The following is a 144,179-nucleotide window of genomic DNA, read 5'->3' as shown; positions in this document are numbered from 1 at the left end:
ACCATCTGAAGTGATTTTGGAGCCCCAAAAATAAAGTCTGCCACTGTTTCTACTGTTTCCCATCTACCTGCCATGAAGTGATGTGACCAGATGTCATGATCTTAGTTTTTCTGAATGTTGAGCTTTAAACAAACTTTTCACTCTCCTCTTTCACTTTCATCAAGAGGCTTTTTATTTCCCCCTCACTTTCTGCCATAAGGGTGGTGTCATCTGCATATCTGTGGTTATTGATCTTTCTCCTGGCAATCTTGATTCCAGCTTCTGCTTCTTTCAGCCCAGCATTTCTCATGATGTACTCTGCATATAAGTTAAATAAGCAGGGTGACAATATACAGCCTTGACGTACTCTTTTTCCTATTGGGAACCAGTCTGTTGTTCCATGTCCATTTCTAACTGTTGCTTCCTGACCTGCATATAGTTTTCTCAAGAGGCAGGTCAGGTGGTCTGGTATTCCCATCTCTTTCAGAATTTTCCACAGTCTATTGTGATCCACACAGTCAAAGGATTTGGCATAGTCAATAAAGCAGAAATAGATGTTTTTCTGGAACTCTCTTGCTTTTTTCATGATCCAGCAGATGTTGGAAATTTGATCTCTGGTTCCTTTGCCTTTTTAAAACCAGCTTGAACATCTGGAAGTTCACAGTTCATGTATTGCTGAAGGCTGGCTTGGAGAATTTTGAGCATCACTTTACTAGCGTGTGAGATGAGTGCAATTGTGCAGTAGGTTGAGCATTCTTTGGCATTGCCTTTCTTTGGGTTTGGAATGAAAACTGATCTTTTTCAGCCCTGTGGCCACTGCTGAGTTTTCCAAATTTGCTGGCATATTGAGTGCAGCACTTTCACAGCATCATCTTTCAGGATTTGAAATAGCTCAACTGGAATTCCATCTCCTCCACTAGCTTTGTTTGCATTGATGCTTTCTAAGGCCCACTTGACTTAGGAAGATTAAAATCATACAAAGTACCCTTTCTGACCACAGTAGATGAAACCAGAAATTGATAACAGAAAGAAAACAAGAAAATTGACCAATATATGGACAATACACGATATATTCTTGAACAACCATTTAGTTAAAGAGAAATAAAAAAGGAATCATAAAAATACCTTGATAAAAATAAAAACAAAACACAACATATCAAAACTTATGAAACGTAGTAAAATCAATGCTAAAAGAGAAGCTCATGGTAATAAGCACATTAAAAAAGAAAAAATATCAAATAAAAAACTGACCTTTATACCTCAAGAATTTAGAAAAAGAGCAAACTAATCCCAAAGTTGGCAAAAGGAAGGACACAATAAAGATTAGAGTAGAAATAAAGATTAGAAAAGCTATAAGAAATAGTCTATAAAACTGAGAGCTGGTTTTCTGAAAAGATAAACAAAATCAACAAACTCATACCTAGATTACCTAAGGGAAAAAAAGAAGATGCAAATAAATAAAATTAGAAATGGAAGAAGACACATGACATTGGCTTATTTATTTGCCTCATAAACGATAAAGGTCATAAGAAACTATTATAAATTTTGTATGTCAATAAGTTCGAAAACCTAGAAGAAATGGATAAATTTCTAGAAAATATACAATACCCCAGGACAAAACATGAGAAAATGGAAATACATAATATGTCAATAAAAATTAGGAGATTAACACAGTAATTGAAAACCTCCCAACAAAGAAAAGCTTAGGACCAGATAGTTTCACAGGTGAATTCTACCAAGCACTTGAAGAATAATTAATATCAATTCTTAAATTCTTCCAAAATAGAAGAAAGCACTTTCAAACACATCACCTTGGTGTCAAAACCAGACAGACATCAGAAGAAAAATGCAGGTCAATATACCTAATGAACATAGATGCAAAAATGTTCAGTAAAGTACTAACAAAATGAATTTGACAGTGAATTAAAAAGATTAAACACCATAATTAAATGAGATTTACACTTTAGATGCAAAGATGATCAACATATGCAAATTAATGTGGTCTGTGGTATGATCTCCTAGTAATGCTGAAGACATGGGTCATGTGTGGTTTTATTTACACTCCTAGTTGATTTTACTGCTTTGTTAGAGGCTAAATGAAAACATTTAGATTCACATGGCCATCAATATCCTAGTTCTATGACTCTTTTCAGGTTTATGTTTATAATTAATTCACAATATAATTAACTAGTAAAAATATCTCTTCTGTGAAATATATTTTCAATGATGTACCAAACAAGGTTATAGAACATTTCTGTCTTATACATATTACACATATTTCAAGAAATAGTTCTTGAAATGTGTTCTGCATATGTGTGGTTTCACCCCACTCTAAAGAAAATATATGCTAGCACATATTCTTTTTTCTCAGTTTTATTAAGATACAACTTATAAATACTCGCCCTTATAAAATGGCTTTAGTATGCTCACATGTGGATGAAAAGTCACTTCTGCTGCTGCTGCTAAGTTGCTTCAGTTGTGTCTGACTCTGCGACCCCATAGACGGCAGCCCACCAGGCTCCGCCGTCCCTGGGATTCTCCAAACAAGAACACTGGAGTGGGTTGCCATTTCCTTCTCCAATGCATGAAAGTGAAAATTGAAAGTGAAGTCGCTCAGTAGTGTCCGACTGCAGCCCACCAGGCTCCTCCATCCATGGGAGTTTCCAGGCAAGAGTACTGGAGTGGGGTGCCATAGCCGTCTCTGGATAAGTCACTTCAGTCATGTCCAATTCTTTGTGGCTCTATGAACCATAGCCTGCTAGGCTCCTCTGTCCACGAGATTCTCCAGGCAAGAATACTGGAGTGAGTTACCAGTACTACCAGGTACCAGGAGGCTACCAGTAGATCTCCTCCAGGAGATCTTCCTGACCCAGGGATCGAACCCACATCTCTAACATCTCTCCTGCTTCTGTAGGTGGGTTCTTTACCACTAGTGCCACCTGGGAAGCCCAGTATAATCAGAGTTGTGCAACCATTGCTACAATCTAATTTTAGAATATTTCATAATTCCAAAAGAAATTTTGTGTCCATAAGCAGTTACTTTCCATTCCCCCCACCCCCCGCCTCAACTTTCCATCCCTAGGAAAACATGAATCTACTTTCTATCTCTAGAGATTTCCCTATTTTGGACATTTAACGGTATATGGAATCATACAGTATGAAAACTTTTGCAACCGTTTCCATTTTTTTAAGAATATATTTTACTTCAGTTCAGTTCAGTCGCTCAGTCGTGTCCGACTCTTTGCGACCCCATGAACTGCAGCACGCCAGGCCTCCCTGTCCATCACCAACTTCCAGAGTTCACTCAAATTCACATCCATCGAGTCAGTGATGCCATCCAGCCATTTCATCCTCTGTCTTCCCTTTTCCTCTTGCCCCCAATCCCTCCCAGCATCAGAGGCTTTTCCAATGAGTCAACTCTTCACATGAGGTGGCCAAAGTACTTAGGCAACAAATATTTATTGAATGGTTCTAATACGAAAATAATGACAATAAACATTTTATGAACATGGTTATTTCCCTTTGAAGAACTAATTATATATAGGCATATGGGGAGAGAAAACATGAGTGTACCAAATATTTTGGAATGTCTGTTTAAAGGAAAAAGTGTATGAATAATCATGAGATAAGCAGTTATGGAAAATGTAACTACAATTCATCCCTATACTTAAAAATATATATATATATATATATATATATATATATATATATTCATTTATTTGATTTTGGGTATGTTAGGTCTTCATTTCTTTGACTAGGCTCTCCCTAGTTGCGGTAAGTGGGGGATACTCTTCATTGTGGTGCATGGGTTTCTCATTGCCGTGGCTTCTCTTGTTGCAGAGAACAGGCTCTAGGCATGTGGGCTTCAGTAGTTGCAGCCCATGGGCTCAGTAGTTGTGGCACTGGGGCTTAGCTGCTCCATAGCATGTGGAATCTTCCTGGACCAGGGATCGAACCTGTGTGCCCTGCATTTACAGACTGATTCTTATCCGCTGCATCACCAGGGAAGTTCCATGCCTATACTTTTAAAACAGCATTTATTCACAATGAATTTTTAAATGAGTGGTATGCAATTCTTTCTGTGTGACAAGTATGGATGGATACTAGCTAAACATGAATTTTATAAATTCATGTGTCTATATATTACAAATACTTTATTCACACACACATATAATGCCAATTACACAAATAATTTAAATCATCATTTAGAAAACATATAACTGAATATTAGAACCTCAAAAAAATTCACCTACTTTTTAAATTTCAGTTTGTGTGACTGGCTTCTTTAACTTAGCATAAAGTTTTAAAATTTCATCCATGTTTTAATATATATATGTGAGCACTTTATTCACTTTTATTGCCAAGCAGTACTCTATTGAATGTATATACCATATTTTTTTAATACATTGATGAGTTGGTGGACATTTGGCTTGTTTCCACTTTCTAACTACTATGAATAGGGCTGCTGTGAACATTGATGCACAAGTTTTTGTGTGCACATATTTTTAATTTTTCTTGGTTAGATACATAATAGTGGAATTGCTGGGTTATTAGTTATTTCTAGATTTAACAATTTGAGGAACTGCCAAACTATTTTCCAAAGTGGTTGTGCCATTTTACATTCCCATCAGCAGTGTAGGAGAGTTCTAATTTCTCCACATTCACAACAACAATTGTTATTGTGAACCTTTCTGATTATAGCTAATCAAAAAGTGAGTATGATGTGATATCTCATTGCAATTTGGATTTGCATTTCCCTGATGACTAAGGATGTTGAACATCTTTTCCTGTGCTTGTTAGACATTTGTATACCTCCTTTGTAGAAATGTTAATTTAGGTTATTTTCTCATTGAAAAGACTAGGTTGTCTATTGAATTGTAAGACTTTTTTACATATTGTAGATACAAAGTCCCTTTTTCAGATATACAATTTGAAAAAATTTTCTCTCCCAGTCTCTCTAGAATACATATATATTTTGTTTTCTTTTCACATTCTCAGTGGTGTCCTTTGAAGAATGAAATTTTATGATTTTGATAAATCCAACTTAATTTTTTCTTTTTATGCCTGCACTTTTGGTATTATATCTGGGAAATATATATAAGAAATACAGGATACCTAAACTCACAGTATCGAAGATTTGCCCTGTGTACATCCATTATAATCATTTCTCTACTGCTTTATATATATTTTTTTGATATTATGCAGTGTTTAACAATATAGTTTTTAGAGGAAATTTACCAGCAGCTTGAGCTCTCTGTACGAATACTTAGTAGCTAGCTTTACACGGTTATTAGCAAGTCTTTTCCTCTGTTTCCTATGATAAATACATCTTTGAATGATGCTTCTTTGTTTTGGTCTCTTCTCAAATTTAAGCACTCCATGGAATTGCAAAGACTCAGACATGACTTAGTGGCTGAACAACAACTTTAAGAGAAAAAATAAGTCATCAGTTTTATTTCACAAATAATTATTTTGTACTTGTTTTAGAAAAACTCAGTTCACATTGAATGTACTCTGGATATGGCACAAAATCATCAATAAAACCAATTCATTATTTTCATAATTCTCATAATGGTCAACATGCTAGGAATTTGGAGTGAATATATCACTGATTCAATAAAATCTAATTTTTATATATTTATCATTGCAGTTCCTGGAAATATTTTTTTTTAAGTTACTTAGGCAAAATTATTGCATTCCCAGATGCATATATCTAAATGCATGATGATAAATAGTCTACGCTTGTTCAAAAAGTATACTAAAAAAACTGGTACTCTTCTCCCTTCTGGATAGCTTACCTATTTCACCTCTGTCCATAAGAAAAGAGTTGTTTATACTATTTTTTCTAACTCTTCACCAATTATTATTTATGTGCATTTTATTAAATATGTGATACATGAATCTATTCTTATAAGAAAAAAATTCAACTGATACAGAAATAGAGAAAAACATAAAATCTGTGTTCATTATCCATATTTACATTTTTATGGCTTGTGGTTTTTAGGTTATTTATTGTAGTACTTAGACTATCTTAATAACTATTATGTATTTTTGACACATTCTTCCACCAATGATTAATTTTTGTTAAAGATCTGAGGCAACCTAATTAGTAACAATAAAATGCAAATTTAATAAATCTAAAGACAAAATGCAAATTCTGAAAAATATACTAAGAAAGAGAAAATGAAAATGTCTTTGATGTGCACACATAAGCTTTGAGTATACAATTTTTACTAAGAATATAATGAGATTTCCGTAAAAATATTAATCTAAGATCTCAACTTTGTGATTATGTAACCAAAATTATTTTCTCGTATTTTTACTCTGAAACTTCCAACTAGCCTTGAGATTACTGGAAGAAAGATTACTCCATGCTTACCCTGAGCAGTTTCATTCATTAATCACCTATATGCAAGATTCCAAAATACTTGTAGACAGTTCAGACCACTCATCAGAACTCCAATATGCAAATGAATGCTCCCAAAATATCTCATACCGGGCACATCCAAAACAGAACTCATCAACTCACATCTTCCTTCACTCCACTATATAACTGTCTCTGAGCACATTTGATTATGATAAACAGAAATTACTCAAGGTTGATCAACTTAAAAAAAAAATCTCAGGAAGCTCAACTGTTACAGGGTGTAATAGTTATGGGATTTGGTTTTCTGCTTTAACAACAAGCTCTTCTTTTACTCTGGATAGAAGGTTACTAATTGTAAAAAGTATGGAGTATTTGGAGTTTCCCAGGTGGCACTGGTGGTAGTGGTAAAGAACTTACTTGCCAATGCAGGAGATTTAAGAGACATCAGAAGGATCCCCTCGAGGAGAACATGGCAGCCCATTCCAGTATTTTTGCCTGGAGAACCCCATGGTGAGAGGAGCATGGTGGGATACAGTCCATAGGGTCCTAAAGAGTCAGGCACAACTGAAGCAACTTAACACACACACATATGGAGTATTTATTCCTCCCTTCCAATGAAGGAAAATTCTATTTCAAAAGACTTCAGAAAGGATGTAAAAAATTAAAAGTTAGTGTGTTGTGAAGAACTGAGTCAGGCTCTTTCTCATGATTGTCAGACCTTATTTTGGGGGGGACATGTTAGAATTAAGACTTTTGTGAATAAGAAGAAAAGCAATGCAAATAAGTCAATCCTAAAGGAAATCAACCCTGAATATTCATTGTAAGGACTGGTGCTGATACTGGAGTTTAACCTCCAATACTTTGGCCACCTGATGCAAAGAGCCAACTCATGGGAAAAGACCCTGAAACTGGGAAAGATTGAGGGCAGGAGGAGAAGAGGATGACAGAGGATGAAATGGTTGGATGGCATCACTGACTCAATGGACATGAGTTTGAGCAAACACTAGGAAATGGTGAAGGACAGCAAAATCTGGCATGCTGCAGTCAGTAGGGTCACAAAGACTCACACATGACTTAGTGACTGAACAAAAACAACAATAAACAAAATTCTAAAGTCGGTAGGAACAGTGGGGGAAAAGGCATATTGCAGAGGCTTTGTATCCTGAAGTTCAGATGTCTGGCCACATCCTTGAATTCCATAAACTGTAGTCTGGAAGGTGCTGCAACTAGTGAGTTTCTATGAAGAGCACTGTGCAAGTACCCAGGATCTCTGATTAAGTGGAAAATTCACACCATCACTATATCTTGGAGATGATTTCACCTGGCATGAGCCCTATGAAATTTTGCTTGAATTTTCTTGTCTTAATATAAATTTCTATTGATTAAAGAGTTCAAGAACTGAGGTAAGTAATAACAATACAAAATACAGGACTAGAACTTGGTAATTCCTGCCACTTTATACTACTCATAACCTCCAGGTTTTGGGTTGCAGACTATGTGTGTGGTCTAAATATTTAAAAATCAGAATATTTTGTCTTGAAAACTTGGAATTGAGTAGAAGGGAATGCTCTAATATTTGCCAGAGTATCTCTTTCTCTTTCTATTGTCTTCCTGACACTGAGGCTAAGTACCATTGATCATTACACTAGTATTGTTTTCTTTGTATCCTTTTTTTTTTTTTCAAAAATAGGAAAATAAAAGGTAGACTAAAAAAAAAAAAACTATCTCTTGCATGTCTTATGATTCACTCATTTACACTAATATATTACGAGTAATTTTGTGCCAATATATCTGAAAACTAAGATGAAAAAAGTCAATAATACTATAACTCGACATATGCATCCCTAAAAAGCAATTCACCATAAAATCATATAATAAAAACTGCAGATCTTATGGGGAAAATGAGATTAGAGGTGTAGCACCCAAACACTTCATCAGTGACACATTACAAAAATATAGGAACTTAATAAAATTGGTAGTACACTTTTATGCATGTTAAACTATTAAGAAATATATACATACTACAAACAATACATAGGGAAGTCATCTGAAGTTTGCTTATGAAAGCAGATGTAGCAAGAGTTGCAGCTCATGAGTCACTGGGAAGTAATTTTGAACAAAATTTGCAATATTTCACAGCCTTGAATCCGAGGTCATTATTCTTTCTTTAAATGGCCATTCAAGAGATGCAGATAACTATTTCATTAAAATTGAAAATGTAAACCAATGTAATCCTTTTTCTTCCATTAACATGTGTTTCACTGCTAGAAATTCTTTTGCAAGTTTTAGATCTGTAATCATAGCTTTATCTAAGGCTGAAAGCTTTGGAAATTACAGCAGTGCTTAAACCATCAAACCGTCATCTCAGTAATTGTGAAATGTCTACTTATTCTTTATTTCTTCTATGTCCTTGGTGATTGTATTAACTGTGTTAAAAGTTTCTTGCAGTTTCTCCATTCTATTTTCAAGTGTTCAGAGCATCTTTACTATCATTATTCTGAATTCTCTTTCAGGTAGATTGCTTATTTCCTCTTCATTTATCTGGTCTTGTGAGTTTCTCTTGTTCTTTCATTTGTCATGTATTTCTCTGTCTTTTCTTTTCTTTTTTAATTTTGCTCCACTTGAGGTCTCCTTTTCCTGGGCTTTAGGATTGCATTCCTCCTTCCTTTTGATTTTTGCCCTCGGAGAAAAATGTTTGTTGAGTGGTTTGTGTTGACTTTTTGTTAGGTGTGACTTTTGCCTGTGTTCTAGTGGGAGGAGATCAAGCAGATCAAGCAGGTAGTTACATAAGCACTGGGACATATACACACACTTCCATACACACAGTTGTAACCAAAGTATTCTAAAGAGTACAGGAAATTGACTTGATGAACAAGGGAAACCAAAGGTGATATTGACCAATTAAAAGCAGAGCTAAACTAATGCTCAATCTTGAAAACTGAGCCTGAGCAGATTGCTAACTGGGGAATATAGCAAAGAGAGCACAACAATTTAACTTACATGATGAAGAAAGAAAGAGTGAAGGAAAAAAGGGAAGAAAGAAAAAGAAAAAAAGAGAATAAGGAGAGAAAAGAGAAAATGAGGGGGTTGGAAAGAGGGTTAAAAAAGAGAGAAAAGAAAAAAATAGAAAAGCAAAGATAAACAGATGTATGTGAAAAGGATTTATATATATTCAGGAATAGCTACAGTTGGTAAAGAACTATACGAAAGGCAGTTTCATATTAAAAATCACAAAAAAGGTGAAAAAGATCTTAAAAATAATGTTTTTAACAAGAAAAATAAGAGGAAAACTCCACAGTAACACACAAGGCTAATGTGAAGGTAGAAATACATAGGGGGAATAAACTGTGATTTATAAGAAGAAAAAGAAAAAGGTCTCAAGATCATAGTTCTGTGTTGTGGAGTCTGCCCCCATGGATGGGGTTGGATTAGTGTCCTGTGATGTTTTCCTGGTTGGGGGAGTTTGTGCCTGTGTTCTGGTTGATGGAGCTGGATCTCGTCTCTCTGAAGGGCAGTGCAGTGTCCAGTAGTAGGTTTTAGGGTGTCCATGGGTTCATATGTTACCAAAAGGTATGCGTGGGGGATACAACTGCTTGCCACTCAGAAGCCAATAAGCAGGCCAGATTGGTGGAAAGGAAAGCTTGCTTTATTTCAGATGCCAGCAATTGGGGGAGAGGGTGGCAGATATGTGTTCAAAGGCTGACCCTTCCTCCTGACAAGCAGAGGGTGCGAGCTTTTATAGACAAAGTGAGGGGGAGGGTTACATGCAGAAACAGTATAGTCATCTCTAACAGTCATCTTCAATTGGTCATCAGTGGTATTACTGGCATCATCTTGGTTATTTTAGGTACAGTTAATGTTCAGTTCCAGGGTGCACTTGTTCCCATTTCTTTGCAGACAATTTTCATAACTGTGGCAGCTCAAGTCCAGGTACAGTCTGGTCATCATGTAGTTAACTTTTCCACCTGGGGTTTTAGTATATATAAGACAGGATATGGTTCAGAATCTATAGTCCTTGAGAAAGAACTAAAGGTCCTTGACTATGCTTAATGACTATGTTATTATTATTTAGTCTCCTTAGACTATTTTCCTTTATTTCAGCATATCTCACTTTTCTGATTAAGCTTATTCTTTGATTAAAGTTTTCCACAGGCAAAAGGCAAGCAGAAGACATTGGGGCTGGTGGGCAAGGGCCATACAGTCCTACTCTGTTTCAATCCTCCCCTTTTCTTTAATACTCCTCAATCTCGAGGAGGGACAGGTACAGAACAAGAAAGGCAACAAACTTTCATAGTACCTGGACAAAAATTTGAAAATTTCTAGACATATTACAATGAGGATAATAATAAAAATATACTTTTGTACTGTTTTTTGTCTTAATGATTAAAGCAGATGTACAACGCATGTTTAATAGGCCACAGATAGGCTGTTTTGGTTAACCTAAAGTTTAAATTAAATCATGTATAGGGCAGAATGACTTCTTCACACCTCAATATGTGAATATTTTTTCTATCATTTTCCCCTTTTAAGTTGTAACTCTTTCTATAGAGAGCATTGATAATCAATATATTTTTCAACGTTACCAGAGTGGTTCATTTGCCTGCTCTGGATCCATCCATGTCCCTCGGTGCCAGGTCTCCATTTTATTGATATATTTGCCTAGTTGTCCACGTTGGGAGAAAACTAATCAGATATCATGAACAGGTTCAGAGGTTAGTAGGGAAATGCTTTATAGGCCATACATTTTCTCATTTATACCCAATTGGCACACAAACATTGTACATGTGCTTTATAGTACACTTCAAGCCAGCAATGCTACACATCATGAGCAGCTATACTTTGTGACACCTTTATTGGAAAAATTTTCCATCCTGAATATTGGGGTCAGAAGTATGATTAGAAACAAAATAATTACTTTCCATTAGAAGTCTTTGTTACCAAAATCAGATCAATATTCCAGGAGAAGTTTGCTTTCTTAACAGAGAGAAAATCCAACTTCAGTCTTGCATCAGCTTACTGTTAATAAAACTCATATATCTAATTAAATTTAGTCTAATGTTAATCATGACAATGTACACAATTCTTTTTAAAAATCCCTTTTTCACAAACCTTTTGTCACTTTCTAGATGCAAACAAATTTGTCCTGTATTTCTTCATCAAGAAACAAGCAACTGTAGGACAAAACTATTATCATCATTTTTCCTCAACAAAAGTATCTCCATTCTTTATGCCTTTTCTTTGTTGACAACATATATCCTACTTGCTTTACATACCAAAATGCTTTGCTTATCATTTTTACATATCACAATTTTTAACCCTTGAAAGCTTTAACAAAATCAAGAAACAATCACTTGAAATGTTACACCAGCATTTCCTGATTGGCAGACTTATGAACATATTTCATAACCTCAAAAAAACATTTTTTTCATAGTGTAGTTTTTCTTCAGTGGTACAACATGTATGTTTAATAAACCCCAAACATCTTTAGTTTCCCTCTTGGTCTTACAAAGGGACCAAAGTAGATAAATTTAGATTTGTTTGATTTGTAAGTACATATATTTTCTAAGGTCAATTAAATAGAGTTCCTTTACAAATTAACCTCAGTGATATTCTCCAAAGACAAAAACACATATTGAGACAAACAAACATCCAGACAGAGATCTCATTGTTTCATCTTTTTACCTTTCATTAATTAGGCATTGCAATTACACTTATCAGTTTACGGATAATAATCAGAATAGCCAAATTACACACTCAATTTTAAAAGTCTTCCCTCCTGTTTTTTTTTCCTTAGCTTGACATTTTACAATTAACCAAAGGCTGGAGCTTCAGGCTATGTGGACTGTGGTTGTATTTCAACAACATGATAAGCATTAACTTAAAGTTTCTTCCTAGGTATATTTTTGTTTTCTCAGGGCCTGAAAAAAGTGTTTTATCAAGTTAGCTTTCCCTAACTGCATATGCAAAAAGAATTGGTCTTTTGAGTTTCAAGAGTTTGATGAATTTCAAGAGTTTTATCTTAGTCAATTTTCTCTGGAGTCTAAAGAATTCTGTAGACATATATTATCCAAAAAAAAAAAAAAACTTTCATTTTTAGTCATAAATCCACAGCTAAATTTTTCTTAATGAATTGAACCTGGATTTCCCATTTTACATAAGGCAACAAGATTACCAGTCATACAAATAGAACACACACCTATACATGAAACATAGGATCTGTTATAAACCTTCTCCAAGGGTGACCAGTACGGAATCCCAAACACTTCCCCAACACAAACGACCCTCAGTGTTAGTCAAATGTTAGAACAAATTGGCAAAATACCCAAATGACACTCGGTGCTCACAAATAGTCCTCAAGAATAGCCAGACATCAGGACTAATTGGCAAAAAATAACCAAATAGCAGTCAGTGCTCATAAATGATCCTCAACCTCAAACACATGTCAGAACCAACTGGCAAAATGCCCAAATATCACCTCATGTCTCAAACAGTTCTCAACATCAGACACACATCAGAACCAACAGGCAAGAATGCCCAAATAGCACTAGTGCTCACAGTCCTCAACAGTAGTCAGAACTAATTGGCAAGAACGCCCAAATAGCACTATCACTCACAAATGGGAAGGTTGCCCGTGTGCACACCAGTGGACTTAGCCAGTCTTGGAGCTCATCAACTCATCCCGAATGCAAGTTTCCATTCCACCAAGAAAAGCATAAGTTCGCAGTTAGTGCTGAGCAAGGGAGAAATAGGGAGTGTCCTAAAAACACATAGTTTTGGCAGCTTCTAGGAAAGTCTCCCAAATCCCCTACTCAGGGCTAGCTAATCATGAGCAAGCTAATACACTGTCATGGCCACGACTCTCCCCTGGAAGATCCAGGAGAGCCAACTGCCATGAAAGCAAAGGAGTTAGCAGTAGCCAGCCATAGCTAGCAGTAGCTGCACCACGTTGGGCACCAAAAATCTGTTACCGAGAGGTATGGGGGCTGGGTGTCCAGCTGCTTGTTGCTCAAAAGCCAGTAAATAGGCCAACTTGGTGGAAAGGAAATTTCGCTTTATTTCATATGCCAGCAACTGGCGGGGAGGGTGGCGGATATCTGTCTAAAGTCCAACACCCTCCACCCTCTGCAACAAGCAAGGGGTGAGAGTTTTTATAGACAAAGTGAGGGGCGGATTACATGCAGAAACAGTATAGTAATCTCTTAACAGTCATCTTCAATTGGTCATCAGTGGTATTACTAGCATCTTCTTGGTTATTTTAGGTACAGTTAATGTTCAGTTCCAGGTTGCACTTGTCCCCATTTATTTGAGGTCAATTCTCATAACTGTGGCAGCTCAAGTCCTGGGTACAGTCTGATCATCATGTAGTTAACTTTTCCACCTAGGGTTTTAGTATGTATAAGACAGCTCACAGGATATGGCTCAGAATATTAACTATAGCTCTGGAGAAAGAACCAAAGGTCCTTGACTATGCTTAATGACTATGCTATTATTATTTAATCTCCTTAGACTGTTTTTCTTGTTTTCAGCATCTCTCACTTTTCTGATTAAGCTTATTCTTTGATTAAAGTTTTCCACAGGCAAAAGGCAGGCAGAAGATATGGTGGGGGGAGGGCAAGGGCCATACAGTCCTGCTGTGTTTTAAGTATGTCTTTGAGCAGTCCTTCTGGCTTTGGCAGTGTTAGTCACATCTATTTCTGCAGCCATGTCAAAGTGGCCTTCTCAGCATATCTTCACTGCCACCAGTCCCTTACTTACCCATAGAATCTTTGCTGGTGCTTCTGTTCCCAGGTCCTGCTCAGCACTGAAGGCTGAAGCTTGCTAGGTAGGGGCTTGTGTGGATCTTTTCTTGGCTCCCTGGCCCTGTCCTCTGTGTTGTGGACATTTGTATGGGCTTCGCTCAGGCCCCTGGGCTCTTTGTCCCTCAGCCCCCTGGGCCCTCCTTGTCAAGGGGCTTGGGTATTCTTCTTTTGGCTCCCCTAGCCTGCCTTCGGTGACACAGGGCTTCTGTGGGCTCCTCTGGTTCCCCGAGCCTGCCATCTGGTTGGGGCCACAATCCGTGAGCTGTCTATGGGCTGAGAAGTGCAACTTTCTCTGATTTTTGCCTAAGTCCCAGCTTTGCCTGGCTTTCTGAGATTCCACAGCTCCCCCTTGGGCCCACCTATAAGGAAGCTTCCCAGTGCATGGGAACTCTTCCTGCTTCATGACTCCCTCCCTCTCTCAGGATGCAAGCTCCCATCCAGAAGTACTCAGTCTTTTTGCTTTTTATATCCATCCTCTCTCCTGCCTCATTCCAAGGAGCTTAGCCTGCCCCTCTGGAAGCCTGGGGTCTTCTGCTGTCACCTATAGGTTGCTTTGTAGGAGTTGTCTGTATCTTGATGAGTTTTTGATATATTTGTGGGGAGGCTGGTGATCTCCCCATCTTACTCCTCCGCCATCTTCTTCCTCCTCCCATCAAACCATCATTAAAGGAGCCAAGCCACTTCCACAGGATTTAATAATTCTCATTTAAGGTTTTGTGCATAGATAGTGACTTCTGAGTGCCGAAGAATTGATGCTTTTGAACTGTGGTGTTGGAGAAGACTCTTGAGAGTCCCTTGGACTGCAAGGAGATCCAACCAGTCCATCCTAATGGAGATAAGTCCTGGGTGTTCATTGGAAGGACTGATGTTGAAGCTGAAACTCCAGTACTTTGGCCACCTCATGCAAAGAGTTGACTCATTGGAAATGTCCCTGATGCTGGGAGGGATTGGGGGCAGGAGCAGAAGGGGATGACAGAGGATGAGATGGCTGGATGGGATCACTGACTCGATGGACATGAGTCTGAGTGAACTCTGGGAGGTGGTGATGGACAGGGAGGCCTGGAGTGCTGCGATTCATGGGGTCGCAAAGAGTCGGACACAACTGAGTGACTGAACTGAACGGAACTGAGTGACTTCTTAGTGCTTCCCAGGTGGTGCTAGTGGTAAAGAACCCACCTGCCAATGCAGGGGGCATAAGAAACCCAGGTTCGATCCCTGGGTCAGGAATATCCCCTGGAGGAGAACCCTGGAAATTCTCATGGATTCTCATGGAATGCCTGGAGAATCCGTGGACAGAGGAGCCTGGCAGGTACAGTCCATAGGGTCACAAAGAGTCAGACAAAACTGAAGCGGCTTAGCTCACATGCAGGCAGTGACTTCTCAGTGCTTGTGAGAGAGGTTATTCCTGTGTAGTTAATCCACAGAATCATCAATCTTTTCATTTCTTCTATTACTTTAATTCTTATGACTTTTTGTATTTCCTGAAGTTTTTCTAGCTGTAAATGTTTATTTTCACAGTACTGTCTCAGATGGTCCAAAAATGAAGATTTCTTTATACCTACTGTTCAGGAATTATTACATATTCTCTCACTTCTTTCAAAATGCTTGGTTACTTCAAACTTTGAGTTGGTGGCCATTTTCTGCATTCACATCATGTTTCTTATAAATGAAATAGTATATGAATGCACATGAAATTTATGTAATTTTCAAATTATTTTCTAACATATCCATCATATTGGAACAAAGTCACCTTTGTAAAACACATGTTATTGTAGAACTGTCTGTGCACAACTCAGCAAAGCAGCCACTTTGAGAAAATTTGAGAGCATATTAAATAATTTGGATTTATAATTAAAAACTTTATTACAAAGAAATCTCCAGGCCTAGGTGGCTTCATTGGTGAAAGCTGTTAGACATCTAAGGTAGCAACAATGCCAATCTTAAACAAATTCTTCCATAAAATAAAGGAAACAATTCACAACTTGTTCTATGAAGCTAATAAAACACTGATACCGAAGTCTTAAAAGAAAATTACAAACCAATAACCATTATGTACATAGATGTAAAAATCCTAAAGAAAGTATTAGCAAATGGAAACAAGCAATATATAAGAAGGATAACGTATTAGTCTGCTTAGGTTTCCACAACCAAATACTATAGCCTGAATGGCTTAAACAACAGAAATATATTTTCTAACAATTCTGGAGGCTAGAAATCTCAGGTAAAGGTGAAGTAGTGTTGGTTTCTGGACACCACTGAAGGGATAAAAAGGTGAACCACCGTGTGGAAGAAAATATTAAAAACACATATTACTGGCAAAGTGCTTGTATACAGTCTTATGAAGAACACCTACAAATAAATAAGAAAAATAGACAACAGAATAGAAAAAAAATGGATTAAAAGCTTGAATAAGCACTTTATGAAAGATAACATTAAAATGGCCAATTGAAATATAAAATGGTGATCAATTTCATTAGACATCAGAGAAATGCAACTTGAATGAGATATCACTAAACACCTATCAGAATGGTTATAGTGAAAAAGATAATGCCAACTGTTGATGAAGTTATTGAGCAACTGGACACTTCAAACACTACTGATGAAACTGTAAACTGGTATAATCACTTTGGAAAATTTTTTGACTGTGTCTACTAAAGTTGACGTCTCTGGGTCCTGGTGCACACAAAATTTTGTTTGAGCCTTCTGAGCTTCCTCTGGTGTGTATGGGGTTTGATTCTACATGCAATTTTGCCCCTCCTACCATCTTGCTGGAGCTTCTCTTTTGCCCCTGGACATGGGGTATTTTTTGTGTGTGTGAGTGAGATCCAACACTCTCCTGTTGATGGTTGTTCAGCAGTGAGTTGTAATTTTGCACTTCTTTCAGGAGAAGATGAGCATGTGTTCTTCAACTCCGCCATTTTGTGTCTTGCACATCAAGACTCAGACCCCACAGAGACTGAGCCAGACCTGTGTTTGAGTCTCCTATAGAGGTACAGGTCAGCAGTGGTCTATCAAAAGGCCATGGGCTCTGGATGAATCATACCTGAGTCAAAGATTGTGGCATAAGCCCTCTTGGAGGAGCTCACCATGAACCCTACCATATAGCCATTGAGCAGAACAATTATACCAAAGAAATTCTCGCACTGTTAAGAAAGTTCTAGAACCTACAACAGATTTCCCAACCTGGGGATCTGGCAAAGGGACTGAGAACTCCCAGGGAATTTGACTTTGGAGGCCAATTGGATTTGATTACAGAACTTACATAGGTGGGGGAAACAGACTTTTGTAAGGCACAAACAAAACCTTGTGTGCATTAGGACCCAGGAGAAAGGAGCAGTGACCCCACAAGAGACTGACCCAGACTTGCCTATGAGTGTCCAGTAGTCTCCGGCAGAGGTGTGGGTTGGCAGCAGCCTTCTCCAGGGTCAGAGGCACTGAGTGTGGCAGCACATGCACAGGACTTTTTGAATGAGATTGCCATTATCTTCATTACCTCCACCATAGTTTGGTCTCAAGTCAAAGAGGGAGGGAGCACATCCCCGCCCATCAACAGAAAATTGGATTAAAGATTTACTGAGCATGGCCCTGCCCATCAGAAGAAGATCCAGTTTGCCCCACAGTCAGTCTCTCCCATCAGGAAGCCTCCATAAGCCTTTTATCCTTATCCATCAGAGGGCAGGCAGAATGAAAACCACAATCACAGAAAGCTAATCAAATGGATCACTCAATCAAATGGATCACTCAATCAAATGGATCAGTCAATGAAATTATGAGCCATGCCATGTAGGGCCACCCAAGATGGATGGGTCATGCTGGAGAGATCTGACAAAATCTGGTCCACTGGAGATGGGAATGGCAAACCACTTCAGTATTCTTGCCTTAAGAACTGCATGAACAGTATGAAAAGGCAAAAAGACATGACACCGAAAGATGAACTCCCCTGGTCAGTAGGTGCCCAATATGTTATTGGAGAAGAGTGGAGAAATGAATCCAGAACGAATGAAGAGATGGAGCCAAAGCGAAACAACGCCCAGTTGTGGATGTGACTGGTGATGGAAGTAAAGTCCAATGCTGTAAAGAGCAGTATTGCATAGGAACCTGGAATGTTAGGTCCATGAATCAAGATAAATTAGAAGTGGTCAAACAGGAGATGGCAAGAGTGAACATCAACATTTTAGGAATCAGTGAACTAAAATGAACTGGAATGGAAGAATTTAATTTAGATGACCATTATATATACTACCTTGAGCAAGAATCACTTAGAAGAAATGGAGGAGCCCACATAGTCAACAAAAGTCTGAAAAGCAGTCCTTGGGTGCAGTCTCAAACATGACAGAATGATCTCTGTTCGTTTCCTAGGCAAACCATTCAATATCACAATAAGCCAACTCTATTCCCCAACCAGTAATGCTGAAGTGCCGGAGTCCAGCTCCAGCAGCCAGGGAATCAGCCTGAAGGGGTGAGCTTTGTTGGCAGACAATGATGTAGCCTCTAACTCAAGGTGCGGGGCTACATGTTTATTTCAAGCTTCAGGTTTTTTTTTATACTTTGACAAAAGCATTAGGTCAGAGGTTTGATATTTTTAGTTTCTCCCACCCAGATTTATTGTCTCCAGAAATCACTGTTGCCCTACAAACAGAGTTCCTGCTTCAGGGATTCTCTAAGAATCGGCTTTACTATCTATTATCTACTTCCTCTTATGTGTCCTATACTTAACTTGTGATTACATTGTAACTCATGCTACATTCCTCAGTTTATTTCTTATCTTTCCAAATCCTGTTTGCCCCTAGCATCTTAAGATCACTATCTCCTAAAAAGGCTTCTAGCTACTCTTGCTGCTGCTATTGCTAAGTTGCTTCAGTCGTGTCTGACTCTGTGCAACCCCATAGACAGCAGCCCACCAGGCTTCCCTGTCCCTGAGATTCTCCAGGCAAGAACGTTGGAATGGGTTGCCATTTCCTAACTATTCTTAATTATTCCTAAACCCTAAGCTCAGCAAACTTCTTTTGCCATAAACATTCCCTTCACAAAGAGGTCTCAGATAACAATCCTTCCCATGGCCTAAATCTGAGGCCTGTGTACTCATCCTGGAACATTCTTTGTAAAGATCCTTGAACAAATGAAATGGTTACTTTATAGATCAGTTTCTGGGCACAACTGCAGAAGGCTTTGTGCTTTCTTATGCTTCTCTCAAGAACAATAAGCACCTTAACATTCTTTCCAGCCAACTCAACCAAAGAAAGGAAAGAACAAGTCAGAATCACAAGACCTAACTCCTTCATCCTGGGACCGTGACTGCGGGATGAGGAGAGGGGGTTGGGGCCATGCCTCCGTTTTGTTAGTAATACCTAATGCAGCTCCCAACACTGAAGAAGCTGAAGTTGAATGGTTCTATGAATACCTACAAGACCTTATAGCACTAACACCCCCAAAAAAGATGTCCTTTTCAACACAGGGGACTCAAACGCAAAAGTAGAAGTCAAGAGATATGTTGAGTAACAGGCAAATTTGACCTTGGAGTACAAAATGAATCAGGGCAAAGGCTAACAGAGTTTTGCCAAGGGAACGCACTGGTCATAGCAAATATCCTCTTCCAACAACACAAGAGAACTTGTGTGTTCTCTTTGTGTGTGTGTGTGTGTGTGTGTGTGTGGAACAACACAACTACACATGGAAATCACCAGATGGTCAATACTGAAATCAGATTGATTATATTCCTTGCAGTCAAAGATGGAGAAGGTCTATAAAGTCAGCAAAAACAAGACTGGGAGCTGACTGTGGCTCAGATTATGACCTCCTTACTGCAAAATTCAGACTTACATTGAAGAAAATAGGGAAAACCACTAAACCATTCAGGTATGACCTGAATCAAATTCCTTACAATTATACGGTGAAAATGACAAATATATTGAAGGGATTAGATCTGATAGACAGTGTGCCTGAAGAATAATGGGCCGAGGTTTATGACATTGTACAGGAGGCAGGGATCAAGACTATACCTAAGAAAAAGAGATGCAAAAAGGCAAAATAATTGTCTGAGGAGGCCTTACAAATAGCTGAGTAAAGAAGAGAAGCTAAAGGCAAAGGAAAAAAGGAAAGATATACCCACTTGAATGCAGAATTCCACAGAATAGCAAGGAGAGATAAGAAAGTCTTCCTCTGTGATCAATGCAAAGAAATAGAGGGGAGGAGAGGGTGAAATGTATAGAAAGAGTAACATGGAAACCTACATTACCATATTGTAAAAGAGATGGCCAATGGGAATTTGCTGTATGACTCAGGAAACTCAAACAGGGGCTCTGTATTAATCTAGAGGGAAGGAGATGGGAGGGAGGTTCAAAACAGGGGGGATATATGTATATATATGGCTGATTCATGTTGAGGTTTGACAGAAAACAACAAAATTCTGTAAAGCAATTATTCTTCCATTATTATACAGGAAGCTTGGGGCTGGTGCACTGGGATGACCCAGAGGGATGGTATGGGGAGGGAGGTGGGAGTGGGGTTCAGGTTGGGGAACACGTGTACACCCATGGCAGATGCATGTTGATGTATGGCAAAACCAATACAATATTGTAAAGTAAAAATAATGATAATAATAATAATAAAATAAAATTTAAAAAAGACAATTTAAAAAGATAAATAAATTAAAAAAAAAAAAAAGAATGGCAAAGACTAGAGATCGCTTCAAGAAAATTAATGATACCAAGGGAACATTTCATGCAAAGATGGGAACAATAAAGGACAAAAACAGTATGGATATAACAGAAGCAGAAGATATTCAGAAGAGGTAGCAAGAACACAGAAGAAGTATACAAAAAGAATCTTCATGACCCAGATAATCATGATGGTGTGATCACTCACCTAGAGCCAGACATCCTGGAATGTGAAGTCAAGTGGGCCTTAGGAAGCATCACTATGAACAAAGCTAATAGAGGTGATGGAATTCCAGCAGAGCTATTTAATATCTTAAAATATGATGCTGTTAAAGTGCTGCACTCAATGTGCCAGCAAACTTGGAAAACTCAGCAATGATCACAGCACTAGAAAAGGGCAGTTTTCATTCCCATCCCAAAGGAGGGCAATGCCAAAATATGTTCAACCTACTGCACAATTGCACTCATCTCACATGCTGGCAAAGTAGTGCTCAAAATTCTCCAAGCCAGGCTTCAACAGTATGTGGACCATGAACTTTCAGATGTTCAAGATGGGTTTACAAAAGGCAGAGGAAGCAGAGATCAAATTGCCAACATCTGTTGGATCATAGAAAAACCAAAAGAGTTCCAGAAAATAATCTACTTCTTTATTGATTATGCCAAAGCCTTTGACTGTGTGGATCACAGCAAACTGTGGAAAACTCTTCAAGAGATGGGAATACCATACCATCTAACCTGATAAGTCTGTATTCAGGTCAAGAAGCAACAGTTAGAACGGTACATGGAACAAAAGACTGGTTCCAAATTGGGAAAGGAGTATATCAAGGCTGTATATTTATCACTCTGCTTATTTAACTTATAAGGAGAGTACATTACGCAAAATGCCGGGCTGGATGAAGCACAAGCTGGACTCAAGATTGCTGGGAAAAGTTTCAATAACCTCAGATATGCAGATGACACTATCCTTATGGCAGAAAGCGAAGAATAACTACAGAGCTTCTTGATGAAAGTGAAAGAGGGGAGCGAAAAAGCTGACTTAAAACTCAGCATTCAAAAAACTAAGATCATGGCATCTGGTCCCATCACTTCATGGCAAATAGATGGGGAAACAATGGAAACAGTGAGAGACTTTTTTTGGGGGCACAAAATCACTGCAGATGGTGACTGCAGCCATGAAATTAAAAGACACCTGATCCTTGGAAGAAAAGCTATGACCAAACTAGACAGCATATTAAAAAGCAGAGACATTACTTTGCCAACACAGATCTGTCTAGTCAAAGCTATGGTTTTTCCAGTAGTCATGTATGGATGTGAGAGTTTGACCATAAAGAAAGTTGAGCGCTGAAGAATTGATGCTTTTGAACTGTGGTGTTGGAGAAGACTCTTGAGAGTCCCTTGGACTGCAAGGAGATCCAACCAGTCAATTCTAAAGGAAATCAGACGTTAATATTCATTGGAAGGACTGATGCTGAAGCTGAAACTCCAATACTTTGGCCACCTGATGTGAAGAACTGACTCACTGGAAAAGACCCTGATGCTGAGAAAGATTGAAGGCAGGAGGAGAAGGGGACAACAGAGGGTGAGATGGATGGATGGCATCACCGACTCTATGAATATGACTTTGACCAAGATCCAGGGGTCAGTGATGGACAGGGAAGCCTGGCGTGCTGCAGTCCATGGAGTCACAAAGAGTTGGACACGACTGAGTGACTGAACTGAACTGAACCGATATGGACTCCCATTGAATTCACTCTGGGATGATCTATTATTGAGTAACTGAGAATGAGCACGGGGAGATCCACTGAATAAATAATCTTCCCTTTCTTCCCACTGTCAGACTGTCTTATGACAATCGATATAGCCTCTCAAAGAAGAGATTGTGATATTGAACAGTCAGTTGTTTTCATTCCAAATTGTGGTAGGCCCAGGGAACACACACTTTTGTTGACTCACTTCTTCTGAGACTTAATTGCCTTGGGAATGTGCTCCCTAATAAAGTAGCAACATATAAACTTTATCTCAGGCTCAATGTTCTGAGGAATGCAAGCTAAGGAAATATCAGACTGAACCATACACATCTTGGACATGAATCCTGTACATGGGTCAAGAGACATGTGCAAAAATGTTTACAGCAACATTATTCACAATATTGAGTAACTGGAAACAACTCAAATGCCCATAAAAGTATAACATCAATAGATTTTAACATTTGAGAAAAGAAGTCAAGCACAAAGGGGACCTACAATATGATTCCACTTACATAAGGTTCAAACATGATAAAACCAATATATAGTGCTAAAAGACACTCTAGTATTTATCTTTAGAGTTGATGGTAGGTACTGACTGAGAGTGAGCACAAGAAAGGAATCTGGAGTGCTGAAAATGTTCTATTTCTTGATCTGTGTGCAGTTGCTTGAATGGGTATACTCTATAATAATACCAGTTTATACACTTTTCTACAAACAGGTTATATTTCAACTTTAAAAGCTTAAATGATTGTGATCTCACTTGTTCATTTTTACTTGTTGTCTGTGCTTTTGTTGTCTGTGCTTTTGTTGTCAGACAATCCATGGAATGGGAAAATATTTGCAAACCACATATCTGAAAAGGGTTAATTTCCAAAAAGCATGAGGAATTCTATAATTCAATAGCCCCCCAAAAATGTGCAGATTTAAAATGGGCAAAGGACCTAAATAGACAGTTCTCCAAAGAGAACATGTCAATGGCCAATAAGTATATGAAAAGTGCTCAACATCAAATATCATCAGACAAATGCAAAATCACAATGAGGTAGGTAGTCTTTTCACATCTGTTACAATGGTCATTACAAAGACAGAGAGAGAGGGAAGGAGGGAAGTCACTCAGCCTTCTTTATAGTCCAACTCTCGCATCCATACATGACTACTGGAAAAACCATAGGTTTGACTAGATGGACCTTTGTCAGCAAAGAGATGTCTCTGCCTTTTTTTTTTTTTTTTTAATATGCTGTCTAGGTATCTCATAGGTTTTCTTCCAAGGAGCAACCCTCTTTTAATTTCATGACTGCAGTCACCATCTGCAGTGATTTTGGAGCCCGGGAAAATAAAATTTGTCATTGTTTCCACTTTTCCCCATATATATGCCATGAAATGATGGGATTGGATGCCATGATCTTTGTTTTTTGAATATTGCTTTAAGCCAGCTTTTTCACTCCCTCTTTCACTTTCATCAAGAGGCTCTTTAGTTCCTCTTTGCTTTCTGCCATTAGAGTGGTATCATTTGCATATGTGAGCTTGTTGATATTTCTCCTGACAATCTTGATTCCAGCTTGTGCTTCATCCAGCCCAGCATTTTATATGGTGTACTCTGCATATAAGTTACACAAGCATGGTGACATGATTACAGCCTTGATGTTCTCCTTTTCCAATTTTGAAACAGTCCATTATTGTTCCACGTCCGGTTCTAACTTCTGCTTCTTGACCTGCAGACAGGTTTCATAGAAGACAGATAAGGTGGTCTGGTATTTCCATCTCTTTAAGAATTTTCCACAGTTTGTTGTGATCCACACAATCAAAGGCTTTGCTGTAGTCAATAAAGCAGAAGTAGATGCTTTTCTGGAACTCTCTTGCTTTTTTGATGATCCAACAGCAGTTGGCAATTTGATCTAGTTCCTCTGCCTTTTCTAAATCCAGCTTGTACATCTGGAAGTTCTCAGTTCATATACTGCTGAAGCCAAGCTTGAAGAATTTTGAACATTACCTTGCTAGTATATGAAATGAACACAATTGCATGGTAGTTTCAACATTCTTTTGCATTGCCTGTCTTTGAAATTGGAATGAAAACTGACTTTTTCCAGTTATGTGGCCACTGCTGAGTATTGCAAACTTGCTGGCATATTGAGTGTAGCACATTAACAGCATCATCTTTTAGGATTTGAAAGAGCTCTGCTGGAATTCCATTACCTCCACTAGCTTTGTTCATAGTGATGCTTCTTAAGGCCCACTTGACTTCACACTCCAGAATCTCTGGCTCTAGGGTTATATGTGTCATGAAGATCTTTTTTGTATAGTTCCTCTGTGTATTCCTGCCACTTCTTCCTAATCTCTTCCACTTGTGTTATGTCCTCGCCATCTCTTTCCTTTATTGTGCCCATCTTTGCCCAAAATGTTCCGTTGGCATCTCCAATTTTCTTAAAGAGATCTATAGTCTTTCTCCTGTGGTTTTCCTCTATTTCTTTGCATTGTTCACTTAAGGAAGCTTTCTTATCTCTCCTTGCTATTCTCTAGAACTCTGCAACCAGTTAGGTTTATCTTCCCTTTTCTCCTTTGCCTTTTGTTTCTTTTTTTTTCAGCTGTTTGTAAGATGTCCTCAAACAACCACTTTGCCTACTTGCATTTCTTTTTCTTTGGCATAGTTTTAGTCACCACCTCATGTACAATGTAATAAGCCTACATCCATAGTTCTTCAAGCACTCTGTCTACTAGATCTAATCCCTTGAATCTATTGTCACCTCCAATGTATTATCATAAGGGGTTTGATTTAGGTCATACATGAATGGTCTATGAGTTTTCCCTACTTTCTTCAATTTCAGCCTAAATTTTGCAATAAGGACCTCATCATATTAGCCATAGTCATTGCCATATCTTGTTTTCACTGACAGTATAAAGCTACTCCATCTTGGCTGCAAAGAGTATAAACAATCTGTTTTTGGTTTTGACCATTTGGTGATATCTATGTGCAGAGTCATCACTTACATTTTTGGTAGACTGTATTTGCTATGACCAGTGCATTCTCTTGTTACCCTTTGCCCTGCTTCATTTTCTACTCCAAGGCCAAACTTGCCTGTTACTCCAGCTATCTCTTGACTTACTACTTTTGCATTCCAATCCTCTATGATGAAAAGGGCATGCATATTTATTTTGTGGAGCATCCTTAACTGTGTTGCCTGCATCCTAGCCTTCACTGATCCCTGCTGATGTTTCTGATCCTATGTCTCCAGAATTTCTCTTAATTTGGCTTAATGGCTAATATCTTTAAAAATTATTTTATATTTATTAATGTTAGCTAAAATTGCTAAAAACTGTAGCTTATAACTAAGATTTATAGAAGATGTAAGCAGATGGACATGGATGGATTGGAGCCCAATAAGCAGACTTTGTAATAAGGAGACTTTGTAATAATTACAATTTGTTGGAACACATGCTTTTAGACAACAAAGCCTGGAATTTATTGTTGATTAGTTCTTCCTATTTAGATTCTCTTGCTATCTTGGTTCCTGACATTTTAAAGTTCTAGTTATTTAGCTTTACATTTGATTCAATTATTTGTCTAAAATAAGTTCCATTTTTGCTTATATCATCCAGAGCTGGGCTTTGTTGCCTGACAATAAAGAATGCGAAATAATACAGAAATTGGTATCAGGCTGAAGTAATTTTAGAAACACAAAGAATCAGTCTTTGAGTTTAGCTTTTAAAATCTCAGCATTTTTGATCATGTGAAGTAAAGGGGCTTTGCTTTCTTTAGTATGGCTATAAAAAGTCACTGAGGTTTACCATATGTCTTGGGGAAATTTTTTAAAGTTGCACATACTTTTCTTCTCACCTTCAGTTTAGTTCAGTCGCTCAGCCGTGTCTGACTCTTTGTGACCCCATGAATCGCAGCACGCCAGGCCTCCCTGTCCATCACCATCTCCCGGAGTTCACTCAGACTCACGTCCATCGAGTCATTGATGCCATCCAGCCATCTCATCCTCTGTCATCCCCTTCTCCTACCCCCAATCCTTCCCAGCATCAGGGTCTTTTCCAATGAGTCAACTCTTTGCATGAGGTGGCCAAAGTACTTGGAGTTTCAGCTTTAGCATAATTCCTTCCAAAGAAATCCCAGGGCTGATCTCCTTCAGAATGGACTGGTTGGATCTCCTTGCAGTCCAAGGGACTTTCAAGAGTCTTCTCCAACACCACAGGTCAAAAGTATCAATACTTTGGCACTCAGCTTTCTTCACAGTCCAACTCTCACATCCATACATGACCACAGGAAAAACCCTAGCCTTAACTAGACGGACCTTTGTTGGCAAAGTAATGTCTCTGCTTTTCAATATGCTATCTAGATTGGTCATAACTTTCCTTCCAAGGAGTAAGTGTCTTTTAATTTCATGGCTGCAGTCACCATCTGCAGTGATTTTGGAGCCCAGAAAAATAAAGTCTGACACTGTTCCCCCATCTATTTCCCAAGAAGTGATGGAACCAGATGCCATGATCTTCATTTTCTGAATGTTGAGTTTTAAGCCAACTTTTTTTTGTTGTTGTTGTTGTTTCAGATAGCATTTATTTAATACCTAATGCATGCATCATACTATTCTCTTTTTTTTTGTAGATTTTTTTAAATTTTATTTTATTTTTAAACTTTACAGTATTGTATTAGTTTTGCCAAATATCGAAATGAATCTGCCACAGGCATACATGTGTTCCCCATCCTGAACCCTTCACCCTCCTCCCTCCCCTCCCCTCCCTCTGGGTTGTCCCAGTGCAGCAGCCGCAAGCATCCAGTATTGTGCATCGAACCTGGACTGGCGACTCTTCCATACATGATATTATACAATGTTTCAATGCTATTTTCCCAAATCTCCCCACCCTCTCCCTCTCCCACAGAGTCCATAAGACTGATCTATACATCGTTGTCTCTTTTGCTGTCTCGTACACAGGGTTATTGTTTCCATCTTTCTAAATTCCATATATATGCGTTAGTATACTGTATTGGTGTTTTTCTTTCTGGCTTACTTCACTCTGTATAATAGGTTCCAGTTTCATCCATCTCATTAGAACTGATTCAAATGTATTCTTTTTAATGGCTGAATAATACTCCACTGTGTATATGTACCACAGCTTTCTTATCCATTCATCTGCTGATGGGCATCTAGGTTGCTTCCATGGCCTGGCTATTATAAACAGTGCTGCGATGAACATTGGGGTACACGTGTCTCTTTCAGTTCTGGTTTCCTCAGTGTGTATGCCCAGCAGTGGGATTGCTGGATCATAAGGCAGTTCTATTTCCAGTTTTTTAAGGAATCTCCACACTGTTCTCCATAAGCCAACTTTTTCACTCTCCTTTTTCACCTTTATCAAGAGGATTTTGAGTTCCTTTTCATTTTCTGCTATAAGGGCAGTGTCATCTGCATATCTGCAGTTATTGATCTTTCTCCGGGCAATCTTGATTCCAGGTTGTGCTTCTTCCAGCCCAGCGTTTCTCATGATGTACTCTGCATAGAATTTAAAGAAGCAGGGTGACAATATACAGCCTTGATGTACTCCTTTTCCTATTTGGAACCAGTCTGTTGTTCCAGTCCAGTTCTTACTGTTGCTTCCTGACCCGCATACAAATTTCTCAAGGGGCAGGTCAGGTGGTCTGGTATTCCCATCTTTTTCAGAATTTTCCACAGTTTATTGTGATCCACACAGTCAAAGGCTTTGGCATAGTCAATAAAGCAGAAATAGATGTTTTTCTGGAACTCTCTTGCTTTTTCTATGATCCAGCGGATGTTGGCAATTTGGTTTCTGGTTCCTTTGCCTTTTCTAAAACCAGCTTGAACATCTGGAAGTTCACGGTTCACATATTGCTGAAGCCTGGCTTGGAGAATTTTGAGCATTACTTTACTGGCGTGTGAGATGAGTGCAATTGTGTGGTAGTTTGGGCATTCTTTGGCATTACCTTTCTTTGGGATTGGAATGAAAACTGACCTTTTCCAGTCCTGTGGCCACTGCTGAGTTTTCCAAATTTGCTGGCATATTGAGTGCAACACTTTCACAGCATCATCTTTCAGGATCTGAATTAGCTCAACTGGAATTCCATCACCTCCACTAGCTTTCTTCGTAGTGATATTTTCTAAGGCCCACTTGACTTCACATTCCAGGATGTCTGGCTCTAGGTGAGTGATCATACCATCGTGATTATCTTGGTTGTGAAGGTCTTTTTTGTGCAATTCTTCTGTGTATTCTTGCCACCTCTTCTTAATATCTTCTGCTTCTGTTAGGTCCATACCATTTCTGTCCTTTATCGAGCCCATCTTTGCATGAAATGTTCCCTTGGTATCTCTAATTTTTTTGAAGAGATCTCTAGCCTTTCCCATTCTGTTGTTTTCTTCTATTTCTTTGCACTGATCGCTGAGGAAGGCTTTCTTATCTCTTCTTGCTATTTTTTGGAACTCTGCATTCAGATGCTTATATCTTTCCTTTTCTTCTTTGCTTTTTGCTTCTCTTCTGTTCACAGCTATTTGTAAGGCCTCCCCAGACAGCCATTTTGCTTTTTTGCATTTATTTTCCATGGGGATGGTCTTAATTCCTGTCTCCTGTACAATGTACGAACCTCAGTCCATAGTTCATAAGGCACTCTGTCTATGAGATCTAGGCCCTTAAATCTATTTCTCACTTCCACTGTATAATCATAAGGGATTTGATTTAGGTCATGCCTGAATGGTCTAGTGGTCTTCCCTACTTTCTTCAATTTAAGTCTGAATTTGGCAATAAGGAGTTCATGATTTGAGCCACAGTTAGCTACTGGTCTTGTTTTCGTTGACTGTATAGAGCTTCTCCATCTTTGACTGCAAAGAATATAATCAGTCTGATTTTGGTGTTGACCATCTGGTGATATCCATGTGTAGAGTCTTCTCTTGTGTTGTTGGAAGAGGGTGTTTACTATAACCAGTGCATTTTCTTGGCAAAACTCTATTAGTCTTTGCCCCGCTTCCTTCCATATTCCAAGGCCAAATGTGCCTGTTACTCCAGGTGTTTCTTGACTTCCTACTTTTGCATTCCAGTCCCCTATAATGAAAAGGACATCTTTTTTGTGTGTTCGTTTTAAAAGTTCTTGTAGGTCTTCATAGAACTGTTCAACTTGAGCTTCTTCAGCATTACTGGTTGGGGCATAGACTTGGATTAATGTGATAATCTCTCCTTAAATTAAGTCAATGCCATCAGATGTAGCCACTTCTGACACACTGGCTTTTCTTTAATTGTTGCTACTTCTGCATGGAAGGTTCTTCCCTAAATTCCTTCAGGACTTTTCTCAAATGTCACCTTATCAGAATGCCTTTCCCTAATGTATTGAAACTCCATCCATAGTTTTGTCTATTAGATCTAGTCCCTTGAGTACATCAAGGCTGTTTATTGTCACCCTATTTATTTAACTTATATGCAGAGTACATCATGAGAAATGCTGGGCTGGAAGAAGCACAAGCTGAAATCAAGATTGCAGGGAGAAATATCAATAGCCTCAGATATGCAGATGACACCACTCTTACAGCAGAAAGTGAAGAGGAACTAAAAAGCCTGCTGATGAAAGTGAAAGAGGAGAGTGAAAAAGTTGGCTTAAAGCTCAACATTCAGAAAACGAAGATCATGGCATCCAGTCCCATCACCTCATGGTGCATAGATGGGGAAACAGTTGAAACAGTGGCTGACTTTATTTTCTGGGGCTCCAAAATCACTGCAGATGGTGATTGCAGCCATGAAATTAAAAGACACTTACTCCTTGGACGGAAAGTTATCACTAACCTAGATAGCATATTTAAAAGCAGAGATATTACTTTGCCAACAAAGGTATGTCTAGTCAAGGCTATGGTTTTTCCAGTGGTCATGTATGGATGTGAGAGTTGGACTCTGAAGAAAGCTGAGCACTAAAGAATTGATGCTTTTGAACTGTGGTGTTGGAGAAGACTCTTGAGAGTCCCTTGGACTGCAAGGAGATCCAACCAGTCCATCCTAATGGAGATAAGTGCTGGGTGTTCATTGGAAGGACTGATGCTGAAGCTGAAACTCCAGTACTTTGGCCACCTCATGTGAAGAGTTGACTCATTGGAAAAGATCCTGATGCTGGGAGCAATTGGGGGCAGGACGAGAAGGGGACGCCAGAGGATGAGATGACTGGATGGCATCACTGACTCAATGGACATGAGTTTGGGTGAACTCTGGGAGTTGGTGATGGACAGGGAGGCCTGGCGTGCTGTGATTCATGGGGTCATAAAGAGTCAGACATGACTGAGACACTGCACTGAACTGAATGGATTGAAATCAGTAAATTCACACCTCATCCCCATACTCTTTTTATTTTCCTTCATAGCACTTGGCATTTTGTAACATTTGTCTGTTTCTTTTATTCCTGGAATTGTAAGCTCCGTGACGGAAGGTATTACATTATTTTCTATTTTGAACAATTGCCTGGCACATAGTAGGCACTTAGTCACATGGTCTTAGACTGTATGAACTTGCCCACGTATTGTAGAAATAACCCGTTCTTTTTGTAACTAGTTATTTATTAAGGGGGGGCGTCCCTGGTGGCTCAGGGTAAACAATCCCCCAGCAGTGAGAGAAACCTGGGTCAATCCCTGGATTGAGAAGATCCTCTGGAGAAAGGAATGGCTACCTACTCCAGTATTCTGGCCTGGAGAATTCCATGGACCGTATAGTCCATGAGGTCGCAAAAAGGCGGACACGACTGAGGGACTTTCACTATCAGTATTTATTAAGGCAGCTGAACTTGGATTTTAAGTCCTCAGCTAGAAAAAATCTCATATCCCAGAAACAACTAACATAATGAAAAGTTCTGTACCCAGAAAAGTACCTTTCAAATGGTCTATGGAGAATATATTCTGAAAGGTGTTATCAGGGACGGCGACAATCAATTACAAAGTTAAATCATTTCTCCCCAGAAAGGACAAACTGCTGCAGCTTCCCAGAACAGCACTACAAGGGCGGAGAAAGGGCGGAGCCAGCCGGCGAGGGGCGGGACTGGCTGAGGCTAGTGTAAGTGGAATCTAGTTGAAATGTTTTGTCCCTTTCCGCTCTCCGTGCGACGACTTGGGCGGAGGCGGTCACAGCTATGGCAGCCCTTAGGGTAAGTTAAAAAAAAAAAAAAAATACCTTGCTTAGTTTCTGGAGTGCTGATAGCACTATAATAACCATAGAAGGGGTCCTCCTAACTTCAAAAAGGAGTCCCACAGCAAGAGGCGAGATGGAGATGAGGTTGCGAAAGAACTAGCAAGGTCAGGGAATCTTTAACCGGTTTGAAGCCTCAATACATCTGCCTAGGCTGCAGTCCATGGGGTCGCTAAGAGTCGGACAGGACTGAACGGCTTTACTTTCACTTTTCACTTTCATGCATTGGAAAAGGAAATGGCAACCCACTCCAGTGTTCTTGCCTGGAGAATCCCAGGGACGGGGGAGCCTGGTGGGCTGCCGTCTCTGGGGTCGCACAGAGTCGGACACGACTGAAGCGACTTAGCAGCAGCAGCAGCAGCAGCCTGGAACTGTACTCTCCTCAGTTCCCTGCTGTTGACTTTATACTGCGGTGGGGTGAAAACTGGGAAACTGCTGGGTGAAAATGGCCGCCTGGGCGACGAGCAGCAAACAGACTTGTGTCTTGAGCTGAAACAAAGAGAAAAAAAGCCTGGGCATTTGTCTGAGTGCATAGGGCGGAGCCTCACGACCCTTTGGAGGACTTCGTTCGAAAATTATTTCTGGTGAAATAGACCAGGATAGAGAGGTCTCTCCGCAGTGCGCGGGTTTGTATTCACTGCTGTTACTCTACGGGTTTGAATAACAAACCTGTTTCTTTTGAGTTCTGCAATGCGAAATGATCCTTTTACTTAGGAATCTGTACAGGAAGTGACCCAACTGTCTGCCAACTGCAGTTCCCTCAGTAAGTTTCAGTAACAGTAGTCGACAAAAATCTATGGGTAGATATTTGTAGCAGGTTTTAAGTGTAAAATGCACTCTTGCAGGAGATACAAATATGAATAATTCAGGCTCTATATCGGGCTTGATAAGCCGTTCTCACTTCATTTCTGCATTCATGCATGCGTGCATGCTGAGTCACTTCAGTCGTGTCCGACTCTGTGTGACCCCATGGACAGCACCCCACCAGGTTCCTCTCTGTCCAAGGGATTCTCTAGGCAAGAGTACTGGAGTGGGTTGCCATTGCTCTTCTCTTCTTCTGCATTCATAATTTATTTGAATTACTACAATACCCGTCCAACTGGACTCGCTGCCTCTAGCCTGGTTCTAATGGAATTCATTTTCCCCTGCACTGCCAGAGTACTAAAATGGCAATCTGATTATGTTCCTCCACTACTTAAAAATCTTTATTGGTACGCCATCATCTGGGCTCAGGTCAGACTCTTATGTGTCTAGAACAGCCCAGCCTGCCTTGCCTTTCCAGCTTCTTTTCCTATCTTTCAGGAACTCTCCTAACATCTGTACTTTTTCCCTGCTCTTTCTCTGGGTCTGAAGTGCCCTTTACCATCCTCATGTAGTTAGTTCCTATTCATATTTCACTGATTGATTTAACAGTGATTTGTGTACTGCCTCCCCATATGCTAAATGCAAAATGCCTTTTCCGAGATAGTGTCCCAGATCTCCCCAGTCTAAGTAACTCGCCTTTATGCTCCCAGAGGACCCTGGGCATACTTTTACCTTTGGACTTATCACACTGCAAGTAATAGACTATTTACTGTCTATTCTACCCTCCTAAATGATAAGCTACTTGAGAGCAGTAATTATATGTTAATTTTTTATCCTTAGTACTAAGCACAAGTATGACTTATATTAAGTACTCAATAAATTCTGCATGAATAAATACCAGGCAATGGAGATAAAAGAAATTAAGTTAAGCATTGTATAACAAATGATAATGATTCAAAGTAGGGGAAGTGCTTTGCCTCAGGAGAAGTAAAAAGTGATCTGAGGGTTCAGAAGAGAGCTCACACCTGGTTGAAGAGAATAAAGAAAGACTTCATGGAGGGAGTACAGAGAGAGATTGAGTGGTCAATGGTTAAAAAGCAAACCTGAAAAGTATGTTGTCACCAAAACCCAGAGAAGGAGACCGTTGAACAGTTTTTTGATTTGGCCAGTAAAAAGTCATTGGTAGCTGCCATTTATTAAGTGCTTACTACAAGGCTAGGCACCTTGCTAAAATACCTTGTGTATGTTTTTTCACTTAATTATCAAGACAACTTTATGTTGAAGATACTATGATCACCATTTTACAAATGAAAAACTAAGGCTAAGAAAATTCAATTAAGTTCCCCAAAGTCATAATGCTAATAAGAGCTGAAGTGAGGTAAAGTGGTAGAATGAGAACCTAGATTGTAAAGAGTTATGTTGTGTTGTGCTCAGTTGCTTCAGTCATGTCCTACTCTTTGCAACCCTATGGACTGTGGACTGCCAGGCTTCTCTGCACATGGGATTCTCCAGGCAAGAATACTGGAGTGGGTTGCCATGCCCTCCTCCAGGGGATATTCCCAACCCAGGGATGGAACCTGTGTCTCTTACATCTGCATTGGCAGGTGAGTCTTTACTGCTGAGCCACTGGGGAATCCCCAGATTATAAGGGGTTAAGGAAAGGATTTCCTAAAGGAAATCAGTCCTGAATATCCATTGGAAAGACTGATGCTGAAGCTCCAATACTTTGGCCATCTGATGTGAAGAAGTGACTCATTGGAAAAGACCCTGATGCTAGGAGAGATTGAAGGCAGGAGGAGAAGGGGACAAGAGAGGATGAGATGGTTGGATGGCATCACTGACTCGATGAACATGAGTTAGAGGAAGCTCCGGGAGTTGGTGATGGACAGGGAAGCCTGGCGTGCTGCAGTTCATGGTGTTTCAAAGAGTTGGACATGACTGAGCGACTGAACTGAACTGAGGGAAAGGATAAGGGGTGGGAAACTGGCATTCATTTAGCACCTACTTTGACCAGCTGCTTTAATGTATTATTTCCGTTTAATCTTTTTGATGACCCTAAGAAATGGGGGTAATATACCCATTTTACATATGAAAAAACTGAGGCTTAGAAAAAGTGCTGGGTCCAGGTCATACAGCTACTAGGTGGAAGAACCAGGTTCAAACACAGGTATATTTGGCTTCAAAGTCCCTGATCTTTCCACTACTCCTTGTCTCCTCTGAAAGGGAGGTGCACATCACTCTTAGAAAAATGTTATGGTCAAAGTAGGGAAGAGATCTTAAAATGGTGGTAGGAAGTTCCAGAAAAGATGTCTTTTCATTTAAAAAAAAGTAGGAGACTATGTGCCAATTAAATCTCAATGAAACTGGGGGAAAAACATGTCAGGAGACCTGAGCAGGTTTGGAGACAGGGAGAAATGTGGAAGAACTACTAAAAATTAATGATAGTGATCACAGCTATTGCACTAGGCATTTTGCTAAGTGCATTATGTGAATTTTCACATTTATGCTTCACAGTGGCCCAATGAGTAGTTGCTGTTATGAGCATTTTACAGGTAAAGAAGCTGAAATTCAGAAAGGTTAAGTAACTCTGCCACAGTCACACAGTTGTAAGTGGTCAATCTGAATCTGAAATCTCTGATCTTAGTCCAGATCATGGGGCTTAACCTTGATGAAGCATCTGTAAAGCCAAGGTATAAAACAGATGATCTGTGTTAATTTTGAAGCCCTAGAGTTTAATAATAAGGGATAATGTAGAAAGGAGTCCTGAATGTTGGTTAGATAATTCTGAAAATAGTTTACATTCATTTTGAAAGGTAAGAGCTTTTTGAGCAAACATGATGATAGAACACTGATGTGGAATTAGCCTTGAGAACAGGTCTGTACTGATCTTTCTTCCTGACTTCTTGAATCAGAAAGAATAGCTGGAGGACTGGCTTTCATTTAAAAGGATCAGGAGAAATATAGTGTCAAAAGCCAGATTTCATTAATGCCAAAAGTTGAGTGAATTTGGGGAAAATTTGGGCCCTGAAAAATGTTTGTTTATAATAAAATGCATAATATTGAAATATGGCTACCATGTACTGAGCAGTTCCTGTGTGTCAGACATTGTATTATGCTGTTGATGACATCATTTAACTTAATTCTCACAAAAAGTTTTCTGTGGTAGATAATATTATTGGCTCAAAGAACAGGAGTAGGACAGTAAGGAAGTCAAAACTGAAATAGGAGGTTGTAGTCAGAGAACAGCTTATTGAGTTTATAATTTAAGCTGTTAACAAGTTCCAGAAAATGGTAAATTCAGGGTGTACTCATGGACAGTGTAACTGCAGTGGACTGAAAGCTCTAAGAAGGTGAAGCCAAAGAACAGCAAGGTGAGGCTTTTGAGTGGCTCAATCACATGGACATTAAAGTCACTCAGAGTTACGGCAGGATTTAGAGTATAGAAGAGGGCTTCCCAGGTGTCACTAGTGGTAAAGAACCTTCTGCCAATGCAGAAGAAGTAAGAAACGAGTGTTTGATCCCTGGGTCAGGAAGATCCTCTGGAGGAAGAAATGGCAACCCACTCCAGTATTCTTGCTTGGAGAACCCTATGGACAGAGGCACCTGGTGGGCTATAGTTCATAGGTTTGCAAAGAGTTGGACACAACTGAAGCAACTTAGTACAGCAAACAGAGTATAGAAGAAGGCTGTTGACCAGGATCCTAAATCTTCGATGTGATGAAGTGTCCGGGAGGCAGGTGCTAAGGATGAATAGGTGGGTGGTATGAACCTCAAAGGAGAACTACTTTTCTTTCCTTAATGGGAACTTATTTTCAGTTTAAGTGTAGCATACATACAATTAAGTACACAAATCACAAGCAGCTTAGTAAATTGTCAAAAGATGAACATACCTGTTCAAGTGGCACCTAAATTAAAAGAAAAAAAGAACATTACCAGCAGCCCAGCAACTTTCCCCTTTTCTCCTCCTCCCCCATAGATTAATCTTGCCTATTTTTTAACTTTATATAAATAGAATTATGCAGTATTTACTTTGTTATATCTGGCTTCTTTCACCCAATATTATATTTTTGAGATTCAGCCATTACACATGTATGCTAGTTCATTCATTCTTGTGTGCTATGTGATATCCTGGAAAAAAGTACTGATGCCTGACCCCCATCCCTGATGGGACATTTTAATATTTTAAAACTCCACCAATGATTCTGCTGTGTTGCTAGGTTCAAGAACCACTGGTTTAGGAGGGAATTTGTGGCTTTCATACAAGTTAGAGAAAAAGAGTATTAGGCCTTTTCAGGTTATAAAGAACAGATGCAAGATCAAGTTATCTTAAATAGTAGTTTAGTGAAAAAATATTTAGGTTAGGAAGAATGCCTAGGAAACTGTCTCACCATTCAGGTTTGTAAGTAGAACCATTCAGGATACTGTATCAATACTGGTAGTCATTCTCATGATTATTCTGCTTCTGTTAACTCTGTATGTTTCATATTCAGATTTTCCTAGAGCCAGGATCTGATCAGGTTGTCTAGGCACAAACCACTGCAAAGTATCCTTCTTAGGCAGAAATTGCACATCAGGCCCTTTGGCAAGGCAGTTTCTTGTTGGCTGTCTTTGGCTCAGGTACCAATCCTGGTCCAGTCTGTTTTGGCCAGTGTATCAGTCCTGCATGGTGACCTGTGTTCCAGGGCTTCTTAGAAGGGGCAAGGCAATTGATGGGTACTTTGGGTGTTCATGGTTTTTCTGGTACAATGTACTTTTGAATACTTTCTAGAAGTAAGCAATAAGGTTGTTGAAAATATAATGGAATATATTTAGAGTTGTTTTTAAAAGCTTACTTATTAAGGTCTTATAATTTAAATTGGAAAATTGGTTGCCCATGGAAAAAAAAGAAAGACCATTGAGACAACCAGTGTAGTAGCAATCTATAGTTGATAATACATTTTGTTTAGTTACAATTTGAACATGTTAGGGGGAAAAAGTAACCCATTTCTATAATTTCCCTGATTGAGACCATCTGTTATATAGACTTGATCGATATTAGTACTCTAAGCTAAGTCATGAGTTGCATACTTAATGTAGATTTGGCCTGGCTGTTTTTGGATCTTTTCTCTCAGTCATTCTGAGGCTTACCAGGGACTTTTCGTATCACTAGGCTAACTGCTACTGCCATATCCCTGCTTAGTCTGGCTCTGTAGTTGACCTCTTTCATTCATATTTCCAAATTCATACTTGATATCTTTAGGTGCATCAAATTCAACAAGGGCAAAATTCCTTTCTGTTTGCCAAATTTGACTTTTCTTCTGCATTCCTTATTTCATTTAAGAACATGAGCTTCTAAGCTTGGGGTCATTTTAAATTATCCTCTACACCCATACTGTTAACGAGTCTTCTGGATACTTTATACTTTCATACATTCTTGTTCTTGTATACATTCATTGATTAAAAAAAAAAAAAATCTTAATGCCTATAATGTATAGGAGATGGTGATATACACTGGGGATACAAAAATCAGCAAAATATAAACAAGGTATATAGAAGAGAAAAACTAAAACTAGTAAACACATGAAGAAATGCTTAAAACAATTAGCAGATAACTGCATACTAGAACAATGAGGTAACTCTTTATTAAGCTACAGAAAAATAGAATTCTAGTTAATGTTGGTAGGGATTTATTCAGTGAAATTAAGTATATATACATATCCTATGGCATGGCAGTTCTGTTCTTGAGTGTATATCACAAAGATATACAAGTTCATGAGGACACTTATAGAGTAATATTCCTCACAGTATTTTTTTTATGGTGACAGGGAGTTTAAGGCAATGTAGTTGTCTATCACTGATAGTGGATAGGTGAAATGTGGTGGATATACACCGAACATCAGCTGGAAGAAATTGGTTGTATGAACACAGATGGCTATGTTTTATGAAAAAGGGTAAGAAACAAAGTAACTGTAATACACCATTTATGTTATTTTAAAAAGTAAGAAAAAATGAGATATGTAATAACAAAAAATGTGTGTCTGTGTTTAAATGTGTCTGACTTTTTGCAACCCTATGGAGCCTGCCAGGCTTCTCTGTCCATGGGATTTCCCAGGCAGGAATACTGGAGTGGGTTGCTATTTCCTACTCCAGGGGATCTTCCTGACTCAAGGATCAAACCTTTGTCTCTTGCATCTCCTGCACTGGCAGGCAGATTCTCTACCACTGCACCACCTGGGAAGTCAACAGTTAAAAATATATGTACATGTTACTACAATATGCATTTTTAAAAATGCAAACAAAAAGATAATACAATCACTAAACACATTAAAATACCCATGTACATATGATGGGTAAATTAGAGTGAAATTTGATGTTTAAAGGAAATTAATTAATCAATCAATTTTAAAAGCAGAAGGCCAAAGAAGAGCAAGACCAAACTATTGTCCTCAAGGAATGGATTCTACTAACCGAAATTGATAAATAAACACAAATTCTATTCAAAACAAAAGATATTTAAAAGTTCAGTTCAGTTGTCACTCAGTCGTGTCCGACTTTTTGCGACCCCATGAAATGCAGCATGCCAGGCCTCCCTGTCCACCACCAACTCCTGGAGTTCACCCAAACTCAAGTGCATCGAGTCGGTGATGCCATCCAGCCATCTCATCCTCTGTTGTCCCCTTCTCCTCCTGCCCCCAATCCCTCCCAGCATCAGGGTCTTTTCCAATGAGTCAACTCTTCGCATGAGGTGGCCAAAGTATTGGAGTTTCAGCTTCAGCATCCATCCTTCCAATGAACACGCAGGACTGGTTGGATCTGCTTGCAGTCCAAGGGACTCTCAAGAGTCTTCTCCAACACCACAGTTCAAAAGCATCAATTCTTTGGCACTCAGCTTTCTTCACAGTCCAACTCTCACATCCATACATGATCACTGGAAAAACCATAGCCTTGACTAGACAGACCTTTGTTGGCAAAGTAATGTCTCTGCTTTTCAATATGCTATCTAGGTTGGTTATAACTTTCTTTCCAAGGAGTAAGCGTATTTTAATTTCATGGCTACAGTCACCATCTGCAGTGATTTTGGAGCCCCCCCCAAAATAAAATCAGCCACTGTTTCCACTGTTTGCCCATCTATGTGCCATAAAGTGATGGAACCAGATGCCATGATCTTCGTTTTCTGAATGTTGAGCTTTAAGCCAACTTTTTCACTCTCCTCTTTCACTTTCATCAACAGGCTTTTTAGTTCCTCTTCACTTTCTGCCATAAGGGTGGTGTCATCTGCATATCTGAGATTATTGATATTTCTCTCCGCCCTCTTGATTCCAGCTTGTGCTTCTTCCAGCCCAGCATTTCTCATGATGTACTCTGCATATAAGTTAAATAAGCAGAGTGACAATATACAGCCTTGACGTACTCCTTTTCCTATTTGGAACCAGTTTGTTGTTCCATGTCCAGTTCTAACTGTTGCTTCCTGACCTGCGCATAATCTAAAAGTTACTATGGGAGAAAAGAGGAGGAAATAGTTTAAATGCCTACAGAATATAAGACTGCTTCATAATTGTTCATTTTAGTTCATTCAAGTATGGATTAAACACCTGCCATGTGTTGAGAACTTCTAGTTGGCAAGTGGTGGTAGATTGTATTTTTTATTTTAAATATTTGTGGTCTCTTACTGTAAGAGTATTATACACCCCTGCCTAGATTTCTTATTCTTTTCCTCTACCACAAGAATGACTCGTATTACTTTACTAGGTAAATAATTTTATAATTTGTTTTTGGCATATCTTGGTACTGATCAAAATATGGTTAAAATATTTACTCCACCTTAGTTTAATTGAAACACAAATCCTTGTGTTTATCATGAAAGAACCAGTAGAGTTAAACAGAACTTAATTTTGTAGGCAGAGAAAGTACCATCATATCTATTCACTCATCGGTGCTAATGGAAGGAAAGGAACAGCATAAATAATTGAAAACCAATATTGCATTTAACTTTGGAATGTATTTTTATATGTATTTTTCTGCCTAATGGAAAAATTGCAATTTTGGTCCCTTTGACAAAATTCACAGTAGAGCTCCTATGACAAAAACTCACAGAGCCATGCACTGGCAGGGACAATTCATCCTTCCATTAAATTGTTTTGGCACGTTTATCAAAACTTAATTGACCCTAAACATAAGGGTTTATTTTTGAACTCTCAGTTGTATTCCATTGATCTGTATTCTGTCTTCGTGCCAATATTATATTGTCTTCTTTGCTATAGCTTTTTATTAAGTTTGAAATGCGAAAATGTGAGTTTTCTAAATTTGGCCTTTTTTTTTAGTATTATTTATTGTGAAATAATTTCAAACGTACGGGAAAGCTTAAAGAAGAGTACAGAGAACTCATCTTAAATCAGATCCTACAGTTATTAGCTTTTGCCATTTTCCCCCTTTCACCTCTATTATAATTTTTCTTTTTTTTTTTTTTTAATGTTTCCTTTTCTGATCAGTCTGAGAGCAAGTTGCGGACATGTTGCTATTTCACCCATGAATATTTCACCGTGTATTTCCTCAGAAGCATATACTGTTCTTTAACCTTTGTGCAAGCCTCCGAATCTGAGATGGTAACGCTGATAGAATGCTACCATCCAAACCATAGATGCCATTCAAATTTCACCCACCGCACAATGTCTCCTTTTCTTTTCTAGTGTGTTAGTCATTCATCGTGTCTGACTCTTTGCGACCCTATGGACTGTAGCCCACCAGGCTCCTCTGTCCATGGGATTCTCCAGGCAAGAATACTGGAGTGGGTATCCATTCCCTTCTCCAGGGGATCTTCCTGACCCAGGGATCGAACCCATGTTTCCCACATTGCAGGCAGATTCTTTACCATCTGAGGTACCACGGAAGCCCAGAGGCCAGAATCCAAATCTAGAATCATGCATAACATTTCCTTATCATTCCTTTTTGATCTACTTTAATCTGAAATATTTCCTCAGTCTTCCTGTCTTTCATGAATGACCTTAAAAGTATTTTTTTCTTCCAGTTTTATTGAGATGTAATTGACATGCAGAACTTCATAAGTTTAAATTGTACAGAATGATTTGACTTACAACCTGAAATGATTATCATAGTAACTTTAGTGAATACATATCATCTCATTTAGATACAAAATTAAAGAAATAGAAAAAAATTTCCTTGTGATGAGAATTCCAATTTTTATCTTTTTTCTCAAGATGTTGACTTTTCTAGGTTCCTTGCATTTCCATATGAATATTATAATCGGCATATCAATTTGAAAAAAGAGACATTTGAAATTTGAATTGAATTTTGATAGTGATTACATTGAATCAGTAGATCACTTTGGAGAATATTGCTATCTTGACAATGCTGAGTCTGACAATCCATGAATTTGGGATGTCTTTAAGTCGATTTAGGTCTTCAATTTTTTTTAACAATATTTTGTAGTTTTCAGCCTAGAGAGTCTTGTACTTATTTTGCAAGTCTTGCAAGACTTGAAAATTTAGCACTGTATTGAATTTATTCCTATTTTATTCTTTTAATGTTCTTGTTAATGAAATGGTTTTCATAATTTCATTTTCATATTATTCATTACAGGCAAATAGAAATAAAGTGTACCTTGGTATATAGATTTATATCCTGTGTACCTTGCAACCTTGCTGAATTCGTTTATTATCTTGAATAGTCAAGTGCATGCATGTACGTGTGTGTGTATGAGTGTATTTCTTAGGATTTTCTACGTACAAGATCATGTCGTGTATAAAGATAGTTTTACTTCTTTTCTAAACTACATGCCTTTTATTTCTTTTTTTTGTCTTATTGCCCTGGCTGGAACTTCCAGTGAAGTGTTGAATAGAAGTAGTGACAGTAGACATTCTGTTCTTCTTCCTGATCATAGCTTTCAGCTACTTGTCATGAAATTGTTAGCTGTGGGATTTTATAGGCACCCTTCACTGGGTTAAGGGAGTTCTTTTCTGTTCCTAATTTGTTGAGTGGCTTTTTAAAAACATGGAAAAGTACTAGTATTTGTTAAATGCTTTTTCTGTGTCTGTTGATATGGTCATTTGTTTTATTGTCCATTATTTTACTAATATGATACATTGATTAATTTTCATTTGTTACACTAACCTTGCATTCTTTTTTAAAATTTATTTATTTTTAATTGGAGGGTAATTGGTATATAGTGTTGTGTTGCTTTCTGCCATGCATCAACATGAATCCACCATAGACAGGTATACCTATGTATCCTCCTTCCATGCCCTCCCTCCCACCTCCCACCCCATCCAGCCCCTCTAGATAACCTTGCATTCTTGATACATATCCCACTTGGTCAGATGCATAGGTCTCTTTATATGTGTCTATACTCAATTTTATTATTTTTTACTTGAAGATTTTTAATCTATATTTATAAGCAATATTGGTCTGTAATTTTCTTGTGACATCTTTGGTTTTAGTGCCAGGACACCAAATGAGAGGGAAAGTGTTGCCTCCTCTGCTCTTTTTTCTTCTTTAAACATTAGGTAGAATTTACCCATGAAGCTATGACAAACCTAGACAGCATATTAAAAAGCAGAGACATTACTTTGCCAACAAAAATCTGTCTAGTCAAAGCTATGGTTTTTCCAGTAGTCATGTATGAATGTGAGAGTTGGACCGTAAAGAAAGCTGAGCACCGAAGAACTGATGCTTTTGAACTGTGGTGTTGGTGAAGACTCTTGAGAGTCCCTTGGACTGCAAGGAGATCCAACCAGTCCATCCTAAAGGAAATCAGTCCTGAATATTCATTGGAAGGACTGATGCTGAAGCTGAAGCTCCAATACTTTGGCCACCTGATGTGAAGAACTGACTCACTGGAAAAGACCCAGATGCTGGGAAAGATTGAAGGCAGGGGGAGAAGGAGACAATAGAGGATGAGATGGTTGGATGGCACCACTGATTTGATGGACATGAGTTTGACCAAGATCCAGGAGTTGATGATGGACAGGGAAGCCTGGTGTGCTGCAGTCCATGAGGTTGCAAAAGTTGGACATGACTGAGCAACTGAACTGAATTTAACTGGCCCATGAAGCAGTCTACACGTGAGCTTTCCTTATAGGAAGATTTTTTAGTGTTAATAATTCTGCCTGATCTTTAAAAAAGAATTAACATCAATCTTTCAAAAACTTGTTTAAAAAATAGGACAGGAGGCAACACTTTCCCTCATACTGTTACATATTCAGATTTTCCATTTCCTCTTTCATTTTTTTGGTAATTTGTGTCTTTCTAGGAATTTGTTCATTTCTTCTAAGTTATCTAATTTGTTGTTGTACAGTTTTTCATAATATTAACTTAAAATGTTTTTCCTGTAAAGTCAGTATGTGATGTCCTCTCTTTGATTAATGGGCTTCCCTTGTGGCTCAGCAGGGAAGAATCTGCCTGCCAATGCAGGAGACGTAGGTTTGATCCCTGGGTCAGGAAGATCCCCTGGAGAAGGAAGTGGTAACCCACTCCAGTATTCTTGCCTGGGGAATCCCATGGACAGAGAAGCCTGGTGGGCTATAATCCATGGGGTTGCAAAGGACTTGGACACGACTGAGCAACTAAATAACAACAACAACTTTTATTACTAATTTTAGTAATTTGAGCGTTTTCTGACCTTGTTCAAAGGTTTGTCAATTTTGTTGCTCATTTCAAAGAAGTGACCTTTGGTTGTGTTGATTTTTCTGGGTTGATTTTCTTTCCTCTATTTCATTTATTTACACTCTAATCTTCATTCCTTCCTTCCTTCTACTGGCTTTGGGGTTAAGTTTCCTTTTCTGCTTTCCTAAGATAAATTATTAGATTATTGATTTGAGGTATTGTTTTTCTAACATTTACAGCTATATATAAATTTCCCTTTCAATACTGCTTTTACTGGATATGTAAGTTTTGGTCTCTTGTTTTAATTTTCATTCAACTCAAAGTGTTATCTGATTTTACTTGTGAATTTTCTTCTTTGGCCTGTTTGTTTTTAGGAGTGTTTAGTTGGTTTTTGTTTTTAATTATTTTTTACATACTTGAGCATTTTTTAGATCTTTATGTTGTTCTTTTCTGATTTAATTTTGTTGTAGTTAGAGACTGTATTTTCTTTGTATAATTTAACATCTTTTGAGACATGTTCTATGGCCACTGTATGGTCTATCCTGGAGAGTGTTCCATATGCACTTAATAAGAATGTATATTCTACTGTTGTGAGATAGAAGTGTGCTGTGGAAGTCTGTTAGGTCTACTTAGTTTATATTGTTCAGATCTTCTGAATTGCTGATTTTCTGCCTAATTTAATTTATTAAAATAAGACATTGAAATTTCTGTTATTATTACATTGTCTAATTTTTCCCTTCTGTTTTCTTTGTTCTTTACTTTCTGTTTGTTCTGTTTTTCCTTGCTGTGTTTTGTGTCAGTTTTTGTTTTAAGTATTTTGTGGCTCTGTTGTTAGGTGCGTATATGTTTATAATTGTGATCATATATGTTTCAGGTAGATTTACTATTTTACCATCATAATATGTCTCTTTAGCTCTAGTAACAATTTTTGCCTCAAAGTCAAATCATGGTGGCTGTTTTCCTGGTGTACCACTTTCTATGCTTTTACTTTTTAAAAACTATTTATTTATTTATTTGGCTGCATTGGGTCTTAGTTGTGGCACACAGAATCTTTCATTGTAGCATGTGGGCTTCTATTTGTGGCTCGGGCCCCAGAGTGCATGGGCTTAGTAGTTGTGGTGTGTGGGCTCTCTAGTCTCAGCTTGTTGATTTAGTTGCCGCATAGCATATGGGATCTTAGTTCCGTGACCAGGGATTGAACCATTGTACCCTACATTGGATGGTAGAGTCTTTTTGTTTTTAATTCTTTTTAAAAATTTTATTTATTTGTTAATGGAAGGATAATTACTTTACAGAATTTTGTTGTTTTCTGTCAAACCTCTACATGAATCAGACATAGGTATACATATATCCCCTGCCTCTTACTACTGGGCCACCAGGGAAATCCCTATGCTTTTATTTTTAACCTAAATATATCTTTGTATCTAAAATATATTTTCTTTGGACAGGGTATACTTGGATTTTTTTTTTAATATAAAATCTGACAAACTTTGTCCTTTGATTGTTTAACTCACTCAGATTTAATGTGATTATTGAGGCAATTAGATTTATTTTTGTGATTTTGCTTTCATTTTCTATGTCTCATGTCGATTTTTGTTCTTCTCTTCCTCCTTTAATGCCTTTACTTGTATTCAGTAGATATTTTATGGTGTGCCAATCAGGTACTGTGAGTATCAGAACAACTCTTTAACAGCATAGAGACATGAAGGAATATGGGACTGGAATTTTCACCAACTGGCTTTCTTAACCTTCTCAATAGAGAAGGAGCTAGGCATGGGAAATTAGTGTGTATGGTATCTTCTGGTTTTCACCAACTGCCAAATCCACCTATGCACGTGTGCATGCTCAGTTGCTAAGTCATGTCCAACTCTTTGCTACCCCATGAACTACAGCAGACCAGGCTTCCCTGTCCTTCACCAACTCCCTGAGCTTGCTCAAAGTCATGTCCATTGAGTCAGTGATGCCATCCAACCATCACATCCTCTGTCATTCCTTCCTCTTCTTGCCTTCAATCTTTCCCAGCATCAGGGTCTTTTCCAATGATTCAGGTCTTTGCATCAGGTAGCCAAAGTATTGGAGCTTCAGCTTCAGCATCAGCCCTTCCAATGAATATTCAGGACTGATTTCCTTTAGGATTCACTGGTTTTATTTGCTGTCCAAGGGACTCTCAAAAGTCTTCCACAGCACTACAGTTCAAAAGTATCAGTTCCTTGGTGCTCAGCCTTCTTTACGGTCCAACTCTCACATCCATACCTGACTACTGGAAAAACAATAGCTTTGACTATATGGACCTTTGTCAGCAAAGTGATGTCTCCACTTCTTAATATGCCGTCTAGGTTTGTCATAGCTTTTCTTCCAAGGAGCAAACAACTTTAACTTCATGACTGCAGTCAATGTCCACAGTTTTTTTGGAGACCACCTGAGAGTAGATTAAAGGAGTGCAGGCCCCACCCTCCCTTGCCCCTTGAACCATTATTATGAAACCCTTCATCAAATCCTCTGGGCTTGGGAAAAAGTTTTTAAAGGCAGGAGCCCACTGTGTCCCCATTTGCCTGACAAAGTTATAAAGCCATCCTGTTGCCAAAATCTTGGCTATCTGTGCATCAGTAGTGTGTGCCAAACAGTAATACAGAGACAGAGTTATAGATGAGAAGGAAAGAATGGCTTTATTACCTTGCCAGGCAAAGGGGGAACACAGTAGGCTAGTGCCTCAAGAGCTGTGCACTCCTCCCTGGTGAATAGGGAGGAGTCAGACAGGGGTATGTGATAAGGATCAAGGCAGTAACAGTCTTCCTTCTTTAGAGTTTCAAAAGGGTGGAGTTGCTGACAAGATTATGGGCTTCCTGTGGTTCAGTTCAGTTCAGTCAGTTAGCTCAGTCCTGTCTGACTCTTTGTGACCCCACGGACTGCAGAATGCCAGGCCTCCCTGTCTATCACCAACTCCCTGAGTTTACTCAAACTCATGTCCTTTGCGTGGGTGATGCTATCCAAACATCTCATCCTCTATTATCCCCTTCTCCTCCCACCTTCAATCTTTTCTAGCATCAGGGTCTTTTCCAATGAGTCAGTTCTTTGCATATCAGGTGGCCAAAGTATTGGGGTTTCTGCTTCAACATCAGTCCTTCCAATGACTATTCAGGACTAATTTCCTTTAGGATGAACTGGTTGGATCTCCTTGCAGTCCAAGGGACTGTCAAGAGTCTTCTCCAACACTACAGTTCAAAAGCATCAAGTCTTCAGCTCTCAGCTTTCTTTATAGTCCAACTCTCACATCCATACATGACCACTGGAAAAACCATAGCACTGACTAGACGGAACTTTGCTAGCAAAGTAATGTCTCTGCTTTATAATATGCTGTCTAGGTTGGTCATAACTTTTCTTCCAAGGAGCAAGTGTCTTTTAATTTCATGGCTGCAGTCACCATCTTCAGTGATTTTGGAGCCCCCCAAAATAAAGTGTGCCACTGTTTCCACTGTTTCCCCATGTATTTGCCATGAAGTGATGGGACGAGGTGCCATGATCTTCGTTTTCTGAATGTTGAGCTTTAAGCCAACTTTTTCACTCTCCTCTTTCATTTTCATCAAGAGGCTCTTTAGTTCCTCTTCGCTTTCTGCCATAAGGGTGGTGTCATCTGCATATCTGAGGTTATTGATATTTCTCCCGGCAATCTTGATTCCAGCTTGTGCTTCCTAGGTGGTGCTAGTGGTAAAGAATCTGCCTTCCAATGCTGGAGATGTAAGAGATCCAGGTTCAATCCCTGGTTTGGGGAGATTCCCTGGAGGAGGGCCTGGCAATCCATTCCAGTATTCTTACCTGGAGAATCCCTTGGTCAGAGGAATCTGACAGGCTATCATCTACAGAGCCTCAAAGAGTCAGACAAGACTGAAGTGACCTAGCACACACACTGACAAGATTAGGATGTGTGCAGGGTCTCAGGTGGCCAGGTCTCCTAATCCTGATGAGCTGCTCTTATCCCTTTAATCTTGCCTCAGGTGGTTTTGTTGCTGCTTCTCCTTTTTTAACTCACAGAAGTTCATGGAGGCTGGGGTCTTGCCTACAAGAAATGGGAGACAATGAGGCCTCAGTGTCCAGGAGCTCCACAGGGTTGTGCTCGGCACCAATCCTTTTCTATTTGGCCCAAAACTCTTTCTGCGAGATTCAGTTTGACACTAGTGTATAGAGAAGCTTAGCTTTTGGTAACACATCATTTCTTTCTTCTTTTAGGATTGGTGTGCTGGTTAAAAATTCTTTTAGTTTTCTTTCCTCCTTACTCTTAGTGGAAATCTTTTCTAGATATAGAAATACAGGCTAACAGTTCATTTCTTTCACCAGTTGAGAAATGTTGTGACACTTTCTTTTGGACTGTGTGGTTTCTGATGAGATATCTGCTGTTATTTGAATCATTTTCTCCGTGTAGTTTAGATGTTGTTTCTCTTTCATTGTTTTCAGTATTTTTTCTTTTTCTTTAGTTTTTAGAAGTTCAACTGTGATGTATCTTGGTATGAACTTCTTTGGGTTCTTTGAGCTCACCCACTGAGTTTTTTTATTTCAGTCATTGAATTGTTCAAGCCTAAATTTTCCATTTGATTTTTCTTTACATCTTATATTTATCTGCCAAGACTGTGTTTCTTTGCTGAGACTTTCTATTTTTTAATTTGCTTCAAATGTTTATAATTGCTTGTTGAAACATTTTCTGATTGTTGCTTTAAAATGTTTGTCAGATAATTATGCATCTCTATCACTTGTTGATATTTGTCTTATTGTCCTTTTAAATTAAGTTGCGATTGAGGGTAAAATCAAGCTTCCCTGCTCAGTGTCTTTTGACACCCAAGGAGGGGAGACCCCATTTGATATTCCTGATCAAGAGTGAGTTTAGGTCTCCCATAGATTTCTGCTATTAGCACCCCAGCTGGGACGGGTAGAAGTATCTTATTAGTGCTTCCCACTAGTGAGCACTGTTAGTGGAGTGGGGAGGGGGAGTAACCTTGTTACCATTTGATGATAGGGAAAACTCTCCATTAGGCCTTCTCAGGTACTGCTTTAGCAGGGAAGGGGAGGGGTGGCCTCACTAATATCAGATGGTAGTGGATATTCAGATTCCCTACATGGTCTCGACTAATATCTTGGGGGCCAGGGCTTATTACCATCTGGCAGGGATGAAAGTTCTACCTTCTGTAATGCTACCTTGATGGGATGGGGAGTGTTAGAATACTGTATTTCAGCCTAGCCAGAATGGAAGTCTAGGTTCTCTCTCCCCTCAGCCTTGGCTCATGCAATTTTGTCTGTGGTGTTTGACTGTAGTAGAGTGACTATTTTGTATCTTGCTGGACCACGCCTTTCCGGCTCTTTTGGCTAAAGAGAGCTGCTTTTCTTGGGTGTCTGTCCTCATTGGTTGCCATTTCTGTGTTGCTAGCTTCTTCAGCAGACAGTCTAAGACATATGAGGCAAAAAGAAAATCCAGGGACCTCACTGCCATGTCATTCCTCAGGTCCCGACATCCCTATCTGGTCTTCCATCTTCTCTCCACCACTGAGTCTTCCTGTACTTATTTTCTATATAATATCTTGTATTTGAGCTGTACTTAGTAAAAGGAATTGGGAAAAATATATCTTCTTCATTTTTCCATAAGTGGAAGTCCTCCACCATATTCTTTTATCATCCTTTACTGGTGATATATTTGTCCAACTCCCACACTAGAGATTATACAATACTTGAGGGCAAGAATAATGTTTTTGCATATTTATACCCCTCATGGCCTAAGATGACACCTTCTTGGAGCATAGTGTTTCTTTAGGAATTGTTTGTTAACTGAGTTAAAACTTTGAATAACTTTTAGACTTCTTGCCCTTAAAGAACATAGCATCCTGGTTGAAGAAATATTAATTAATAGTTCATAAGAGTAACATGATTAAATTCTGAATTATCCCAGGCTTTCATAGACTGGGCAGTTTATGTCCTGTATAGGTAAAATTTTCCATCTTTTTGAAATACTTGAAAATGAAGATATCATCCTTATCTCTGCTCCCTAAATAGAAAATATTAATTCCTTCTCTGTATCCCCATTGTACACACTTCTTTTATACTGCTTAAAACCATGTATTGCATTTGTTTTTGTGTTTTTTCTTCATTAAGCTAAAAGTTTCCTTAAAAGTAGAGATCATGTTTTATTCATATTTGTAGCTCAAGTTTCTCAGGCTCTTGAGATATAATATATAGAAGACACTTGAATGGTTGTTGAATGAATGAATCAGTGCATTCTGTTACACCCATATATGCAAACATATGATTCAAATTTTAATGTTTAGACATTTATACTTAAATATATTTAGAGGGAAATTAATCATAACTCTAGATGGGCTTCTCATGTGGCTCAGCTGGTAAAGAATCCACCTGCAGTACGGGAGACCTGGGTTCAGTCCCTGGGTTGGGAAGATTCCCTGGAGAAGGGAAAGGCTACCCACTCCAGTATTCTGGCCTGGAGAATTCCATGGACTGTACAGTCCATGGGGTCACCAACAGACACGACTGAGTGACTTTCACTTTCACTAGATTTAAAAATATATTAATTGCTTCCTACTAAGTGAAGTAAGTCAGACAGAGAAAGAAAAATATCATATGACATCTCTTATATGTGGAATCTAAAAGGAAATAATTCAAACGAACTTACTTACAAAACAGAAAGAGACTCATACTAAGAGAACAGACTGATTCATGACTGCTGGGGGAAGGATCGGGAGAAGGGATAGTTAAAGTTTGAGATGGAGATGACAGCTTACAGTAAACAGTGTCGGATTCATGATGTCTGAAGGAGAAAATTTCGCTTTGGGACAAAGACACAGCTTCACTCACTCAAAGCTTTGTATAACAAAAGTTTTATTAAAGTGGAAAGGGATAGAGAAAGATTCTGACACAGACATTAGAAGTGGGCAGAAAGAGTGCCCCCACCCCCCCCCCCCCCCCGCCTCCCAGTCTTAGCAAGGGATTTATAGACCTTTTCACTTGTTTACTAACAATAGGTCAAAAATGCCTCAAGGTTGTGAAGGTCTTAGCAGACCCACTCCCACAACATGCATCTTAAAATAACAAATAACAAGATTAGCCAGAAGGAACAGGCACCTGTTAAGGAGAAACACATCATCCAGCAAGATACATTGTTGTTATATAATCATTAGTACAGAGCTTAAGGAAAAACATACCCTTGAGCAAGATGAGTTGTTTTGTTGTATAATCATTAGCTCTGGCTTAAAGAAAGATTGTTGCCATAACAACTCAGAGCTTAAGAAAAAACGTCTTATGTGACTAAGACAAAGGATGGAAAATGTTTGTCACTTCCTCCTCCTCCTCAACTGGACTCCTTATCAACCTACCTAAGAACTAGCTCTCTCAGATATGTTCAGTTCAGTTCAGTTCAGTCACTCAGTTATGTCCGACTCTTTGTGACGCCATGAACCACAGCACGCCAGGTCTCCCTGTCTATCACCAACTCCCGGGGTTTACCCAAACTCATGTCCATTGAGACGGTGATGCCATACAACTATCTCATCCTCTGTCATCCCCTTTTCCTCCTGCCCTTAATCTTGCCCAGGATCAGGGTCTTCTCAAATGAGTCAGCTTTTCGTATCAGGTGGCCAAAGTATTGAAGTTTTCAGCTTCAACATCAGTCCTTCCAATGAACACCCAGGACTGATCTCCTTTAGGATGGACTGTCTGGATCTCCTTGCAGTCCAAAGGACTTTCAAGAGTCTTCTCCAACACCACAGTTCAAAAGCATCGATTCTTCTGCACTCAGCTTTCTTTATAGTCCAACTCTCACATCCATACATGACCACTGGAAAAACCATAGCCTTGACTAGATGGACCTTTGTTGGCAAAGTAATGTCTCTGCTTTTTATATACTGTCTAGGTTGGTCACAACTTTTCTTTCCAAGAGTAAGCGTCTTTTAATTTCACGGCTGCAATCACCATCTGCAGTGATTTTGGAGCCCAGAAAAATAAAGTCAGCCACTGTTTCCACTGTTTCCCCATCTATTTGCCATGAAGTGATGGGACCAGATGCCATGATCTTAGTTTTCTGAATGTTGAGCTTTTTCACTCTCCTCTTTCAGTCTCATCAAGAGGCTCTTTAGTTCTTCTTCACTTTCTGCCATAAGGGTGGTGTCATCTGTATATCTGAGGTTATTGGTATTTCTCCCAGCAATCTTGATTCCAGCTTGTGCTTCCTCCATCCCAGTGTTTCTCATGATGTACTCTGCATATAAGTTAAATAAGCAGGGTGACAATATACAGCCTTGACATACTCCTTTTCCTATTTGGAACCAGTCTGTTGTTCCATGTCCAGTTCTAACTGTTGCATCCTCATCTGCATACAGGTTTCTCAAGAGGCATGCCAGGTGGTCTGGTGTTCCCATATATTTAAGAATTTTCCACAGTTTATTGCGATCCAGTCAAAGGCTTTGGCATAGTCAATAAGGCAGAAATAGATGTTTTTCTGGAACTCTCTTGCTTCTTCAGTGATCCAGCAGATGTTGGCAGTTTGATCTCTGTTTCCTCTGCCTTTTCTAAGACCAGCTTGAACATCTGGAAGTTCACGGTTCATGTATTGCTGAAGCTTGGAGAATTTTGAGCATCACTTTACTAGCGTGTAAGATGAGTGCAATTGTGCGGTAGTTTGAGCATTCTTTGGCATTGTCTCCAATGTGGGAGACTGGGGTTTGATCCCTGGGTCAGGAAGATCCCCTGGAGAAGGAAATGGTAACCCAATGCATTATTCTTGCCTGGAGAATCCCATGGACGGAGAAGCCTGGTAGGCTACAGTCCATGGGGTCACAAAGAGTCAGACACGACTTAGCGACTTCACTTTCTTTCTTTATTTCTTTCTTTGGGGTTGGAGTGAAAACTGATCTTTTCCAGTCCTGTGGCCACTGCTGAGTTTTTCAAATTTGCTGGCATATTGAATGTAGCACTTTAACAGCATCATCTTTCAGGATTTGAAATAGCTCAACTGGAATTCTGTCCCCTCCACTAGCATTGTTTGTAGTGGTGCTTCCTAAGGCCCACTTGACTTCACATTCCAGGATGTCTGGCTCTAGGTGAGTGGTCACACCATCATGATTATCTGGGTCGTGAAGAATTTTTTTGTACCACTTGATTACTTCCATCAATAGAAGAATTATTTATCAAGTAATTTTGAGATCAAGGAAACAGAAGTTCTTACTATGGAAAACATTCCCAAGTATTCATTATTGTTGTATGCCAGTAGGCTGGTAACTTGGCTTTTCATAACAGTGAACAATAACAGTTTCAAACAAGTAGAATAGGAATTTGTTGTGTTCAGTTTTTATTAAAATGAGTACATATTTATAGCCTTGTTTCTTCTTGAAGTGAAATCCTTCAGTCGTGTCTTACTCTGTGCAACCGTATGACTTTAGCCTGTCAGGTTCCTCCATCCATGGAATTTTCCAAGCAAGAATACTGGAGTGGATGGCCAATTCCTTCTCCAGGGGATCCTCTTGACCCAGGGATCGAAGCTGGGTATCCTTGTTTCTTCTTAGAATTATTTTGATTTGTTTCAGACCCTTGATGGTTATTCATTATATTTTAAAGAGAGAAATCATCTTTAAAAGTGTAAAATACAATGTATTTATTTGGTTACCATTCCATTTATGTGTAACTTAAACGCAGAGGTTATTTCTGAGATTGTTTACTCAAAAACTATAATGTGAAACAGGCATTAAGAAAAGTTTCCTTTTGAATAACCCAAATTTAAGGATTCTCTTGGTAGAATTCTAGTAGAGTGGAAATGAGATTACCATTTTCATTGATCATCTGTTAAAAAGCTAACTGATAAGAGTGTAAATTAAGGTATGCTAGAGTCTCAAACCTTTGAGGATTGAGATGCTAAAGCCTTTATAGTTTGTGGCTGTTTTACCCCTATAGGTTTTTCACAGATTCTTTATTTTTGTTTTAGCATTTCAACCCTTTGAAAAATAGACTGTTTGAAATGCTGACATGGAAGGCCCAAATTGTACAAATACGTTTTCATAGTTTATTTGCTCTTCATCACAAGTGTTTTGAAAAAATACAGGCAGAGTTTTAAAATTTCCTTTTTCAGCAAAGTATCTGCTTTCCATGTACCAGTATAATAAGTAATGCTGTAGCCGATAGACTCTGTTCTCAGTAGATTTAATAATAGCTTATTCTCTTTGAGATGATTCACCCACTCATTATTTCTTTAAGAAAATAAGCACCATGATATATATAGACATGTTAGTGACTCACTGGTGATTACTTTAAAACAGAACAGTCTTGTGTAAGACTTTTATCTTGCTCTCAAGAAATAGTTCTTATACAATAGCTACATAATGAAGCATTAGCACTTTTCTTGTTTCAATTTTAGTCAGAAAAAAAGATATGGTAATATCTCTGTTAAAGCAGAAGATGAGTTAGTGCACTTGCCATTGTCATAAAATTTATTAATCTTGAAAAAGTAATATAGGGGACACACAAGTTAGTAATGGAGAATTACAATATGCTTTCATTGACAAGAGTGGTTGGACCTCTGCTCCATAAACCAAAAGACTGTAATCAGGACCAGTGAAAATTGCATGTTTCAGTTCTGTCTTTAGTAGAATTTTCTCATAGAGCTATAAGAAGATGGAATGATCTGTTAGTGGAGATTCCCATTACTGAGAGGGGGTAAGTACGTACACTCACTTGGGGTCACTTGGTAGTGTGTTATAGAAGGGATTCTATTGTCAGAGGAATGACTGAACCAGAAGACCAGTAAGGTCCCTTTGTATTCTGAGACTGAAACTCTAGTACAAAGAAGGTGCTGAAACACAACACATTTTGAAACCAGTCTCTCTTACCATTTTATATTGGTTTCAATAATGTTTAGTTTATCTTGAAGCAGTGCTTGATTTTTCAGGCCAATTTATGTTCTTCCTGTCTCCTACCTAATATTTCAAAAGAGGCTAAACTTCATCAGTTGCATATTTATGCCTGTGTGTTTGTACTTTAGCTCTGTGGATGAAGGAAATCACCCAGAAAGTCAGTCTTCTCTCCCCTGCTGATAAGGCAAGCTATTAGCCATTCAGATCTACAAAGGAAAGGGAGAAAGATGGAAAAGTAGGAAATGGAGGTAAAATAAGGATAGAAAAATAAGTGAAACAGGGACTTCCCTGCTGGTCCCATGGTTAAAAATCCACCTGCTAATACAGGGGACGTGGGTTCAATCTCTGGTCTAGGAAGATCCCATATGCCATGTACCAAACTACTGAGCCCACATGCTACAACTACTGAAGCCCACACACTTAGAGCCTGTGTTCCCAAGAGATACCACTGTAATGAGAAGCCCACACACCACAATGAACCGTAGCCCCTGCTCACTGCAACTAGAGAAAGCTTGTGCATAACAATGAAGAACCAGAGCAACCTAAATAAATAAATATATTTTTTATTAAAGTCTATTAGAAAAGAAAAATAAGTAGAAGAGATAGTTTCTGGGGGAAAAACGGGTGGGGGAAAGAAGTGATGAGAAGAAAGAGCAAAAAGTAGGAGCAATTGGCGATGAATAAGCTACTTTTTTCCTTTACCAGGGATGGCAGACTATAACTTTCCTCTTTTCCCTACTAAAGGATGGTGGTGGTGGTGGTTGTTTAGTCGCTAAGTCGCAAATCATAAACATCCTTGTGCTAATGAGATTTTCCTTGTGAACAGCTCCTCAGGCACCAGCCTTACACTAAGAGGAATACTTCTTTTCATACCTTTCCAGCTCCCTCCATTTCTGAATCTTTTGACCTCAAAAAATGAAACCTTTTAAAAATTAAGCAATTATCGTATAAAGGTATATTTTTCCCTAAGCAAGGTATTATTGACCATTGTAGCTAAAAATGCATCAACTTAGTATTATATTTTAAGATATTTGATACAATAATTACATTAATTTCATGAAGAAGTTTTGGCATGGCACATGCAAAGTAGAATGTTGTTTCTAGTAAGAAGGAATCAGGCTTGTTCATTAGATATAGTATTCAGAAGGTTGAGATTTAGTCAAGAAATGTGGTATAAGAATACTTCCTTCCATTTATCTAACACTAAACAGTTCATAAAGTTTTCATCTATTGTACTATTTGATTCTTTAAACATTCTTGTGAGAATTGTTAAGAAAATTTCTCTGAGGCATTTATACTTGAATTAGGATAAGATGTATTTGTGAAAAATTTTAGTTGTGGTGGGGCTGAATTAATTGGGTCCCCAAATGTGTCAGAGAGTGTGGCAGAGCCTGCAAGCATATGCAAAATTTTGAGAATAACTACATTTGGGGAGACCATAATACATAATTTTCATTGAATTCTCAAAAAACTCAGACCACTGAATCAGTCTTACAATTTCAGATTAGCTTTAAGCACCTTTAGTTATCATTTCCCTTCACAAATGGTTGGCACATAGGTAGTAAATAAATGTTACATAGTAGAACTTGCTAGATTACCTATGCATACTGCCCTATATAAACAAGTGAATTATTTTATAACTTTTTTCAGATCCTTAGCCCTACAGAGCCCTGTGAATGCAAAAAGGCATAAGACTACTCACTAGGAACCTATATTTTATTAGAAAAATAGGCTATATATGTATATAATTAAGGGTAAATAGTAACATAACATTATGTTTGTTTAATTCCAGATTAGTGTTTCACACAAAGAAGAGCTTTATGAATTTAGAAAGATGGCTCTGAGTGAGCTAGTAGGACTTGAGCTAGACCTTCAAGGAAGGGCAGGGTTTGGACAAGTGTATTCATTCTCCAGATATTTTTTGAGTACCTCGTATGTGCCAGTCACTGTTAGGTTTAGGAGAGGGGTAGATACTTTAGCAGAGAAAATGAAGTGAAGGCACTGAGGAAGGAATGTACTTGACATATTTTGGCCTAGGAAGATGAATTTGGTTAGAGCCAGAGGGTCTAACAAACACATTTGATCCATAAGACAATTGGTTAATGAGACATTTGGACAACACCTCCTTGAAATTTGGTCCCGTCTAAAACATCCGTGAGCATATTTGATCTGTGTCAAATGCTTTTGGATAGGACCAAATATCAAAGACCTTTTGATGTGGGCCAAATGTCTTACAGACATTTTGAACAAGACCAAATGTCTGCTAACCCCCGAGGATATATACAGAGGGAGAAACTAAGATGGCTTGTTTGTTGAGCCAGGAAAACAAAACAGTATTTTAGAAAGATTCACTTTATTTTCTGTATAGTTTATATAATGCTTTTTTGAAATTTAGTAGCAACTGAACTCTAAATTGACAACACCTTGAAAATCATCTCTTACTGGAGTATTATCATATTCTCAAGTAAATAGAATGCTCTCAATGTTCCTTTCCTACAACACTATAAGGTAGATATAGCCTAGATTCTTTGATATACAAATGCTTGTAAATATGTATGTGAAAGGGAGCTTTTAGATGTTTTTGAAAATTTGTTTACTGTTTTTGACAGTAAGTTAGTATTTTCCTGTCTCTGATTACCATAAACTGAATAAAATTGAATTGCACCAATCTACATTACTATTTCTGGAGGATGTTTAAAGTGTTTATGTAACTGCTACATTCCCTGTTCTTATTTTTAATTTTCTACTTTAGTTTTTATTTATCTAAGATGAACTTTTGACACTTTCAGGTGTTAGTAATAATTCAGTTCAGTCACTCGGTCGTGTGTCAGTTTGTCACCCCATGGATTGCAGCATGCCAGGCTTCCTTGTCCATCACCAATTCCCGGAGCTTGTTTAAACTCATGTCCATCAAGTTGGTGATGCCATCCAACCATCTTGTCCTCCGTCGTGCCCTTCTGCTCCTGCCTTCAAACTTTCCCAGCATCAGGGTTTTTTCCAATGAGTCAGTTCTTCACATCAGGTGGCCAAAGTATTGGAGCTTCAGCATCAGTCCTTCCAATGAATATTCAGGACTGATTTCCTTTAGGATTGATTTCTTTAGGATTTAGTAATAATTCAGTTCAGCTCAGTTCAGTCGCTCAGTCGTGCCCGACTCTTTGCGACCCCATGAATCACAGCATGCCAGGCTTTCCTGTCCATCACCAACTCCCAGAGTTCACTCAAACTCATGTCCATCAAGTCGGTGATGCCATCCAGCCATCTCATCCTCTGTCATCCCCTTCTTCTTCTGCCCCCAATACCTCCCAGCATCAGGGTCTTTTCCAATGAGTCAACTCTTCAAATGAGGTGGCCAAAGTACTGGAGTTTCAGCCTTAGCATCAGTACTTCCAATGAACACCCAGGACTGATCTCCTTTAGGATGGACTGGTTGGATCTCCTTGCAGTCCAAGGGACTGTCAAGAGTCTTCTCCAACACCACAGTTCAAAAGCATCAATTCTTCGGCACTCAGCTTTCTTCATACTCCAATTCTCACATGCATACATGACCACTGGAAAAACCATAGCCTTGACCTGACGGACTTTTGTTGGCAAAGTAATATTTCTGCTTTTTAATATGCTGTCTAGGTAGGTCATAACTTTTCTTTGCAGAAGTAAGCATCTTTTAATTTCATGGCTGCAATCACCATCTGCAGTGATTTTGGAGTCCCCCAAAATAAAGTGTGCCAATGTTTCCACTTTTTTCCCCATCTATTTACCACTCAGCAGTGGCCACAGGACTGGAAAGGTCAGTTTTCATTCCAATCCTAAAGAAAGGCAATGCCAAAGAATGCTCAAACTACCGCACAATTGCACTCATCTCACACGCTAGTAAAGTTATGCTCAAAATTCTCCAAGCCAGGCTTCAGCAATACGTGAACCGTGAACTTCCTGATGATCAAGCTGGTTTTAGAAAAGGCAGAGGAACCAGAGATCAAATTGCCAACATCTGCTGGATCATAAAAAAAGCAAGAGAGTTCCAGAAAAACATCTATTTCTGCTTTATTGACTATGCCAAAGCCTTTGACTGTGTGGATCACAATAAACTGTAGAAAATTCTGAAAGAGATGGGAATACCAGACCACCTGATCTTCCTCTTGAGAAATTTGTATGTAGGTCAGGAAGCAACAGTTAGAACTGGACATGGAACAACAGGTTGGTTCCAAATAGGAAAATGAGTACGTCAACGCTGTATATTGTCACCCTGCTTATTTAACTTATATGCAGAGTACATCATGAGAAACTCTGGGCTGGAAGAAGCACAACCTGGAATCAAGATTGCCGGGAGAAATATCAATAACCTCAGATATGCAGATAACACCACCCTTATGGCAGAAAGTGAGGAGGAACTAAAAAGCCTCTTGATGAAAGTGAAAGTGGAGAGTTAAAAAGTTGGCTTAAAGCTCAACATTCAGAAAACGAAGATCGTGGTATCTGGTCCCATCACTTCATGGGAAATAGATGGGGAAACAATGGAAACAGTGTCAGACTTTAAAGGGCTCCAAAATCACTGCGGATGGTGACTGCAGCCATGAAATTAAAAGATGCTTGCTCCTTGGAAGGAAAGTTATGACCAACCTAGGTAGCATATTCAAAGCAGAGATATTACTTTGCCAACAAAGGTTCGTCTAGTCAAGGCTATGGTTTTTCCTGTGGTCATGTATGGATGTGAGAGTTGTACTGTGAAGAAGCCTGAACGCCGAAGAATTGATGCTTTTGAACTGTGGTGTTGGAGAAGACTCTTGAGAGTCCCTTGGACTGCAAGGAGATCCAACCAGTCCATTCTGAAGGAGATCAGCCCTGGGATTTCTTTGGAAGGAATGATGCTAAAGCTGAAACTCCAGTACTTTGGCCACCTCATACGAAGAGTTGACTCACTGGAAAAGACTGATGCTGGGAGGGATTGGGGGCAAGAGGAGAAGGGGACGACAGAGGATGAGATGGTTGGATGGCATCACTGACTCGATAGACATGAGTCTGAGTGAACTCGGGGAGTTGGTGATGGACAGGGAGGCCTGGCGTGCTGCGATTCATGGAGTCACTAAGACTCGGACACGACTGAGCGACTGATCTGATCTGATCTAATCTGATGGGACCAGATGCCATGATCTTAATTTTCTGTATGTTGAGTTTTAAGCCAAGTTTTTCACTCTCCTCTTTCACTTTCATCAAGAGGCTTTTGAGTTCCTCTTCACTTTCTGCCATAAAGATGGTGTCATCTGCATATCTGCAGTTATTGATCTTTCTCCCAGCAATCTTGATTCCAGTTTGTGCTTCTTCCAGCCCAATGTTTCTCATGATGTACTCTGCATATTAGTTAAATAAGCAGGGTGACAATATACAGCCTTGAGGTACTCCTTTTCCTATTTGGAACCAGCCTGTTGTTCCATGTCCAGTTCTAACTGTTGCTTCCTAACCTGCATATAGATTTCTCAGGAGGCAGGTCAGATGGTCTGGTATTCCCATCTCTTTCAGAATTTTCCAGAGTTTATTGTGATCCACACAGTCAAAGGTTTTGGCAGAGTCAATAAAGCAGAAATAGATGTTTTTCTGGAACTCTCTTGCTTTTTCGATGATCCAGCGGATGTTGTCAATTTTATCTGGTTCCTTTGCCTTTTCTAAAACCAGCTTGAACATCTGGAAGTTCATGGTTCACGTAATGCTGAAACCTGGCTTGGATAATTTTGACCATTACTTTACTGGCGTTTGAGATGAGTGCAATTGTGCGGTAGTTTGAGCATTCTTTGGCATTACCTTTCTTTGGGACTGGAATGAAAACTGACCTTTTCCAGTCCTGTGGCCACTGCTGAGTTTTCCAAATTTGCTGGCATATTGAGTGCAGCACTTTCACAGCATTATCTTTCAGGGTTTGAAATAGCTCAACTGGGACCCCTTCGCCTCCACTAGCTTTGTTCATAGTGATGTTTTCTAAGGCCCACTTGAATTCACATTCCAGGATGTCTGGCTGTAGGTGAGTGAGCATACCAACATGATTATCTGGGTCATGAAGATTTTTTTTGTACAGTTCTTCTGTGTATTTTTGCTACCTCTTCTTAATATTTTCTGCTTCTATTAGGTCCATACCATTTCTGTCCTTTATCGAGCCCATCTTTGCATGAAATGTTCCCTTGGTATCTCTGAATTTCTTGAAGAGATCTCTAGTCTTTCCCATTCTGTTGTTTTCCTCTATTTCTTTGCATTGATCGCTGAGGAAGGCTTTCTTATATCTTTTTGCTATTCTTTGGAACTCTGCATTCAGATGCTTATATTTTTCCTTTTCTCCTTTGCTTTTCACTTCTCTTCACAGCTATTTGTAAGGCCTCCTCAGAGAGCCATTTTGCTTTTTTGCATTTCTTTTCCATGGGGATAATCTTGATCCCTGTCTTCTGTACAATGTCACGAACTTCTCTCCATAGTTCATCAGTCACTCTGTCTATCAGATGTAGTCCCTTAAATCTATTTCTCACTTCCAGTGTATAATTACAAGGGATTTGATTTAGGTCATTCCTGAATCAAATCAAAGTGTGGTTTTCCGCACTTTGTTCAATTTAAGTCTGAATTTGGCAACAAGGAGTTCATGATCTGAGCCACAGTCAGCTCCTGGTCTTGTTTTTGCTGACTGTATAGAGCTTCTCCATGTGTGGCTGCAAAGAATATAATCAATCTGATTTCGGTGTTGACCACCTGGTGATGTCCATGTGTAGATTCTTCTCTTGTGTTGTTGGAAGAGAGTGTTTGCTATGACCAGTGTGTTCTCTTGGCAAAACTCTATTAGCCTTTGCCCTGCTTCATTCCGTACTCCAAGGTGAAATAAATTTGAAAATAATTTAGTTCTTTATTACATCGTAATTAAAGCACTTGGTGCTTGAAATGCTTTAACATAATGTTCTACACGTTAATGCTACAGTTGAAAAACAAACAAACAAACATATCTATCCAAGCCATACTGAGGTGGGCAGTTATTTGTTCTAGCTAATTTAAGATTGGATGTTTTAAGTACTGGAATTTTAATTGTGATGAATATTAGAACTGAAGTGTAACAAGTACTTCCCATTCATCTTTAACCAGAGAGAATTTAACCTGTTCTTCGTCTTTCGATATCTTCGTTATTTAACTTTGCTGGTTTTAATATGCTCTAGCTATTTTTCTTTTTTTAAAAACCAATTATTTACTTTTAAATGAAAAAAAGATGAATATTTTTAATGATAAAAGGTACAGTTCACAAAGAAGATAGACATTATAAACCATTAGACACCTAACAACAAGAAACAAAGATACATAAAGCAAATCAGAAAATATAAGAGGAAAGAAAAATAAGTATAATCTTAGTGAGACATATTAACATTTCTCTAACAATATTTTATCAAGTACAGAAAAAATAAGAATAGGAGCATCTTGAATGATATCATTAATAATTTAAATATAATAGATTTCTATTTATATTAATCTTACATCCTAAAAAAATATAATCAGATTTTGTGTGTCTCATACGTTGTTATAAGATGTCCATAGGACACTTAGAAAAACTGGCAAAAAGATGAACATTTCTAAATTTCAAAAAGTAGAATTCTTTTGTTTTGTGATTCAGTTATATATGCATTTATATTATTTTTTGAAATTATTTTCCATTACAGGTTATTGTAAGCTATTTACTATACTTCCCTATGCTATACAGTAAACCTTTTTTTCTTGTGGCATATCTATTTCTTAAAATTAGAAGTCTTACATTCTATTCATACTAAGTCAAACAAGTGGAATCAAACGTTATACATTTTTTTAGTTAAGCAAAAACCCATAAGTATTCTAATATATATATATTATGCATATTATTCATCTATGTGTATACAAGAGATTTTCTGCTACACTTGATGAAGGCTTGAGAAATAACATAAAAAAAAGTTGGAAAAATTGAAAACAAACTAAATGAAACGGGAGCACTGAATATGAAATAGAAAAAAGTGAAGCAAACTGCTGCTGCTGCTGCTAAGTCACTTCAGTCATGTCCAACTCTGTGTGACCCCATAGACGGCAGCCCACTAGGCTCCTCTGTCCCTGGGATTCTCCAGGCAAGAATACTGGAGTGGGTTGCCATTTAACTAGATAAAAATAAAAGGTCCTCATATAGTTCAGTTGTTTTTAAACACGGATGCTAACTAGAATCATATCTGGAGCTCTGGTGGAAAAAAGAAAGCAATAACTGGGCATTTGAATTTTTCAAAAACTTCCAAGACAATTCTGATATGCATCTGGATTTTAAAAAGTGATTACAGGTTTTTCTATTAAATGGTAGTTTTTGTGATACAGAATTCTATTATTTTTCTGTTGACCAATAACAGTACACTTGTTTTAAGTGAGGAATAGTTACATAATCATAATAGTGAAAAATGTTTATTGGTTTTCACGATCAATGAAAATGAAAGTGAAGTCGCTCAGTCATGTTCCAGTCTTTGCGACCCCGTGGACAGTAGCCCACCAGGCTTCTCTGCCCATGGAATTCTCCAGGCAAGAATACTGGAGTGGGTTGCCATTTCCTTCTCCAGGGGATCTTCCCGAACCAGGGATTGGACCCAGGTCTCCCGCATTGCAGGTGCATTGCAGGCAGACGCTTTAACCTCTGAGCCCTTCCCACCAGGGAAGCCCTTCACGATCATTAGCCAGACCCTCCCCCTGCCCCCCCTCAAAAAAAAAGATAATTACAAATGCAAGCTATTATCGGAACATGATTAACCTAACAAATAATTACTTGCAATTTGGGGAGGGGGGCGTCAAGCAGAGTGATGTGGTAAGTGGAATGCACATATTTTCATACATGTACATGTTTTTATCTGCTCAGCCAGTCTTGTCTTTTGGTTGGTACATTTAATCCATTTACATTTAAGGTAATTATCAATACATATAATCCTATTGGGCTTCCCTGCCTCAGATGGTAAAGAATCTGCCTGCAGTGTGGCAGACCTGGTTTGATCCCTGTGTTGAGAAGGTCCCCTGGAGGAGGGCATGGCAACCCACTCCAGTATTCTTGCCCAGAGAATCCCGTGAACAGAGGAGCCTGGTGGGCTGCAGTCCATGGGGTCACAAAGAGTCGGACATGACTGACTGACTAAGCACAGCACAGCACATGATCCTATTACTGTTTTCTTAATTGTTTTGGGTTTATTTTGTAGAGGTAGGTCTTTTCCTTCTCTTATTTCCCATCTAGAGAAGTTCCTTTAGCATTTATTGTAAAGTTGGTTTGGTGATGCTGAATTCTCTTAACTTTTGCCTGTCTGGAAAGTTTTTGATTTTTCTTCATCAAATCTGAAGGAGAGTCTTGCTGGGTAGAGTATTCTTGGTTGTAGGTTCTTCCCTTTCATCACTTTAAATATATCATGCCATTCCCTTGTGGCTTGTAGAGTTTCTGTTGAGAAATCAGCTGATAGCCTAATGGGAATTCCCTTGTATTTTATTTGTTGTTTTTCCTTTGTTGATTTTAGTATTTTATGTTTGTCTTTCATTTTTGTCAGTTTGATTACTGTGTGTCTCAGTGTGTTCCTCTTTGGGTTTTTCCTGCCTGGGACTCTCTGTGCTTCCTGGATTTGGTTGACTATTTCTAATTAGAAATAATTATATATATAATTAGAGGGGTAGGAAAGACCACATGAAGAGTACTGTATCTAAGTAGTTCTTAAGAATGCCGATATAGTAAAGAGGGTATTCCTGGGGGTTATGACATGGAAATAAGCAACCAGTTGAGCTTAACTATGTCAACGAATTCCTGAGGGAGAGTAGTGAACAGAGACAAGGATAGAAAAGTTATGGTAAATTCCCTTGGAGATGGGGCATGGGAAGTGGGGGCATATTTTTTTATGTTTATTTTTCTCGTATCTAGCACAGTTGTTTGACTACTATTTGTGTAAAAAATGGAAAGATGTAAGTATAATGAATACAGTGAACAACGTGAGTTTGAACTGCACAGGTCCACTTATATGCAGATTCTTTTCACTAAATTTTTATTGCAGTACTACATGATCCCAGTTTGGTTGAATCTGTGGGTGTGGAGCCACAGATATAGAAAGCCAACTGTAAAGTTATACATTTTTGACTGCAAGGAGGGTCAGCACCCCTAAGCCCTCCACTGTTCCAGGGTCAACTGTTTCATAGGTTTGTTTTCACGATTTTATGAGAATGTTTTCTGATTTATAGATTTAAACCATCATTCCTATAACAGGATAAAATTTCTCATTTTCATATTTTACTCTCTTAAAAATATAATGCAATTATATTCTTCTGCAGTGGCATAAATAGTGTCCAGTTCTTCCTTTTGCTGTTTTCAGGTTAATATATATGCCCTGAATAGATGGATTTAGAATTAAAACTGGTATATTTGAAATCAGAAATAATCGTTTCTTATTGAATAAATTTGATATGTAATGTGTAAGTTTAAGGTGTATTGTATGTTGCTTTTATACATGTATAGGTTGTAATGTGACTGCTGTTATATAATATTTATCAAATGATATAATTATATTACAACATTGTCTATATTGTGCATTAGATCTCTATGGCTTATTTACTATGTACAAGTTTGTACCCTTAAACCCCATCAGTCTTATTCCCCTCCCCCACATCCCTTAGTAACCATCATTTTACTATCTGGTTTTTACATGTTTGACTTTTTAGATTTCACATCTAAGTGACATTCTCCAGTACTTGTCTTTCTCTGACTTATATGGCTTAGTATAATATGCTCAAAGTCCATCCATATCGTTGAAAATAGTTTGATATCCTCTTTTATCATGGCTGAATAATATTCCATTGTGTATGGGCTTCTCAAGCGGTGGTAGTGGTAAAGAACCTACTTGCCAATGCAGGAGACATAAGAGACCCAGGTTTGATCCCTGGGTTGGGAAGATCCCTTGGAGAAGAGCATGGCAACCCAATCCAATATTCTTGCCTGGAGAATCCCATGAGCAGAGGGGCCTGGGGGGCTATAGTCCATAGGGTTACAAAGAGTAACCCTATGGTTACATGATCAAGGCAATTTAGTGCACAGGCAGTCATGCATATATATGTATATCACATCTTTTTTATCCATTCATCTGTCAATGGACTTTTGGGTTGTTTCCATATCTTGGCCATTGTGAATAATGCTGTGATAAACATAGGAGTGTATATATCTCATTAAAATCTTAATCTCTTTTTTGATAGAATTATAAGAAAATCCTAAATGTTGGAGCTGTAAGGCAGTGCTATCCAATAAAACTTTCCCCTATGGTAGGAATGTTCTGTTTCTGTGCTGTCCAGTTGGTGGCCACTAGAGTCCTATGTATCTATTGAGACCTTGAAATGTGGCTAGGGGATGAAAGAACTAATTTTTAATTTTAATTAAAATTTAATTTTAATTTTAAAATTTTCATTAATTGAGATACAATTTTAAATAACATGTGGATATTGGCTACCCTATTGAGAGTGCAGGTCTAAGGCTCTCAGAGATTGTCTGCACAAGATATTTTTACAAATAAAGAAACGTAGGCCTGTGACTTAACTAGAGATTACATAGTCTAAGAACAGAGCTGGGACTAAACTCTTGAGAGTCCCTTGGCCTGCAAGGAGGTTAAACCTGTCAGTCTTAAAGGAAATCAGCCTTAAATATTCATGGGAAGGACTGATGCTGAAGCTGAAGCCCCAATACTTTGGCCACCTGATGCAAAGAACCAAGTAATTGGAAAAGACCCCGATGTTGGGAAAGATTAAGGGCAAGAGGAGAAGGGGGCCAAGAGGATGAGATGATTGTATGGCATCATTGACTCAATGGACATGAGTTTGAGCAAACTCTGGGAGATAATAAAGGACAGGGAAGCTTGGAGTTTTGCAGTTGCAAAGAGTCGGACATGACTTAGTAACTGAACAACAGTGTAGCTAGTAATTACCATATTGGGCAGCATACCTCTTAGGAGCTTAAGTAACTTGCCCAAACGTAGACAGTAAGCTCCAAAACTTGAGTTCAAAACCAAGTCTGTGCAACTTGTGAGCTTATATTTTTGCCATTATGCCATACAGCTTTATCACTGAAAGTCAAGGTGGATGGACTCTGCCCTACAGAGTAGAAAATGTAGCAAGGATATCAATACTTGGGCATTTTTCAAGGTTATACTACTGTTTTAACTTTTCAGTGAAAGTGAAAGTCGCTCAGTTGTGTCCAGCTCTTTGCAACTCCATGGACTATACAGTCTATGGAATTCTCCAGGCCAGAATACTGGAGTGGGTAGCCTTTCTCTTCTCCAGGGGATCTTTCCAACCCAGGGATGGAACCCAGGTCTCCCACATTGCAGGCGGATTCTTTACCAGCTGAGCCATAAGGGAAGCCCAAGAATACTGGAGTGGGTAGCCTATCTCTTCTCTAGCAGATCTTTGCGACCCAAGAATTGAACTGGGGTCTCCTGCAATGCAAGCAGATTCTTTACCAACTGCACTGTAAGGGAAGCCCTAACTTTAAAAAAAAAAAAAAAAAAAATATATATATATATATATATATATATATATATATATATATATATATTCAAACTGATGCTGGCAAGAATGTTCTCTTCTGTGGACTAATTAGTGGCTTACTCCCCAAGTTGCCAGGCTGAAATATGGAAAGTTCATATATCAGGCTGGAAACTGTGCCCCAAGTTCCCGGGCTGAAATATGGAAAAGTTTAGGCCACTAGTTTAATTAGTCCACACTCTGTAGCACAGGATTATAATTATTAAGTAATACCTATGAACTTATTTTATAGTCTACATGTTATTTTTCCATTATGTGAAGTAAAATGACTATGAGAACATTGTTGAAATTTTTTCAGATATTAGCAATATTCAAAGATATTTTTCTTTTATCTAGGAAGTAATGTCTAATCAGGTATTTTAAAAATAGCTTTAAAATATTGTAAGAATTGACTTGCTTCAAATAATCACTTCAGAGCTTTATTAAAATATTTTTTCAGGTACATAGGAGAACATTCTTGCCAGCATCAGTTTTAATATTTTTTTTGTTACCTGACATTATATATTGAGTGGGAATCTTGTTATTTCATTAGTAAATACCAAATATGTATAAGAAATCAAAAGTGATGTATTTCGGGAAGCCAGGACTAGATAAATTGTTCTATGATGCTGACATACGTACAGAGGGAAGTTTGAAGGTAGAAAAACAGTGAAAACAATCTCTTTTTATTAGTGTTGAGTCTTAATTTTACTGTATATTTTTGGAGTCTCAATCTAAGTCAGAGTCATGCCTAAACAGGAAATTGCTTTACTAGTACCAGTACTTTCCCTTATTTTGCCCAGAAATTATGGAAACATATGTCAGAAATGAAATGCAGTTACTATCACTGTTATCCGAGAACATTTGGAATCCTTTGGCTGGTGTTTCTTCCAGTTCTTGAACAATTCCACTTATGTGTAAGCCAGAGAAACCTCTTCCCTGTGGATGTCTTTTGTCAATTTCATCAGGCCCTCCTTTTGAGTCTAAAGAATAAAGCTCTTAAAATAGTTGTTCCCTGGAGAGTTTTTCATTTGGCCTTGTTGAATGTATAATCTTTAGGAATTATTTTGATACTGGATAAACACTGGAGCACTTTGTTCTTAGAGACTAATTTTCCTGCATTCTTAATTTAAATCAAGTTATATCAAAAACAAAGGTCACTTTTGGCTTTAGATCAAGCATTAAATATAATAGCTAAAAAGGAATGTATTAGGGGAATAAGATTTGTAATGGTAGGAAGTTATTTTTATAAATAATGTGATTATAAATTATGTGTCAAGATACAACCTGAATCACCTAGTACTCCAGATCACCCTTATTTTTTACTTTCTCCTTAGCATTATCGATTGTAGTATACCATATAATTTATGTATTGTGTATATCTTCTGTCTCTACTCCACTAGAATGTCAGCTCCATGAAAGCGATAATTGTTGTTTTGTTCCCAATGGGTCTGGCATATAGTAATTACTCAGTTAATATTTGTGAACTGAATGAATATCATAATCTATCTCACTTCACCTGTAAAATTTTATATTCACTTCTTCCTGCTAATTACTATATTGCTGTATTCCATATGAAGTAAGTAGTTAACAAATTGGTGAAAATAATACTCTACCATTTAGCATGAGAGGAGAATTTTAGGAATTATATCCTAAAAAGGTATGAATTGTTTGGAATGCTTGAGTTTTTAATACACTTAAATGAAACCCATAGTGTTCCTCAAATGTGCCACCCCCAAATTTATCAGGAAATATGGGGTGGGAAGCTTTTCAATTAAAAATATATTTTGATATATTTTCTCAGATGGGAAAGTTGACAACCATGCCAACAGGTCTAATATATGCATCTATAAGTGTGCATGCGGCCAAAGAAGAGGAGTCCAAAAAGCAGCTAGTGAAACCAGAGCAGGTAACTTGCCTACAAAAGTTTGTGAATTTTGTATGACATAAATATGATGTAAAAACTGCGAGGTTTGTTTCTTTGTTAACTCTATTCATCAAAAATGTCTTTGAAGTATTTGTTAGGCATGTTTTTCAAGTTGAGAGAAATAGTTACAAGATGTCTCAAAGTAAATATTTTATTATTTTTAGCCCAAACATCTAAAATACTAACTCCAATGAAAAACAGTTTTTTGATTTTTCTTAATGAATAATCGATGAGTAGTATAGGGTTTTAGTTCTTGTAAGCAGTCTAGTTTTTGTTTCTGGAAAAAAATTTATACAGGTGCACATGATATTTGAAAGCTTTAGTTTAAGAAATTCATTAAGATCTCAGTTTTGAAAGCAATCTTAGATGTTTTCTAATTCGCTTACTCTATAGTATTGTAAGTCCCTCTACAATAGGCACACTAACTGGCTGTTTTCTTCAATGTGAATAAAACTGGATAAAGGAACCTAAGGCAGTCCATACCATTTTCTGGCAGCTTTCATTCAATTTAAGGTCCTTTCTTTCATCAAACACAAACCTGTCTCATAATCATATTCTACCTATTGGCCCTGTATCTCTTTCATTGATGCTATCCAGAACAGTTCTCATCTCTCTTCCACAAAACAACTCTTCAGATGTCCATTCACTTTATTTAGTTTTGCTTCCTGGGTAAACATATTAGTAATTTAACAATTACTCCTGGGTCAAAGCTTTGAGTTCCTTCACTTTCATGATCTTTCTCTGCCAAACATGTTCAGGATGGCTAGTGTTTTCTTCTGGTGTAAGTATTTTGAATACTGCAAGATAGAGTCAGACTCTGACTTTTCTTGTTTAAGATAATTTATTTCTGTTTTAATGCTGACTAGGCTTCCCTGGTGTTTCAGTCTAAGATTACATTTGTTTTTATATTTATTTTTGTTTTGGGTCATCACAATCAATCTTGCTTAAAATCAGCTTTTGACCATGACATAGTGAATGTGCAGTTCTCTAAAATTCATTAAATGTTTTTATATGGGCTACTAGTAAGCTACTAGTACATAGCTTACTAGTAATTTCTGAGTTTGTACTTATGCATATGTACATTTTAGATTTAGTTACAGGTACATTTATGCCTTTTTAACTTACATCTCATTAATCTAGTCTATCATATCAGCCTTTTAATGTCTCATTGTAGTAACTTATTCTCTTCACCACGGTATGTTTCATCTTTTCTAGCCTCAAGTTACCCTTAAGATACATCTGCATGCTTAGAAATATATATTGGAGGCAAACAGGCCTAAATCTGAATCTTGACCCTGTCACAGACTGTTGGATGGCATTGGACAGAATTCTTAATAGTGGCATAAATATTCTGTTGTATGAATATATCATATCAAATATATATTTTTCATATATTCTGAAAATTTAGTGTATTTCCAATTATTTTGCAAATGTAATCAGGCTTTGTCAAAACACTTTGTACCTGAATCTTTATGTACATATGTAACTGTTTCCTTAGAATAAATCTCTAGAAATGGAATTGTAGGTGAGAAAGCATGAAACATATCAGTAAGTTGCCAAACCAACATGCATAAAGGTGGTATTTACTTATTCATTAAACAAAAAAATATTTCCTGAGCTCCTCTTATATATGTGAGGCATATACAAAGCACTGGGTAAAGTTTTATTAATTTTCATTAGCAGTCTAGAATAGATTTACTCTTCTGTATACTTGCAGACTCTCAGTATTTTTTTCTCCTTTTTATTAATCTTAGTGAGATGTTGTTTTTAAGCCTACCTTGGCACTTGTATCTTTGGAAAGTTTAAAATCTAGGTTGGATAATAGGAAACTGGCATTTGGCTCTAATACTTAATTTACATATTTCTATATTTTAAAATAAATCTGTGCTCCTTACTATGTTATGGAATGAACAAGATATCTTGGTATTTATTGTGTTCCCCAGTATATTTTAAACAGAATTCAATTGAGTTGCTTATTAAGCAAAGTTGCCAGCTAAGTGCTATGGACTATTTACATATGTGTGTATGTTGAAGTCGCTCAGTCGTGTCCATCTCATGACCCCATGGAGTATGCAATCCATGGAATTTTCCAGGTCAGAATCCTGGAGTGGGTAGTCTTTCCCTTCTCTGGGAATCTTCCCAACCTACTGATCGAACCCAGGTCTCCTACATTGCCATCTGTATGTCTTCTTTGGAGAAATGTCTGTTTAGTTCTTTCTCCACTTTTTGATTGTATTGTGCATTTTTCTGGTATTGAGCTGCATGGATTGCTTGTGTATTTTGGACATTAATTCTTTGTCAGTTTTCACATTTTCTATTATTTTCTCCCATTCTGAAGGCTTCTTTTTCACCTTGCTTATAGTTTCTTCGTTGCCCAAAAGCTTTTAAGTTTAGTTAGATCCTATTTGTTTATTTATTTATTTATTGTTTCTATTACTCTGGGAAGTGGGTCATAAAGGATCTTGCTGTCATTTATGTCAGAGAATGTTCTGCCTGTGTTTTCTTCTACAAATTTTATACTTTCTGGCCTTACATTTAGATCTTTAATCCATTTTGAGTTTATTTTTGTGTATGGTGTTAGAAAGTGTTCTATTTGCTTTCTTTTACACAGGGTTGACCAGTTTTTCCTGCACCACTTGTTAAAGAGATTTTCTTTTCTCCATGGTATATTTTTGCCTCCTTTGTCAAAGACAAGGTGTCCATAGGTGCATGGAATTATCTCTGGGCTTTCTATTTTGTTCCATTGATCTATATTTCTGTCTTTGTCCAAGTACCATACTGTCTTGATAACTGTAGCTTTGTAGTATAGTCTGAAGGCAGGCAGGTTGATTCCTCCACTTCCCTGCTTCTTTCTCAAGATTGCTTTGGCTATTCGAGGTTTTTTGGGTTTCCATACAAATTGTGAAATTATTTGTTCTAGTTCTGTGAAAAATACCACTGGTAGCTTGATAGGGATTGCATTGAATCTTTAGATTGCTTTGGGTAGTATACTCATTTTCACTCTGTTGACTCTTCCAATCCATGAACATGGTGTATTTCTTCATCTGTATGTGTCATCTTTGATTTCTTTCATCAGTGTTTCATAGTTTTCTATATATAGGTCTTTTGTTTCTTTAAATGTATTCCTAAGTATTTTATTCTTTTCATTGCCATGGTGAATGGGATTGTTTCCTTAATTTCTCTTTCTGTTTTTTCATTGTTAGTGTATAGGAATGCAAGGGTTTTTTGTGTATTAATTTTATATCCTGCAACTTTACTACATTCTTTGATTAGCTGTAGTAATTTTCTGGTGGTATTATTAGTGTTTTCTATGTAGAAGTGACAAAGAAGGACACTACATAATGATCAAGGGATCAATCCCAGAAGATATAACAATTGTAAGTATATATGCAGTCAACATAGGATCACCACAATATGTAAAGGAAATGCTAACATGTATGAGAGGCGATATTAGCAGTAACACACTAATAGTGGGGGACTTTAATACCGCACTCACACCTGTGGATAGATCAACAAAACAGAAAATTAACATGGAAACAGACCTTTAAATGATACAATGGACCAGTTAGATCTCATTGATATATACAGGGCATTTCACCCAAAAGCAATGGATTTTTCCTTTTTCTCAAGTGCACACGGAACATTCTCCAGGATAGATCATGTCCTGGGCCACGAATTTACTCTTAGTAAATTGTAAAAAAATGAAATCATTTCAAGTATCTTTTCTCATCACAGAATGGTAAGTAAGATCATATCAACTATAGGGGAAAAAAAAAAAAAAACTATAAAAATACACAAACACATGGAGGCTAAACAACATGTTTCTTAATAACTAACAGATCACGGAAGACATCAAAAAGGAAATCAAACTATGCATAGAAACAAATAATAATGAAACACGACAACCCAAAACCTATGGGATTCAGTAAAAGCAGTGCTAAGAGGGAGATTCTTAGCAATACAGGCATACCTCAAAAAAAAAAAAAAAACAAATCAAAACAGAAACATCAAATAAACAACCAAACTTTTACACCTAAAGCAGCTAGAAAAAGAAGAACAGAAAAACCCAAAGTTAACAGAAGGAAAGAAATCATGAAAATCAGATCAGAAATAACTGAAAAAGAAATGAATGAAGCTATAGCAAAAATCAACAAAACTAAAAACTGGTTCTTTGAGAATATACATAAAATAGACAAACCATTAGCCACAGTCAACAAGAAAAAAAGAGAGAAGAATCAAATCAATAAAATGAGAAATGAAAATGGAGAAGTCACAACAGACAGACAACACAGAAATACAGAAGATCATAAGAGACTAGTATGAACAATTGACAACTTGGAAGAAATGGACAAATTAGTAGAAAAGTATAACCTTTCAAAACTGAACCAGGAAGAAATAGAAAATCTTAACAGACCCATCACAAGCATGGACATTGAAACTGCTATCAAAAATCTTCCAACAACCAAAAGCCCAGGAACAGATGGCTTCACAGGTGAATTCTACATAAATTTTAGAGAAGAGCGAACACCAATCTTAAACTCTGCCAGAAAATTGCAGAGGAAGGCAAACTCCCAAGTTCATTCTATGAGGTCACCAGCACCCTAATATCAAAACCAGACAAAGATGCCACAAAAAAAAAAAAAAAAAAAAAAAACTACAGGCCAATATCACTGATGAACATAGATGCAAAAATCCTCGACAAAATTCTAGGAAACAGAATCCAGCAACATATTTAAAAGAACATGGTCAAGTGGGCTTTATTCCAGGGATGCAAGGATTCTTCAGTATTTGCAAATCAATCAATGTGATACATCATATTAAGAAATTGAATGATTAAAAACCATGTGATTATCTCAACAGATGCAGAGAAAGACTTTGACAAAATTAAACACCTATTTATGATTAAAAAACTCTCCAGAAAGCAGGCATAAAAAGAACATTCCTCAGAATAATAAAAGCCATATAGGTCAAACACACAGTAAAAATTACCCTCAATAGTGAAAAATTGAAAGAATATCCTCTAAAATTAGGAACAAGAAAGGGTGCCCACTCTCACCACTATTACTCAAGAGAGTTTTGATAATCCTAGCCATGGCAATCATAGAACAAAAAGATATAAAAGAAATGCTGATAAACAAGATGAAAGGGCAGAGAAATACCCAGCAGGTAAAGGAACAGGATAAATGCCCACCAAACCAAACAAAAGAGGAACAGATAGGAAATCTACCTGATAAAGAATTCCAAATAATGACAGTGAAAATGATCCAAAATCTTGAACACAAAATGGAGTTACAGATAAATATCCTGGAGAAAAGGATTGAGAAGATGCAAGAAAAGTTTAACAAGGATCTAGAAGAAATAAGAAAGAGTCAATATGTAATGAATAATGCAATAAATGAGATCAAAAACACTCTGGAGGGAACCAACAGTAGAATAACAGAGGCAGAAGATAGGATAAGTGAGGTAGAGGATAGAATGGTAGAAATAAATGAAACAGAGAGGAAAAAAGAAAAACGAAATAAAAGAAATGAGGACAATCTCAGAGACCTCTGGGACAATGTGAAACGCCCCAACGTTCGAATCAGAGGAGTCCCAGAAGAACAAGACAAAAAGAAAGACCATGAGAAAATACTTGAGGAGATAATAGTTGAAAACTTCCCTTAAAATGGGGAAGGAAATAATCACCCAAATCCAAGGAACCCAGAGAGTCCCAAACAGGATAAACCCAAGGCAAAACACCCCAAGACACATATTAATCAAATTAACAAAGATCGAACACAAAGAACAAATATTAAAAGCAACAGCGGGAAAACAACAACTAACACACAAGAGGATTCCCATAAGTATAACAGCTGATCTTTCAATAGAAACTCTTCAGGACAGGAGGGAATGGCAGGAAATACTGAAGGGATGAAAGAAAATAACCTACAGCCCAGGTGTCATTCAAATATACCCAGCAAGGATCCTATTCAGATATGAAGGAGAAATCAAAATCTTTACAGAGAAGCAAAAGCTGAGAGAATTCTGCACCACCAAACCAGCTCTCCAACAAATGCTAAAGGATCTTCTCTAGAGAGGAAACACATAAAGGGTGTATAAGCTTGAACCCAAAACAATAAAGTAAATGGCAGCAGGATCATACTTATCAATAATTACCTTAAATGTAAATGGGTTGAATGCCTCAACCAAAAGCAAAAACTGGCTGAATGGATAAAAAAGCAAGACCCCTATATATGTTGTCTACAAGACACCCACCTCTAAACAAGGGACACATACAGACTGAAACTGAAGGGCTGGAAAAAGATATTCCATGCAAATAGAGACCAAAAGAAAGCAGGAGTAGCAATACTCATATCAGATAAAATAGACTTTAAAATAAAGGCTGTGAAAAGAGACAAAGAAGGACACTACATAATGATCAAAGGATCAATCCAAGAAGAAGATATAACAGTTATAAATATATATGCACCCAACATTGGAGCACCACAATATGTAAGACAAATGCTAACAGTATGCAAGGGTGCTGGGGACCAGCCCCAGCTGATCCAGGGTATTCAAAGGAGAGACGGCCTAGGCGACTATTTATATGCTAATTAGAGATATAAAGAATAATAGAATGAGGATAGCTCAGTAGGAAAATTCAGTGGAGAAAAGAAGCTGAGTAGCTTGGTTTACGCGGGAGACCAATAAAACTTCAAGACAAGAAGTTTGCACCACTTACGTAGGCCACAGGCGCCCTCTCGAATAGCGGAAGGTGCCTCACCCTAGACACCTTCTCGAGTGGGTCTTAGAAGCCCAGGCATGATTAGTAAGCGTGGTGGGTTCCGCGCTTCAGATGGAGACTCAGCTGGAAGTTAAAGGGAAGAATGACATGGGGAGACCAAGCGCTGGTGAGCAAGGCCCGTAGCTTTATTTTCAACAGGGGCTTATATACCCTAAGTTACACATAGAGGATAATAGGGGATGCAAAGTCAGCAGTCTTTGATTCTTATCAAAAACCAGGGTTTCTTTCCTGCAAATTTATCGTATACAAATGGTTTAGGTGATTTACATCATCTTCTGGCCAGAAGGCCTACTAACATTTTATGACTCTTGACAAGGACTTATCAACAAAGACTTATTTTCTCTAAGAGTAATTATTTTAAGGTTTGGCGCCATCTTCCAAAGATAAAATTGCATTCCTATAGGGCGGATGTGTAATGGGTTTACAACAAAGGAAAGAATTTATTACCTTAAGGGTCTAAAGTTACTAACACCAAGGCCACTACTTATTTTTTCTACATACCCACTATTAATTAATACACATTCAAGGATACAATTCAGAGGATGTGAAAACTTGGCAACAAGCATTGACTCATCAATGAAATCCTTTACTAGTTTATTCTGACAGTTTTTAACTCTCTTAGAGGCTCTAAGCTATTTGAATATCTTAAGCTTCCCCTGCCTCTGGAGGCTAGGAGACTGTAAACAATCGTATGCATAGCTGCAGGAGTCCGGGTAAACTTGTCAGGCGAGTTAGAGAGCCATCTGAGGGGTTTGGATTTAAACACTCCTAATTGCCCAGGAACTTTATTAATTGGAGCTGTAAGTTAACTCTTTGACAGAGAGAGCGAGATGGTGGTAGGGGACAGCCCCCAGTAAAGTCAGAGGTGAGAGCACAAAGCAATAAAGTAGGCAGACTCTGGTTTTTTGGGGGAAAATGCTCGAGAATATCCGGGCGGACTCCTGAGGCTCGATCCCGCCTTTGCGGATGCCGAGCCTCCTTCCTCATGACCTTTGTCACGAGTGGAATGCCTCACCAGCTCCCGGCACAAGGGGAAATTAACAATAACACAATAGTAGTGGGAGACTTCAATACCCCACTCACACCTATGGATAGATCAACTAAACAGAAAATTAACAAGGAAACACAAACTTTAAATGATGCAATAGACCAGTTAGACCTAATTGATATCTATAGGACATTTCACCCCAAAACAATGAATTTCACCTTTTTCTCAAGCACATACGGAACCTTCTCCAGTATAGATCACATCCTGGGCCATAAATCTAGCCTTGGTAAATTAAAAAAAAATTGAAATCATTCCAAGCATCTTTTCTGACCACAATGTTGTAAGATTAGATCTCAATTACAGGAGAAATACTATTAAAAATTCCAACATATGGAGGCTGAACAACACGCTGCTGATAACCAACAAATCCCAGAAGAAATCAAAAAATAAATCAAAATATGCATAGAAACGAATGCAAATGAAAACACAACAACCCAAAACCCATGGGGCACTGTAAAAGCAGTGCTAAGGGGAAGGTTCATAGCAATACAGGCTTACCTCAAGAAACAAGAAAAAAAGTTAGATAAATAACCTAACTCTACACCTAAAGCAACTAGAAAAGGAAGAAACGAAGAACCCCAGGGTTAGTAGATGGAAAGAAATCTTAAAAATTAGGGCAGAAATAAATGCAAAAGAAACAAAAGAGACCATAGCAAAAATCAACAAAGCCAAAAGCTGGTTCTTTGAAAGGATAAATAAAATTGACAAACCATTAGCCAGACTCTTCAAGAAACAAAGGGAGAGAAATCAAATCAACAAAATTAGAAATGAAAACGGAGAGATCACACAAAGGAACATAAAAGACTACTGTCAGCAACTATATGCCAATAATATGGACAACTTGGAAGAAATAGACAAATTCTTAGGTAAGTACAACTTTCCAAAACTGAACCAGGAAGAAACAGAAAATCTTTACAGACCCATCACAAGCACAAAAATTGAAAGTGTAATTAGAAATCTTCCAGCAAACAAAAGCCCAGGACCAGACAGCTTTAGAGCTGAATTCTACCAAAAATTTAGAGAAGAGCTAACGCCTATAGTACTCAAACTCTTCCAGAAAATTGCAAAGGAAGGTAAACTTCCAGACCCATTCTATGGGGCCACCATCACCCTAATACCAAATCCTGAGAAAGATGCCACAAAAAAGAAAACTTCAGTCCAATATCACTGATGAACATAGATGCAAAAATCCTTAACAAAATTCTAGCAAATAGAATCCAACATCACATTAAAAAGATGGTACATCCTGACCAAGTGGGCTTTATCCCAGGGATGCAAGGATTCTTCAATATCCACAAATCAATCAATGTAATATACCACATTAACAAATTGAAAAATAAAAACCATTTGGTTATCTCAATAGATGCAGAGAAAGCCTTTCACAAAATTCAGCATTCATTTATGATAAAAACCCTCCAAAAAGCAGGAATAGAAGGAACATACCTCAACATAATAAAAGCTATATGTGACAAACCCACAGAAAACATTATCCTCATTGCTGAAAAATTGAAAGCGTTTCCCATAAAGTCAGAAACAAATGCCCACTCTCACCACTACTACTCAACATAGTTTTGGAAGTTTTTGCCAGAACAGTCAGAGCAGAAAAAGAAATAAAAGTAATCCAAATTGGAAAAGAAGAAGTAATACACTCACTGTTTGCAGATGACATGACAGAAAATTACTAGAACTAATCAATGAATATAGTAAACTTGCAGGATATAAAATCAGCACACAGAAATCCCTTGCATTCCTATACACTATAAATGAGAAAATAGAGAAATTAAGGAAACTATTCCATTCACCATTGCAACGAAAAGAATAAAATACTTAGGAATATATCTACCTAAAGAAACAAAAGACTTCTATATAGAAAACTATAAAACACTGGTGAGAGAAATCAAAGAGGACACTAATAGACGGAGAAATATACCGTGTTCATGGATTGGAATAATCAATATAGTGAAAATGAGTGTACTACCCAAAGCAATCTGTAAATTCATTGCAATCCCTATCAAGCTACCAATGGTATTTTTTACAGAGCTATAACAAATAATTTCACAATTTGTATGGAAATCCAAAAAACCTCGAATAGCCAAAGCAATCTTAAGAAAGAAAAATGGAACTGAAGGAATCAACCTGCTTGACTTCAGGCTCTACTACAAAGCCACAGTCATCAAGATAGTATGGTACTGGCAGAAAACAGAAATATAGATCAATGGAACAAAATAGAAAGCCCAGAGATAAATCCATGCACCTATGGACACCTTATATTTGACAAAGAAGGCAAGAATATACAATGGAGAAAAGACAATCTCTTTAACAAGTGGTGCTGGGAAAACTGGTCAACCACTTGTAACCGAAAGCAAATAGAACACTTTCTAACACCATACACAAAAATAAACTCAAAATGGATTAAAGATCTAAACGTAAGACCAGAACCTATAAAACTCCTAGAGGAGAACATAGGCAAAACACTCTCTGACATAAATCACAACAGGATCCTCTATGACCCACCTCCCATAATATTGGAAATACAAGCAAAAATAAACAAATGGGACCTAATTAAAATTAAAGGCTTCTGCACAACAAAGGAAACTATAAGCAAGGTGAAAAGACAGCCTTCAGAATGGGAGAAAATAACAGCAAACGAAGCAACTGACAAAGAATGAATCTCATAAATATACAAGCAACTCCTGCAGCTCAATTCCAGAAAAATAAACAATCCAATCAAAAGGTGGGCCAAAGAACTAAAGAGACATTTCTCCAAAGAAGACATACAGATGGCTAACAAACACATGCAAAGATGCTCAACATCACTCATTATCAGAGAAATGCAAATCAAAACCACAATGAAGTACCATTTCACACCAGTTTTATGGCGGCTATTCAAAAGTCTACAAACAATAAATACTGGAGAGGGTGTGGACAAAAGGGAACCCTCTTACACTGTTGGTGGGAATGCAAACTAGTACGGCCACTATGGAGAATAGTGTGGAGATTCCTTTAAAAAATGGAAATAGAACTGCCATATGACCCAGCGATCCCACTGCTGGACATACACACTGAGGAAACCAGAAATAAAAGAGACACATGTACCCCAATGTTCATTGCAGCACTGTTCATAATAGCCAGGGCATGGAAGTAACCTAGATGTCCATCAGGAGACAAATGCATAAGAAAGCTGTGGTACATATACACAATGGTGTATTACTTAGCCATTAAAAACAATGCATTTCAATCAGTTCTAATGAGTTGGATGAAACTGGAGTCTATTATACAGAGTGAAGCAAGCCAGAAAGTAAAACATGAATACAGTATAATAATGCATATATATGGAATTTAGAAAGACAGTAAAGATTGTTGGGGTCCTTTAATGGACCCGGACCTGGTGGCCCAGAGTCAACGATAAGAAAGTGAAAGAGAGAGCTGGAGGTAGAGAGAGAGAGAGAAAGAGAGAAAGAAAGAGTAAAAGAGAGAATGAAAGAGAGAAAGGAAGGGAGGGAGGGAGGAAGGAAGAAAGACACGGGGATCCAAGCTCTGATGGAGCAAAGGTGCTTTAATGATTTTTCTGTGAGTATATGTAGTCTGTGGTACAAGAAAGTTCTTTCAACAATGATAAAGATCAGAAAACCAAATGTACAGCAGCCATTACCAAGGGAACAAGGGATTAATAATGGTCACAAGGTCAGGAGACAATCCATATCTCAAGAAAGGGGATCGAGACTAAGCAAGTTTGTCGTAAAGAGAATGTTTACTAAAGGAGATTCAAGCCTGTCTCACACAATTATCTCAGTTCCTGGGAGCAGCCTGCTGTTCTGATTAAAAAGAAACAAAGGACTTGTAAGAAACAGCATATAGGAATCTTTCTGTTAAACACTCCGTGACAAATGAGAACCCTTTATGCGAGACAGCAAAAGAGACACAGATATGGAACAGTCTTTTGGACTCTGGGAGAAGGCGAGGGTGGGATGATTTGGGAGAATGGCATTGAAGCATGTATATTATCATATGTGAAAAAAATCACCAGTCCAGGTTCGATGCATGATACAGTATGCACTGGGCTGGTGCACTGGATGACCCAGAGGGATGGTATGGGGAGGGAGGTGGGAGGGTGGTTCAGGATGGGGAACACATGTACACCTGTGGTAGATTCATGTCAGTGTAATGGTGAAACCAATACAATATTGTAAAGTAATTAGCCTCCAATTAAAATAAATAAATTTAGGGAAAAAAAAAAACAAACAAACAAAATGAAATGCTGGAAATTTGATCTCTGGTTCCTCTGCCTCTTTGAAGCCCAGTGTGTACATCTGGAATTTCTTGATTCACATACTACTAAAGCCTAGCTTGAAGGATTTTGAAAATAACCTTACTAGTATGTCAAATGACTGAAGATTCACTGTAGTTTGAACATGCTTTGGCATTGCTGTACTTTGAGATTGGAATGAAAACTGACCTTTTCCAGTTCTGTGGCCACTGCTAAGTTTTCCAAATTTGTTGACATATTGAGTGCAGCACTACAACAGCATCATCTTTTAGGATTTTAAATAGCTCAGCTGGAATTCCATCAACACCACTAGCTTTGCCAAGGCCCACTTGACTTCGCATTCCAGGATGTCTGGCTCTAGGTGAGTGAACACATCATCGTGGTTATCTTGGTCATTAGACCTTTTTTTTCATAGTTCCTCTGTGTATTCTTGCCATCTCTTCTTAATATCTTCTCATGTGCTTCCCTGGTGGATCAGATGGTAAAAGCTGCCTGTAGTGCAGGAGACCTGGGTTTGATCCCTGGATCAGGAAGTTCCCCTGGAGAAGGAAGTGGTAACCCACACCAGTATTCTTGCTTGGAAATTCCCATGGAAGGAGGAGCCTGGCAGGCTCTAGTGTATGGGGTTACAAAGAGTCAGACACAACTGAGCGACTTCACTTTTTTTTTTTTTTTCTGTTAGATCCATACCATTTCTGCCTTTATTAGATTTGATAGAATGCCTGAGGAACTAGGGACGGAGGTTCAAAACATTGTGCAGGAGGCAGTGACCAAGAAATGCAAGAAGGCAAAGAGGTTGTCTGAGGAGGCTTTGCAAGTAGCTGAAGAAAGAAGAGAATTGAAAGGTAAAGGAGAAAGGAAAAGCTATACCCAACTGAATACGGAGTACCAGAGAATAGCAAGGATAGGAAAGCCTTCTCAAATTTAAAGTGCACAGCTTGATTTTTTTAGATATGTGTACATTGTGAAATGAGCACAGTCAAGCTAATTAACATCTGACATCTTATATAGTTACCATTTTCCTTGTGTGTGTGGTGAGAACATTTAAGATCTACCCTCTTCAATTCAGTTCAGTTCAGTCACTCAGTTGTGTCCCACTCTTTGCGACCCCATGAATCGCAGCACACCAGGCCTCCCTGTCCATCACCAACTCCCGGAGTTCACTCAAACTCATGTTCATTGAGTTGGTGATGCCATCCAGCCATCTCATCCTCTTTCGGTCCCTTTTCCTCCTGCCCCCAATCCCTCCCAGCATCAGAGTCTTTTCCAATGAGTCAGCTCTTCTCATGAGGTGGCCAAAGTACTGGAGTTTCAGCTTTAGCATCATTCCTTCCAAAGAAAACCCAGGGCTGATCTCCTTTAGAATGGACTGGTTGGATCTTCTTGCAGTTCAAGGGACTCTCAAGAGTCTGCTCCAACACCACAATTCAAAAGCATCAATTCTTCGGTGCTCTGCTTTCTTCACAGTCCAACTCTCACATCCATACATGACCACTGGAAAAACCATAGCCTTGACTAGACGGACCTTTGTTGGCAAAGTAATGTCTTTGTTTTTCAATATGCTATCAAGGTTGGTCATAACTTTTCTTCCAAGGAGTAAGCATCTTTTAATTTCATGGCTGCAGTCACCATCTGCAGTGATTTTGGAGCCCCAAAAAATAAAGTCTGACACTGTTTCCACTGTTTCCCCATCTATTTCCCATGAAGTGATGGGACCAGATGCCATGATCTTCGTTTCCTGAATGTTGAGCTTTAAGCCAACTTTTTTCACTCTCCTCTTCACTTTCATAAAGAGGTTATTTAGTTCCTCTTCACTTTCTGCATAAAGGTGGTGTCATCTGCATATCTGACCCTGTTAGCAGATGTTAAATATAGAATACATCATTATTAACCATAGTCACTAGTCGCTATGATATACATTGAATCTCTAGAACTTGTTCTTCTTGCATAACTGAAACTTTGTACTCTTGGACCAAGACCTCCCCACTTTCCCTCTGCCTCACCTCACACTGGTAACCACTATTCTACCTCTGGTTTTGAGTCTATTTTAGATTCTACATATAAATGAGATTGTGCAATATATCTCTTTCTGTATCTCCCTTACTTCTCTTAGCATAATGTCCTCTAGGATCAGCCATGTTGTCAAAAATGGGGGATATCCTAATATTCCATTCATGCACACACATATAAGTATACATTTTTAAGCCATGAAATTTGCAGTATTCAGTATCACACACACTCATAATACACCTTTCTTTATCCATTCATCTGCTGATTGACATTTAGGTTGTTTTCATATCTGGCTCTTTGAATAGTGCTGCAGTGAACATGGGAGGTACAAATATCTCTTCAAGATCCATATTTCATTTTCTTTGGATATAGTTACAGAAGTGAGATTGCAGATCATATGGTAGATCTGTTTCTGACTTTTTGAGAAACCCCCATTTTGTTTTCCATTATAACTATACAAATTTACGTTCCTACCAGCAGTGTTTAACGGATCTGTTTAGTCCAAATTCTTGCCAACACTTGTTATCTCTTGAGTTTTGCCATCCTAACAGTTTTGACATGGTATATCTTTGAGGTTTTGATTTGCACCTCCCTGATGATTGTGGGTGTTGAACACCCTTTCATATACCTGTTGGACATTTGTATGTCTTCTTTTGAGAAATGTCTGTTAAAATTATTTGACATTTATTTATTTATTTATTTTAATTGGAGGCTAATTACTATACAATATTGTAGTGGCTTTTGCCCTACATTAATATGAATCAGCCATGGGTGAACATGTGTCCCCCATCCTGAAGCCCCCTCCCACCTCCATCCCCATCCCATTGCTCAGGGTTGTTCCAGTGCACTGGCCCTGAGCGCCCTGTCTCATGCATTGAACCTGGACTGGCCATCTGTTTCACATATGATAATATACATGTTTCAATGCTTTTCTCTCAAATCATCCGACCCTTGCCTTCTCCCACAGAGTCCAAATGTATGTTCTTTATATCTGTGTCTCTTTTGCTGTCTTGCATATAGGGTCATCATTACCATCTTACTAAATTCCATATATATGCATTAATATACTGTATTGGTGTTTTCTTTCTGGCTTACTTCACTCTGTATAATAGGCTCCAGTTTCATCCACCTCATTAGAACTGATTCAAATGTGTTGCTTTTAATAGCTGAATAATATTCCATTGTGCATACGTACCACAGCTTTCTTATCCATTTGTCTGCCGATGGACATATAGGTTGCTTCCATGTCCTAGCTATTGTACTATTGTTAACAGTGCTGCAATGAACATTGGGGTACACATGTCTCATTCAGTTCTGGTTTCCTCGGTGTGTATGCCCAGCAGTGGGATTGCTGGGGCATATGGCCGTTCTATTTTCAGTTTTTTAAGGAATCTCCACACTGTTATTCATAGTGGCTGTACTAGTTTGCATTCCCACCAACAGTGTAAGAGGGTTCCCTTTTCTCCACACCCTCTCCAGCATTTATTGTTTGTAGACTTTTGGATAACAGCCATTCTGACTGGCATAAGATGGTACTACCACATTGTGGTTTTGATTCACATTTCTCTGATAAAAAGTGATGTTGAGCATCTTTTCATGTGTTTGTTAGCCATCTGTATGTCTTCTTTGGAAATGTCTTTTTAGTTCTTCGGCCTATTTTTTGATTGGGTCATTTATTTTTCTGGTATTGAGCTGCCTGAGCTGCTTGTATATTTTTGAGATTAATTCTTTGTCACTTGCTTCATTTGCTATTATTTTCTCCCATTCTGAAGTCTCTCTCTTCTCCTTGCTAATAGTTTCCTTCATTGTGCAAAAACTTTTAAGTTTAATTAGGTCCCATTTGTTTATTTTTGCTTTTATTTCCATTCTGGGAGATGGGTCATAGAGGATCCTGCTGTGATGTATGTCAGAGAGTGTTTTGCCTATGTTTTCCTCTAGGAGTTTCATAGTTTCTGGCCTTATATTTAGATCTTTAATCCATTTTGAGTTTATTTTTGTGTATGGTGTTAGAAAGTATTCTAGTTTCATTCTTTTACAAGTGGTTGGCCAGTTTTCCCAGCACCACTTGTTAAAGAGATTGTCTTTTCTCCATTGTATATTCTTGCCTCCTTTGTCACAGATAAGGTGTTCATAGGTGCGTGGATTTATCTCTGGGCTTTCTCTTTTGTTCCACTGATATTTCTGTCTTTGTACCAGTACCATACTGTCTTGATGACTGTAGCTTTGTAGTAGAGCCTGAAGTCAGGCAGGTTGATGCCTCCAGTTCCATTCTCCTTTCTCAAGATTGCTTTGGCTATTCGAGGTTTCCTGGATGCACCACAAGAACATTGTCTCAGGTGTGCTGTGTGTCTTCTCTGGGAAGCTGATCTCAGGCTGCGACCCTCCTGGCAGATGTCAGCCGTCCAAGATCCCACAAAGACTTGGTTAGCAACTGGGAGCCTGCTCACAGTTTGGTGGAGGATGCCAGTCTCTGGGGCCAAGATTGCCCTCTGTTGCACACTGGCCTCTCTGCCCCCAGCATGCCCATGTTTTTAATCAGTTGGTTTTTGGTATTAAGTTATATGAGCTACTTACATGTTTGGGATGTTAACCTTGATCAGATGTAAGTTTTGCAAATATTTTCTCCCTTTCTTTAGGTTGTCCCTGTTAACTTTTTCCTTTTCTGTACAGAGGCTTTTTAGTTTAATGTTATTTCACTTGTTTATTTTTGCTTATGTTTGTGCTTTGGGGGTCATTGCTAAGACTAGTGTCAGGAAGCTTTAACCATGTTTCTTTTTTTTAATAGTTTTACATTTAATTCTTCAATCTGTTTTCCTTTTTTTCTTTTCTTTAATTTATTTCTTTTAATTGTAGGCTAATTACTTTACAGTATTGTGATGGTTTTTGCCATACATTGACATGAATCAGCCACAGGTGTACATGTGTCTCCCTACTGTGAACTCCCCTCCCACCTCCCTCCCCATCCCATCCCTCTGGGTTGTCCCAGTGCACTGGCTTTGAGTGCCATGCTTCATGTGTTTTGCGTTGATCTTTGTATATGGTATGAGATGTGAAATTTGGGTCCCATTTCATTCTTCTGCATCTAGATACCCAGTTCTCCCAACACCATTTTTTTTAAAATAGTTTTATTTATTTATTTTTGGCTGTGCTGGGTCTTAATTCCCTGGGTGTGGGCTTTCGCTAGTTGTGGTGAGCAGGGGCCACTCTTTAGTTGTGAACTTCACATTGCAGTGGTTTCTCTTGTTGCAGAGTATGGGCTCTACAGTGACCAGATTTCAGTAGTTGTGGCATGTGGGTTCAGTAGTTGTGGTTCCCAGGCTCTAGAGCACAGGCTCAATAGTTGTGGCACACAGGCTTAGTTGCACTGTGGCGTGTGGGTCTTCCCAGATCAGGGGTCAAACCTGTGTCTCCTCCCTTGGCAGTCAGATTCTTCACCACTGATCCACCAGGGAAGCCCCCCAACACTGTTTATTGAAATGACTGTCCTTTTCCCACTGTCTTTATCACCCTTGTCAAAGATCAAGATTGGCCATAAAGGCATATATTTATTTCTGTGTAGTCTGTTCTGTTACATTGTTCTATATGCCTGTTTTATGCCAATATAATAATATTTGGATTACTATAACTTTGTAATATATTTTGAAATCAGAAAGTGTGATTTGTTGTTGTTGGTCAGTCGCTCACTCATACCCAACTTTTTGTGACTCTATGGACTCCAGCACACCAGGCTTTCCAGTCTTTCACTATCTCATGGAGTATGTGCAAACTAATTTCCATTAATTTAATAATGCCATCCAACCATCTCATCCTCTGTTGCCCCCTTCTCCTCCTGCCCTCAATCTTTCCCAGCATTAGAGTCTTTTCCAATGAGTCAACTCTTCGCATCAGGTGGCCAAAGTATTGGAGTTTGAGCTTCAGCATCAGTCCTTCTAATGAATATTCAGGATTGATTTCCTTTAGCACTGACTGGTTTGATCTCCTTGCTGTCCAAAGGACTCTTAAGAATCTCCAGCACCACAGTTCAAAAGCATCAATTCTTTAGCACTTAGCCTTCTTTATGGTCTAGCTCTCACATCTGTGCATGACTACTAGAATAACCATGGCTTTGACTCTACAGACCTTTGTTGGCAAAGTAACATCTCTGCTTTTTAACATGCTGTCTAAGTTTGTCATAATTTTTCTTCCAAGGATCAAACATCTTTTAATTTCATGGCTGCAGCCACCATCTGCAGTGATTTCTGCCATTAGCATGGTGTCATCTACATATTTGAGATTATTGACATTTCTCCTAGCAATCTTGATTACAGCTTGTGCTTCATCCAGCCAGCATTTTGCATGATGTACTCTGCATGTAAGTTAAATAAGCAAGATTACAATATACGGCCTTGACATACTCCTTTCCCAGTTTTGAACCAGTCCGTCTTCTATATCCAGTTCTAACTGTTGCTTCTGCATTCAAATGTGTACATCTTTCCCTTTCTCATTTGCCTTTTGCTTCTCTTCCCTTCTCAGCTATTTGTATGACCTGCTCAGACAACAACTTTGCCTTGTTGCATTTCTTTTTCTTGATAATGGTTTTGAAATCAGAAAGTGTGATACCTCCAGCTTGTTCTTGCTCAAAACTTGCTTTTCTATTCAAGATTTCTTTTTTTTTTTCATTTGAAATTTAGGACTTTTTTTTTCTGTTTCTATAAAGAATGCCATTGGGATTTTAATAGTTGCATTTAATCTATACATCACTTTGGGCAGCATGGACATTTTAGCAATATTAATTCTTCCAATCCATGGACATGGGATATCTTTCCTTTTTGTGTGTCTTCTTTAATTTCCTTTATCAGTTTTTTAATAATTTTCAGTGTCCAAGTCTTTCACCTCTGGTTGAGTTTATTCTTGTCTATTTTATTCTTTTTATTGCTATTGGAAATGGAATTATTTTCTTAATTTTTTTGGATAGTTCACCATTAATGTGTAGAAACACCACTGACTTTTTGTATGTTGATTTTATATTTTGAAGTTTAGTGGCTTTGTTTATTAATTCTCATAATTTTTGGTTGTTCTTTGAGTTTTCAACATATATTATTGTGTCTTGTGCAGATCCTTAACTTCTTCCTTTCTGATTTGATTTTTTAAAATTTCTTTTTGTTGTCTAGTTGTTCTAGCTAGGACTTCTAATATTGTATTAAATAGAAGTTTTGAATGTGGGTATCCCTGACTTGAGTGGACTTAGAGAATAATTTTTCAGTTTTTTTTTTTTTCCAGTTGATGTTAGCCATGGGTTTTTCATATATGTTTATTGAGTTAAGTTCCTTCTGTACCTATTTTGTTGAGAGCTTTCTTTCATTAATGGATTTTGAATTTCATAAAATACTTTTTCTGCATCTATTGAGATGATGACAAATATGAGTTTTGTCTTTTATTCTGTTAATGTGGTGTATCACGTTGATATGCACATGATGAATCATCCTTGCATTCCAGGGATACAGTCCACTTGTTCCTGTTGTTTAATCCTTTTACTATGCTGTTGAATTTAGTTTATTGGGAATCCCTGGTGGCTCAGATGTTAAAGTGTCTTCCTGCAATGTGGGAGACCTGGGTTCGATCCCTGAGCTGGGAAGATCCCCTGGAGAAGGAAATGGCAACCCACTCCAGTATTCTTGCCTGCAGAATCCCATGGAGTGAAGAGCATGGTAGGCTACAGTCCACGGGGTTGCAAAGAGTCGGACATGACTGAGCTACTTCATTTTCACCACTTTATTGAAAATTTTTGCATCTGTGTTCACTAGGGACGGGCTTCCCTTGTGGCTCATCTGGTAGAGAATCTGCCTGTAGTGGGGGAGACCTGGGTTCAGTCACGGGGTTGGGATGATCCCCTGGGAAGGGAAAGTTTACCCACTCCAGTATTCTGGCCTGGAGAACTCCATGGACTGTATAGTCCATGGGGTCCCAAAGAGTCAGACATGCCTGAGCAACTTTCACTTTCACTTCGCTAAGGATACTGGTTTGTAGTTTTATTTTCCTATAGTTCCTGTGTCTGTTTTTGATTAGAGTGATACAATCAAATGAGTTTAGGAGTATTCCCTCTTCCTTTTTGTGGGACAGTTCAAGAAGAACTGATATTTGAATTTTTAATTTACCTGTGAAGCCATCTCATCCTGGATTCTTCTTTGTTGAGGGGATTTTGACTACTGACTCAGTCTCCTAACCGGTCTCTTCAGACTTTGCATTTCTTCTTGGTAGGTTGTATGTTTCTAGCAATTTACTGATTTCTTCTAAGTTATCCAATTTGTTGGCATGTACTTATCGATGATAGTCTTTTATGATACTTTTTGTTTCTGAGGCACCAATTGTAATCTCTGGTATTTCATTTCTAATTTTATTTGAATCTACTCTTTTTATTTATTTATTTATTTATTTTTGCTAGTTTGACTAGCTAAGGGTTTGTCAATTTTGTTTATCATTTCAAGAAGTACTTTTATCATAAACCTTTCAAGTATGCTTGAATGCCCATATCTAAGAAGGAAAATAGTTTAAAGCACCGATTTTAACCATTTGATTCCTTTGAGAATCTGATGAAACTTTGAATGTTCTTCCTAGAAAAGTTCATATTCAAAATTTTGTTTACAATAAACCACAATAAACAAACCTGTTCTATAGACTGTTGATCTAATTTATATTGGGGTATAAAGGAAAAATCAGCAGGTTTTGATTAGGATACAAGAGAGAACAAGAACAGTTTATGACTTATAAGGTTTGAATTGGGGAGTGTAAAAAGAAACATGTACATGTAAAGAAACAAACATGTAAGTAAATGATTTTATCTATTTTAACACCCGTATATCCACATATATTCTTCCTTTCTTGGGAGCTGAGGAACTTCCTTACCTGCTGTGTACCTGCTTTTTATACATGTTACATTCCTTTAATATAAAGTATGTACCTCTGATCTTCCTAATTACACATAGTTGCTAATGTAGTTAATTTAATTTTCAGTATTAGCCTAAAAAGAGAAACATTTTAATCCTGGTACAGGTAGCAAAGGGTGATCTGTCTAATGGTAAAACAAGAATTTTGTGACCCATTACTTGTAAAGTTTTACCAAACCTAAACTGTCTCATATTTGTTGCTGGTAGATCAGATCTAAAGCTATTAATAATCTAGTTCCCTTGCTGTTGATTGGTAAACTTGATTCTTCCCAAATATGTCTTTCTCAAATCTTAAGGAAAGATGATACACCCTGAATATAAAGCAGATAATATGTAATTTTGAAGAGACTAAGTCCTTACCTCATTAAGTTTTTCATAATTCTTTTATGTTTTATATTTGTTTTTATTGAATATGGATTAGAATTAAGAGACTAATCAGTTTATGAAAGGTATAAAAATAACATGATGAACAACCATATACCTACCATCTAGTTTAAAGGAAAAACAAAATAAAATCCCTTTGTTCTTATAGCATTCCCTATCCATACAGAGATAACCATTACCCTATCCTGAATTTGGATTATTGCTTCCTTTGTTTACTTTTTACCTTTACCTTGTATGTCAGTATTACTAAACAATGTTTTTGGTTTTATAAGTTTTTGAACTATATGTTGATGGAAATATACCTGCATATAATTTTCTCTAATTTTCCCCTTTTGCTCTACAAATACTTTTTTATTCTCAACATTTCTGAGATTCATCCAGATTTTTCCATGTAGCTGTAATTTATACATTTCCCCTTAATTTATAATATTTCATTGTATGTATATAGCCCAATTCAAGGTTGCTCCATATTCTTGTCAACTTGATATTGTCAGACTTTGCCAAATAGGTGGAATTGAAATACTTTCTCACTGTGGTTTTCATTTTCATTTCCATGTTATTGATGAAGTTGAACATCATTATATATATATTAGTTATTCTAGTGGTTAAATACAGGCATAACATTGCACTTGTATTTTTCTATTAACTAATATCTTGAGCATATTTTCATGTGTTTATTTGCCATTCTTCTTTTGTGAATAATCTGTTAAAATGTTTGGGCCATTTTTATTAGGTTATTTGTTTAGTTTGTTATTATTGAGCTTTAAAATTGTTTATATATTCTGGACTTTCAGCCCTATATTAGGTATGTGATATGCACATATTTTCTCCTAAACTGTGACTTATCTCTTCTTTATATATTACTTTTTCATTGCTTCTGTAAAAGACTACCAGGAAATTAGTGATTTTACACAGCACAATTTTATTATCTTGTAGTTTTTATTAAGATAGAATTCTAATACAACTATACTGGACTAAAGTCAAGGTGTTGGCAGGGTTGCATTTGTTTCTGGAGCATCTTGAGAGAATCCACTTTCTTCTTTTTTCAGCTTTAGAGACTTCCCTTGGCTTATGGCCATTTCATTCATTTTCTTTTTTTTTTTTTTTTTAATGCAAGCAAAATGTTTTATTTTTTTAATTAATTAATTAATTTTACTTTACAATATTGTATTGGTTTTGCCATACATTGACTTGAATCCACCATGAGTGTACATGTGTTCCCCATCCTGAACCCCCTTCTCACCTCCCTCCCCATCCTACCCCTCTGGGTCATCCCAGTGCACCAGCCCTAAGCACCCTTATCATGCATCAAGCCTGTACTGGCACTTTGTTTCACAAATGTATTTTACATGTTTCAATGCCATTCTCCCATATCATCCCACCCTCTCCCTCTCCCACAGAGTCCAAAAGACTGTTCTATACATCTGTGTCTCTTTTGCTGTCTCACATACAGGGTTATCGTTACCTTCTTTCTAAATTTCATATATACTCCATTGTGGGTTCAGTTCATTTTTGGCTAGTTCCTTGGTCCGACTTAATATTTCTCAAGATCTATAGGCCCCTTCCTATGTAGTCCGTAGTAACCACAGGGTTTTCATGTATTGCCTGTAGCTTCCAGGGCGTTTCCCTCTGTTATAGCTTCTTCTGTTTGCTGGTCTCTTCAGTGTCTGGTTCCCACCCTGACACAAAGGGTACATATACACAATGGAGTATTACTCAGCCATTAAAAAAGAATACATTTGAATCAGTTCTAATGAGGTGGATGAAACTGGAGCCTATTATACAGAGTGAAGTAAGCCAGAAGGAAAAACACCAATACAGTATACTAACGCATATATATGGAATTTAGAAAGATGGTAACAATAACCCTGTGTACGAGACAGCAAAAGAGACACTGATGTATAGAACAGTCTTATGGACTCTGTGGGAGAGGGAGAGGGTGGGAAGATTTGGGAGAATGGCATTGAAACATGTAAAATATCATGTATGAAACGAGATGCCAGTCCAGGTTCGACGCATGATACTGGATGCTTGGGGCTAGAGCACTGGGACGACCCAGAGGGATGGTATGGGGAGGGAGGAGGGAGGAGGGTTCAGGATGGGGAACACATGTATACCTGTGGTGGATTCATTTTGATATTTGGCAAAACTAATACAATTATGTAAAGTTTAAAAGTAAAATAAAATTTAAAAAATAAAAAAATAAATTTCATATATATGTGTTAGGATACTGTATTAGTGTTTTTCTTTCTGGCTTACTTCACTCTGTATAATAGACTTCAGTTTCATCCACCTCATTAAAACTGATTCAAATGTATTCTTTTTAATAGCTGAGTAATACTCTATTGTGTGTATGTACAACAGCTTACTTCTCCATTCATCTGCTGATGGATATCTAGGTTGCTTCCATGTCCTGGTTATTATAAACAGTGCTGTGATGAACATTGGGGTACACGTGTCTCTTTCGATTCTGGTTTCCTCAGTGTGTATGCCCAACAGTGGGATTGCTGGTCATATGGCAGTTCTATTTCCAGTTTTTTAAGGAATCTCCACACTGTTCTCCATAGTGGCTATACTAGTTTGAAGTCCCACCAACAGTGTAAGAGGGTTTAATGGTACCTCACTGTGGTTTTGATTTTCATTTCTCTGATAATGAGTGATGTTGACCATCTTTTCATGTGTTTGTTAGCCATCTGTATGTCTTCTTTGGAGAAATGTCTGTTTAATTATTTGGCACACTTTTTGATTGGGTCATTTATTTTTCTGGAATTGAGCTGCAGGAGTTATTTGTATATTTTTGCGGTTAATTCTTTATCACTTGCTTCATTTGTTATTATTTTCTCCCATTCTGAAGGCTGCCTTTTCACCTTGCGTATAGTTTCCTTTGTTGTTCAAAAGCTTTTAATTTTAATTAAAGCCCATTTGTTTATTTTTGCTTTTATTTCCAATATTCTGGGAGGTGGCTCATAGAGAATCCTGCTGTGGTTTATGTCAGAGAGTGTTTTGCTATGTTTTCCTCTAGGAGTTTCATAGTTTCTGATCTTACATTTAGATCTTTAATCCATTTTGAGTTTATTTTTGTGTATGGTGTTAGAAAGTGTTCTAGTTTCATTCTTTGACAGGTGGTTGACCAGTTTTCCCAGCACCACTTGATAAAGAGGTTGTCTTTTCTCCATTGTATATTCTTGCTTCCTTTGTCAAAGATAAGTTGTCCAATGGTGCGTGGATTTATCTCTGGGCTTTCTATTTTGTTCCACTGATCTATATTTCTGTCTTTGTGCCAGGACCATACTGTCTTGATAACTGTGGCTTTGTAGTAGAGACTGAAGTCAGGCAGGTTGATGCCTCCAGTTCCATTCTTTTTTTCTCAAGATCGCTTTGGCTATTCGAGGTTTTCTGTATTTCCATACAAATTGTGAAATTTTTTGTCCTAGTTCTGTGAAAAATACCGTTGGCAGCTTGATAGGGATTGCATTGAATCTTAGATTGTTTTAGGTAGTATACTCCTTTTCACTATATTGATTCTTCCGATCCATGAACATTGTATATTTCTCCATCTATTTGTGTCCTCTTTGATTTCTTTCACCAGTGTTTTATAGTTTGCTATAAATAGGTCTTTTGTTTCTTTAGGTAAATATATTCCTAATTATTTTATTCTTTTCATTGCAGTGGTGAATGGAATTGTTTCCTTAATTTCTCTTTCTGCTTTCTCATTGTTAGTGTATAGGAATGCAAGGGATTTCTGTGTGTTAATTTTATATCCTGTAACTTTACTATATTCATTGAGTAGCTCTAGTAATTTTCTAGTGGAGTCTTTAGGGTTTTGTATGTAGAGGATCAGGTCATCTGCAAAGAGTGAGAGTTTTAATTCTTCTTTTCCGATCTGGATTCCTTTTATTTCTTTTTCTGCTCTGATTGCTGTGGCCAAAACTTCCAAAACTATGCATTTTCAGAGCCAGGATAAATAGTGTACGTCGTTCTCGTGTCACAGCATACTGACCATTCTTCTACAGTCACATCTCCCCCTGACATTACCCTTCCACGTGCCCCTTCTACTTTTAATGTCTTAAGATTATTTTGAACCCACCCAGATAATCCAGGAAAATCTTCTTCTCTTAAGGTTAAATGATTAATGTTAGTTATATATGCAACTTTAACTCTCATTTATTGTAACATAACATATTCATGGCTTCCAAGGATTAAGAGGTTTTGGGGTGGGTGTCATTGTTCTGCATACACTACCTCATTTTAACAGTGTCTTTTCAGGAACAGAAGATTTTGATTTTTATAAAATCTAATCTGTCAGTTCTTGAATTTATGGGTTATGATTTTGATGTCATGTCTAAGAAAATTTTGCCTAATCAAGTCATAAGCATTTATTCATGTTTTAGTTATTTTTAGAAATAATTGGGTTTTAGTATATTTAGATTTAATTCTAATATTTTTTTTAATTTTCATTGGAATATAGTTGATTTACAATATGTTAGTTTCAGATGTACTGTAAAGTGAATCAGTTTTATATATACATATATCAACTATTTTTTTAGAGTTTTTCGTCCCCATATAGGCCAGAGTTCCCAGCAGTTCCCAGCAGTATATAGCAGATCCTTATTAGTTATCTATTTTATATATAGTAATGTGTATATGTGGGCTTCTCAGGTAGCACTAGGGGCAACGGACCCACCTGCCAATGCAGGAGACATAAGAGAGGTAGGTTTGATCCCTGGGTTGGGAAGATCCCCTGGAGGAGGGCATGGTACCCCACTCCAGTATTCTTGCCTGGAGAATCCCAGGGAGCCTGGTGGGCTACAGTTCATGTGGTTGCAAAGAGTTGGACATGACTGAAACAACTTAGCACACACACACACATGCACATTTTGTATATGTAAATCCTAATCTCTCGATTTATTCCTCCCCCCTCCCCCTCTGTAGCCATCAGTTTGTTTGCTATATCTGTAACTCTATTTCTGTTCTGTAGATAAGCTCATTTGTACCCTTATTTAGATTCCACATATAAGTGATATCATAAATTTGTCTTTCTCCTACTTCATCTTGGACTTCCCTAATATCTCAGTTGGTAAAGAATCCACCTCCAATGCAGGAGACCCCAGTTCGATTCCTGGGTCAGGAAGATCCATGGATCTTCCTGGGAAGAAGGGAAAGGCTGCTCACTCTAGTATTCTTGGGCTTCCCTTGTGGCTCAGTTGGTGAAGAATCTGTGTTCAATGCGGGAGACCTGGGTTTGATCCCTGGGTTGGGAAGACCCCCTGGAGAAGGGAAAGGCTACTCACTCCAGCATTCTGGTCTGGAGAATTCCATGGACTGTATAGTACATGAGGTTGCAAAGAGTCGGGCACAACTGAGCGTCACTCAACAGTGGCACTTTGCCTCTATAGTGGTCATGGCTTTCTCCACAGGCATTCCTGGTTTCAGAGCTCCTCACCCTCATCCCCTCATGCTGTCTTCTCATAGCCAGCAGCAATATCCTCCTTTAGTCTGCTTTCCAAACCCCACGTTACAGAACCTAGCCCCAGGACACCCATCTCAGACTGATGTGCACAGTGCTGTGGGACAAACCCTCTGTAGGTCTCCCTCTGTCCTCCCTGCCACTGACCAATTGCTGACCTCTCCTCCAAGACCCCAAATCTCCCCTTCTGTCCCATCTGATCTCCTTGCTGATAAAGGGGCTTCCCCAGATGTTGGAGCTTCTCCTCACCTCCAGCTCCCCACCAGGGACTCAGGTCCCATCCTGCTTCCTCTCTTCCTTTTCTCTTCTTTCTTTTGTCCTGCCCAGTTACGTGGGGATCTTTCTTGTCCTTTAGGTGTCCAAGGTTCTCTGCTAGTGTTCATCAGGTGCTCTGTGAGAACTATTCCATATGTAGATGTATTCTTGATGTGTTTGTAGGGGCAGATGAACTTCACATCCATCTTCTCCTCTGCCATCTTGGAAATCCCCTTACTGCTAATTTTAAGGGAAAAAAATTCATCACTACAAAAAGAAACCCTATACCCATTATCATCACTTCAATTTCACTCTTTCCCAAGCCCCTGGTCTAATCTACTTTCTGATGAAAGTAGATCAATGCCGATGCCAGACATGTCATATAAATAGAATTATATGATTCTAAAGGTCATAATATATGACCTTTTGTTACTGGTTTCTTTCAATTTCCAAATGTTTTCAAGTTTCATCCACGTTATAGAATGTATCATTATGTAGTTTCTTTTTATTGATGAGTAATAGCTTACTCCTTGGAAGAAAAGTTATGACCAACCTAGATAGCATATTGAAAAGCAGAGACATTACTTTGCCAACAAAGGTTCGTCTAGTCAAGGCTATGGTTTTTCCTGTGGTCGTGTATGGATGTGAGAGTTGGACTGTGAAGAAGGCTGAGCACTGAAAAATTTATGCTTTTGAACTGTGGTGTTGGAGAAGACTCTTGAGAGTCCCTTGGACTGCAAGGAGATCCAACCAGTCCATTCTGAAGGAGATCAGCCCTGGGATTTCTTTGGAAAGAATGATGCTAAAGCTGAAACTCCAGTACTTTGGCCACCTCATGCGAAGAGTTGACTCATTGGAAAAGACTCTGATGCTGGGAGGGATTGGGGGCAGGAGGAGAAGGGGATGACAGAGGATGAGATGGCTGGATGGCATCACTGACTCGATGGAGGTGAGTCTGAGTGAACTCGGGGAGTTGATGATGGACAGGGAGGCCTGGCATGCTGTGATTCATGGGGTCGCAGAGTCAGACACGACTGAGCGACTGAACTGAATACTTCATTCTGTAAATACAGCAAATATTTGTCCATGTATCAGCTGATAGATATTTGGGTTATTTCCACTTTGAGACTATTATGGCTGATGCTGCTATGACCTTTGGTGTATAAATTTTGTGTCAACATTTACTTTCATTTCTCTTGGGTATAGACCTAGGAATGGAATTTCTGGTCCATATAGTAAATCAGCTTTCACTTTTTGAGGAAGTGCCAGGCTGTTTTCCAAAGCAACTACACCATTTTATCTTCTCACCTGCAGTGTATTAAGGTTCCAGTTTTTCCACTTATTTACCAGTCCTTGTTATTGTATGTTTTTTTTGATTGTAACCATCCTAGTGGGGATTTGATTTGCATTTCTTTAATAAGTAATAATGTCAAGCATTTTTTCATCTGCTTGCTGATAATTTGTACATCTTTGAAGAATTGTCTATTCAGATTCTTTGTCATTTTTTAAATTGGGTAATTAGCCTTTTTATTGCTGAATTGCAAGTTCAAAATATATATAGTTTATATATTCTAGATACAAGTTCTTTATGAGACATATGATTTGTAAGTATTGTCTATGGTTTGTCCTTTTACTATATTGATATCATTTGCAACACAAGTTTTTAATTTTGATGAAGCCCAACTTATTTTTATTTTTTTAGTTTTGTTGCTAGTGCTTCTAATGTTGTATACAAGAAATCATTGCTTAACCCAAAATCATGAAGATTCACCTTTATGTTTTCTTTTAAGAGTTTTATAGTTTTAGCTCTTATAGTTATTTACATGATCCATTTTGCATTAATTTTTTTGTCTGTGGCATGATGTTAGGATCCAACTTTGTCCTTTTGTGAGTTTGCAGGTGTCCATGTACTATTTATAGAAAATACTATTTTTACTCCATTGAATTTTCTTTGTTCTTTTGTTGAAAATCAGTTGACTATAAATGCATGGGTTCATTTCTAGACTCAAAATTCTATTCCATTTGTATATATGTCTATCCCTATAGCTATAACACACTATTATTTTGTAACAAGTTTAAATTGGGGAGTATGTGTCTTCTAACATTTTTCTTCTTTTTCAAGATTGTTTTGGCTATTCTGGGTTACTTTCACATCTGTATGAATTTAGCATCAAATTTTTCTTTTTATGGGGAAAAAAGGCAATTGGAATTTTCAAAGTGAATCTGTGGATCAATTTGGGAAGTAATTGCCATTTTAACAATATTAACTTTCTAATCCAAGAACATGGGATATCTGTGATGCCTTTTATTTATTTACATCTTCTCTATTTCTTTCAACATTTTTTACAGGTTTTGGTGTATAAGTCTTACACTTCTTTGTTAAATTTATTCCTAAGGATTTTATTTTTTGATGTTTTAAATGGAATTGCTTTCTTAATTTCATTTTGAGATCATTTATTGCTAGTATATAACAATATAGTTGATTTTTGTGCATTGATATTTTATCCTGCAACCTTGTATAATTTATTTGTTTAGGGATTATGCTGGGTTTGTTAGGATTTTCTGTGTACAAGATCATGTCATCTGTGAATAGAGAGAGTTTTATTTATTCCTTTCAGGTTTATTGTCTTCTATTTCTTATTCTTGCCTGAATGCACTGACTAGAACCTCCAGTAAAATGTTGACTAGAAGTAGTAAGAGTGGCATTTTTTATGTTGCTGATGTAAGGGAATAAACAATCAGTCTCTTACCATTAAGTAAGATTAAGCTGTTGGAATTTTGTGTTAGCATATTCTGTATATTAGTCCTTTGAAACTTCCTGAGAGTTTCAGTTCCTGAAATGGCACAGGGTGTGCTCAATTTTTATATATTTTCATTTGTGCTTGAAAATATTATGTATTTTACAGTTGTTCAATTCTTTGTGTTACATGTGTCCATGAGACCAAGCTTATTGATTATATTTTTCTGTACCAGGAGTCAATAGAGTTTTTTTCTTTAAAAAGCCTTATAGTAAATATTTTAAACATATGCATCTCTGTCACACCTTCTTAATTATTGTTGTAGCACAAAAGCAGCCACAGACAATGTATTAATGAATGAGTATAGCTGTGATTCAGTAAAATTTGAGTTACATAAACAGGTGACTGGTCCACAGGTTGTCATTTGCCCATTTCTGCTCATTACTATTTTTTAAATCTTCTTTTGATAACCCATCATAGATGATAAGTTAAACTCCCTCTGTGATGGTGATTTTGTCTGTTTTTCCTTGTTTCATTAATTTTGAGAATATATTAATAGATTCATACAAGTTTAAGAAAGTAATCTCTCTTATTTAAACTTTTGGCCTTAATATAGGCACTTTATCTCTAGTAGTGGTTTTTGTCTTAAAATCTATTTATCCTAATATTCATATAACTTATAGTACTTTTCTTTTGGTGGCTATTTGCCCAATATGTATTTTTTATTCCTGTTTTTCCCCTGACTTTTCTAAGTAGTTGTTTTAGGAATGTCTCATATAAAAAGCATGTGACTGTATTTTGTAAATACACTCTTTTTGTCTTTGACTTTTAACTAGATCATTTTTATCCATTTGCATTTACTATAATTTTTAATATCTTTGGAATTTTTTATATCAAGTTTTTGTGGGTTTTGTTACCTCTTCTTATTTCTTTGCTTTATGTTTACACTTAATTTTTTTCTATAACAGAATTTGTTGATTCTACCTTCTTTTTATTTTCTTTATTGGTCACTCTAGAAATTTTAACCTGTGTTCATTTCTTTTTATTTTATTTTACTTTTTAACTTTACAATATTGTATTGGTTTTGCCATATATCAACATGCATCTGCCACACATATACGTGTGTTCCCCATCCTGAACCCTCCTCCCTCCTCCCTCCCCGTACCATCCCTCTGGGTTGTCCCAGTGCACCAGCCCCAAGCATCCAGTATCGTGCATCGAACCTGGACTGGCAACTCGTTTCTTATATGATATTATACATGTTTCAATGCCATTCTCCCAAATCATCCCACCCTCTCCCTTTCCCACAGAGTCCAAAAGACTGTTCTATAAATCAGTGTCTCTTTTGCTGTCTTGTATACAGGGTTATTGTTACCATCTTTCTAAATTCCATATATATGCGTTAGTATACTGTATTGGTGTTTTTCTTTCTGGCTTACTTCACTCTGTATAATAGGCTCCAGTTTCATCCACCTCATTAGAACTGATTCAAATGTATTCTTTTTAATGGCTGAGTAACACTCAATCATTTCAGTCTCATCATTATATTCACCTCCCCCATCCAAACAATACTAGAAACTGAGAACATTTTAATTTCTGTCATCCCTTCCTAATTTACATGTGTGTGTGTGTGTGTGTGTGTGTGCGCGCGCTCAGTCATGTCTGACTATTTGAGACCCCATGAACTGTAGCCTGCCAGGCTCCTCTGTCCATGGAATTTTTCAGGCAAGAATACTGGAGTGGGTTGCCATTTTCTGCTCTAGGAGATCTTCCTGACCCAGGGATTTAACCCTCATCTCCTGCATTGGCAGGTGGATTCTTGACCACTGCACCACCTGAGAAGCCTTTCCTAATTTATACTACCTTCAGGGATATAGTTCTATTTTTTAAATACATGCATACAATTATTATGGTATATTTTCATTGTTTCAGTTTTACTCATGTATCTACAACTTTCTTTGCTAATGATTCTTTCTTCTATCACAGACCTTCTCAATGGGAACATTTTTCTTCTACCTTAAGTACATGATTCGAAATTTCCCACTGAACATCATCTTGTTTCAAACTATCTTGGATTTTGTCTGTCTGAATATGTCCTTACTTCTCCCCTCATTTTTGAAACAAAGATATTCTACTGAATATATAATTCTCAGTAGAGTTACTTTTTTAGCACATTGAAGATATTATGCTTTCCAATGTTGTTTTTCAGAATTTTATCTAATTTTTATTCATTTGAAGGTAATCTGTTTTTTCTATCTGGTTTTCTTTTTAATACCCCCTCTTTTTCTTGGCATTATGGAGTTTCACTATCATTTGTCTAGTTGTGGACCACTTTTTATTTATCCTGTTTGGGATATGTTGCATTTCTGAACTTGTCAAGTGTTTGTAAGTTCTAGAAAAATCTTAACTATTCTCTTTAAATATTACTTCTGCCCCAATCGTTCTCCTTTCTTTTGGAACTCTGATTAGACCTAAGTTGATAGTTCTCAATCTATTGTACATACCACTTTCATATTTTTTTTTCATTTCTTTGCATAACAATTTCTCTCAGGACTACTAGTTCACAAAATCCGTCAGCAGCTCTAAACTGTTTCTGATCTATGAAAACTTATCGACTGAGTTCTTTAAGTTTTAATCTCCAGTACTAGAAGTTAGTTCTCTTTCACTTTATTTTCATTAGCTTTGGTAATTTTTGTAGTGATAGAGTCATTTCCTAGGCAGGTTGATAAGGTGTCTAGGGGTCCCCAAGGAGAGAGGGGTCTGGAATTCTCAAGGAGGAAGAAAGGACAAACTTTTTTTCCTTCTCCACATTCCCTAGGATTATATAACAATAATGTATCCTACCTGAGGACAGTCTCTGGGTTAAACCTTCTGGCTAATTCTGTTATCTTAAAATGTAAATTATGGGAGTAGGTCGGAGGAGGTCTTTACAACCTCCAGACATTCTTTGGATTATATAACCTCATTATTAACACTAGCAAGCGGGTACTCTTTCTGCCCCCTTCTGATGCCTATGTCAGAAGCTTTCTCTATCTCCTTCATACTTTAAAAGAACTTTAGTACACAAAAGCGCTGAACGATCAAGCCTCGTCTCTGGCCCTAGATTGAATTCTTCTCCTCCTGGGGCCAAGAATCCCGGTGTCTTCACGTGATTGAATAACAACCTTTCAGTAGTCTCTAGCTTTAAACTCAAATTTCCCCTTTTATTTCTCTAAATATAAAACATATGTTGTTGTTGTTCAGTCACTGAATTCTATCCAACTCGTTGCGACTGCAAGGAATGGAGCACACCAGATTTCACTGTCCTTCACTCCATCTCCTGGAGTTTGCTCAAGCTCATGTCCATAGAGTCGGTGATGCCATCCAACCATCTCATTCTCTGTCACCCCTTCTTCTCCTGCCCTCAGTCTTTCCCAGCATCAGGGTCTTTTCCAATGAGTTGGCTCCTCTCATCAGGTGGCCAAAATATCAGAGCTTCAGCTTAAGCATCAGTACTTCCAATGAATATTCAGGGTTGATTTCCTTCAGGGTTGACTGGTTTGATGTCCTTGCGCTCTGAGGTACTCTCAGGAGTCTTCTCCAGCACCACAATTTAAAAAATAAAAACAATTATTTGGCACTAAGCCTTCTTTATGGTACAACTCTCCCATCTGTACATGAATACTTGAAAAACCATAGCTTGAACTATATGGACCTTTGTCAGCAAAGTGATGCCTCTGCTTTTTAATGTCTAGGTTTGTCATAGCTTTTCTTCCAAGGAGCAGGTGTCTTAATTTCATGGCTATGGTCACCATTCACAGTGATTTTCGAGCATAAGAAAATATAATCTGCCACTTTTCCACTTTTTCCTCATCCATTTGCCATGAGAATCAAGATTGCTGGGAGAAATATCAATAACCTCAGATATGCAGATGACACCACCCTTATGGCAGAAAGTGAAGAACTAAAGAGCCTCTTGATGAAAGTGAAAGAGGAGAGTGAAAAAGTTGGCTTAAAGCTCAACATTCAGAAAAATTCATTAAGATCATGGCATCTGGTCCCATCACTTCATGGCAAATAGATGGGGAAACAGTGGCTGACTTTATTTTTTGGGGCTCCAAAATCACTGCAGATGGTGATTGCAGCCATGAAATTAAAAGACACTTACTCCTTGGAAGAAAAGTTATGACCAACCTAGACAGCATATTCAAAAGCAGAGACATTACTTTGCCAACAAAGGTCCATCTATTCAAGGCTATGGTTTTTCCAGTGGTCATGTATGGATGTGAGAGTTGGACTATTGCCGGGGACCAGCCCCAGCTGATCCAGGGTATTCGAAGGAGAGACGGCCTAGGCGATATTTATATGCTAATTAGAGATATAGAGAACAATAGAATGAGGATAGCTCAGTAGGAAAATTCAGTGGAGAAAAGAAGCTGAGTAGCTTGGTTTACGCGGGAGACCAATAAAACTTCAAGACAAGAAGTTTGCACCACTTACGTGAGCGCAGGCGCGCCTCTCGAATAGCGGAAGGTGTCTCACCCTAGACACCTTCTCGAGTGGGTCTTAGAAGCCCAGGCATGATTAGTAAGCGTGGTGGGTTCCGCGCTCCAGATGGAGACTCAGCTGGAAGTTAAAGGGAAGAATGACATGGGGAGACCAAGCGCTGGTGAACAAGGCCCATAGCTTTATTTTTAACAGGGGCTTTTATACCTAAGTTACTCATAGAGGATAATAGGGGATGCAAAGTCAGCAGTCTTTGGTTCTTATCAAAACCAAGGTTTCTTTCCTGCAAATGTATCGTATACAAATGGTTTAGGTGATTTACATCATCTTCTGGCCAGAAGGCCTACTAACATTTTATGACTCTTGACAAGGACTTATCAACAAAGACTTACTTTCTCTAAGAGTAATTATTTCAAGGTTTGGCACCATCTTCCAAAGATAAAATTGCATTCCTATAGGGCGGATGTGTAATGGGTTTACAACAAAGGAAAGAATTTATTACCTTAAGGGTCTAAAGTTACTAACACCAAGGCCACTACTTATTTTTTCTACATACCCACTATTAATTGATACATATTCAAGGATACAATTCAGGGGATGTGAAAACTTGGCAACAAGCATTGACTCATCAATGAAATCCTTTACTAGTTTATTCTGACAGTTTTTAACTCTCTGAGAGGCTCTAAGCTATTTGAATATCTTAAGCTTCCCATGCCTCTCGAGGCTGGGAGACTGTAAACAATCGTATGCATAGCTGCAGGAGTCCGGGTAAACTTGTCAGGTGAGTTAGAGAGCCATCAGAGGGGTTTGGATTTAAACACTCCTAATTGCCCAGGAACTTTATTAATTGGAGCTGTAAGTTAACTCTTTGACAGAGAGAGCGAGATGGTGGTAGGGGACAGCCCCCAGTAAAGTCAGAGGTGAGAGCACAAAGCAATAAAGTAGGCAGACTCTGGTTTTTTGGGGGAAAATGCTCGAGAATATCCGGGGGGACTCCTGAGGCTCGATCCCGCCTTTGCGTATGCCGAGCCTCCTTCCTCATGACCTTTGTCACGAGTGGAATGCCTCACCGGCTCCCCGCAGACTATAAAGGAAGCTGTGTGCCGAAGACTTGGTGCTTTTGAACTGTGGTGTTGGAGAAGACTCTTGAGAGTCCCTTGGACTGCAAGGAGATCCAACCAGTCCATCCTGGGGGAGATCAGTCCTGGGTGTTCTTTGGAAGGACTGATGTTGAAGCTGAAACCCCAATACTTTGGCCACCTGATATGAAGAGCTGACTCATTTGAAAAGACCCTGATGCTGGGAAAGATTGAGGGCAGGAGTAGAAGGGGCTGACAGAGGATGAGATGGTTGGATGGCATCACCGACTGATGGACATGTATATGGGTAGACTCTGGGAGTTGGTGATGGACAGGGAGGCCTGGTGTGCTGCAGTTCATGGGGTCGCAAAGAGTCGGACATGACTGAGCGACTGAACTGAACTGAACTGAAAGGGACCAGATGCCTGCCATGCCGTGAAATTAGTTTTTTGAATGTTGAATTTTAAGCTATCTTTTTAACTCTTTTCTTTGAACCTCATCAAGAGGTTTTTTAGTTCCTCTTTGATTTCTGCCATTATAATGGTATCATCTGCATATCTGAGATTTTTGATATTTCTCCTGGCAAACTTGGTTACAGCTCATGATTCATCCAGCCTGGCATTTCATATGATGTAATCTGCATATAAGTTAAATAAGCAATATAACAATATACAGCCATGACATACTCCTTTCCCAATTTTGAACCAGTCCATGTTCTATGTCCAGTAGTAACTATTGCTTTTTGACCTGCATACAGGTTTCTGAGGAGACCGGTAAGGTGGTCTGGTATTCCCATCTCTTTAAGAATTTTCCGCAGTTGTGATCCACACAATTAAAGGCTTTGGCATAGTCAATAAAGCAGAATTAGATATTTTTCTGGAATTCTCTTGCTTTTCCTATGATCCAACAGATGTCAGCAATTTGGGTTCTGATTCTTCTGCCTTTTCTAAATCTAGCTTATACATCTGAAATTTTTCAGTTCATGTACTGCTGAAGTCTAGGTTGAAGGATTTTGAGCATTACCTTGCTAGCATGTGAAATTAATGCAGTTGTATGATAGTTTGAGCATTCTTTGGCATTGTCTGTCTTTAAGATTGGAATGAAAACAGACCTTTTCCAGTCCTATAGCCATTGAGGAGTTTTCAAAATTTAATGGCATATTGAGTGCAGCACTTTAACAGCATCATCTTTTAGGATTTTAAATAGTTCTGCTGGAATTTCATCACCCTCACTAGCTTTGTTTGTAGTAATGCTTCCTAAGGCCCCTTGACTTCATGTTCTAGGATGTCTGGCTCTAGGTGAGTGATCACAACATCATGGTTATGCAGGTCTTAAGGCTTTTATATAGTTCTTCTGTGTATTTTTGCTACGTCTTCTTAATCTCTTCTGCTTCTGTTAAGTCCTTACCATTTCTGTCCTTTGTAGTGCCCACCTTTTCATGAAATATTCCCTTGATATCTCCAATTTTCTTGAGATATCTAGTCTTTCCCATTCTATTGTTTTCGCCTATTCTTTTCATTGTTAGCTTAGGAAGGCTTTCTTACCTCTCCTTTCTACTCTCTGGAACTCTGCATTCAGTTGGGTATGTTTTTCCCTTTCTAATTTGCCTTCAGCTTTTCTTCTTTTCTCAGCTGTTTGTAAGACCTCCTCAGACAACCATTTTGCCTTCTTGCATTTCTTTTTCTGTGGGATGATTTTGGTCACCACCTCTTGTACAATGTTATGAACCCCCCTCCATAGTTCTTCAAGCACTCTTATCAGATCTAATACCTTGAATCTATTTGTCATCCCCACTGAATAATCATAAAGAATTTGATTTAGGTCATACCTGAATGATCTAGTGATTTTCTCTACTTTCTTCAATTTAAGCCTGAATTTTTCAATAAGGAGCTCATGATCTGAGCCAGTCAGCTAGTGGTCTTGTTTTTGCTTCTCCATCTTTGGCTTCAAAGAATATAATCTGATTTTGGTATTGACCATCTGATGATGTCCATGTGTAGAGTCATCTCTTGAGTTGTTTGAAGAAGTGTTTGCTATGATCATTGTGTTCTTGTAGCAAAACTCTATTAGCCTTTGCTCTAGTTCATTTTGTACTCCCAAGGCCAAACTTGCCTATTACTCCAGGTAACTCTTGACTTCCTACTTTTGCATTCCAATCCCCTATTGTGAAAAGGACATCTTTTTTTTTTTTTATGTTAGTTCTAGGTTAGGTCTTCATATAACCATACAACTTCAGCTTCTTCAGCATTAGTGGTTGAGGCATAGATTTGGATTACTGTGATATTGAATGGTTTGCCTTGTGAACAAGCTGAGATTATTCTGTCATTTTTGAGATTGTACCCATGTACTGCATTTTGGAATCTTGTCACCAAATACGGATGGGTCATGGTTGAGAGTTCTGGAAAAATGTTGTCCAGTGGAGAAGGGAATGGCAAACCACTTCAGTATTGTTGCCTTGAGAACCCATGAACCTATGAAAAGGGAAAAATATATGATTCTGGACGATGAGAACCCCAAGTTGGTAGGTGTACAATATGCTACTGGGGAAGAGCAGAGAAATAGCTCTAGAAAGAATGAATTGTCTGAGCTAAAGCAGAAATGATGATCAGGTATGAATGGGTATGGTGTTGAAAGTAAATTCCAATCCTGTAGACAAAAAATGGTACATAGGAACCTGGAATGTTAGGTTCATGAAGCAAGGTAAATTGGACATGGTCAAAGAGGAGATGGCAAGAGTGAACATCAACATTTTAGGAATCAGTGAACTAAAATGAACAGGAATGGGCAAATTTAATTCAGATGACCATTATATCTACTATTGTGGGCAAGGATCCCCTTAGAAGAAATGGAGTAGCCCTCATTGTCAACAACAACAAAAAATACATGTATTTGATATCATGTGTTCTAGTGTTGACATTTTTGCGGCTCTGATTCTGCTCTTTGTTGTTTCTGCTAGCTCTTGTCAAGATCCTTTCTAATTTTTTTCTAATTTTGCTTCTTTGAATTTTTTAAATTTTTCAAAATTGTGGTTTCATATTTCATAGAACTTTATCTGTTGTAATTCTTTGAAGTCTGCATAGCTTCCTCCAGAGAGGATCTGTTCATTTGCATCTGCCACATATCTGTGGGGTATACCAGCCTGGGAGCACACTACATGTATAATTGATTTGAGATTTCTTAAATTATTGAGATAGTTTTGTGCTGTAGTTTATGAGTTCTCACTTGTGATTGCCAATTCTTAGGAAATGTTCTTTCTTCTCTATTCAGTGACCAATCTTTGAGACAATCAGTTATCTTAACAGTCCCTTACAGTGAAATGTTTATTTCTAGCTCAACCTTAATTTGGGATGCAGCACCTTGAGATACCAGTTTTTAAGTAGTCTCCAGTAAGATTGCCCACCTAAAGCTCATTCTGGGTTTTGTTTTCTGAATCCATACTCCAATAACCATCTGTTTCACAGCAAATGACATCAAGGTAAAAGCTGGTTTTGTTGTTCATCTCTGCATTTTTGCTTTCACTTAATGTCTGGCTTTTGAATAGTCTTTATAAACACGTTACCAGGTTATTCCTGCATTTAAGATGGTTTACAACATATTTTGGTCTTCCCAGGTGGCGTTAGTGGTAAAGAACTTGCCTGCCAATGCAGGAGACATAAGAGATGCAGATTTGATCCCTGGGTCAGGAAGATCCCCTGGAGGAGGGCATGGCAACCCACTCCAGTATTCTTGCCTGGAGGAGCCTGGAGGGCTACATAGTCCATAGGGTCACAAAGAGTTGGACGTGACTGAAATGACCTAGCACACATGCAAAATATATTTTATCAGTATTTTTCAGTTGTTTTCAGTAGCAAGGTTGGTAAGGATTCTTATCCTGCAATATGCTAGAAAAAAGAAGTCCAGCTATTTTATATTTTTGACATGAACTTTTTCCCTTCTAGCTCCCCATATATACTGCACCACCACTCCAGTCTAAATATGTTGAAGAGCAGCCTGGTCATTTACAAATGGGCTTTGCATCCATTCGCACTACAACCAGTCGTTATATTGGCTGGTGCAAGGTAAGTGAATTCTGATAGTGGTTTAATATCAGAGGGTTCTCATTTGTCTTACATAACAGTTGTTTCAGTTATCCACTGATGTGTAACAAACTTCCCCAAAACTTAATGGTTTAAAATGGTAACTATTCTAACTCATGATTTTGTAAGTCAGAAATTTAATCATACTTCAGATAGCTGATTCTTCTGTCACATATGTTATTGACAAAGGTCACTCAGTGATATTCGTCAGGTGAATGGATTGATCTAGAGGGTCCAAGACAACTTCATTCTCATTGCTGGTACCTTGTCACAGATGGCTAGAAGGCTGGGCTCAGCTGGGAATGTTGACTGAAGCATCTATACCCAGCCTCAGGTAGTCAGATAACTTATATGTACAGTTCAGGGCTTCTAGAGAAAATGTTACAAGAAGCCCTAGTCGCAATTCACCAACCTATCTTAAGATGTCTGGGAAGGTTACTTGTACAATACTTTGTTGTTAAATAAAGTCACTAAGGCCAACACAGTTTTTATGAGAGAGGAATTAGATACCATCTCTCAGTATGAGTAGCAGCAAAAAATTTGTGGCCATATATAATGTACTCTACCACTACTGCGTAGATTAAAGAAGTTCAACAAGCATTTATGTCACATGGCATGTACAAAACATTGTTTGAGTTTTTACATGAAGTTCTGAGGTTACTTCCGCATTGTTCCTTATTTGACTAAGTAAAATGTTCACATATTGGGTTTGGTTCATAAGACATTTCTGACTATAGTCATCTATTGGACAAAATAGAATTCACCTTATTTTAATACTTAGCTTTGAATCGACACTATCCAGTAGTAGAATGGTGGAATAAGCTAGTAGATTACTGCTGTTTCATTATCACATCCACATAGATGTGTGCTAATATCAACATTTCCAGTATCAGTGTCATAGTGATAATGTTGGTACTATTATTTTAATCATTTTGACCTAATAACCACACAACTTTCCCTCAAATCTAACCTATCCAATTGTGAACCCCTGTGCCTTTTTTGTTTCTAATCCATTCTTTTTAGAAAGAAAATTCTAATGTTCTTAAATAGCAAATCTTTGGACTATGGTCATTTCAGCTGGCATTTCAAACATCTGATGAATACATGGTGTTTTATTTTATGCCTGTCAAACAATTCTGATGGACGTTTAATACACTCTTAATAGTTTGACTAGTTGTACTATAGTTTGGTCTTAGCAAGAAATAGCTTAACTAATAAGGTCTGAATCATGCCCCTGAGGCTATGTGTCAACATCTGGATGATTCAGACTGAAGTCTCTTGAGAGCTCATTTTCCATCGTGTCCTCAAAGTCGTTTTCATTGAGGGAAATTGTTCCTGAGAGATCTTTCAATTGCTATTGTTACCATCACCCAATTTAAGACCAAAAGAACTTTTTATTCTGTTAATATGCTGAACTGAATAAGTTGAAGGAGGGTGCTTTAAAATGCATTTCATCTTCAATGTAAACATTTCCTCTCTAATTTTCTCTTAAAAATAATCTATTCTCTAAAAATTAACTCTGACTCAAAATACATTTTGCATTAAACTTAGAATCATGGAGGGCAAATTCATTTTCTACTCCTATTCCTTAGTGTTTTGAAATTCAGGTAGCAGTGACCTCCAGTGGTAAAAGTGAATTCCTAAACACAGCTAAGGAAAATTTCCCAAAAGAAGTGACTAGTTTTCTTCCTCAACAGTTACATGATTCCCAATCAACTGGTCTGTAAGTATTATAACTTTGAAGGTAACATTTTCTCAAGAGACAATACCTAAAGAAAAATAGCTCAGTGGCAATTAAGGTACCTGTTGGTTTGTACAGCTTTAAAACACAGTGAACAGGTTCTGGACCTGATCATCATGAACGTATCTGAGACAAAGTTACTAATACTTTGTCAATAGCAATAACTTATTTCTTTCTTATTTAATGTAATTATTTCTATTTTCTTTTCTTTGAAAATCTTTTGTTGTGTTTTTTGTTGTTTTTATTCCATGATTTCATAGCATCTAGTTCATAGAAGGAGACTATATATTTACACTGTGTTTTGTAGTTCCATTGATAGAATACAGCATGACAATGGGCAATTATACTGGTAAATTATACCATACCTTCATTTTTCTTCTGATGTAATTGAGATAATACCTATTAAAAAAATGTGTGTAACAATATTTCCTGTATTAAAATATAAACAGGTAAAAGAAGTAATTTAATTTAAAGCTTTAATCCCTCAAATGGGTTAATATGATGTTGATTTGCAGAGAATTTATGTTCCTATTGAAAAACTGTGTAGGATGATTTCTATCCTAAGATAAATGTCTTATTTATTTTTCTAATGCACACTATAAAACTCAACATTCAAAAAACTATGATCATGACATTCGGTCCCATCACTTCATGGCAAATAGATGGGGAAACAATGGAAACAGTGACAAACTTTATTTTCTTGGGCTCCAAAATCACTGCAGATGGTGACTGCAGCCATGAAATTAAGACACTTGTTCCTTGGAAGAAAAGCTATGACAAATCAAGACAGCATATTAAAAGCAGAGACATTACTTTGCTGACAAGGTCCATATAGTCAAAGCTATGGTTTTTCCAGTAGTCATGCATGGATGTGAGCATTGGACTATAAAGAAAGCTGAGCACTGAAGAATTGATGCTTTTGAACCGTGGTGTTGGAGAAGACTCTTTAGAGTCCCTTGGACTGCAAGGAGACCCAACCAGTCAATCCTAAAGGAAGTCAGTCCTGAATATTCATTGGAAGGGCTGATGCTAAAGCTGAAACTCCAATACTTTGGCCACCTGATGCAAAGAACTGACTCATTTGAAAAGACCCTGATGCTGGGAAAGATTGAAGGCGGGAGGAGAAGGGGACAACAGAGGATGAGATGGTTGGATGGCATCTCTGACTCGATAGACATGAGTTTGAGCAAGTTCCGGGAGTTGGTGATGGACAGGGAAGCCTAGCGTGCTGCCGTCCACGGTATCACTAAAGATGGACGCAACTGAGCTACTGAACTGAACTGAATGCACACTAAGAAAAAGGGAGGTGAAGCACTTTGTTTAGGCTTTTTGTTGTTTTCTCCACAAATCATTAATGTTGTTGCTGTTACATCTTTATTAATCAGATGTTGCTTCTAGGCTGAAATGTACCTCTCTTCATGCTTTTTAAAAATTCCATTCATTTTTCTACACTGTCATAAAATAAGATGATAAATCTTTGTATTTCTGTAATAACTTTTCTGTGATCTGCAATGATTATTTTCTAGGCATTACTTTACCCATTTATATGAGGAAAATAATAACATGTATTATCCATGTTAAATAGATGAAAAACAAGAAGAGAAGCTAAGTTCAAGAAGTGTCTTGATAGATAATAGAGAAGCTAAATTTATTTTGGTGAAATTTCATACACTCTCAGAGATGTGGGCTATTTGATCTAATTATCAACATCTTCAAAAATACAGATGTCCTTTTTCCCCTCCTTTTTACTTAGGGCGTTTATGTCTTTGTGAAAAATGGGATAATGGATACAGTGCATTTTGGAAAAGGTAGGTGAGTGAACCATCTATATTCAGAAATGTTCTATTGTCTTTTTAACTTGCAGGGTTTACATGTGAGAAAACATACCTGGAATGTTAATCATTATCATGTTTGACCAACTCAGAAGATACTCCATATAGCAGTTTATGACAATAATAAAGCAATGGTATCAATTTTTTATTTAGCAATTATTATATGTTGAGGCACTATAATAAGCATTTTACATAATTTATCTAATTTAATTTTGTAGCAAACCTGTGAATGTTGGTATTATGCTGCTACTGCTGCTAAGTCACTTACTGATTTAGACAGCTTAATCAGGGTGTTGAATTCTCAAGGATCAGCAACCGTGTCTTATTTGAGTTCTGTAGCCCTTAGAACACCTAATACAGGGTTGCTGCTGCTGCTGCTGCTAAGTCGCTTCAGTCGTGTCCGACTCTGTGCGACCCCATAGACGGCAGCCCACCAGGCTCCCCCGTCCCTGGGATTCTCCAGGCAAGAACACGAGTGGGTTGCCATTTCCTTCTCCAATGCATGAAAGTGAACAGTGAAAGTGAAGTTGCTCAGTCGTGTCCAACTCTTAGCAACCCCATGGACTGCAGCCTACCAGGCTCCTCCACCCATGGGATTTTCCAGGCAAGAGTACTGGAGTGGGGTGCCATTGCCTTCTTCGTGTTGGTATTATACTTACTCCCATTTTATAGATGACGAACCTGTAGTTTAGAAGGGTTAAGTGGATTACCAAGGTCACATAGCTAGTAAGTGGCAACACCTGGACTCAAACTGTTTTGGTTACAAAACCCATATTACATATTCATAAACCATAAACTAGAAATATATCTCCATTATTATTAGTTAGTTTAAATAAGTACTGTTTGCTGTTAAAATGCATAGTAGTTTGCTACCTATTGCTCGGAAACAGTACTTCAATTAGTCACCCTAGAATTTTTGAGCTAATGTTGGAAAATAATTGTATTTGACTTGTTAATTTGATAATAGAGTTTGGCAGCAAATATAGCTCCCTTCTTGGACTAAGTCAGTTGTCAAAATAAATGTGTGTTGGCGGTAGGGACAGAAAGATTAGCTAAAATCTTTAAATGTCACTGATACTGATAACCTGTATATGTATCATCATATAATGTGTGTAGAGATTAATTCCAATTAATTCCAAGTTATATGCCTCATCAGCCTTGAGGAATATTAAATAAATGAAATCCATTAAATAATTATGATAGAAGAGTGTTTTTTGGGGTTGCCTGGAACCAGAAACCATATAAACATATTAAAAAAGTCAAGAAATCTGGACCTCTACCCACCCTCTGTCTACTTTTTGTCTGTACACTGACCATTGGTTTTAACTGAGAGCAACAACTACTCTGAGGTTACTGGGGATAGTGTGACAAGCAGAGTGTAGTAGCTGCATGTTTTACTAGACCCTTATTCAAAGTTCCTTAATAAAGTATCTATTTCAATTCTTTCTGTATCCTGCTGCTGCTGCTGCTGCTAAGTCGCTTCAGTCACATCTGACTCTGTGTGACCCCATAGACGGCAGCCCACTAGGCTCCTCTGTCCCTGGGATTCTCCAGGCAAGAACACTGGAGTGGGTTGCCATTTCCTTCTCCAGTGCATGAAAGTGAAAAGTGAAAGTGAAGTTGCTCAGTCATGCCCGACTCTTAGCGACCCCATGGGCTGCAGCCTACCAGGCTCCTCCGTCCATGGGATTTTTCAAGCGAGAGTACTGGAGTGGGTTGCCATTGCCTTCTCCGTTCTGTATTATACCATTGTTTAAATAGATAAGGCCAGAAGCGTTTCCATTATTATACATACACAATCAGGAATTTATAGTAATCCATCTTAAGGTGTGCACTCTAGCATTATATTTCATTAAAGTGTAATAATCACCTCTATTAAGAAAACAAATGCTATTAAATAAGCTGTGGAAGGAAGATTTTTATTCTGTAGCAGGTAACTATTATAACTGGCTTTTTAAGTTGCTTCTCAAATCATTATTTTGTGTAGTTCTTTTTGTTGTTTTTCAGTCGCTAAGCCTTGTCCAGCTGTTTGCAACCCCATGGACTGTAGCCTGCCAGGCTCCTCTGTCCTTCACTATCTCCTGGAGTTTGCTAAAACTCATGTCCATTGAGCCAGTGATGCCATTCAACCATCTCATCCCCTTCTCCTTTTGTCTTTGATCTTTCCCAGCATCAGGCTCTTTTCCAATGAGCTGGCTCTCACAAATGTTTAAATCATCTGCTATTATCTAAGCAAATCTCTTAACTTTTCATCATACTGATATGAATGCCCAAAATTGTAAGTTATTCATATTAATTTTTAACTGATTTCTTGAGATGCATATGTGTATTTGAAGAATCCACCTCGAGATTTTCTTCCAAAAATTGGAGTGATTACAGTTTCAGGATTGGCAGGCTTCATTTCAGCAAGAAAAGGTAAGGTTAAAATATATATATTCCCTCTTTCAATGCTGTTATACTAATTTCTGAATTTTACTGCTACAGGAAAACCACATATCCCTTATTGAATATTAGTAGGGTAGGCTAATGTAAAAAATTTTTAGATTCTATAGTACCGTGTGTTTACTTTACTTTCACAAAGACTTTTTTGTGTTTTTAGAAATACAGTGATTCAAAAAGAAGTCCAATATCATTAGTTATTAAGGAAATGCAAATTAAAACTACAGTGAGTGAGATGTATGATGAGAGTAACCTGGAAACTTGCAATACCATATGTAAAATAGATAGCCAATGGGAATTTGCTGTATGATTCAGGGAACTCTATAGCAATCTAGAAGGGTTCAATGGGGAGGGAGATTGGAGGGAGGCTCAGGAGGGAGGGGATATGGGTGCACCTATGGCTGATTCTTGTTGATGTTTGACAGAAAACAATAAAATTCTGTAAAGCAATTAACCTTCAATAAAAAAATAAATAACTTTTTTTCAAAAAGATACAGTGAGATAACAATACATACCTATTATAATAGCCAGGACATGGAAGCAACCTAGATGTCCATCAGCAGATGAATGGATAAGAAAGCAGTGGTACATATACACAATGGAGTATTACTCAGCCATTAAAAAGAATACATTTGAATCAGTTCTAATGAGGTGGATAAAACTGGAGCCTATTGTACAGAGTGAAGTAAGCCAGAAAGAAAAACACCAATACAGTACACTAATGCATATATATGGAATTTAGAAAGATGGTAATGATAACCCTGTATGTGAGACAGCAAAAGAGACACTGATGTATAGAGCAGTCTTTTGGACTCTATGGGTCGGGGTGGGGGATGATTTGGGAGAATGGCATTGAAACATGTATAATATTATATAAGAAACGAATCGCCAGTCCAGGTTCAATGCAGGATACAGGAAGCTTGGGGCTGGTGCACTGGGATGACTGAGAGGGATGGTATGGGGAGGGAGATGGGAGGGGGTTCAGGATGGGGAACACGTGTTCACCTGTGGTGGATGCATGTTGATGTATGGCAAACCAATACAATATTGTAAAGTAAAAAAAATAATAATAATAATAACAATTAAAAAAATATCTCAAATTAAGAATGCTCATACAAAATGTAGTTGAGAATGTAGAGCAACTAACACTCTTGTACACTTTTGGTAGGAATACAAAATGAGATAGCCATTCTGGAAAATAGCCTGACAGTTTCTCATAAAGTTAAACATGTAATTACTATGAGACACAGTATTCCCACTCTTGGGTATTTACTCTGGATAACCTGTACACTAATGTTTATAGTTGTCATTGTTGTTCATTCGCCCAGTCATGTCTGACTCTTTGTGATCCCATGAGCTGCAGCATGCCAGGCTTCCCTGATGTATTTATAGTAACTCCATTCATAGCCACCGAAAGCTGCAAACAACCTAAATGTCTTTCAACAGTGAACTAATCTATGGCACATTCATACAAAGGAATACTACTTAGGAACAAAAGGAATGAACCATTGACACGTACAACAATCTTGATGAATCTGAGTTAAAAAAGCCAGTCTTAAAAAGTTACACAATGTATGATTCCATTCATATTATTCTCAAAAAGGCAAAACTTTAGTGACAAAGAATAAGTTAGTGGTTCACAGGGATTAGGGGTGGGGGAAAGGTGTGACTACAAAGGGATAGCATGAGATAATTTTTAGGAGTGATAGACCATATCCTTATTGTAGTGGTGGTTTCATGACTCTGTACATATATTAAAATGGATAGAACTGAACCCCTGCCAAAAGTTGAATTTCCCGAATGGTCTTTTAAAAATAAAATTTGAAAAATATAGAGCTGTTCCTGTTAAAATTGTAATTTATCATTTTGTTTTTCATCTCTTAGATAACATTATTTTTGACAAGATCTTAATAATCTCTCGCTATTAAAAAAAAGATCTTGAAAATTTTACATTTATATAATAATGTATACTAACCACTCAAACTGCTTTTCTCTGCTTAATTGTGAACACCCATATTTGGGGGACTATATTAAGAAATTGAGACAGAGATACTGATACATCTCAGAAAAATTTTATTCTCTCTTTGTCTCATCCTGACCAAGGTTGTTGGAACTGACATCAGCTAGCTGGGAATGGAGATTCTGAGGTAGACAACTCAATCACTACTCTCATTCAGCATATGAGGGTTAATATATTTCATTTCTTTTCATCTTTGTACTCCGTATCTCTACCAACTTTGTCCTTCCTTCTCACTATACCACTTGTACAGAGAGAGTCCCCACAGCCATTCCCAGATTAGATGGTTAGTTCAGAAGACTTAGAGGAGTCAACCTATAGTCATATCCATGGCTAAGATTTATTCCATTGAAAGGATGCAAAGTAAAATCAACAAAGAGAAAAGATACGTCAGGCAAAGCTTAGAGGAAATGAATTACAAGCTTCCAGGAGTTTTCTCCCAGTAGAGTCGTGTAAGTCATGTGTGTATGCTCAGTCACTTCAGTCATGTCCAACTCTTTGCGACCCTGATGACTACCCTGCCAGGCTCCTAGTGTAAGTCATAGTTCAGTTCAGTTCAACTCAGTTCAGTTGCTCAGTCATGTCCGACTCTTTGCAACCCCATGAATGCAGCACACCAGGCCTCCCTGTCCATGACCAACTCCCGGAGTTCACTCAAACTCACATCCATCGAGTCAGTGATGCCATCCAGCCATCTCATCCTCTGTTGTCCCCTTCTCCTCCTGCCTTCAATCCCTCCCAGCATCAGAGTCTTTTCCAATGAGTCAGTTCTTTGCATGAAGTGGCCAAAATACTGGTGTTTCAGCTTTAGCATCATTCCTTCCAAAGAACACCCAGGACCGATCTCCTTTAGAATGGACTGGTTGGATCTCTTTGCAGTCCAAGGGACTCTCAAGAGTCTTCTCGAACACCACAGTTCAAAAGCATCGATTCTTCGGTGCTCAGCTTTCTTCACCCTCCAACCCTCACATCCATACATGACCACTGGAAAAACCATAGCCTTGACTAGACGGACCTTTGTTGGCAAAGTAATGTCTCTGCTTTTGAATATGCTATCTAGGTTGGTCGTAACTTTCCTTCCAAGGAGTAAGCGTCTTTTAATTTCATGGCTGCAGTCACCATCTGCAGTGATTTTGGAGCCCAAAAAAATAAAGTCTGATACTGTTTCCACTGTTTCCCCATCTATTTCCCATGAAGTGATGGGACCAGATGCCATGATCTTCGTTTTCTGAATGTTGAGCTTTAAGCCAACTTTTTCACTCTCCTCTTTCAGTTTCATCAAGAGGCTTTTTAGTTCCTCTTCACTTTCTGCCATAAGGGTGGTGTCATCTGCATATCTGAGGTTATTGATATTTCTCCTGGCAATCTTGATTCCAGCTTGTGCTTCTTCCAGCCCAGCGTTTCTCATGATGTACTCTGCATAGAAGTTAAATAAGCAGGGTGACAATATACAGCCTTGACGTCCTCCTTTTCCTATTTGGAACCAGTCTGTTGTTCCATGTCCAGTTCTAACTGTTGCTTCCTGACCTGCATATAGGTTTCTCAAGAGGCAGGTCAGGACGTCTGGTATTCCCATCTCTTTCAGAATTTTCCACAGTTTATTGTGATCCACACAGTTGAAGGCTTTGGCATAGTCAATAAAGCAGAAATATATATTTTTCTGGAACACTCTTGCTTTTTTGATGATCCAGCAGATGTTGGCAATTTGATCTCTGGTTCCTCTGCCTTGTCTAAAACCAGCTTGAACATCTGGAAGTTCATGGTTCACATATAAGATGCACCTAATTCCTCCACTAATGAACTGTGACAATACTTATGAGATGTTGTCAGTCAGAGAAGCTCATTAGAGACTGAGTGACCGAGTCTATTATTGGAGGCTAGTCATATAAACACTGTCTTTCTGGCATGTACCAAGACTCCAGACTCCCAGAACGAAAGTATCAATAGTGGTTCAGCATAAACCATGTTATTTGTGAGAGCTGAACTATAAAGAAAGCTGAGCACTGAATAATTGGGGCTTTTGAACAGTGGTGTTGGTGAAGACTCTTGAGAGTCCCTTGGACTGCAAGGAGACCCAACCAGTCAATCCTAAAGGAAGTCAGTCCTGAATATTCATTGGAAGGACTGATGCTAAAGCTGAAATTCCAATACTTTGGCCACCTGATACGAATAACTGACTCATCTGAAAAGACCCTGATGCTGGGAAAGATTGAAGGCGGGAGGAGAAGGGGACAGCAGAGGATGAGATGGTTGGATGGCACCACCAACTCGATGGGCATTAGTTTGAGTAAACTCCAGGAGTTGGTGATGGACAGGGAAGCCTGGCGTACTGTGGTCCATGGGGTCGTGAAGAGTCAGACACAACTGAGCAACTCAACTGAACTGATCCATTCTTGTGATTTAGGAAACAGTTTCTGTTAGTGTAGTGAACTACTTACCAGTCAGGTTTCCAGGTGCCAGCTAATTGCCAGTCTTGCAAGCATACCTTACTAATGGTAGCAGTCTTGGGCATATGTTAACTGTTTTCTGCACATCATTAAATAACTCTCATAAGCACATGGTGAATTTTGTATTTGCCCATTTTCCATCTCTGGTATGGAAATCTCTCTCAGTAGGAATTACTGCCTCCCCTCCTCACTTAAGCCCTTACTAAGCTGGTCAGTTCTCTGGTCAGTAGGCATTTTGAGCGCCTTCCATTTATCCTCTGTCTCCCAATGCCAGTCATTATCTCCAAACTAAATTACATGTGGTTAGAACCAGCTGAACCACATGTCTGAACCAGCCTGGAGTTTGACATCAGATACATTATTGTTGGTTTACCCAGCTTTAGTCTTTAAAGTAGCCTCAGTCCAAGTATACCTAATCACATATAAAACCTCTGTAAGTTATAAAAACATTCCAGTATTCTACTATAGCCCATGTATCTATCACAATAGATCTAACACTTTCTTTATAGATAGTATTAATGGCTCCTTGTATCATAGTTTTTATTCTAACACTATATGCAACCTCTAATTGCATACATATTATAAATTATTTGTTAGGAAAGACATTGAAAACCAAGATCACCATATGTAACAATAAGACAAAGAATTCAATTTTAAAGGAAACTGGCCAAAGTGTATTACTCAGTTCTCATAATCCACTTGTAAGAGAAACTGTTCCTTAGGTCATCCACAATGACTCCAAAGTGTCAGAGCTAGAATAATCTAACCCAATATTTTTTTTTTTAATTACAGAGCTCAGTTTATAAGTAGGTAGTGAAATAAATATGGTGATTCTCAGGAAGCATTTTATTCAAAAATAAAATAGAGGAGGATAGCAAATATGAGTGTTTTATACTCAGTATGGATAAATATTGTGAAACTTTTGTTTCAGTGGTGTGTGTGTGTGTGTGTGAGAAAGAGAAATAGAAAAAGACAAAGAGAGATAGGTCAAATTTGTTCTTCAATGTGAGTCATGGTCAAAAAAGTATGAAAGATGTTGGTTTAGTGTAATCATATAATGCTACAGATAGAGCTCTAGAGAAAGGAAATCATTGGGTGATTGCATAGTACATATTATATAGCTAGTTAGTGACTATGTCTAGAGTCATTTCCTACTTATAGGAGTAGGGCAGTTGAACACAAATGCAATTTATTTTCTTGTAACCTGGCCTTTTATATCAAGTAAAGAAAGGATGAATGCAAATCTTTTTAATATTTAAATAATAAAGAATACATCTTGTGTGTACATATACACACAGAGAGAATGGAATATTATTACTCAGCCATAAAAAAGAATGAAATAATGCCATTTACAGCAACATGGATGGACTTAGAAATTATCATAGTAAGTGAAGTAAGAGAAAGACAGGTATCATATGATATCACATATATGGAATCTAAATTATATAAATGAACTTATTTAAAAAACAAAAATAGAATCATAGACATAGAAAACAAACATGGTTATCAAAGGGGATAGTGGGGATGAGAGAGGGAGGAAAATTAGGAGTTTGGGATTAACATATACACACTACTATATATAAACTAGATAAACAACAATGATATAACACAGGGAACTATATTCAATATCTTGTAATAACCAATAATGGAAAAGAATCTGAAATAGAATATATATAACTAGATCACTTTGCTATACACCTGAAATTAACACAACATTGTAAATTAACCACACTTTCATTTTTTTCCATAGATATATATTCATATGAAAAAAACAGAATAAATCCAAGCATATGTATGCATCATACACTAGACATTTGGATAGTTGTTTAGAGAATGGTATACTATTCAATGTCAATCAATAAAGAAATGGTTATACTTCAATTTTAAAATGATTTTAAGAAGTATAGCAAGTACAAAAAAAGTAAATAAAGAATAAAATAAGATGACACATAAAGGAAAAACTGCCACTTTCCAAGTTTAGGAGCAGCAGAATTAGAATTTGGCTGAGTCAAGGAAACCTACATTAAGAAATATTAGGTCAGTAAAATCAAGAACCAAACTACAGATACTAGGATAATAGTGAGCAAGACATATTTTAATATAATTATACCTTCTTTCCCAATATCACCAAAACCAGTCTATATCTAAAGGAAAGTAAAACTAAGGGTGGAAGCTGCCTACCTACCCACCTCCCTCAATGCTCAATCTATTGTAGACATGACTGTAGAAGGCCTCATTACTAATAGTCAAAACCAGATAGAGAAATACATCTTGTTTTACCTTCCCTAAACTGTTAAGTTGCCTGATATATTTTTCTGATATACCAGATAAACTGGTATATTTTACTGATATACCAGATAAACTGTCCAATTTTTAAACTGAGTTGTAAATTCTGTTCCAGAGAATAAAAGTATTTACCATAATTAGAAATTGCAATATCTATAATAGTTTCCCAGATCATATTTAGAGTCAAGTGTACCCACACAAGCACTTAAGATACATACTGTTTTGAACTAACAGTCTGTTTGAACTAAGCTACGGCTTAGAGTAGTGGGTTTCAAACTATTCTGTAGAATCTAGGGTTCCATGAAAGTGTTCAGTGGTGGTATGGGAATACTGGAAAAGCCACGTAGGTAGGGCATGATATGAGCTTCACTTCCTCAGGCTAACTGGAGTAACTTCAAGTCTATAGATTTTATATATGAAGTTCCTAGTTAGGTTCTATTTGGAAGATTTTTTTTGAAGAATTTTGCTAATTTAAACACTTTGAAAATGACTCCTAGATGCTTAATTAAGGCAATAGTGAAAATTAATGAATTATTACAAATTACTTGCAATTATTAAATTATTACTTCAGTATTCTAAAGCAATGACATGAAGGAGTTATGTACCTTTTAAAATCTTTATTAGTTAGCTGGATCATTTCAGCTTTCTAGAGAGTTAGTTAAAAAAAAAAAAAGATATCTGAAAAGAGTCCATTTCAGTTTAACATGGTGTTACAAACTTGGAAAAACTGTGGCTACAACTCTGGGTTTCTTAGGACATGAAAAAATACCTAGCTTTTAAAAAGAAGAAAATTATCAACCCCCTTTGTGTAGGTAATTATCAATGTTAGATTGAGAATACTTTTCTTAAATTGAATGTGACAACTAAGGGAGATTAATTGAACTGTAATACTTAAGGACATTTTAACTCTCATCTTGATTGGTGTTTTTACCTAAAAAATAACTTAGCATAGATGATGGCTTAAAGGGGAACAAAGAAAACATTAAAGTTCTAAAAGCATCAAGTGTCTGGCAGCATCTGTTTGGAGTTTAATTGTTTGTTTGAATGTTACAGGTTCTCGGTTTAAGAGAATTGCTTATCCATTGGGATTGGCCACTTTGGGAGCAACTGTTTGCTACCCCGTTCAATCAGTAATAATTGCAAAGGTAAGCTCTTTTTAAGTGATAGCTTCATTTCAGTATTTGTTTAAATTCTCAGTGTGACAATATTTAAATGTCACACAGTACCTGTAACATTTAATTTTCAGGGAAATATAGTTGGTATTAACTCTGGTGGCAACTCTGTTGGCAAAATGACATTAGCATCTCAGCTTGTTAATGCCATTGTTAATTACATGATTATCACAAATAAATAGGATTAGTTTGTTAACATATAATTCAACAATATAAATGATGATTTGAGGATTAATGTACATGTGGCACTTCAGATCAGTGTGTAAAGAAAAGGTGGACTATTCAAGAAATGTGTTGGAATAATTGACATTTCAGAAAAATACTTTGACCTTTACCAAATATCATGCAAAAATATTGCAGGTGAAATAAAAATATAATGAGAAAATATAATGCTATAAAATATTAGAAGAGCAGAAAGGTATTTTTGTATAATCTTGAGATAGGAAAGGCCTTCTTAAAACACAGCCAGAAGCCATCAAAGATAAAAAATAATGTATTTTGCTACATCAGAGTCATACATTTCTGTTGATCACAGTATACCATGTACAAAGTTAAAGGATAAATGAAAAACTGGGAAAGTTATTTGCACATATATAATACAGGACTAAATAATATCCTTCAATATATTAAAAGCTTCTGTAAATCAATAGGAAAACAATGAATGCCCTCTAAGAAAATGAAGAAAGTATATGAACAAACAATCCACAAAATAAGAAACATAAATGGCCTAATATATTAAAGATCTTCGTTTTCTGAATGTTGAGCTTTAAGCCAACTTTTTCACTCTCCACTTTCACTTTCATCAAGAGGCTTTTTAGTTCCTCTTCACTTTCCGCCATAAGGGTGGTATCATCTGCATATCTGAGGTTATTGACATTTCTCCCGGCAATCTTGATTCCAGCTTGTGTTTCTTCCAGTCCAGCGTTTCTCATGATGTACTCTGCATATAAGTTAAATAAGCAGGGTGACAATATACAGCCTTGACGTCCTCCTTGTCCTATTTGGAACCAGTCTGTTGTTCCATGTCCAGTTCTAACTGTTGCTTCCTGACCTGCATACAAATTTCTCAAGAGGCAGATCAGACTTTATTTTTCTGGGCTCCAAAATTACTGCAGATGGTGACTGCAGCCATGAAATTAAAAGACACTCCTTGGAAGGAAAATTATGACCAACCTAAATAGCATATTCGAAAGCAGAGACATTACTTTGCCAACAAAGGTTCGTCTAGTCAAGGCTATGGTTTTTCCTGTGGTCATGTATGGATGTGAGACCTGGACTGTGAAGAAGGCTGAGCACCGAAGAATTGATGCTTTTGAACTGTGGTGTTCGAGAAAACTCTTGAGAGTCCCTTGGACTGCAAGGAGATCCAACCAGTCCATTCTGAAGGAGATCAGCCCTGGGATTTCTTTGGAAGGAATGATGCTAAAGCTGAAACTCCAGTACTTTGGCCACCTCATGCGAAGAGTTGACTCATTGGAAAAGACTCTGATGCTGGGAGGGATTGAGGGCAAGAGGAGAAGGGGATTACAGAGGATGAGATGGCTGGATGGCATCACTGACTCCATGAACGTGAGTCTGAGTGAACTCCGGGAGTTGGTGATAGACAGGGAGACCTGGCGTGCTGCGATTCATGGGGTTGCAAAGAGTGGGACACGACTGAGCAACTGATCTGATCTGATATTAAAGATGCTTAACTTCATCAGCAACCAAATAAATGAAAATTTAAAAAATCATTTAGATATTGATTTTTAGCCTTTTCATTTGACAAAGATTTAAAAGATTCATAACATTGCTGCTGAGAAATTAGGTTGGAAAATAGTTACATACTCTTGATGGGAGTGTAAATTGCTGTAGGACAGTGCTGAATTTCTGAACGCAATGTGGCAATAGTATCAAAAATTAAAATGCATATCATCTTTAATGATATACCCAAGGAATTACCACAAGGGTATATGATCCCAGTTATTTGTGGAAGAGTGCTAATTACAAATGGTTATAATTGCCTAAAGAAAAAAAAGGATGCCCATCATCAAGGGATTTGTTAAATCATAATGCTCATATGCCCATCAATAGGGGATTTGTTAAATGAATTATGATATGTTCATTATAGTCTACAGACTTTGCAGCTATTAGAAGCAGATCTTCTGGTATATAATCTGATATGGAAACATCTCTGTGACATGTTGTTAAGCTTTTGAGAAAATCACACCTCCAAATAATATATATCGTGAGGCTAATAATTTTTTGTATAAGATACAGAAAATGAGACTTTGTGTTATCATGATCTAGAGACTTATAGTTTTACTGTTGATTCTGACCTGGTTTTTCATATAAAATACAAGACATAATTTTTTAAAATATTTGTTATTTTAACTTTTAAAAATTTATATAATTTGACTCACTTTTTTTTTTAATTAGGTAGCTGGGAAAAAGGCATATGCTACAAGCCAGCAAATGTATGAAGCAGTTAAATCACTGTGGACAAAAAACAACAAAAAAACTTCCTGAACATAAAGAAAAAACTAAGGTAGAATTTAAATGGACTAAAAACGTAGACTGTTTTGTTTAGGTGGATGTCCTAGACAGAGGTCAAGGATGAAATGAAAAGAGATGAAGGAATATACTACCTTGCATGCTATAATTTTTTAGGATATTTTATTGTTTTAGTAAAATGATTTACCTATGAAAGAAAAATCTTTTTGGTAAACAGCTAGGAAGCGCTGATGAAACAGAAACACCTGCAGAAACAACTCACAACCTGAAACATTCAGTGCCTTTGCCAGCAGAACTCAGCTCTGAAACAAAGACAAAATCTACATCAGGTTTGTTTGGAATAATTCATTTTTTAAATTATTTTCTTAAATAACTTTATAGTATTATAATTAGTAGTTTGAATTTATTTATGTGTTTTCATAAATGTTTTGTCCTCATATCTGTAGTCTGTGTGTCTTTTTAGGTTATGAGGTTCTCAATAAGGTAGGGGAAAATGTGTATTTCTGGATTCTTCTAGTTATAGGCTATAACAATATGTCATACCTATATAGAAGAAATACCAGGTTTCCATTTCTTGTTCTATCCCCATCTGTCTTTGCTTCCACAGTCAGTTTTATTTAGTTTAGATACTAGGAAAACTTTCAACATAAAATAGTAAAAATAGCACAAATTATAATACTAATATCTTTGCTAGTATTAGATACAGGCAACTATGCGAGATCAAAATGTGACAGTTATACTTTCTAAACATCATGGTTTTACCATGATCAAAAAGAAACATATCAGTTCAATAGTATATTCACATAAACTCACCAGTCATTGGCTTATGTAGGTTTATCTGTACTAAGTAAATGATACTATGCATCAAGTCATCTTATTACAAAGGAAATAGGACCAACTCAGAAGTAGAGAATTAGAGAATAATGAGAATATGTGCCCTTTACTGAGCAACTGCTGTGGGGCAAAGAGCTATAAATGTGTTATTCAATCTTCTCCAAAAAAGAAAAAAAAAAAAACTCTGGTGTGTATGTAATTATAGTTGTTTTATGATAAATAGACTGAGATTCAGGGAGCTTAAGTAACTTGCCCAAAATTATAGTTTACAAATAGAGTTATGTTTAGAGTCTAGATATTCTTGACACCGAAGTCCAAGCTCCTCTTTTGCATATAGATTATCTAATTTAAAACAAGATTTTAGTCTCTAATTTCCTCTGAGGAGATTTTAGTCTCCTCCCCTATCACTTAATCTTTATAAAAGCTCTCACTGAGTAACAAACTTGATTTGAGTTTTAATATTGTCCTGTCACCTCTCTTTTCTAATCAAGATAAGTTACACAGGTTTTAGACTCTCTGAATAACCCACAGTTGCCCATATTCCCTCAAGTATATAATATATCTGGTCATTTCTCTAAATGCCTGTCAACTCCAGAGATCTTTGTGGAGATGTTACAGCTTATCAGTGGGACCAGACCATCCCTGCTGCTGCTGCTGCTGCTAAGTCGCTTCAGTCGTGTCCGACTCTGTGCGACCCCATAGACGGCAGCCCATCAGGCTCCACCATCCCTAGGATTCTCCAGGCAAGAACACTGGAGTGGGTTGCCATTTCCTTCTCCAATGCAGGAAAGTGAAAAGTGAAAGGGAAGTTGCTCAGTCATGTCCGACTCTTCGTGACCCCATGGACTGCAGCCCACCAGGCTCCTCTGTCCATGGGATTTTCCAGGCAAGAGTGCTGGAATGGGGTGTCATTGCCTTCTCCATCCCTAGCCAACATCTTTTCTTCTCACATCTGTATTCTGGAACCTTTTACTGCCTATCATAAGTAATCTGGTATATGTAAAGCATCCTAAGGAGACATGTAGAGGAAAGAGATACTCAGTACTATTCATCGTTATCGTATATCATTCAGGGTTGATTATATAGTAGACCCAGAATTGAGACTCATTATTTCCACATTTCATATGCAATCCCAAAGGTCTATTATGTGAAAAACAGTAGTGATCATGAACATAGGTTTTAAGATAGAACATGAATCTTAATCCTAAATCCAACATGTACTAGTTCTATTGCCTGGGGCAAGTTATCTAATACCCCAAGCCTCAGTCTCTTCATCTATAAAAGAGAGTCAATAATAGTATCTTTTTGACATGATTGTTATGAGGATTAAATGAGATATTGCATGTAAAGCAAAAAGTACAATGTCAAGCACATACTAAATTCTCAACGAGTGTTAAAAGATATCATTGCTGCTGCTAAGTTGCTTCAGTCGTGTCCAACTCTATGTGAACCTATAGACGGCAGCCCATCAGGCTGTACCATCCCTGGGATTCTCCAGGCAAGAACACTTGAGTGGGTTGCCATTTCCTTCTCCAATGCATGAAAGTGAAAAGTGAAAGTGAAGTCGCTCAGTCGTGTCGGACTCTTAGCGACCCCACGGACTGCAGCCTACCAGGCTCCTCCATCCATGGGATTTTCCAGGCAAGAGTACTGGAGTGGGGTGCCATTTTGCCAATAAACAAATTTGTCATTGAGCACACTTTGGGAGCACATTACTTAGCAGGGGAGCATGTCCCTAGCCACCACTTCTCACCATACAGAATAGATTGTGTATACTGTCCAACAATATATTGTAATTCACAATGTGAGTTTGATTGTCCTCTATCATCCATATACATTTTTGGTGACAACTTTTATTTTGGGAATCACAAATTTGGAAATTTGGTGACATGGACTTCTTCAAAATATGATGAAAGTAGAATGAAATCTTTCACAGCCTCACAAGATTAATGTCCCTCTCAAATAGAGGTTGACAAACTATGGACCTTGTGCTAAATCTGGCTCACTATTTTTGCACATTTCACAAGCCAAGAATAGTTCCTATGTAATTTAAATAGTTTAAAAAAATATCAGAAGAAAAATGTTTCATGACAAGTGAAAATTGTATGAAATTCAAATTTTAGTATCCATAAATAAGTAAAGTTTTATTGGAACACAGCCACACTCATTTATGTATTGTCTGTGGCTGTTTTCACCCTAAAATGGTAGAGTTGAGTGGTTGTGATAGAGACCTTATGGTTTACAAAGTTTAAATGTTTACTTTGGTCCTTTGCAAATAGATTTGCCGATTCCTATTTTAGAGGGATGAGGTGTGCCATACATACATGACTCATGTTCCCCTCATGATATTTCCCAGATTATTATATAGGTCATGACACTAAATATCCAAAATCAAAATCCTGAAAGGCAAAACAAGATTTCCTACAGTCTTTTAGTGTTAGGGAGACAGAAACTCAAGCTGTCAATCAGAAGCTACAGAGTACCATACCTGAGGAACAGGGCTGACCAATTCTTCTATAAACTGCAACACAGCTCAGTGCCTGATTGGAGATGATAAGTATCAATACTTTACCCCTCCCCAAGAAAGGAAAAAAGTCCCCACTCTGGCAGATGATATCATCTGGAGCTTCTACAATTCTTTTTTACACAATGTCCACCATACAAATAAAATGTGTGTTAGTCACTCAGTCGTGTCCAACTCTTTGCAACCCCATGGACTGTACCCCGCCAGGCTTTTCTGTCCATGGGATTCTCCAGGCAAGAATACTGGAGTGGATTGCTGTTCCCTTCTCCAGAGGATTTTCCACATCCAGAGATAGAACCCTGGTCTCCTGAATTGCAGGCAGATTATTTACCATTTGAGCTACAGCGAAGTCCTACAAATAAAATATTAGTCATGCAAAGAGACAGGAAGATGTGACTAAGAAAAGAGAAAAAAAACATTACAGCAGATCCACAGGTGATCTAAATATTGAAGTTAGAAGAAAAGCACTTTAAAATAACTATGACTAATATATCAAATGGAAAATATGATGAACAAAATAGATGAAAGGATGGAAAATTTCACAGCCAGTTGGAATCTGTGAAAAAATCAAGTGGATATTCTAGATGTGAAAAATACAGAATCTGAAATTATGAACTCATTGGATGGGTTTAATAGCAGATTGTATACAAAAAGAGGACAGAAATAATGAACTCAAATATAGGATAAAAAAGACAAACTGAAGCCAGAGAGAAAAAAGAATGGAAAGAATAGATCAGTGTGAGAACACACTTTGCAATGATTAATATGTTTAAGTGTTTCAGTTACTGAGACAGCTGAATACTGAATATCATCCCGATTTTATACAGAAGAAACAAAAATAGAATCTCTAATATTCATAACTTCACTCAGCAATTTATTAGTGATCTGTCCTATTTTTGATACCTAACTTGCTTAAAATGTAAATGAGATAAGGAGTGAACTAAATTATCAATGAACAGATAATACCTAATGGCTATTTGAGACAATAATTCATTGCTTTTTAATAAACATCTTTATTCTTTACCTGTTTGCTATAACAGCAGTTTTTTTTTTAAGTCGACTAAAAAAAGCTAAGCATAAATAGTTTTTCATTAGAGATTTATGATAAAGTACAAAGAAAATCATTTTGATGATTAGGGGAATGAGATTAAAGAAGAGTTTTATGACTGCTAATTCTTTGGGAGGACAGAGAGCCTTTTATCAAAAGGGATTAAGAAATATCTGAGGAAAGGTATAATCTTTAATTACTCAGAAAAGCATGAGACAAATCCTTTTTAAAAAGGCAGAAATCAAATGACCTAGGCTAAGTGGTTCTAAGCCAGAGGGATCCACATCACAATTTCTTGAGTTTCTTTTTTTTTTTTTTCTAAAATTCACTCTACATAAGAATTATAAATTAGAATTTCCAGAGGTGAGGCCTCCAAGCAGGTGGATTATAGGAAAAGCTCCACAGGGAATTCTGTATGTACATTCCTCTAGTTAATAATGACCAACATAAGCTATGAATAAATAAAAAATCTGAAGCCTCTCAACAAATTTTGAGAGATGGGGATCTAAAGGTAACAGAGCCTTTCAAATTTAGGTGAGCTGACTATTTGACCAGATTTTGGACAAGAATATAAATTAAGAAAGTTAGTAGAGTGTTAGAAAACTTAGTCAGTTGATGGACATTGTTAAGCAAATCAGACACATTCAGACATACATAAAATAAGTATTTCTCAATGCTTACTATAGTATGTCTATAGTAAGAGTTGGACTATAAAGAAGGCTGAGTGCCAAAGAATTGATGCTTTTGAACTGTGGTGTTGGAGAAGACTCTTGAGAGTCCCTTGGACTGCAGGGAGATCCAACCAGTCCATCCTGAAGGAGATCACTCCTGGGTATTCATTGGAAGGACTGATGTTGAAGCTGAAACTCCCATACTTTGGCCACCTGATGCAAAGAGCTGACTCATCTGAAAAGACCCTGATTCTGGAAAAGATTGAGGGTAGGAGGAGAAGGGGACGACAGAGGATGAGATGATTAGATGGCATCACTGACTCGATGGACATGGGTTTGGGTGGACTCTGGGAGTTGGTGATGGACAGGAAGGCCTGGCATGCTGCGGTTCATGGGGTTGCAAAGAGTTGGACACGACTGAGCAACTGAACTGAACTATAGTATGTCTATTTGATAATACTATTTCTTAGTTCAGTTTTCACTTGTACTGACCAAAAGCTTCCACCAGGAAGATACATTTGGAAAAGGAGCAGTCAGAAAAACTGTTTCTTAACCTACTTGTACTACAGACCCCATCTCAGAATGTTTTTAAATACATAAACAAAATACACAATAATGTATGAGCTTCCCTAGTTGTATTAATCAACAATATTTAACAACATACTGAAAAAGGGTATAATTTTGAAGTGGTAGTAAGTATAAATATTTCAAGATATCTGCAACTGCAGTGTGATATGACAAAATCTATGGTTTCTATTAGTGACAGAGTCTAAGGTATTCTTAAGAGTATAGTATTGTGGTTTGTTGCTTGCATTCATTATTGAAGAAGACATTCATTTTCAGTCAGAGGTTAATGAAAACAAAGACAAATTTCCCCTATCCAAGTTCATAGATCATATGAATTCTATCCACAGACTCCCCTCCTCCAAAGGGATTCCAGGTTAAAAGTCTATGGAGAACTGTATTCTTGTCATGCGTAGTGATTATTTAAGATCTGGCTGTTTTTAAAATATACTTAGTGGTGAAGTTACATATAGATCTATCCCAGTTTATAAAACAGAAACTATTTCTGAAAAGGTAGATGTAAAATAAATAATTGTATGTAAATCTATTTCTCACCTTTAACTAGAAACTAAATTTCTCTCTGGCAAAAAGATGTGTTTCTCAAATGAAAAAAAAATCATTTCAAAATGAATCAGAATTTGAAAAATATTTAAAATTTTAAAAATTGTGAAAAATATCTTTAGTGTATGTCACAAAATAAATATAAAAATTATTCTTACCTACTTAACATACACAGGGTATTATATGTACCACTTTGTATATATTATTATGTTGAATACTAAAAATAATTTTGTGACATTTTGTGACTACTCTAACCCCAGGGTTTGTGACATTTTGTGACACTTCTGCCTACTCTAACCCCCATTTTTCAGAAGATCCAGGGTTGTTGCATTGGGAGTCAGACAAAACTGGATTCAGTCCTGGTTCCAATACTTATCACCTGGATGACACTGGTCAAGTTTCTTAACCTGTCTACATTAAAATGTCCTTATCTGTAAAACATGGATAATATAAAAATGTCATCTATCTCACAGTGTTATTCTGAGATAATGCATGAAAATAATGTGGCATCTTGCCTGGTACGCAGTCAGCTTATCAAGATCACATTGATCCACACTGCCAAATCCAGGTTCCATTCCCAATCTCTATCTTATGTAATCCATCAGTCATTTCTAACAGAAATGATTATTCCTTCCTCCTTGCAACAGTCTCTTTACTTGGCCTGTGGGATATCACTTACTCTTGGTTCTCTTACTTCACTGACTGGCTGTTTCTTCAGTCTTCTCTGCTATATTCTCCTAATATTCTTAACCTCAAAAACTTGGAGTATCCAAAGGTCTCATTCTTTGGACTTCTTTATGATGTTACGGATGACCTCATATGGTCCCATAGTTTTAGATGCTATTTATACCTTAGGAACATAAAATTTATAAACCAGCCCAGGAGACTCTGGAACTTTAGATTCACATTTCTGCTTACTCAGTATTTGTACTCAGATGTTCAGTAAGTTCAGTTCAGTCACTCAGTTGTGTCCGACTCTTTGCAACCCCGTGAACTGTAGCATACCAGACCTCCCTGTCCATCACCAACTCCTGGAGCCTACTCAAACTCGTGTCCATCACATCGGTGATGCCATCCAACCATATCATCCTCTGTCATCCCCTTCTCCTCCCACCTTCAATCTTTCCCAGCATCAGAGTCTTTTCCACTGCTGGGCATACACACCAAAGAAACCAGAACTGAAAGAGACATGTGTACCCCAATGTTCATCACAGCACTGTTTATAATAGCCAGGATATGGAAGCAACCTAGATGTCCATCAGCAGATGAATGTATAAGAAAGCTGTGGTACATATACACAATGGAGTATTCAGTTCAGTTCAGTTCAGTTCAGTCGCTCAGTCATGTCCGACTTTTTGCGACCCCATGAATCACAGCACGCCAGGCCTCCCTGTCCATCACCAACTCCCAGAGTTCACCCAGACTCACATCCATCGAGTCAGTGATACCATCCAGCCATCTCATCCTCTGTCGACCCCTTCTCCTCCTGCCCTCAATCCCTCTCAGCATCAGAGTCTTTTCCAATGAGTCAGCTCTTCACATGAGGTGGCCAAAGTACTGGAGTTTCAGCTTTAGCATAATTCCTTCCAAAGAAATCCCAGGGCTGATCTCCTTCAGAATGGACTGGTTGGATCTCCTTGCAGTCCAAGGGACTCTCAAGAGTCTTCTCCAACACCACAGTTCAAAAGCATCAATTCTTCAGCCCTCGGCCTTCTTCACAGTCCAGGTCTCACATCCATACATGACCACAGGAAAAACCATAGCCTTGACTAGACGAACTTTTGTTGGCAAATTAATGTCTCTGCTTTTCAATATGCTGTCTAGGTTGGTCATAACTTTCCTTCCAAGGAGTAAGTGTCTTTTAATTTCATGGCTGCAGTCACCAGCTGCAGTGGTTTTGGAGCCCAAAAAATTACTCAGCCATTAAGAAGAATACACTTGAATCAGTTCTAATGAAGTGGATGAAACTGGAGCCTATTATACAGAGTGAAGTAAGCCAGAAAGAAAAACACCAATACAGTATACTAATGCATAAGTATGAAATTTAGAAAGATGGTAATGATAACCCTGTATGCGAGACAGCAAAAGAGACACAGATGTATAGAACAGTCTTTTGGACTCTGTGGGAGACGGAGAGGGAGGGATGATCTGGGAGAATGATATTGAAACTTGTATAATATCATATAAGGAACGAATCGCCAGTCCAGGTTCGATGGATGATACAGGTTGCTTGGGGCTGGTGCACTGGGATGACCCAGAGGGATGGTACAGGGAGGGAGGTGGGAGGGGGGTTCAGGATGGGGAGCACGTGTACACCCGTGGTGGATTCATGTTGATGTATGGCAAAACCAATACAATATTGTAAAGTAATTAACCTCCAATTAAATAAATAAATTTAATTTTAAAAAATAAAATAAAAAACAAACAGAGTCCTTTCCAGTAAGTCAGTTCTTCACATCTGTTGGCCAAAGTATTGGAGATTCAGCTTCAGCATCAGTCCTTCCAATGAATGTTCAGGACTTATTTCCTTTAGGATGGACTGGTTTGATCTCCTTGCAATTGAAGGAACTCTCAAGAGTCTTCTTCAACACCACAGTTCAAAAGCATCAATTCTTTGGCCCTCAGGGTTCTTTATAGTCCAACTCTCATACCAGGGGAACATTTTATACAAAGATGGGCTCAGTAAAGGGCAAAAATGGTAGGGACTTAACAGAAGCAGAAGATATTAAGAAGAGGTGGCAAGAATACACAAAAGAACTGTACAAAAAAGATCTTCACGACCTATATAATCATGAGGGTGTGATCACTCACCTAGAGCCAGACATCCTGGAATGTGAAGTCAAGTGGGCCTTAGAAAGCATCACTACGAACAAAGCTAGTGGACATGAAGGAATTCCAGTTGAGCTATTTCAAATCCTGAAAGATGATGCTGTGAAAGTGCTGCACTCAATATGCCAGCAAATTTGGAAAACTCAGCAGTGGCCACAGGACTGGAAAAGGTCAGTTTTCATTCCAATCCCAAAGAAAGGCAATGCCAAAGAATGCTCAAACTACCGCACAATTGCACTCATCTCACACGCTAGTAAAGTAATGCTTAAAATTTTCCAAGCCAGGCTTCAGCAATACGTGAACCGTGAACTTCCTAATGTCCAAGCTGGTTTTAGAAAAGGCAGAGGAACCAGAGATCAAATTGCCAACATCCGCTGGATCATAGAAAAAGCAAGAGAGTTCTATTTCTGCTTTATTGACTATGCCAAAGCCTTTGACTGTGTGGATCACAATAAACTGTGGAAAATTCTGAAAGAGATGGGAATACCAGACCACCTGACCTGCCTCTTGAGAAACCTATATGCAGGTCAGGAAGCAACAGTTAGAACTGGACATGGAACGACAAACTGGTTCCAAATAGGAAAAGGAGTACGTCAAGGCTGTATATTGTCACCCTGCTTATTTAACTTCTATGCAGACTACATCATGAGAAACGCTGTGTTGGAGGAAGCACAAGCTGGAATCAAGACTGCAGGGAGAAATATCAATAACGTCAGGTATGCAGATGACACCACCCTTATGGCAGAAAGTGAAGAAGAACTAAAGAGCCTCTTGATGAAACTGAAAGAGGAGAATGAAAAGGTTGGCTTAAAGCTCAACATTCAGAAAACGAAGATCATGGCATCTGATCCCATCACTTCATGGCACATAGATGGGGAAACAGTGGAAACAGTGTCAGACTTTATTTTTGGGGGCTCCAAATCAGTGCAGATGGTGATTGCAGCCATGAAATTAAAAGACACTTACTCCTTGGAAGGAAAGTTATGACCAACCTAGACAGCATATTAAAAAGCAGAGACATTACTTTGCCAACAATGGTCCGTCTAGACAAAGCTGTGCTTTTTCCAGTGGTCATGTATGGATGTGAGAGTTGGACTGTGAAGAAAGCTGAGCACCAAAGAACTGATGCTTTTGAACTGTGGTGTTGGAGAAGACTCTTAAGAGTCCCTTGGACTTGAAGGAGATCCACCCAGTCCATCCTAAAGGAGATCAGTCCTGGGTGTACATTGGAACGACTGATTTTGAATCTGAAACTCCCATACTTTGGCCACCTGATGCGAAAACCTGACTTATTTGAAAAGACCCTGATGCTGGGAAAGTTTGAGGGCAGGAGAAGGGGACGACAGAGGATGAGATAGTTGGATGGCATCACTGACTCGATGGACGTGAATTTGGTGGACTCTAGGAGTTGGTGATGGACAGGGAGGTCTGGCGTGCTGCGTTTCATGGGGTCGCAAAGAGTCGGACACGACTGAGCAACTAAACTGAACTGAACTCACATCCATACATGACCACTGGAAAAACCATAGTTTTGACTAAATGGACCTTTGTTGGTAATGTCTCTGCTTTTAATATGCTTTCTTGGTTTGTCATTGCTTTTCTTCCAACGAGCAACCATCTTTTAATTTCATAGCTGCAGTGATTTTAGAGCCCAAGATAACAAAGCCTGTCACTGTTTCCATTGTTTCCCCATCTATTTGCCATGAAGTGATGTCTAGTTAGCAATTCAAATATAGCACACCCAAAACTTAACACTTAATTTACCTTCTCCCAAACATGCTTCTGGGGCTTCCCTGGTTGCTTAGTGGTCAAGAATCTGCTTGCCAATGCAAAAGATGCAAGTTCAATTCCTGATTTGGGGGAGATGCCATGGAGAAGGAAATGGTAACCTACTCCAGTATTCTTGCCTAAAAAATTCCATGGACAGAGGGACCTGGTGAGCTACAGTCCATAAAGTTGCAAAGAGTCGGACACGACTGAGCAACTGAATGACAACAACAACAAAACATGTTTCTACATTTACCCCATCTCAGTAAATGTCAACTCCATTCTTTTAGTTTCTCAAATTAAAGAGTATCACTCACACAACATACTGAATCCACTTTGGAAATCCTGTCCTTAAGTTATCACCACCTCCACTGCCCTAATAAAAGCCATTTAGCATTTCCATCCTGGTGTACTGCAGTCTTCTCTGCTATAATAGCTTCCTAACTCGTCTCCCTACTTCTATGCTTATTTCCCTACACTCTCTTCTACCCATAGCCAAGAGTAATCTTTTTAAAAACATAATATCATGTTACACTTCTGCTCAAAACTGTCCAGTGACTTCTCATCTCTTAGAATAAAAGAGAAAAACTTTCCCATGACCTGTGTGGCCTAGCATTCCACTGTTTTCTGATTATGACTTCTATCACACTCATTGCATCCACCATCAGCACATCTTGCTATCTCTGTTACAGCCATATTTGCTATTTTATGGCTCCTCAGACATGCCTAAAGTCTGTTACACTTGCCACCTGCTCCTCCAGTAAGTCATTTCCCTCAAATAGTTACAGGGCTCATACCTGCACCTTCTTCAGTTCTTTGCTCAAATATATAAGGCTTTCTTTCCCTGGCCACCCTGTTTAAAATTGCAGATCACCCAGTCTCTCCATATGCCTCTCCACCCTGTTTTATTTTTCTGCATACCACCATCTGACATACTGTTTACTTAACGTATTGTCTCCTTTACCCAACTTTAATGTTAGGTCCATGTTGGTGGAGATTTTTATCTGTTTTGCTCATTGATGTGCCCCCCATATGAACAAGAATTTTGTTAAATTAATGACTAATTTTCTTTTTCATTTTAATACTTTATCAGGTGCTACACAGTTTATGCCTGACCCCAAGTTCATGGATCACGGGCAGTCCCATCCAGAAGATATAGATATGTACAGCACTAGAAGCTGAAGTAGTCTTCATAGAGAACTACAAGATGTGTGAAGTTTCAAATAATGGTGAAAAAAATCATGTAACATGTAACTGATGCATAGGATATAAATTAAACCAAGTTTTCCCCTTACATCGTCTAATGTACAGTTTGAAAAATCACATTAGTGACTAAAACACAAACTGAATACAATCCAAACAACATTAAATGATCAATGAGGAGGCAGAGGTAGAAGTATTAGGATGCATTTCGTGACTTTAAGGGTGTTTATAAAAAAAAAATTTTGTATATATATAAACATATACACATATATATTTGCTGTAGCTTTTCTGAATTAATATCAGCTAAATTAGAATGGTGTGTGGAAGGATGTGTTCCCTCCCCCTTGTTTGTTTTGCATTTCCCAGAGATATAATAAAATATACATATTTTATGACATGTGCTTGGCTTTGTCTCTTTGTTTAATTAATGCTAATTCCTCTTAGATGTCCAAAAATAAGTCTGTTTGAGAGGACCATGTGCTACATGGGAAGCCTCAGTGCTGCTTAGCATTCCTTCTACTGATTCCTGTGTAGTTTCCTATTCTGGTCTCCAGGAGAGGTTTTCAGTTAAGTTCAGTCGCTCATTCATGTTTGACTCTTTGCGACCCCACGAATCACAGCATGCCAGGCCTCCCTGTCCACCACCAACTCCTGGAGTTCACCCAAACTCAAGTGCATCGAGTCGGTGATGCCATCCAGCCATCTCATGCTCTGTCATCCCCTTCTCCTCCTACCCCCAATTCCTCCCAGCATCAGGGTGTTTTCCAATGAGTCAACTCTTCGCATGAGGTAGCCAAAGTATTGGAGTTTCAGCTTTACCATCAGTCCTTGCAGTGAACACCTAGGACTGATCTCCTTTAGGATGGACTGGTTGGATCTGCTTGCAGTCCAAGGGACTCTCAAGAGTCTTCTCCAACACCACAGTTCAAAAGCATCAATTCTTCAGCACTCAACTTTCTTCACAGTCCAACTCTCACATCCATACATGACTACTGGAAAAACCATAGCCTTGACTAGACGGACCTTTGTTGACAAAGTAATGTCTCTGCTTTTTAATATGCTGTCTAGGTTGGTCATAACCTTCCTTCCAAGGAGTAAGCGTCTTTTAATTTCATGGCTGCAATCACCGTCTGCAGTGATTTTGGAGCCCCAAAAAATAAAGTCTGACACTGTTTCCCCATCTATGTGCCATGAAGTGATGGGACCAGATGCCATGATCTTAGTTTTCTGAATGTTGAGCTTTAAGCCAACTTTTTCACTCTCCTCTTTCACTTTCATCAAGAGGCTTTTTAGTTCCTCTTCACTTTCTGCCATAAGCGTGGTGTCATCTGCATATCTGACGTTATTGATATTTCTCCTGGCAGTCTTGATCCCAGCTTGTGCTTCTTCCAGTCCAGCGTTTCTCACGATGTACTCTGCATATAAGTTAAATAAGCAGGTTGACAATATACAGCCCTGATGTACTCCTCTTCCTATTTGGAACCAGTTTGTTGTTCCATGTCCATTCTAACTGTTGCTTCCTGACCTGCATATAGGTTTCTCAAGAGGGAGGTCAGGTGGTCTGGTATTCCCATCTCTTTCAGAATTTTCCACAGTTTATTGTGATCCACACAATTAAAGGCTTTGGCATAGTCAATAAAGCAGAAATAGATGTTTTTCTGGAACTCTCTTGCTTTTTTCTTATTCTGAAGCCTCCTATACCTGCCAAAGAAGACTATGTATCCTATTACTCAGAGGACAAAAATAAGTTATTAGACACAATCTTTCCCAACTTCTTCCCATCTGTTTTCAATGCTTACCTTTTTTCAGCCATGCATCCCCCTTTTCTAAAGTTGATGTTTCTATTTGTGTTCCAGATCTCCTTCCCGTCTTTTCTAGTACCGTATTCCATCCTGTTTAATTTTCAGTCTTTTGTTTCTCTTTTAACTGATTTCTTTTCCTCAGTCTCTAACAGCTTCACATCCTCTTTATCCAAAAACAACAGTAGCAAAAACCTTTCCATAACTCCCTCTTCCTCTTGAGCTCTCTTTTCTTTCTCTTTCCTATGATTTTCAGACTTCATAAAACAGTAATTAATGTCATTTTCTTAAGTTCTCAATTTCAATTCCTCTATAACTTGCTACACCTTTGCTTCTATGTTGTTTTTCAGTAAATTTTGTCTGATTCTTTGTGACCCATAGACAGGTCTCCCTATCCTTCACTATCTCCCAGAGTTTGCTCAAATTCATGTTCATTGAGTTAGTGATGCTATCTAGTAATCTCATCCTCTTTACCTACTTGAATTTTATGTAATGATTGACTCATAACTACTCCCTCCTAAAAATGAGTCCTCCTTTTAGTGTTATTCCTGCTCCTCTTGTTACTCATTGTTCTCTTGCTTTGAATCCCTTACATGTTAAGGCTCCTCAGTTTGCATTTCTTGTCTTTTCTCATTCAATGCTTTCTCATTTCCATTCAATATACTTCACTGACTTCAAGCATCATTTATATGTCCTTATTATTAATATTTCCATCTTGCATATTTCTCCAGAAGTGTGTATCTATCTTTCTAATTATTAGTCATGTCTATCTTATATCCATATGTGCATGTGTGCTAAGTTGCTTCAGTCATGTCTGACTCTTTGTGACCCTATGAACTGTAGCCCACAAGGATTCTCCAGAAACCCTGGGATTCTCCTGGCAAGAATACTGGAGTGAGTTGCCAGGCCCTCCTCCAGGGGTTCTTCCCAAGCCAGGGATCGAACCCACATCTCTTATGTCTCCTTCATTGGCAGGCAGGTTCTTTTACCACTAGCACCACCTGGAAAGCCCTGTATATCCCATAGAGATTCTCAATATCAATAGTTGTTCAGTCACTTAGTCGTGTCTGACTCTTTGTGACCCCATGGAACTGCAACACTCCAGGCCTCCTTGTCCTTCACCATCTCCCAGAGCCTGCTCAAACTCGTGTCCGTTGAGTCAGCGATGCCATCCAGCCATCTTATACTCTGTCATCCCTTTCTCCTCCTGCCTTCAATCTTTTCCAGCATCAGCATCTTTTCTAATGAGTTGGCTCTTCGCATCAGGTGGCCAAAGTATTGGAGCTTCAGAATTAGTCCCTCCGATGAACATTCAGGATCGATTTCCTTTAGGATTGACTGGTTGGATCTCCTTGCAGTCCAAGGGACTCTCAAGAGTCTTCTCCAACACCACAGTTCAAAAGCATCAATTCTTTGGCACTCAGTCTTCTTTATAGTCCAACTCTCACATCCATACATGACTACTGGAAAAACCATAGCTTTGACTAGATGGACCTTTATCAGCACAGTGATGTCTCTGCTTTTTAATAGATAAGATCCATCTGCAATGTAAGAAACCTGAGTTTGATCTCTAGGTTGGGAAGATCTCATGGAGGAGGCGTGGCAACCCACTCAGCATTCTTGCCTGGAGAATCCACATGGACAGTGGAGGCTGGAAGGCTACAGTCCCTGGGGTTACAAACAGTTGGACATGACTGAGCAACTAATCACAGCACAGCATAGGTTTGTCATAGCTTTTCTTCCAAGGAGCTGCATTAATTTCATGGCTGCAGTGATTTTGGAGCCCAAGAAAACAAAGTCTGTCACTGTTTCCATAGTTTCCCCATCTATTTGCCATGAACTGATGGGACCAGATGTCATGCTCTTAGTTTTCTCAGTGTTGGGTTTTAAGCTAGCTCTTTTACTCTCCTCTTTCACCTTCATCAATACGCTGTTTAGTTCCTCTTGGCTTTTTGCCATTAGGGTGGTGTCATCTGCATATCTGAGGTTATTGATATTTCTCCCTGTAATCTTGATTCTAGCTTATGCTTCATCTAGCCTGGCATTTCACATGATGTACTCTGCATATAAGTTAAATAAGCATGGTGACAATATACAGCCTTGACATAGTCTTTTCCCAATTTGGAACCAGTCTGTTGTTCCATGTCTGGTTCTAACTGTTGCTTCTTGGCCTGCATACAGGTTTCTCAGGAGGCCAGGCTCTTCTGTCCATGGGATTCTTCAGGCATGAATACTGGAGTGAGTTGCCATTCACTCCTCCAGTGGATCGAACCCAGGTCTACCTGCATCTTCTACATTGTCAGGCGAATTCTTTACCACTGAGCCACCTGGGAAGCCCTGATATCAAAAGACCTAAAATTAAATTGTCTCTACATCTCTCTCACTTCTGTGTTTCTCAAATCAATTGTACTTTCTCTAATCCTTACTCTCATTCAGGTCTTCATCATCACTTCCTGGATTATTATATATGCTTCTCATCAATCTGCTTGCCATCAGTCTTGCTTTCTGTCACTTAACATTGCATTCTGCTTATAAGTAACAGTAAACCAGTTAACTGTAGCTACTTAAATAAATGAGTCTGTTTAAAGTCTGGAATTGGTCAGTACAGAGTTGGTATAGTGACTCATTGGTGTCATCAAGGATCTAGATATATTTCTCCTTCTGCTCTACTCTTTAGCATGTTGATTTGTCACCTCATGATCACAAAATGGCTCCCCTACCTCTCGGGAACACACACATTCAAAGTAGGAAAAGGGGTTACAAAAAACTGTACCAGATACTTCTGACTCCCTCTAATCAGAGAATTAAATTATTTCTTAGAATCCCTCTCAAAAGACTTCTGTCTATACCTTAACCAGAATTTGTCTTGTAAGTCAAATTTAAGGTTGGCAAATTACATTTTTGTCTATGAAGAGAAAGGCAAGTGGTAAGGGATTTGGAATGGTGTTGAGTTTAAGTTAATATATAATGTCTGCTACCCTATTCTTCTAACCCATCTATCAGATTATTATGACATAGTTGTCTTCCTGAGATCTTCAGTGACTCAACATTGTCTACAGAATCAAATCAAGACCCATTAGCATGACATACAAGGCCTTCATATATGATCCCAGCTAAACTTTAATCCTTCCTTCCCTCTCCCCACCCACCCTACTATCAAGTATATTATATTGGGTTGGCCAAAAAGTTAATTTGGGTTTTTCCATAAAACTGTACAGAAAAACTTGAACAAACTTTTTGGTCTGCCCAGTATGTTATCTATAACACCACTTGCTTCATAAACATGCTTTGCTCTTTTATTACCTCTTTCTCTGCCTGTGCTAGTGTCTCAAAGTTGTTTTTGTCTCGTCACACATGCTTCATTCCAACTTCCTACTTATTATTCAAACACATCCTTTCTCAGTTCCCCAGGGTAGGATTTAGATACTCTCCTATACATTCCCTTACATTTGGTATTTATGGCTGTGATAGCCCACATAATTTATTATAAAAATAAAACTAATTTAGAGAAGAGCTAACACCTATCCTATTCAAACTTTTCCAGAAAATTGCAGAGGAAGGTAAACTTCCAAACTCATTCTATGAGGTAATCATCACCCTAATACCAAAACCTGACAAAGATCCCACAAAAAAAGAAAACTACAGGCCAATATCACTGATGAAAATAGATACAAAAATCCTTAACAAAATTCGAGCAATCAGAATCCAACAACACATTAAAAAGATCGTATACCATGACCAAGTGGGCTTTATCCTAGGGATGCAAGGATTCTTCAATATTCACAAATCACTCAATGTAACACACCACATTAACAAATTGAAAAATAAAAGCCATATGATTAATTCAATAGATGCAGAGAAAGCCTTTGACAAAATTTAACATCCATTTATGATAAAAACTCTCCAGAAAGCAGGAATAGAAGGAACATACCTCAACATAATAAAAGCTATATATGACAAACCCACAGCAAACATTATCCTCAATGGTGAAAAATTGAAAGCATTTCCCCTAAAGTTAGGAACAAGACAAGGGTGCCCACTCGCACCACTACTATTCAACATAGTTTTGGAAGCTTTGGCCACAGCAATCAGAGCAGAAAAAGAAAGAAAAGGAATCCAAATTGGAAAATAAGAAGGAAAACTTTCACTGTTTGCAGATGACATGATCCTCTACATAGAAAACCCTAAAGACTCCAGCAGAAAATTACTAGAGCTAATCAATGAATATAGTAAAGTTACAGGATAAAAAATCAACACACAGAAATCCCTTGCATTCCTATACACTAATAATGAGAAAATAGAAAGAGAAATTAATGAAACAGTCCCATTCACCATTGCAACGAAAAGAATAAAATACTCAGGAATATATCTACCTAAAGAAACTAAAGACCTATATATAGAAAACTATAAAACACTGGTGAAAGAAATCAAAGAGGAAACAAATAGATGGAGAAATATACCATGTTTATGGATCGGAAGAATCAATATAGTGAAAATGAGTATACTACCCAAAGCAATCTATAGATTCAATGCAATCCCTATCAAGCTACCAATGGTATTTTTCACAGAGCTAGAACAAATAATTTCACAATTTGTATGGAAATACAAAAAACCTCGAATAGCCAAAGCAATCTTGAGAAAGAAGAATGGAACTGGAGGAATCAACTTGCCTGACTTCAGGCTCTACTACAAATCCACAGTCATCAAGACAGTATGGTACTGGCACAAAGACAGAAATATAGATCAATGGAACAAAATAGAAAGCCCAGAGATAAACCCATGCACCTATGGACACCTTATCTTTGACAAAGAATGCAAGAATATACAATGGAGAAAAGACAGTCTCTTTAACAAGTGGTGCTTGGAAATCTGGTCAACCACTTGTAAAAGAATGAAACTAGAACACTTTCTAACACCATACACAAAAAATAAACTCAGAATGGATTAAAGATCTAAACATAAGA

The 144,179-nt window shown here is 38.0% G+C and overlaps 1 protein-coding gene across 1 annotated transcript; it reads left to right on the top strand.

The window, feature by feature from the left end:
• The first annotated feature begins 31,566 nt into the window (after positions 1-31,566).
• Positions 31,567-137,567, top strand: APOOL (apolipoprotein O like). Its single transcript, XM_070365769.1, is given in 10 exon segments — positions 31,567-31,664; positions 69,350-69,454; positions 108,851-108,970; positions 112,483-112,537; positions 114,878-114,976; positions 122,804-122,895; positions 125,341-125,420; positions 125,422-125,449; positions 125,633-125,744; positions 137,307-137,567. Coding segments are annotated over 10 exon segments (795 nt in total). The 5' UTR covers positions 31,567-31,649; the 3' UTR covers positions 137,396-137,567.
• The last annotated feature ends 6,612 nt before the right edge of the window (positions 137,568-144,179 follow it).

This window comes from Bos mutus, chromosome X (assembly GCF_027580195.1).
Source record: "Bos mutus isolate GX-2022 chromosome X, NWIPB_WYAK_1.1, whole genome shotgun sequence".
NCBI lineage: Eukaryota > Metazoa > Chordata > Mammalia > Artiodactyla > Bovidae > Bos > Bos mutus.
The sequence above is the reverse complement of the archived record's forward strand: the minus strand, read 5'-3'. Positions and strand labels throughout refer to the sequence as shown.